The 144,179-nt window shown below is 36.6% G+C and overlaps 1 protein-coding gene across 1 annotated transcript; it reads right to left on the reverse strand.

Moving 5' to 3' along the window:
- Positions 1-210: 210 nt before the first annotated feature.
- Positions 211-80,132, reverse strand: LOC129242015 (uncharacterized). The gene is made up of 7 exons (XM_054878577.1): positions 80,105-80,132; positions 75,724-75,935; positions 57,018-57,228; positions 49,765-49,902; positions 12,878-13,005; positions 2,909-3,077; positions 211-1,118 (listed from the first exon to the last, which is right to left on the reverse strand). Exons 1-7 carry the CDS (start codon positions 80,130-80,132, stop codon positions 586-588), a joined length of 1,419 nt encoding a protein of 472 aa, XP_054734552.1. The 3' UTR covers positions 211-585.
- Between the last annotated feature and the right edge of the window lie 64,047 nt (positions 80,133-144,179).

Here is a 144,179-nt window from a genome sequence, read left to right on the forward strand (position 1 = left end):
AGAAATTAAATTTCATAAAAAAATTAATCAACACATTATACTAAGTATATTTACATTTTAATAACTCAATACTTACAACCTATCATACAAGTTTTATGTATATGCACACATATATATTCCATATTTAAAGGTATTTCATACCTATTTTAAACATTACTAATTTGTATGCCTTATTTTAAATTTTACTACTCAAGTATAGCCATTTCATGCTTACTCGTACTGCCCAACCTCGTGTGCTTATTCGTTTATACATACAAATGTGTGTACGTAAGTTTATATGTGGTTTCCCATTACTTTGCCTATGCACCATACGTAGTATAACTAACTCAATTACGTAAAAATGTAAGCACACACTCTGTAATTAGCCGCCCAAAGTTTTTTAAATTTCACCACTTGAACTGTGCAGTGTTACTTGGGGTCGTACCTACTTTGGCCGGTCAGCCAGAGTAGTGAGTCTCTTGCGCAGTTAGTAAATAAGCTATGTACATAGTGACGCCATCTCTCTAGTCTATTGGTCTATTGGCCTTCACCAAACTACGTTCATCCCGCCTGCTCTGTGGATTTGCGTTAATGCTGGTTCCTTTATCACCGCGCATACGACGGTGCTATGAGAGTTTGTGGGACCTTACATTCAAGCAGCAAATGCTGCTGGGGCTGGCGCAACTGTTGGATGTGGTGGCATTGTTGTTGACTAACATCGACTATGTCACCATGTGACAGTTGTTCGGTTGAACGCGACAGTATGCTGTCAGCTGCTATTAGATTGATGCTGTGGAGTAATGCGGTGGCCAACAATGTGGCAATGCTATTTCCAACTGCTAGGTGCTTTTGCTGAAGTTGTGGTTGTCGCTGTAGCTGCGACTGTGGCTGCGTATTAGTATGCGATCTAGTACTGCCATTACACTGGGTGTTGAAATCTGCAATTGTGCGCTGACTGCTTGTGCTTTGCTCATTGTTTTTATTTTCACTTATGTTGCCTGCACTATTACAGAGAAATGTTAGTATTTTCAATGAAACGAAAGCACCGATTAAAGCGCTGATTAGTTTGGTTGGCTGGGCGGCGGCGCTGTGTCCCGCTGTGGGTGCAGAATTCGTTTGCATCGCTTCCGGTCGCTCACCTGTGAAAAGAGAAAGAGAGAACAACAACAGTTATTCTGATGCTGCTAAATATGAAAACAACAGCAAGTACAAGGTGAACTAATTGAGCAAATTATTTTGTTTTGTTCGGGCTATGGTATCTATTGCAGGAGCTACTTATAAGATTAGCAACAAAAGAGCCAACAAGTAACGCAAACCTGTGATATAGGGACTTTAAAGCTAAAAGCTGACAACGAGACTCGTAAGATGGTATAGGTTCACTAAAGTTCAGTGAGGGAAGAGCAAATTTAATAAAAGATTTCTGGATTCGTTGGTGGCCGCCGTGGCCGAATGAGTTGGTGCGTGACTATCATTCGGAATTCAGAGATAGAGAACGTAGGTTCGAGTCTCGGTAAGAGACCAAAATGACCGCCTCTCGGCTCATAAAAAAATATCTGCCGTTCGGAGTCGGCTTGAAACTGTCGGCCCCACTATTTGTGGCACAACATCAAGACACACACCACAAATAGGAGGAGGAGCTCGGCCAAACACCCAAAAAGGGTGTACGCGCCAATTATATAATATATATATATATATACATATTTATGGATAACAACTTCCGAGTATACGAGTCTAAAAACCCCAAGTTGATGCATCGAAGAAGCAGTGGACATGGGTCGGCCTATAATGCCTATGATTTCAGAAAAATAAAACTTTTCTGGGTGGAGGAGCTGAGTTTCATGTCAAAGTAGGTATATGCCCAAGTTCTAAACTCTTTAACTTATCGCATGTTGGAATTGTAGTTTCTTCTTATTCTTGATTGGCACAATAACCGCCGAAGCGATTTTGGCCGAGTTTAAAAAAGTACGTCAGTCGTTTCTTTCTTGTGTTAACCGGCGCCAGTTGGAAACACGAAGTGAAGCCAAATCATTTTCCCCCTGATCTTTCCAACGCAGAGGAGACTTTCCTCTGCCTCTGCTGCCACCAGCTGGTACCGCATTAAATTCTTTCAGAGCCGGATCGTTTGTATCCATTCGGACGACATGACCTAGCCAATGGAGCTGCAGGATCCTTATTCGTAGCATTAAGTCGATGCCATCGTAAAGCTCATACAGATCATTTTTCTATCCCCTACTATACTTGCCGTCGCTAATGTGCAAAGGTCCATAAATCATCCTCACAATCTTTCTCTCAAACACTCCAAGGGATACCTCATCGAATGTTGGTCATCGTCCAAGCTTTTCCATCATACTATAAAGCGGGCATGATGAGAACCTTATAGAGTGTTAGTTTTGTTCGTTGAGTGAGGACTTTACTACTATGAATATCAGAATTGGAGTTTGCCTTCTAGTACAATAGGGGTAAGAATATTTATTAACATTCAGCTTTAGATGGTTTCGAGCGCATCACGATACAGGTTTATCGAATTTCTATTGAAGAAGAATCTTTCGAAATTTTGAAACTCGAGTATGTTTTAGGAGTATCTGCATATAGCAGAAACGTTGATGCTGCGAAACATAGGCCAATGTCGTTTGTAAATAAATATAAAAGTATAAATAACGCCTATCGATGGCAACCACACAGTGCCTATCACCCAAATAAGACTTAATCCACTCAAGACAGCCGCATTAGAATCCTTAAGCTGAAAATTTGGATGCCGAAAAATCTATGTAGTCGACTTGACTTGAAAGGCGAAAACATGAAATTTGTCATTTCTGTTGTTGGGGTTATAGATGCCTTTTATAATATAATGTATTTTGCGCCACTAATCGGCGTATAAAAACAACTTTTTGTAATGTTACTTAAATATTCTGGAAGTAGGTATACCTACCTTGTAGTACATGGACGCGTATGCTTGCTATCTCCGTATTTGATGGGTAACAGGAATATTTGCCAGAGTCTTGTAGATCAGCAGCGCTGATGAGTAGTATCGATTTGGTTTCTTCGGATTTAATGGTTTTGAATTTGAGCCGACCTCCTGATGTCTCTTCTGACAGTACCTGAAGAAAAATTTAGCAAGAAAAGTTAATTAAAGTATTTAAAAATAAATCAATAGTGAAAAGGTATTTTCTAGTCATGTTTAATTTTCCACTGAGCTATCTCTAAATCTTTTCAAGAAAATCTAGCAAAGTAAATGAAAAAAGGGAAAGACTTATGCACGTACCAAAATAAACATCTTGTGTTTCAAATTTGCGAACAAATTTGTCTACTCTAGTCGCTCACATTCGTCTCTCTAAGCAACTTACGTCTCAATCTCCCTCTTTTGCACAAAAAGAGCAATCCCACTTCTACAACACAATAACAAATTTGTCGACTCGAAGCAGTTCTCAATAACTTAGTCTCTGCCTGCCCATTAAGTGAAAAGTTGGGAGGAAAGATTTTAGGCCCATACCAGGTTGAAACCCATTTGATACCCGAGCGATTATTTACCGTTATATCTTCTTTGAATATGAGACTGATTTCTGGCTGGGTGTGGATATATAAATAAAAGAGTTGCCATATTTGATGTGAGAATAAGACATATACCTCCATTATCTATATGTGTAGATAATTGGCCTATAAGAGTACATTCTTTGTTAGGTATTAATCTGAACTTTTTCTTTGATTTGTGGGATGAACTCTGACATTGTCCTACAATTGAAAGAACCCACAAATTTATGTCTCCTCCGAATGTCAGAAGATCTTTTAAGGGATTACGGGAAGTCAGAATTAAAAAAGAATTGTACGTTTTTTTATATCTTAAAAATATTGTGTAAAAATTTTAAGTGAATCCGACAAATAATTTTTGAGTTATTCAACGATTCACAAAGGGCTCTCGGGCGGTCCGGATATCGAAAGCAAAACTTCAAATGCATTTTTCTCAAAACTATGTTTTTTAAACTGGTGATTACTGTAGCTTAAACACCGCTTATTAGATTTCAATAAAACTTATACTGCTTTTGAAAAACGTAAAAAACTCGATCCTGATCGAAGGATTTTTTTAACAATTAATTGCCGGTTTTTCTTCTCGAAAATTTGAAAAATATTTCCTGAAGACGCCATATTGTTAGTTTTGAAAAACTTCGATCAGACACAAGATTATCTATTAATAAAACTAATTTCTCTTGACCGATTGATTTTAGATGAGTCTCCAAGGACTTGTGATGATCTCTGCAAGGAACTTCTGAAGAAACGGGCTCCACACAAACAGCGATAACGTTTACATTTATTAACTTTTTGTTTTTTTTTAATTTTGCTAAGGTCAAGTCGAAACATGATATATTAATGTTATGTTTCTTAATTTTTGTAAAATAAAGCAATTGTCTAGCCAGTCGGGATTTTTTGACACATCTTGTTCAAGAAGGTTTACAGAATCCAATTTTGGATAAATTTTTATAATTTTTTTAACGCTTGTGAAGGATTTGGAAGAGATTTTGTCTAGGTCCGAATTAAAATTTTTGTTTTATGTATTCCTTGAATACGGGAATTTTTATAAAAAAATTAGACAACTTTAAGAAATAAAAAAGTGCGTGTAGCGTAATACACATAACAGAAGTGAAACTTTCAAGACTGACAGAGAGTGAGGAAGATACCCGAGAGAAAATGAGAGAGAGAGAGAGAATATATATCTAAATAAATTCACAACATTTGCAGACAATACAAATAGACAAAATTTACAGAAAACGGAGAAGGGTCGACCGGTGTAGGTAAACGCCGGACACAAACCGTAACAACAACGCGCACTACTCTGAGCGTTTATCACCCGCACAAACGTATCGATTCCAGGACCGCCAGGATAAGCGCCAAAAAGTAGGCAGTGTTATTTCTCACTAGAAATTAGGAAAAATAGCCTAAAGTGTATCTAACATATATATGAGGTATAGCTCTCTCTCTGGAACAACATCAAGACGCACAAAACAAATAGGAGGAGGAGCTCAGCTTAATACCCAAAACGGGTGTACGCGCCACTATATATATAAATATATAGCTCTCTCTCTCCTTTTCCTCTATGTTATACCTTTTTTCTCTCTCGCGGAACGAAAATGCCCAAAACGTTGTATGGGCTTGAAATTTTACTCTCCATTCTCGCTCATCAATCGACGCTTAAGAAGTTTCACTTTAAAATATTTTATGTATTCATATTCGATATGGCATTTTTTATTGTAGTTCTTATCAACGGTAATATATGCCGGCAAGTAGGCAAATTTTCAACCCTTTTTTTGGAGTGAAATCATACCCCTAACTGCCTAAAAAGTAATTTGTTTCAAGGACAAACCTAGAATATTCACCGGAAAATTAAAAGAAATTATATTTACGTTTTTCGGGCTTGCTGAGTCCGAATTCGTTATTAATTTGTCCTTCCTAGGCAATCACTTCCAAAATCATTTACGAGCTTTTTAAGAAAAATTATATGCCGAAAGAATACTACCTGCTGTGATTTGCTTGCCGATGGCATTATTATCTCATACTTTTGACGGATGTTGGAGCTAAAAACAACTAAAATTTTTGACTAACAAAAGTTGCTCTGTTTGAACGGGGTCTAATGAAACTTGCCTAACATCAGGAGGGAGATTTGGCGGCATTGAAAATAGTGAGTTATGCCAGTTTTATGAGGTAAACCGCCATACCTTAGCTGGCGCCTGGGCAAAACAGTTACTTTATTTTTCGCGATTTTGAAAAGTCTGACGTCAGCTCCCATTCCGATACAAAACAAAGAAAAGTAGGAGAAATTACATGCTTGTGAAAATTAAGTGTATGGATGGGTGGTATTGTCATTTATGAGATTTAAACTAGTCAAACTAATGAAAACGCTTAATGAAGTGCCGTATGTTAAATTGTGAAAGAGCAAATTAATATAAAGCCTCCAAATGCAGTTTGTTTGCGTTTTTATGCGGAAAACGTCGTGGCAAAAAAGTATGTGGGTGTGCGTACAATTTCTTGTATTTTGTTATTTCTATTGCTTTCGCCTATTCTTCCTCTTCAAAACCAAATAATTCCGCTTCCTTTTGTATGTTTAGTTATGGGCTCTTACGACACAGCGAATTTGGAAGGCGGAATCTTCTTCTCTATCATTCTTCAGGTAAAACCTTACCAGCGGAGAATCTTGCTCGATAGCTTTGCTGTTGCTTTCCCATGCTATTTTTTCATCAAGCGAGCCGAAACACAACGAGTAGGGAAGTGGCGAATCACAGGTGCCTAATAAAGGGTGGTTAAGTTTTAAGGGCCGGTGTTGATTTTGAATAAAATACAATTTTTGTACAAAGTTATTGTAATTTCTCTTTAGTATGATAATATTAGTATGAATTAATTACGCGCAAAACAAAATATCGGCCAAATAGCCGCGGCGTCCTCGGCGGCACACCTCCAAAGACCACTGAATGCAAATAGTTCCTTATCTAAAGGGAGGTTAGGTTTCAAGGGCCGGTATTGATTTTGAATAAAATAGAATTTTTTTAAGAAATTATTATCATTTCGCTTTATTATGATAATACTGGTATGGCTCAATTACGTATTGAATAAAATATCGGCCAAACGATCGCCGGGGTCTCGGCGACACACCTCCATCCGATGGTCCGAATTTCGATGACGCTGAGGCATAATTGAGGTTCTATGCCGTTAATGTGCCGAATTATCTCATCCTTTAGCTCTTGAATTGTTGCTGGCTAATCGACGTATACCTTTTCTTTCCAATAACAGCAAAGAAAGAAGTCCAACGGCATAAAGGCTGCAATTATCCATAATCGTAATCATAGCCATAGCTGTTCTGATCAAACATAACGCACCACTGTAAACGATTACACTGCGTTACAAAAACGAACTTTTTTTATGTCCTATGAACCAAATATACTTTTTCGGAAAGGGGAGAAAAAATAAAAATACACGTGTATCGGCGATTTTCATGTACACGTCAGAATTTTGTTTTTATGTATACGTAGTCCGCCTGTGTGAAAAACTTTGGATCAATTTTTAACCCTTTTTCCGTGATCCAATCGCGCTGAATTTCTGCAGGCAGACTCGTGGAAATGTTTTTATTACCTATGTAAAATTAAAAAAAAAAAAATTTATCAATTCTCAGAGTTTCTGGAATTTTTTTTTTCTAAAAAAAAACTTTTTTCTAAATTTTTGGCATAACTTAAAGGGACTCCAAATTTCTAAACAACTTATTAACCTTTAATTTATTGTTTCATACAACAGACTCTGTGCCGTCATCTGACAGTTGTTTGCAGTGGTCCGCAGATAAAAAAATAGTTGCATGCTATGAATTTTCATCAAAATTGAATGCTATCGAACAACGTGCATGGAAAGGCACAGTTGCCGTTATATTAAAAATATTGTTGCAGAAATGATTTCGGCATTAATGTCGCTAAAGATCCATTTCCTTCACAATCATTTAGATTGTTTCCTTGGTGATTTAGGAGCTTGTAGCGATGAACATGGCGAAAGGTTCCATCAGGACATTGCGGCTATTGAAAAGCGCTTTAAAGGACAAGACATTACGCATATGCTTGGCGAATACTGTTGGTCTATTTGTCGCGATACTGACACAAATGCTTACAAACGCAAAAATAAAAGGCCTAAGTTTCTTTAAAAGCATACAAATTTTTAATGTAACAATTTTTATATAATAAAATTAATAAAAAAATTCGGGGTTTTATATCTCTATTGTAATGCGGAGTGAAATACCCTGTGAAACATTGTCAGTGGCAAGACCTATGTGAAAAGTCTAGAAATATGATACACTATCTGTGTGCCCAATTTTATTCAAATCCGTTAAGCTAATCCTGAGATCGTGTGGCTATACAGATATGCATACAAGAATTGCTCGTTTAAAGTTATAAAATACAAAAAAAAAAAATTGTGACGTGTACATGAAAATCGCCGATACACGTGTATTTTTATTTTTTATCTCCTTTCCGAAAAAGTATATTTGGTTCATAGGACAGAATGTGTGTAACGCGGTGTTATAGGTGCCGCTCGACGATGTCATAGCTATAACCGTAGCTGCATTTTGAATTTTGGTAATTCCCAGTTGTGAAATGTTCTACATTTATTTTGGTATTTGCGATACAAATTTGAATATTATAAATGAACGACGAAAAATTAATTGACTTAGTGGAAAATAATCCGTTTTTTTATGACAAAATGCAAATGTTGTCATTATTTCTACTTCAATATCAGCTGACTATAGTAATGGCATGATCAATTACAAAAATATGCGTAGCTCGTTTTTCTCACGTAGAACAATAAACATTTTTCACCACCCTAGAAAAATAATCAACGACTTCTGGCCGCACTCACATCACCAGCCCCATAATTTCTTTTCCACTGCAATTTGCATTTCCTTCTATCCTCAAGCTGCTAATTCACTTTCACAGCGAAACTGTGCATGTGTGTGCTTCCACAAAGGAAGGATGCCTAGGTGCTCCTTATTTTATTTTATAAGTACGAGTATAGCTTTCTTATTTATTTTTCATAGTCTTTAATATTTTTCAATTCCCACCGTTCGTTGACGGCGCAGAACAAACGCGATATGATCAGCTTGTAAAGCAGATTTCATTGAATCCCTTGCTTTCTTCTAGCCTTTTTCGCTTGCATGGCTGCCTTTGGCCTCTTTGCGTTGCATGTGGCAGTTGCAAGTGGCATGCTCGTTAAATCTGAGGCACACTGCAGGCGTTCAACATTCAGGCACTGAGCATGAAGGCGTTGCCATGTATCAATTGCCACGTTGCTACTAATACAATTTTAAACGAAAATCACCGCCAGCTCTTCGGCGACGATTTTTCTTAAAGCGGGCGTTATTTCAACGAGGCATAAATAAGTAGGTTTGAACTCGTTTATCTACATATATACGCGCATGTATGTGCACATCATTTGCCACCGACATGAACACAACTCGTGTACTTCTGTGTATTTGTATGTATATCGCATGTTCTTGTGCTCTTTGAAAATAAATGAACTGGGTAGGTATGTGTGTGTGTGTGTGATGTGCGAGGAAAAAATGGCTGCGATAAAAGTTTTTAAAACTGGCTACTTGTTTGTTCCCACGCAAGTGCGCTAGCGTCTCCGCCTTAGTGGAGTTATATCTACTTACGTATGTATGCATGTATGTGTGTGTGTAAGTTGGCGGTTGATGGCATTGCGGTACTTGAACTCTATAATTTATTGATAAAATTTGTTTGGTGGCGTGCCAACATGAAAACTTTGTTTTTGCGTGTGAGAGTAGGCGCAAATTTTTGGCAAATATTTGCTGTCGAACATAAAACTCCTTCAAATAACGAGTGCTAAGTAAATATTGGGTGAAGTAAAAAGTTCTGACCAGCTTCCGCTAGCTGCCTTTCGTGAGTCAATTTCTATGACAAATACAATGAGTCGGGCATATGGGTTTGGCAAAACAATAGAAAATTGTCTTAAGCTCACAAGTAGATTTGAAATTTGAATAGGTCGGGCCAAGGAGCACCAAGAGATTTGGTGGCTCCTAAAACACTCAGGGTAAAAAGCCCATTATATTTAAGAAAGAGGGTGGGTAGTCAAGGAGGAAAGGAGAAAAGTATCAGAGAAAGAGATAGGAAAGAATATAGACAGAGACAAGGGTAGTTAGTTAGAATTTTTCAGATTCTTTGACAAATCTGTAAATATCCTCCAGTTTTAGAGAACGAATATTACTCATTCCCACGACATCGGAACCCAAAACTTGTCGGCTTGTTCTAGCAAAGGCAGGACACTCACAGAGGAAGTGCTCAGTGCTATGCGCCTCCTCGAAGCAAGGCGGTCACATCGGGCCCTCAATGATTCCAATGGTTCATATGCTGTGTGCATGGGTTGTGTACTGTAATGGTACCGACCATTAACCGAACGTCTTTCCTTCAAAGTTTTAGTAGAAAGTTTGACAGTTTTCTGTTCGGACTTGTCACAAAACACTTTGCAGTTCTGCCGCGTTCTAGACCGGACAAAAGCTCTTTATGTATATTGCCTACATAATCGCTGATCCAATTCATGATTCCTGCGGAACTGATTCCGATTATTGGATCTGGCCCTTGTGGGGGGGGGGAACCGCTGATACACGGTTGGCCAATTCATCGGCAATTTCGTTTCTTTGAACACCGGAGTGTCCTGGAACCCATATATGGTAAGTACAAGGATGTTCTGTCTTGCGACAGAATTAAGGTTCTTCTTACATTCTTTGAGGTTTGCGTCGCGTTCTTCAGGACCTTCAGTGCAGCCTGATTGATTCAATTAATCACAAGTAGATTAAAAATTAGACTTTGCGTTTATAATTTCGAGCCCAATTTATAACAGTGATACTTCGACAAACAATGTTGTCCAGCCTCTTAGCCTCCTAGCATAGAAGAATAACCACCAATGGCAGGTGGCACAAGCCACGACCTACGAGATGCTCTCTCTTGAGAGGTTGAGTAATTCTCCTGACCTTTTCTTATCTATTTACGGCAAAATTCATGCAAGTAACGCAAGTATTTTCTTCTCTCCATGACCTATTACCCTCCTGGCAAAGTTGCCATAGGAACTCCAATATTCCCTCTGTTTTCAAGCAGTGAAAGATTAGTACCCTTTCTAGCTCGCACATCGGCCTAGCAATTTCCTAGCAATCCATATAAGAGTGACCTTGAAAATGACGATAATATCATTTAGAGCTGCCAAACATTCCTGAGTAACCTTTGATTTTAGTATAACTGCCTTCCTTGATTTGATGATCGCCTGGTTGACCGAGAATATATTTATCGTAGTTTTTGTTACGGCTTGGATCCAACCGTGTAGAAATTTATTCCCCCTCTTCTAAATTACCTATTTTTAATTTAATTCGCCTTCTGTGTCGATGCGTTATAATAGTCAAATATAACTTCAGCTCCGACTTCAGCTGGGCTCGAAACATGGTAGTCTGCAGCACCAAATTTGTATCTGTATTCTGATCGAAATTCGCGAAACCAGATCAGTCATGTTGGTATAAATGGCAGACACGCTTTGAGTGTTTTAGATTTATGTACGATCGGAGAACATCGACACGGATCATTGCTTTGTACCCACACGCCTCTGTGCAACAAAAAACGTACATCTAATTAAGCAAAGAATATTCGATATCGAAAAGCTGAAATCACAAAAGACATCCAGAAGATTTGCCACTGTACTCTCACTCCTGCTCTTAGAGAATTCTGCCATACAATCCGCCATCAAGAATGATAGAAACAAGATTGCGCCCATCAGAGAGTGCGTGACGTCACGTTTGCCGAGTTGTACAGTGTTGCCAACCATTTGTTCTTCGCAACACATTTAGTGCTTTTTTATACTCAAAATGCGAAAATTTTTAAGTTTCGTGTTTGCTTCTTTTTTGTGATTCAAAGCTACCGAAACTGTAAGTTAAAAAAAAAAACTGTATTATTAAACAAAAGGAGGTTAAAAAAGGTGACTCTGAGAAGATTTTAGTGCTAACGAAAATTTGTTGATTCTTATAAAATATGATATTTTGAAAGTGAAAATTTAATTTTTTGTTCCTTTTAAAGTTATGTTAGAAAATTAAATCTTCTTCTCTGAACTCTTCTTAAGATTGAAAACCTTTTTACACATTTTAAAAAGCGTCTGAATTTACTGAATGCAAATTAAATCCATAGAGGTGTAACCGTAGGGTATTAAGAGGCATATTCGTAGTAAAAATAAGCAAAAAAATACCAGAAAATACTAAAGAAACCATAACGACATTTTTACGAAAAGAATACCGTATCTTGTTACATAACCTCAAATGTAGCAAAAAAGTCGTTCCCTTAACAAAAGAGTTTCGCTTAACAAAAAAAAACTATAAACATAAATTTAATTCTCATAACCACAACACATTTATTTAAATTAGCGTACATTTTAAAAACAATTTGTCACACATACGAAGTTCTTTATGTAATTCAATAAAAATTTTATGTTTTATTTCCTTTAAATGGGCATTTTAGTGCGTTTTTATATTCAAAGCTAGGCAACACTGCAGTAGCGAGAGAGAAAAGAGAAGAACACCAACAAGGACTGCAATGGGGACTCTGCTACCAGATGTTAAAAAAAGTAAAGCTAAATAAAACTGAGTGAATTATTGAACTAATTTTTAAAGAAAATAATTAAAAAAAAATCCTAAATCAAGTTAAGAAAATGGTAATCTGGCCATACTGGTGCTAAAACGACGGAACTTATTGTCAAATTCGCTGAGCGCAAAGTAACGGTACCACGATAGGCGCCATATAATTATTCTTTCCATCATGATCCGGTATGTATGAACAATAAAGCAACATTATTCTTTACGTACCGCCGCCGGAGAAGAAATCGGATTTCGGCAAGCTCGAAAAAACAAAAAAAACTCTAGCAAAAAAGGTTATTGCGCCGGTCAAAAAGAAGACGAAGATTTGAATGGCACCGCTTGTAGCCCGAAAAACTTTCCATTACATGATTTTTGGACGGCAGCCAAATTGACAAATTTCTGTATTTTTCGGCTTCGATTCACCACAATAAGTTGACGGACTGTTTCTTAAGCTCTTTAGACACTTGCCGCTTTTCCACTCCTCTCATTGGCAAAATGTCGTGCATAGCGCTCTGCGCACACCTGATCGAGACACCAATGAAACTACTAAAGTGTTTAGCACTCCATCCTAAAGCACCTGCGTACGTTGGAAATAAATTTTCTTTTAAAGTCAACACTTGGGTACGAACCATTGCCGAAGCTATCATATTTACATATACATATGCACTGTGTAGCATACATAAATTCTATATAAAAAGTGTAGCCTACAACTTACCTTACAGTAAGTGGATGCATATAATAGCATAGCCTACTTACCTTATCTTGATGATACCAAAAAATGTGTGTCGGTGGCTCGGGGCTGAACTTGATTACACAGGTCAGATTAATTGTACTGCCTTTATCCACATATAAGTCGGGTCCACCCAATATGCTTGCTGTTGGTACTGTTGTAGTAGATGCAGAAGATATTCGTGAGTTTGTCCATTTAAAGTAACGGAGAAAAAATATTAGAAAAGAAAAAATTCACATAGTACATTAATGCTCATATGTGCATGTAGGCATGTGCTAGTATGAAAGCATTTATAGACAGTGAACATTATTTCCGGCTGCATGCCTCACTAGCACACAAGATAAATTTCATGTACATAAGTATTTACACACTAGGGATGCCAGTATTTGTTGAGTACCGAGAACCCCGGAATTACTAATGGGATATGTAATTTTTTACGACTCACATGCAATGGAGACAGAAAATTCCACTTATACAGCAAAATGTATAAAGAATGTTGCAATATAAAGCGTGGTTAAGATTCAAAGGCCGGTGTTGATTTTGAATAAACACAATTTTTTTAGGAGATCATTATCATTTCTCCTTATTATGATAATACTGGTATGGCCCAATTACGTATGGAACAAAATATCGGCCAAATGGCCGCCGCTCTTAAATTTTTGCTGGCTTATCGACGTACACCTTTTCTTTCAAATAACCCCAAAGAAAGAAGTCCAACGGTGTCAAATCACATGATCTTGACGGCCAATTGACATCGCCGCGACGTGAGATTATTCGGCCATCAAATTTTTCGCGGGCTTGTTTCGTTAGCTGTGTGACAAGTGGCACCGTCCTGTTGAAACCACATATCGTCCACATCCATATCTTTCGATTCGGGCAATAAAAAGTTCGTTATCATCTCACGATAGCGAACACTAATCACAGTTACTGCCTGACCGGCCTCATTTTGGAAAAAATACGGCCCAATGATACCGCCCGGCCATAAACCGCACCAAAGAGTCACTCTTTGAGGGTGCATTGGTTTTTCGGCAATCACTCTTGGATTATCATTCGCCCAAATGCGGCAATTTTGCTTATTGACGAATCCATTGAGGTGAAAATGAGCCTCATCAGTGAAGATGATTTTCTTCGAAAATTGGTCATTCACTGTTGCCATTTCCTGTCACCATTCTGACCAGTGACGACGCTCGAAATGGTCAAGAGGCTTTGTTTCTTGAGTCAATTGCTCCTTGTAAGCGTGTAAATGCAAGTCTTTATGCATAATGTTCATCAACGACGAGCGTGAAAGGTGCAATTGTTGGGCACAACTACGAGTTGAGGTGGACGGCTCTTCAACCACACTATCGCAAAAAGCAGCAATATTTTCTGCAGAACGAGCTGTACGAGCATGTACTGGTGTTTTTACATCTCGTACAGACCCGATTAGCTCAAACTTTTGCACAATTTTTCCGATTGTACGAACATTTGGACGATTAAATTGACCGAAAAAATCACGAAGTGCATTTTAATAACTTTAACACGTTGCTCAATTGTGTATCTTTCCACGGTTCAAATTGAATTAATCTAAATTGAAAAATGTCAAATGAAATTCAGAAAAAAACTTGACGTTTAGGTGTGGTTCACATTCAACATCGACCCTTAAAATTTAACCACCCTTTAAAACTGAATTGCATTTTCTTTTACAATTTTGTTCTTTATTTGAGGTATAAATAGTTTGATAAAAATTATCAATTTAGGCTGAAAAATGGAAAAAATTCAAATTGTAATATAACAGGCAGATTCTAATCACTAAATAACATTGTTGGTCTTAAGTTAGTATGAAGGGGCGTTATGGTTCCAGGGACAAGGTGCTTTATCAGATATGTACACGCTAAAATATTATTAAATGCTTATAAATTTAATTATTGTACATTTTCTGTTTTGTTTTTAATGAAATAATTTTCACAATAATAAAAAAGTATATTTAAAACTCATTTATTTATTAATATATTGAAAGAAAACTTTTTAAATGATATTGATGCACTTTTGAGTTATATATGTATGTAGAGTTGGGTATTTCCCGAGAAAATCCCAATCTCGAGAATCGGGATTTCCCGAAACAACGAAAATTTCAATTCTCGAGATGCGGGATTTCCCGAAAATAATTTTTGAGATTTCTCGAGAATTCTCGAAAATTCGGGAAAAATTCCAAAAAATTAAAAAAAAAATCTAAAACCAGTGTAAGAGCAATGAATTTCATAAAATATTATTTTTATTTATTTTTATTAAAGTATAAATTAGATAAAAAAATATTTGAAAATATTACTATCTCAATTATTGCAAACAAAAAAGTGAAACAAAAATAATTACAAAAAAATTCAAAACAAAAATAATTCAAGATTATACTTATTAAAATAGGGGAAAAAAGTGATTGTAAACATTATTTCCCAAAATGGTGTTTTAAAAAACACAGACTGTCAATGGCTTCGTCTGACAATCGCGTACGCTTTTTGGACACAAAATTACCCGCTGTAGAAAAATTCCTCTCATTTTGAGTCGATGTTGGCTTAACAGTGTTAAAAGCCCCGATCAGTCTTTCAACATTTTGTGTTTTCTCTCCAGTTTTCTCATATAGTTTTAGCTCGTTTCTAAGCGACGAAAACATCTGGTTCGCCGCATGTTGCGCAATGTCTGCTTTCAGTTTTGAGCATTGCAGAACGTATTTTTCAAGCTGTTTCGCCATATCTTCTTCATTGACGTTGTTGGTTGCAAATACGTCATCATCGTTAGAACTAGACACTGCTTGGTCTTCTTGAATGCTCGTAGAAAATAGACGAACCAAGTAGTTTTCGGCTTCTTTTATCAATTCTGTTTTAGAACAGGTGGAAAAATTCAGATTTGTCACTAGAGCTGTTAACTGGATCATGTAAATATTTAAAGGCCGATAACAAACGGCTAGATCTACGAGCTGTTAAGTTTTTTTTTAGGCTGGATAAGAATTCATTGCCCAATTCGGTGTGCTGATTCTCCAATTTTGTGAACAATAATTTGAGAATAGAATCCGCAGCAAGTCAGTTCACATTTTGGCGACTAAGTGCTTCTACAGCAACACGTATAGGTTTAAGAGCATTTATGATATCCTCGCAATACTTTCCTTCTGCGTCAGTAGTGGCCATAAAATTTAAATTAAGAGTGTCGAGCGCCTTACGAACATGCTTGCTGATGCAAATGTATCTGGCCAGCATAGTTTCCAGGCTATTCCAACGTGTTTTGCAATCCAACAGCAAGAAAAGCTCTTTCTTCTCGACCTCTTTAACATAATCCTGCAAGATGGCCTTCCGTACAGGCGAGTTCTTGAATTTCAAAACTATCTTGCGAACCTTTTTTACGATTTCAAATGCAGACTTTATAGTGACCGTCTTGTCAGCAACAAATACGATATTGTCATCCTCGTCATCGGAAGCGTTTTCCGCATTAATGTCGGAAAATGAAGTACTGGCTGCATTGTTTTCATTTTCATCGGAGCCTCTATCATCCGAATCGTCTCCATCGCTTACGTCACTATCGTATATCCTGTTTGCGACTTTTCGTTTCTGGTACATTACCTCCATGACCGCCAAATGTATGCCGTGATTGTAGCAAATCTGTTGATGCGCTGCTGATAGTCTCCCAAATTTGATCATGACACTGGCACCATCACTTGTAATAGCCACGATGTCGGACTGTAGTTTTATATTGAAGTCTGAAAGCCTTGCATTTACGAGCTCATATACTTTTTCAGCGGGACGTGATTCCTGAATGCGAATCAGGCCAAGCTTGTCAGATTGTCCATCGTCATAATATATATGGATGTTCATGTAACGTCGGTTTCGCACGCTTGTCCACTCGTCGATGCTCAAGCTGAACTTACGCTGTGCAGATTTAAAATTTTCAATTTTGATCTTCAAATCGCTTTTTATTTTCGTGCAGTACTTCATAACCAAACCCAGAACAGCTTTGTGACACTTTGGAAGATGAAATCCTAAGCGGCTGATACTATTACGAATGAACTCACTTTTTGTTATCGCGTTTATTGGAATTCCATCTTTTGCAGCCAATTTTGCAACAATTTGTTCAAGCGATTCAGGCGAGGAAGAAGTATTGAAAAAGTTGTGAAGAGTTCGCGTCTTCTTGGCTGGTGGCTGTTCTTTTGGAGCCTCATGTTCCCTTCGCTTCATGTTGTGTATCCTCTCCATGTGACGGTGAAGTCCAGATGTTGACGACGACTTGCATTTAATGATTTTATTGCATTTCAAACATGCTGCTTTGTTGTTTTTTCTCTTAATATTTGACAACAAAAATTAAAAAAAAAATGGATTTCTCGAGAAATCTTGAAACATTCTCGAGATTCGGGATTTCCCGAAATGCTAAAAATTTCAATTCTCGAGATTCGGGATGGAAAAATATCGAAAATTTCTCGAGAATTCCCGTCGGGAAATTCCCGAAACCCAACTCTATATGTATGTATATAATATTATATAATAAATAAAATATACGATTGCAATAACGAGATCCCGAGCATCCCGGCAGAGAGAAAAATCGAAGAAAAATTACATCCCTAGTGTATATGTATATATGTACAATGCATGTATGGTAGTAAGTAAATATTTATTGATGCGTGTATAGCTGCATAAACTGAACGTAGCATAGCCTATTAGTAGTACACAGAGCGAATTTAGTACAGCAAGCAGTAACAGCAAGCAATGTTAGAGGCATCGGAGAAACAATAACACTATACCTTAGCGCACATACATACTCGTCTATCAGTTATGAAGTCAAGTGGAGCATGTGCTCTTAGCATTTTATGAAGATGATGTGTCTACTTTTATTACAGGTTCATACAATTGCACAAAATTTCTTTTATGAAAAAAATATGCGTATTAGTCTAGTGAAGTTATTGCTTGCCTTAAAGTGGAATATACACATACATATGTATGTATGTACAATATGTATATTGGCAATTTGCAGACGTTTGCCAGCAGTTATTCCCCTTACTGTAGTAATTTCTGCATCGTTGTATGCACACATTACCTTATCGAATGTTAGAATATTAGAAAATATGTAGAAAATGCAAAAAAATGCGTACTGAGAAAATACTGATAGTTGCGATTATTGTTCTGAGTAATATGATATTTTATTTCCTGCAAAAAGAAGTCAAATCACTACAATGTGCTCAATATCGATACATCCATTACAAGAAGTCCTAGATAAACTTTTATACTTGTGTGCTCTGGGGTATTTTAATTTTGTTCATTTTACGGTTGTGTGTAACGTACAAAGGGATCATACATACTTACGTGAACAATGTTTTCTAAAAAGTCATCGATAAAACTATATTTATCTGTGTTATTCTGAGATTTGTAAACAGCTTTAGTTCGAACACATAATTTTCAGCTTAGGCTGTTATATTAAAAAAAATATTAAGCCTGGAAAATCACTTTTAATAATATTGAAAATAACCATATCTGCCATATTTTCCCTGATTTTCATTAAAATTATTTAAAATGAAGAAGTCAATATATTTTTTTCAAAATTGGCATACAGTTTATTTATATATACATTAAAATAATATAAATTTTTTTTTTTATTTTAATCATTTAAAATGGCGGATGTACACTCAATTCTTGCAGGAAGGTCGCAGCGGGGCTTCTCAATCGCCGGGCATTGTCGCATCGCCGTCAGTGACCTGAATATAAAAAACCCAAAAATTTGTTTGTTTATCATTGTCATAATTTCTATATGAATTAAAAACAAATGAAAAAAAAATCGCGGAATGAAATGCTTCAAAAAAAAAAAAAAATTTATTTTGGGGCGAATTTTCCTACTATATACAAAGGTCTTTTATTTTTTCGACCAATTTGCTATTCCTATAAATGTTTTGTATGGCTTTAATGGATGAAATGCTATCAGTACAAATGACGAATTTTCCTTTATTACGTTGTGCGAATTCCACTGATTTGTGTATGGTCATTCCTTTTTTCGGAGCAAAGTCTCATTGTAACGTGCAAGAGTAGTCTGAGATCATGTAGCGTTTCAATCAGCCTTTATATCTCTCAAACTCTGCTGGAGCCATTCCCATCACATGCATATATATACATACAAGCTGAAGTCCAAAATAAACAAGACTGGCGTCATAAAAATATTTTTGATGGCACCATATTTTTAAGTAGTGCGTGGGAAGTTACATCTCTAGCTGAAAGCCAGTGAAAACTGAAAGCTTGGTGACATTCGGTTCAGTGGAAGCGAAGTTATTGCGTCTAAAGTGTCAGTGTGTTTGTGTCATCGGTACAAAAATGAGTTTCGAACAAAGAGCTAACATCAAATTTTGTTTTAAAACCGGTAAAACGTTTAGCGAAATAGATATTTGAATTGATAAAACAAATTTATGGAGATGATAGTCTATCTCGTGCCAGAGTTCATGAGGGGTTTACACGCTTCAGATATGGTTCTGAGGACATAAATGGCAATGAAAATCAATGTAATCACCGAAAACTCCATAGAAATTCTTCGTAAATTAACAAAAATTAACAGAGTTCATAGTTGAAATTCATGGAATCGGAGTTGAATATCCCCAAAACATCAATTTATCGAATCTTAATGGATCATTTGGGCTTACGAAAGGTCTGTACACGTTTCATTCCACACAAGTTAACTGAGGACCAAAAATTGCTCAGAGTTAAACATTCGAAAGACCTCATTAAAGGGACGTGAAAAGAAAAAGACAACAACTTCCTTTACAACATTGTAACTGGTGATGAAACTTGGGGTTTTCAACGTAAACTGGAAACTAAGCGTCAAAGTGCCGAATGGAAGGCCCAGACGAGCCACCACCCAAAAAAAACGTGTTTGGAGAAGTCAAAAATTAAGTTGATGTTCATTTGTTTTTGAGATTCCAAGGGAATTGTCTCCAAGGATTTCGTGCCAATGGGCCAAACCGTCAATGCAATTTTCTATCTTGGTGTTTTGAAGCGTTTGTTGCCTCGCATTCGTCGAATTCGCCATAAATAGCCGGAAGGAGGAAGCTAGCGCTTATTGCATGATAATGTACCATTTCATTGGTCCACCCTTGTGACTGATTTTTTGACTAGAAATCGCATGTTAACCATCAATTATTCACCGCGTTCACCTGATATGGCTCTGTGTGAGTTCTACCTACTCGAAAAATTGCATTTGGTCATGAAAGAAAAAACGTGTTGCGTCCGTAGAGGCCATTCAAAAGGCTTGCACCGACATCCTGAAGGGCATTCCGATCAATAACCTGAAACACTCTTTCGAAAAGCTTTTAGATCGCGCCAAACAGTGTATCGAGGCCAGAGGGACCTATTTTGAATAAATAAACTCGAAGTTATCAGAACAAAGCTCCTGCCGTTTCTATTTTAGCTCAGTCTTGTTTATTTTGAACTTCACCTTGTATATAAGTTTACATAAACGTTCTTGTATACTTGTGGAGCTAGCTTTTTCTCATGAAAAATTGCTGGCAATTTGGAACAAGCAGCTGTGAAACCACACATCCGCAGGCGCCTTGGCTGTGGCAAATAAACTGTAACCAGGTACAACCACAAATTATTTGTTTATTATTTTATTACAGCACACTTGGATGTAACTACATTAACAACTATAACAGCACGGACAGTTGTTCGCCTTTATGAGTGAGTGGTGGATTATCTACAGACTTCGTTTACAGTCAATAACAAGAAATGCCAACGCATTTAGATTATAGTTTTATATAGCCACATATAGTAACAGCAAATTTACTGCCATTTTGCGAGTATGAGCATATTTGTTATGTCTTGCGAACCGTTTATGCCTCTACATGCGACATCTGCGACATCTGGGACATCATATGTACGCATAAAGGGTATTTCAAAAGGCTTGCCTAGATGTCGTTTTATAATAAAGCATACCAAAATGTGGATTCCTTCAAGTCTCATTATTTTTATTCGAAATACGGCTCTTAGTAATTACATGTGAAACATGACATCACTTAAATGTCCAGTATGAGCACGTCTACTGATCAAATCCGCCAAACAGTGAAGTAATGAATGCCTAATTGTTGAGAACGTCAAGAATCGACGTTGAGGGTTATTCAGCAAGGGTTATTCTCCACAAAAAGTCCAGTTCTTGGTCTGCCAGTCCTTTTCCTATCCTCGGAAGAACCAGTTCCTTGAAATCTTTTCATCAAACTGCAACCTGTTAACTCATTTGGATTATTATTTCCACCAAAAGAATTACGAATTTAACGATACGTTGTTTTTAAAGATCAACCATTTACATAATGAGCTTTAATAATTTTAACGCGTTATTCTATGGTATAAAATTGTACATCTGTTTAATTGAGAACAGTCAAAGATGACATAAAAAAGGCAGGAACTATTCACTACTGTTTCTAAGCGTCACTTTTGCAATACCCTTTGTATACATGTATGCGTAGGTATAAGATAAGGAGCAGAGCATAGTGGCGTAAAGTTACAAAAGTTGAGGCATAAATGACTCCTCTCTTTGTTAAGTCATATATCCGTGTGAGAGCTATGAAGGCCATTAGTTTGGTAGTTTGGTTGTGACAAAGCAAAATGTGCATCTAGACCAAATATGGTATAATTTGATGATTAATATCATCACCTAAATATTGTAATAAGCTAGTAAAACATAAACGACTCCTGTGGTTAATGAATTATTAATGCTTCGATTTAGTCGTCTAAAAATATTAGGTGTATTAAAAAGTGCTGACTATTTTGCACTAAATGTTTTCAGCAAGCCATAAATCATGATGTGTACCTCGAATTGAGTAATACATATGGCGATTTTACGCTTCATGCCACTAGTGTAACAAAATGTTGTTAGGTAGAGGTGAGAAAGAGTAAACTCGCTACATTGTTGAGACCATTATGTGCCAGGAGGAAAGACGGTCAAAACAAAATTATGCTGTTTATGGATTCAATACAGCATGCAACAGCAAACCGGTAATTCTCACGATTTCATTTTGGTAATATAGATATGAAAGTTGCGAAATGTTTTGGGTCCTAGTTCATTGAAGTAACAATGATAATTTTGAGAGATATAGTATTATATATATATGTATTATAGTTTTTAGAAATTTTAATTTCACAGAAAAGTAATGGAATGAGTCAAAATACTATATAAATGAATTTACAAAGCTCTCCTGTTGAAACTTTCCAACGGAGCTATTAAGTTTTGCCGCTATTATCACGAGATCTTAGTCAGAGTGAGAATTGTCGCCACCATTGTCAGACAACTGTAGACAATTTTCCAACATTGCCACTGTCACATTCCAACAATTAATATAGTTGAAATAGAAAAAATATCGCCAACAGTGGTTGCCTGTTGTTGTCCTGTTAGCCGAAAAGGAGCTAACAGTGTACCTTAAAACACACGGCGGTACAAACACGACGAGAAATATCTTCTTGGATAGCCAGGCGGCCATCAAATCAATGGAGGTAGTTATATTATATTATGATCAAAGTTTGCTCAGGAATGCCTGGCAGCTCTAAATGAAACTCTCACCGCCTTCAAGGTCAGTCCGGGACATAGAGGTATTGAAGGATAAAAAATAATATTTTCCAAGACACTCAGGCTAATTTGGTCGCAAATACGAGTACCTGAGACAAGCTCAGGAGAATTGTTGAACCTCTTAAGAGAGAACATCTCGAACGTCTTGTTTGTTAAGTGCGCACTCTTCTAGGCTAGGTGTATTTTTTCATGAAAACTGTAGAAGTTATAGTAACGAGGAAGAAATAGTAGAATATTTCCTCTGTCATTGTCCAGTCTTACCCAAGAGAAGAGCAAAGTTGTTAGGAAAATACAATTTTGACTCTTTTACGGAACTATCCGGTGTTGGGCTAAAACCTACCTACCAGTGGTACCACAGCGGGCTACCACAGGCCGACTGTAACAAAAAACATAATCTAACCTGGTAGTTGCTGCCTGTGTGATTTTTCGGAAAACACAACAATTGTCACACTTGTCACTTCTATGAAACAGGCGTCTAGTACTCGTATGATAGTCATCGAAAAACCATGGAAATTATATGGTATATTACAGAAGGTACCTATGGTAAGATCTGTGAAAAGTTAAAAACCATATATTTCAAAAAAATGCTGAGACTGACTTTTGACCCTTTATATCATCCGATAGATACATGACGGAGGAAATTAACAACAACGTCAGTGAAAAAATTATTAAAAATCAATGATATCTTTCAGTCATCTCAAACTACAGGATGAACGATATGAAGTGTTACGAACTTCACACTGCTTGTATCTATAAAACAGCTCAAGACATCGACAGTTCAATATATTCTTTATAAGCCATTAAAGCATTTGCGTCTCAGTTTTGTTAAATTAGTCAGTCACCTCAAAGTGAATAAAATGTTTGTGTATCGCACTATAAAACGTTACAGTGATACTGGTAGCATTGCAAAACGTTATGGAGGTGGACCAAAAAAAAACCTCAACAACGCCAGAAATGGTTCGGAAAGTGAGGGCTCGGCTTGAACGAAATCCACGTCGAAGTGGAAGAAAAATGGCCAAAGAACTGAAAATATCGCAAGACAGCATTCGACGCATATTGAAAAATCAGCTCAAGGTCAAGGCTTACAAGTTCCAAAAAGCACACGATCTTTCATCCCCGCAAAAAAATGTTCGGTGCGAAAGAGCAAAGACGTTGTTGCGCTTGCACGAATGTGGCATTGTGTTTTCTGATGAAAAAAATTTCCCAATTGACCAGTTCATAAACACTCAAATCGATCGTGTGAATTTGAGCCTACGTATGGCCACTCGAAGCAATTTCCCATGGCAGGTAATGGTTTGGGCTGCAGTGACCGCTGATGGATGCTTTCCAATCGTTTTTATTGAGCCTGGTGTCAAAGTGACTGCGACTTATTACCATAAATGTTTTAGAGCTGCTTTAGAGCCGTGGACACGCAAACGTTTCGGTCGTAGATCATGGGCGTTCCAACAGGACTCGGCACCGTCTCATAAAGCTCGTGTGAACCAAGAATGGCTACAAAATCATGTTCCACACTTCATTTCGTCCACACAATGGCTTTCGAATTCGCCAGACCCAAATCCGATAGACTATTCCATCTGGTCCATTTTGGAGAGCAAGACGAGGACTAAAAAATATGCCAGTATGGATGCGCTGAAAAACGCGATTATACGAGAATGGGCCAAAATACCTCAAGATCACATTCGTGCAGCATGCAACTCATTTTTTGACCGTTTGAAGTTGAAGTTTATAGTCAAGGCAAAAGGGGGTCATATCAAGCTAAAGTGAATATATTTTAAAATTGTAATCATTTTTGAACAATTGTTCTTGGCAATTGGCTTTGAAATCAATAAAAACTAGTTTAACACAAAAAAGTTATGGTGTTTTGAATACGTAACACTTCATATCGTTCACCCTGTAGTTTGTTGGATATATTATTAATGAATGGTCTATAAAACTGCGTACTCAAATTTTCTTTTAATTCTTACTAAACGGTTTTAAATGTTGATGAAAATTTGTTGAATTTTTAGCTTGTAAAAGGTTTGAGCCTTGCATGCATGGGTCCTCTAAGTCCTTGCGCTGCTCGATTGGGCTATTAAAATTACCCTCAATTTTTAGTGCAGTTTGTTTAATGGCAAGAGGTATGGGGAAACGTCAAATAAATCAAAATAACGTTCACAACATTTTATTTCACCCAATAGAACACTTTCAGCTAATACATATTTACGAAAATATCTATGTAGCCATGAGATCGAACAAGTAAAAAGATAATAAATCCATAATAAGCAAGTAAATAAATTACATAAAACAAATTTACTCATCATCAACTTTCTCAATTATTTATTCCAGCATGAAAGATGTATGACCTCTTAATAAATACATAGGCATATAGATATTTTTAATGCAAGTATGTGTGTATATGCGAGCATGTAACTATGATCATTTACCACTTAAATCAGGCCAGTCTGCCGCACATTATTACAGAAGCTTAGCAAAGGCATAATTTACTGCCAACCGTTAACTACTTTGATTACAGGAGATAAGCGAGTATAGGTTTTTATGCACGCGCACTTGTGCCTATGGGGATTGTAATTTTGTTCCCATAGCGGTTTTATGTAATAATATGAAGAATTGATATATAAGTATATTATCATTTCTGTATATACCAAAATGCTCAGAATGATGAGAACGGTCGATTTGGCCATCTCTGTCCGACTGTACGGTCGTGTGCTAGACAACTCATGAATTGAAAAACTTAGTGGCATAAAGTGCAAATTGGGCCGAACCCTCATTCTTTAGGGAGACTCATTTAACGAATTTGAACAACCGACCATCAAAAATGTGTCTGAAATTCAGTTTATAGTCAGACATTTACTAAATATTTCTTTTTCGCTTGAATAGGGTTCATTGAAAACCCATATTTTCAGATGCAGCTCTTTTTTTTACCGGCGGTTATCTTATAACAAATAGAGTTATTATATATAGGGATCGCACAATCCGCACGTTGTTTTAAAGATGACTTTGCATTTACAGGAGTGACAGTTTCTTGAGTTTGATTGGATTGCCGTTACAGATTCGCCACAAACCGCAGAGGATGACATAGACGACATTAACAGAACTGCGATATGTGCAACTCACCGCAACTCAGGCATTACCTTTGATATTTTGCGCACTGTTTTCGAATGTTCTATAATCAGTCAATTAGCCGCTCAAAAATTGATGTTGGACGTCGTTAGAGTATTTTTGTGGAGTGCTGATACGAATAAATGTTACACCAACCACTCAGAGGTGACTCACAAGTTGTAACATCAAATGAGAGCAGCCAGCCATTGGTGGTTTAAGTGCCAAATTACGCAAAAAATTATGAAAATTCGGTTAATAAAATAGAATATCAGAAAGGGAGCCGAGGTTATTTGAATGCCGAATAGCCGAATTAAATTCCAAACATTAAATGGACTAACTACGCCTGAAAATGTATCATTGTTGATATATCAGCATCGATTTACTACAGAAAAATTACCATCAAAGTATACTAAGTTCTTCGTATAATTAATTTATGTGTCGGCACTGCTTCACATCTGTTCTAGCTGAATTCAACTACGAGTTCATATATTTGTTGCTAAATGTTTACCGATGCTATAAACGTATGTGGGTGCATAATAAGAAACATTATGTGTAGTAATTTATTGCCGTATGCTTGTAACTATTCAATTGATACTTGGCGAAACAAGTTAATGATAGCTCGTGGTAGGAAACGGATGTGAACTCGTTTCGCGGCAAATCAATTGCGAGATAGATGCGTAGCCGATAATTTAAGCACTTAGTTGTATTTACGTATGCAGATATTTGTATGTCCAGACATTTTTATATACAAGGTGAAGTCCCAGATAAACAAGAATGAGCTAAAATAGAAACGGCAGGAGCTTTGTTCTGATAACTTCGAGTTTATTTATTCAAAATAGGTCCCTCTGACCTTGATACACTGTTTTGCGCTTTTTGAAAGAGTCTTTCAGATCATTGACCGGAATACCCTTCAGGATATCGGTACCATTCTTTTGGATGGACTTTAGGGTCGCAAAACGTTTTCTTTTCATGGCCAAATGCAATTTTCCGAATAGGTAGAAGTCACAGGGAGCCATTTTAGGCAAATATGGTGATTAATTGATGGTTGAAATACGATTTCTCGTCAAAAAGTCAGTCTCAAGAGTGGATCGATGAGATGGTGCATTATCATGAGTAAGCGCCAGCTTCCTCCTTCGTGGCATTCAGGGCAAATTCGACGAATGCAAGGCAACAAACGCCTCAAAACGCCAAGATAGAAAATTGCATTGACGGTTTGGCCCGTTGGGATGAACTCCTTGTAAACCTTTCCCTTGGAATCGTGAAAAGAGGAGTATCAACTTGATTTTTGACATTTCCAAAAGCGATTTTTTGGATGGTGGCTCGTCTTGGGCCTTGCATTCGGCACTTTGACTCTTAGTTTCAGGTGGATGTTGAAAACACCAAGTTTCATCACCAGTTACAATGTTGTAAAGGAAGTTCTGGTCTTATCTCGTCCCTTTAATGAGGTCTTTCGAATGCTGAATACTGAGGAATGTTTGGTCCTCAGTTAATTCTTGTGAAATGCACACACCTTACGTAAGCCCAAATGATCAGTTAAAATACGATAAATCGATTCTATGAATTTGAACGTGAGTTCGGTTCATTTTTGATAAATTTATGAACAATTTTAAATGGAGTTTTTGGTTATTACTGATTTTGGGCTGATTTTCGCTGTTATTTATGTCCGCACAACCATCTCTGAAACGTATAAACCACTCAAATTCAAATGTTTCGGTAAATGTTTTACCGATTTTAAAACAAAATTTGATATGAGCTCTTTGCTCGAAACTCATTTTTGCACCGATGACACAAACATACCTGCACTGACACTTCAGACGCAATTACTTCGCTTTCACTAAACCGAATGTCACCAAGCTTTCACTGGAAGTCAGCTAGGGATGTAACTTCCAACGCACTAACTCATTAAAAATATGGTGCCATCAAAAACAGTTTTATGTTGACAGTCTTGTATATGTTGAACTTCACCTTGTATGTATGCTGCTATAATTTTTATGCTTGCTCCATCGACATAAAGGCTATGCATTACAGTTGTTAGTGCCGAAGTGCTTTATGCTTTAGTAGATACAAATATTGTGTTAACTTCTGTGTTGGAGTATCGGTTGTTTTCTAAGAGCTTGAGAATAATTCATGGTGAATAATTTCATGGTATTGCAGATAATTTTATCGCGCCCAAATCACGTAGCGATTATCGCGCCAATCAAAAAGAAGAATTTCATTGTATTTACTTTTTGAAAATGCTATCCGGCTTATGTCCACGGCGGCTACGAGTTACATGGCACATTCGATCAGTGCAGTATTTTACTACTTTTTCCAAATGTAGTCGATATTTAGCTGATTAATTTTTGAACAAAAAAGTAGTCTTGCTCATTTTTTGGCGAAATCTGATTATAAAAAGCCCTGAGAGAACTATCCTCGAGTTGAAGTGTAGATATCCAATCCAAATACAGCACATCACGATTGGCTGTAGTCGCAAACGACGCCAGTAGATAATTCGGCGTTTACGAAACCTTATTTGTTAAAATTGGCCTTCGAAATTATTGTGTGCAGAATCTTTGTATTGAGTTGGAGCTTAACTTTCACGTTGTTAATTTTCACGTAGTTACGTTGCTGTGATACTTTTAGATTGGTATACTTTACACTGTTTGTTCGTTAAAGCCGTGTGTTTGTTTTCTTTTTTCTTATGTCTTTGTTGTGCCCTTTGTTTACTTTGCTTTGCTGTCGATTTGTTTTTGTTTTGCAATATCCTTCTTTGTGTCCCATTTTGTGATCTTTTTCACAGCTATCATTTTTGTAAGTGCAATCACGTACGTGGTGCATGACTCCACAAAACCAATAATACGTTTTCGGCTTCTTTAATTCCTGCTCATTTGCAAGTAATTTGTTTACCTTCTCTTCTCCATCAAAGCTGTGTTCAATTTCAAGTTCATTATTCGTTTAGATTCTTTTGATAACGCGTCCAAATTAATTGTGTTGGCTTCTGTGTGCAATTTAGTGAACATTCGGGTTAGTATTCGATATATTGATTCGGCTTTAAGCTCCATTACGAATAGAGTGATCAATTTGGAGGCATCGGACTTTAGATTGAAATAAAACAACGCATAATCAAATATATTGGGTTATTTGTATTCCTAAGGATAATCCTAAGGCGGCCGCCGTAGCCGAATGGGTTGGTGCGTGATTACCATTCGGAATTCACAGATAGAACGTTGGTACGAATATCGGTGAAAACACCAAAATTAAGAAAAAAAACATTTTTCTAATGACAGTCGCCCCTCGGCAGGCAATGGCAAGCCTCCGAGTGTATTTCTGACATGAAAAAAGCTCCTCACAAAAATATCTGCCGTTCGTAGTCGGCTTGAAACTGTAGGTCCCTCCATTTGTGGAACAACATCAAGACGCACACCACAAATAGGAGGAGGAGCTCGGGCAAACACCCAAAAAGGGTGTACGCGCCAATTATATATATATGTATAATATATATATGACAGGGGCATTACGCTTCACACTTTTTTGAAAATTTTCGCTATAAGGGAATTATTTTTGGATAACGCCAATTTTTAACACCAAGAATAAGGTTAATATGTGTACTAAGTTTTCACTGAAATATAGTAGAAGGTTAGACGGCCGGACAGACGGACAGATATACCTGTAATTGACCTATCCTATTGTTCTGTGCTTTTTCATATACTTATATACATATGTATATGCCCATAATTATCTCGATTCCTCATGCTGTAACATAAAACCACTATGTGAGCAAAATTATAGTATCACGCACAAATGCGAGCAGGTATAAAAGTTATTCATAGTATTCCTAAAATTTATATTGTTGCCAACAGAGCAAAAATTTAAACGTTAACTGCGATAACACGCAGCTGACGTTGTCTTCGTTGCTGGTGAACTGTGACTGCTCGTCGACAGTGGTGGTAAAAGGTAAAAACTTGTAAAAGCGTAGTAACTTTTTGCCAACTGTCTGCTGCCGGGCGAAAGTACCATTTCTACCAAAACAGGCAAACACGCCTCAGGTTCGCAGCTAACTTTTATGATAATTGCGAGTGGCAAAAGTGATTTTGTTTACGAGTGTATTTGTGAGTTGCACTACGTGTTTCTACGTGAATGAATATATGTGAGTCTTGTAATTTTCTACAACAATAAACACTACCTACAATTTTGCTGTCAGAAAGGAGCAGAACATGGCTGTTATCACAATGTACTCGCATAAATGTTTGTGAAAAAGCATTTGCTCGCGGCAACACTTAACTTTTGCAAACATTTTTTATTGTTTATGTATACATACCAATGAATAGTAGGCACATGCCCATACTCAACTAAATGAACAGCAAATTGTTATTGTTATTACTACTGTAAACAATACAAAATTTTGGGGTGCACTTGGTCTACTTAAGCAAAGTAAGGGAGTGCTAAATTCGGTCTGGACCAAATTTTTTGCATGCGCGCCTGTTTTCGTAAAACTTAATTTTGACTATCTGTTAATTGTTTGTCCTATCAAGCGTACTTTGAGAAAGGCTGAAACGGATTGGGCCTTATCAGTGTGGTTTCAGGCCTGGTAAATCTACCATCGACCAGATTTTCACATTACGCCAAATCCTGGAGAAGACCTAAGAGATACAGATCGACACCCATCACCTTATCGTCGATTATAAAGCTGCATTCGACAGTACGACAAGGGATCCTCTGTATGTCACCATGTCTGAAATTGACATTCCCGCAAAGCTCATCCGGCTTTGCAGCATGACCATAACAAACACCTTCAGCACAGTGAGAATTGGCAAATATCTTTCATAGCCATTTGAAATAAAGTGGGGTGTCAGAGAAGGTGATTCGTTATCATGAGAAAAATTCTTCGCAAGATCTAGGTATGCGTGATTAATGCATATCAAATGAGTTGGAATTACGAGCTATACGATCATTCCGTCGACGTCGATGTAGTAAAGCCCATTAAAAGTCAGCGGCTACGCGACTATGTCACGTTGAGCGAATGGACAATAACGCTCTAGCAAAGAAGGTGCTCTTTTCGAAATGCACTGATGGAACTCGCAAAAAAGGATGTCCTCATCTACGCTGGAAAGACCAAGTCGATGACGACCTGACCGCTCCTGGTGTTTCTAACTGGCATCAACGTGCGTAATGCAGAGGCGATTGGCGCAACATTTTGATAGCGGCCAAGACCGACCCTCGGTTGTAGTTGCCAGCTATGTAAGTAAGTAAGTAAATTTTTGGAATTAACCAAACCCATAGCCCGTGAGTGTCATAACCTGTAACAGTAGACGGACAGACGGAAAATTTATTTATTAATTAATTCTTTCATCGAATAAAGTACAACTCAAATAAAATATATGGTAAGCAATATAGTGAGATACAAGTATATTAGTCACAATTTAAAAAGTGTATCTCCAGATTAAGCTGATGCTTTCCATTTCAATTCAACCGGGCTATTCGGGTCATGTTCTTCGATTTCGATGTAACTGCCATATGTTGCTCTCTGGTCAAAATAATGAGACACGTATTTTTTTGTTCGCCCGAAAAAATTTTTTTTCAAGAATTATCGGCAATTTTGTTTTTTGGCTCAAACTCGATTTTTTTTAATTATATAAGAAAAAATTTTTTTTAAATGCCCATAACTTAGTCAAAAATGAACCGATTTTAATAATTCTGGGTTCAAAATGATCGTAATTACTTACACGAGCGACTTCATGTAGAAACAATTCCAAAAAAGTAGTTGAAAATTTTTTATTTAGCAAAAAAGAAAAAAAATTGAAATTTTTTCGAAATTCAATATTTCAAAAAGTGTATTTTTTTTTTTTATAACTTTTTCCAAATCAAAAGGACATCTCAAACTTTAATAGAGCGGAATGCCTAGTAGCTAAAATGCGTTGTTTTTGAGTAATGAATTTTTGAGTAAAAAACCTGTTTCGCACTTTTTGTTTTTTGCAAAATAAAACATTTTCAACTTCTTTTTTGCAAATGTTTCTGCATGAAGTCGCTTGTGTAAGTAATTACGATTATTTTGAACCCAGAATCATTCAAATCGGCTAATTTTTGACTAAGTTATGAATAATTAAAAAAAATTTTCTTATATAGAATCTTTCCATTTCAATTCAAATGGGCTATTCGGGACATGTTCTTCGATTTCGATGTAACTCAAATATGTTACTCTCTAGTCAAAAAAATGAGACACGTATTTTTTTGTTCGCCCGAAAAAATTTTTTTTCAAGCTTTATCGGCAATTTTGTTTTTCGGCTCAAAATCGATTTTTTTTAATAATATAAGAAAATTTTTTTTTTAAATGCTCATAACTTACTCAAAAATGAACCGATTTTAATAATTTTGGGTTCAAAATGATCGTCATTACTTACACAAGCGATTTCATGCAGAAACAGTTGCGAAAAGGTAGTTGAAAATTTTTTATTTTGCAAAAAACAAAAAGTGCGAAACAGGTTTTTTACTCAAAAATTCATTACTCAAAAACAACGCATTTTAGCTACTAGGCATTCAGCTCTATTAAAGTTTGAGATGTCCTTTTGATTTGGAAAAAGTTATAAAAAAAAATACACTTTTTGAAATATTGAATTTCGAAAAAATTTCAATTTTTTTTCTTTTTTTCTAAATAAAAAATTTTCAACTACTTTTTTGGAATTGTTTCTACATGAAGTCGCTCGTGTAAGTAATTACGATCATTTTGAACCCAGAATTATTAAAATCGGTTCATTTTTGACTAAGTTATGGGCATTTTAAAAAAATTTTTTCTTATATAATTAAAAAAAATCGAGTTTGAGCCGAAAAACAAAATTGCCGATAACTCTTGAAAAAAATTTTTTTCGGGCGAAGAAAAAATTACGTGTCTCATTATTTTGACTAGAGAGCAACATATTTGAGTTACATCGAAATCGAAGAACATGTCCCGAATAGCCCGGTTGAATTGAAATGGAAAGCATCAGCTTCGACTTGAAAGTCTCTCGTGAGGGTGGTAGTGCCCAACTTATTAATAATCGAAACCAAGCGCAACTTGCGGCTACTGAAGGATAAGTGCTGGCATTCATTAGCATTAAAAGTTAAGGAGGTATCATCAGACTAAGTTTCCAATCTTGTTAAATCTTCTGGAAGTCTTAGTCTCTCAGCTGTGTCCTCTATACGACTGTAAATCTTCAAGTCATCTGCATCTTCAGACAACGCGATTAACAAAATCGTCTGGAATATCATTAAGAAAGATTAAGAACAATAGTGGCCCGAGATGGCTACCTTGAGATACACCTGAGGTAATTTTGATGGCATCAGATTTGATATATTTTATACGGACGAATGGAGTTCTATCTGTTGGATGTGTTCAACAGAACTCAATAATATTTATGTCAAATCTTGACCTAATATGACTTCTTTCTTTAGGTATTTTCCCTGCGAAGCCAACGTATGAACATTAGGTTTGAGATTTTTAGTAACTTTTTACTAAACTGTTCAAAACAGTTGGTGCAATGTATTGAAATTAAAGCACCACTTATCGCTAGCTGCAACTTTGCTCCATCGATCTTCATCTTTAGAGACAATCAAAGAGTCGACCCGTTATTTTTGGTTACTTCAATGTCCCTGCTTCAATGTCTAGAGCAAGTGACAGTTGAAAGGTGAAATGCCTTAAAGATATAATGGGTGAAGTATGGCATCCCATTGGAGCAGCTCCAAAAGATTCCTTTATGACTTATAAAACATATGACCGAGGATTGCCAGAAATATCACTTTGTCATGTTATTTGCCATTATGAAGTTATTTGTCGGTAATATTTCATAGTGATGGTTTCCTTAGACTGAAGTAGCTCAGTATCCTATTCAGTATTTTCCTACTGTAATGGTCTCCTTTTGTGTTCTCTAGAGCTGGTCTCAAAATCTTTAGTTTTAAAATGCTGGAATCAGTGCTCGCATGTTTTTGTTGATGGAGTTTACTTCACATAACAATCGATTTATCAGTTGCAGTTCCTTCAACGCTTTTAGCTTTGTTGGCACCAAGGTTGGCATTGGTAGAGTACAAAGACAAATTTTTTTCGCCGACTTCATTTGAGTAATTTCGATCCCAAAGACGCCCCATGCTATGTAAGACTATCTCTGAAATACCATAAGTCGTTAAAATAACAGAAATTGTGGAGTCCATCGAGCATAGAAGCACTTTTTCGATTCGCCAGGAGCTAAGCATTGCACAAAAAGTCAATTGAAATCAGTTGAGTAAAGCGGTAAATAAAACAAATACAATTTGTAGGTGCCACACGAGTTAGCTCAAAAAACAACTTTCCTTCTGGTGTTGACTTCGTGAAGAAATGTCACTTGAGGCAATGGTCGTAGCCGAATCATGATGAGCCGGTGTGCTTGGTGCAATGGCGGGGAATTATCCGATATGAGCTGCTCCACTATGGCCAAATTGCTAACTCCATCTGGTACTGTCAATAATTAGACCGTCTGAAGAAATAAATCGCTCAAAAGTTGCAACCTTTGACTAATTGGAGAGAAATTCTGTTTCACCAATACAACGCTAGGCCACACACATAAATGGCTGACTCGCCGGAAGCTTCAACAGTTTAGTTGAGAGGCTCTTATGTATACACTTTATACTTCACGCACTAAGATATTAACACCAGCCCTTGTTTATGGTTAAAAACTCACCTCAAGAGAAGCTGTTGTGAACAGCCTTTAGATAAGAAAAGTTGTAACAAATCTTTTGGTTTTTGTTTAAATTTTCTTAGTCCGATGCTTACCATCTCATAATGTTCTTTTAATGATTATCCGCTGGATATTAGCTTTACTCAACTGTGATTAATCTGTCTTCGAGCTTATTCTCTTGGATTCAATAAGCTCTGACAAACTTTGTTACCTTCGAGTCCATTCACCAGTGCATCAGCTCTATTTCTTCACTTGGTTTCTAGGCAAACCAAAGCTGACATAATTATGCCATTTATAAATATACTTTGCTACCTGTCTCTCTCTTATAATGATTGCAGATAAAGCTTGTGCATAATTAATTATTTGTTACAACATTTGTTGAAGCTTTTACTAAGTCCTATTTAATTGGCAAAACAAGGTGGGGCGTTTGCTCGTAAGCCTATAAATTTAGTTGTTCGGGTTGTTGTCCCTCTTTGTAGCGGAAAAGCTCCTATTAGCGTTAATGGAATGGAGGTATTTAAAATTCCGCCGGTAAGCTACATACAAACGAGCATATATTAAGCACGTGCAGGCTTAAAGAATGGAAATGTGTACTAGGTGGCTAAAAAGTCTTGCGGTTCGATAAGAGAAGGGCTACTAAACAATATTTTTTTGTTATTTTTTACACTCCTCATACGCACGTATGTGAAGTTTGATTTGAATCTGTCAATTCATTTTTCATTTACTTTCTATAATGAAAAAAATCAAGTATCGTGCAATGATTTATTTTTGGAAGGTTTAAAAGCAAAGAAAATTTATTAACGAGTGTTGAACGTATATAAGGACTTTTCGCCATCAATTATTATAGTAGAAAATGGGTGGCTGAATTTAAAAGTGTTTGAACAAGCCTTCAAAAAGATCTATGTCAAGGATGTCCAAAAACAGCTACAATACCAGAAATCGTTGAAGGAATGAAGGATATCGTATTGAAAAATCATCGAGTGGCTGAAAGAGATGTAGTAAAAGAACTAGGCATCTGGCAAGGCACTGTAAGCAATATTTGGACTGAAGTATTTCGTTTCAGAAAGCTGTGTGATCAATAAGGGCCACATTCGCTAACAATGGAACAAAAACACATCCGAATGTGATTTTTTTCCGGCAACATTTCGAGAGTTTTTGAAAGGATAAAGTAAATTTTGTGCGTCGATTCATCATTATGGATGAGACTTGTGCCTATCACTATGATCATAAATCAAAACAAGAAGCTAAGGAGTGGTGTGAATCTGGTTCTTCGGCTCCGAAACGAGTTCGTGTCCGGAAATCGGCCAAGAAGGTGTAAGCATCAATTTTTTGGGATGCGAAATGGATTTTATTTATGGATTACTTGCAAACTGGTAAAACAATAAATTCTGAACATTATTGTAACCTTTCAGACCAGTGAAAAAAAATTCGTGAAAAAAGACCCACTTGTAAAAGGAAAAAATTAGTTTTCTTTAGGACAATTTACCGTGTCACAAGAGCATTCTGGCAATAGCTAATATTCGCATAGTCGGAGCATTTACCGTATTTGGCCCCCAGCGACTTCCATCCTAAAAAAACTCATGCGTGCAAAGCGTTTTTCATCAATTGATGAGGTCATAACAGCTGTGGAAGCGTATTTTGTAGCTCTTCTAGATTCTCACTTCATGGACGGAATTCATAAATTGGAATCTCGTTGCAACAAGTATGTTGATGCACAGGGAGACTGTACTGCATATTAAAGTGTATTTCAAACCGTAAAATTGTGTCCTTTTTATCCAACCGCAAAACTTATAGAACAACCTAGTATGCATATGAAGGTGTGTTTGCTTAGCATATGCCACTGCTAGCACGCGGAATCGCCTTCACACACAACTGAACTTGTTATTTTTTGTCGAAATACTGACTAAATTAGCTGAAAGTGAGCAGAATACATTTTTCAATTTAAGCGATGACAGATTTTGGCCATTAAAATCTCATTAACTGCTTTTTTTGCTGCTAAATTTTAAAACGCTCACATGTGTATGTGTCACGTGCTTTGAACAGAAAAAAATAGGCTAATAGATATATAAAAATATTTGTATGACTGCAAGCAAGTATGCAAATGAAAAAGGGTATACGAAATTAGTTCTTCATTTTATTTATTTTTTATACGAAATGGGTAGAAGAAATAAAATGATCCGCTAAAAGTTGCGCAATAAAACTTCTAAATTTGTAAATTTTTGCTAGAAAAGATAATCCCTTTCACATGCTGAATATGACATTCATATGTTGTTAAAAATTCCTATGTATATATGTGCAATTGCGCGCCAATCGCCAGTTCATTTTGTGCATTAACTGCTTTTCATCGTTGCTGCCAGCATTTGCAGTTCATTAATGGGGTAGAAAACTTCGTAAACAATCCTTTTTTAAGTATCAGCTCAGAAACATAAATGAAATTCGTTTTTGATTACAATTGTTTGCCTCACTGCGCTCATACCACACGTAGACCCCGACATGGCAAACAGCTTCTTTGACAGTATACACTCCGCTCCGAACTCATCACTGTTTCATATTTCATTCCTGCTTCCTTTGGGCGGATGAGCATAATTAGATGTTAATTTGTTGCCGCCGAATCAACCGTTGGCATGGCTGGCACACAAACAGTAACCTACTTAGGCACACGTACAGTGGCTCACAGGATATTTCGACCAGCACCTATTAAAGACTTGAATCATCAATAAAAATTAAAGTGTGAAAGATATTAAAATTATTTAAGCGCAGTGTATTAGCAAATTGCTTACAATAAATATTTATGTATTTCTTTTTTTAAACTGTCTCAATAATTTTCAACAATTAAAATAGTAAAATAAAAAGTAACTAGAAATAAATGCGCAACTTATTTTAACCAGGCTGTAGGTTTCAATTTTTATACAAGTGTAAAGACACAAACAAGAAGGTCAATATTTAATGTGACCGTTTTTTTAGTCAACAACCATTTTTACTCTCCCCGGCATTGATTCGATCAGCTTTTGCATCACATGCGTAGTAATTTTGGCCAATTCCCCAACCAGATTCCTTTAAGTTCGATTTTGTTGGATATTTTCTGCTTTCGGATCCGAATTTGGATATTTTCTGCTTTTTATTTAAAATGCACCAATTTTCGATCACACTCAAATCGGGAAACTGCGACGGTGGTTGCATAAAATGTGTATAGTTCTAAATTAGATCTTGTATGCACAATGCCTAACGCCCCGAATCTCCGTAATTTCAAACTAATTGGGGGGGACTAAAAATTTCAAAAAATCATTTTTTTTTATAATTCGATTTAGCCGGCTGCACGCACCAAAAAATGCGTCGTTATCTTGCTCATGCGTCGCTACCTTGCTTGAACTGCAAGCGAAAGCGCGGAACGAACGACAAAGAGGCACAATCGGCCCCCGCGTTCGGCAACGTTCGACATCTGGCTCTCCTACTTGAGTAAGCATATATATGTATATAAATTCACATATTTGTATTTGCATATGCCTTCTGAGAATAGGGCGATGAGAGGAAAAGTAGGAAATGAAAGGGAGTGTTTCGAGTGTAATGTGTCTTGAAAAAGTCAAATTGATGATGTTGCCTCTTAGTGTTGTTGACTTATTAACGTCTGATGCACAATCGAAATTGAAGATATCTTTCATGAATTTGATAAATGTTTCGTCATTTTCCACGTTTGTGTAAATGTAACTTGATCAATTCCATTGCGATTCCATTTACCTCCTTCTCTATATCCATACAAAATAGCTATGAAACAAATAAAATTAAATTTTCTTTTGAAAAATGCAACCGTTACATCAGTATTTTCTTATGACGTTGTCACGTTAAACTATCGTCAGTAAACCGACTTTACAGACAACCTATTTTTTTCGATATTTCGAAAGTATAGTGTCTTAAGAATATACTGTGGAATTTTCATGCGGAAATTCCCAATATTATAATTTCTACATCCCATTAACTAGGTAGAGAGCGGTTCGCGTGCTCCTGTCCCTCAAACTTTAAACTCATTTATCTGGAAACCACTTTTTTCAGCCTCGTGTGGTAAAAAAAAAAAATTCAACCCAATAACATCAATGGGTACCGACCGTACTAGAATCATATTGTTATATCAATTATTTCGAATCTTTTTTTATTAAAAAACTGAAAAAGAACCCGAGTTTTAGAGTGTAAAATTTAAAACTGCGCCATTTTGTAAATTTCTTTCCTTATATTTTATAGTAAGGGACATAGCTACAGTCATACTGTTTAATATTAAATATAATAATATTTTATTTGTGTTTCAGATAAATAGAAGAGCTAAAATGGACAACACCGTCCAGGACCAATTTTTTGGGAGGGTCAACTTCAGCAAGATTTTTTAAATTATTAAAATTAAAAAAAATATATATATATTTTTTTTCATTTTTGCATGTAAAAGAAGTTATTTTTTTTATGGTAAAAAAATTCTTGAAAATACCTTAAATTATCGAGCTCTAGACCACCGGGACCCCTTAATACCTTAACCTTTGTGTTTGGTTTTGGCCTCAAAATGTTTGTCATAATGTTTTTTATATTAGTTGCCACATGAGGCTTCATCTGGGTGAAAAATATTAAATTTAGACTACTCGGAGCATATGACTGCATTACAAAGTGCTGAGTCCTTATCCAATCGCTCCTTGGCTAACTTTAAGCCCCACTTCTCATTTCTAGCGAATATATGTAGTGAATGTGCGCGATTTTCTGCCATCAAAATCATGCTCTCACAGCATGCGCTGTATAAGTTTTGACTGCCGTAATTCGCTTAACTCTGCTCACACTTCACTGCCAATTTTTGTAGCTGATAGTCGACCAGGGTTTTCGAAAGAATGTAGCGCTTTTCCATTGAATTCAAACTTTTGTTGGGGTCATTTCTCTCAATATTTCGTGAGTTCTATTTCCATTATGAGTTCTATTTTTGCTACGATTATAATGGCTAAAGCACAAAAACAGAAATAATTATTGAATCGCTTCAAAGAGTTTGGTAGAAATTATTTTTGAAATGTGCAATTATTTTTGAAAATGTATTAAAAAATTAATTAAGTAGACGATAATTCTAACACTATACTAATAAACTGCCTTTAAATAATTTTGATATCTTTCATAACTTAATTTTTATTGGTGGTTAAAGTTTTTGATTGGCGCTGGCTGAAGTAACCTGTGAGCCACTGTATGTATATATTCGCGCGCCCCATCCGACGTCAGCTGTCGTGACTATCATTTGCAGCGCAATGAACAGCGCGAATAATAACAACATATTCAGAAGTTACTGTGCAGCATATGTTCGTCTTCATAATTAACTTTTGCTTTAGAAATATCCCTCTTAATCGGGGAAGAGTCGAGAGCTGCGCTCAGCATATCAATTTAAAACTTTGTCCTGCAAATGACTGCATTTATTACTACATCTATGTGAATAGCACGCAAATAAGTAGTATTTTTGTGCTTCTATTAGTTTTTCTACAAATGATTTAAGTTGATTACAAGTGTAGAAAAGTTTTAATTTAGTTTTGACTACTTGCTTGTTTGGGTGAAAAATACAAAGGAAATTACAATTATTTTTAATATTGGCCTATTGGTTTGGGTGCTATAAAGGTAATTCAAATTTAATAAAAATGAAGCGTCTTTAAATAGGTGCGCTTCAACTTTTTTCCGATAGGGAGGGCGAACGACGCAATATTTTTTATTTTTTGCTTGTCATTTGTAAACTTCATTAAAATACATTTCATCATGGAACGCTACACACTTGAGCAACGATTGCAAATCGTGCAAATTTTTTATGAAAATAATCGTTCTGTTGCTCCTACTTTAAGAGCATTACGGCCATTTTACGGTCCATCAGTGATGAAGCTCACTTTTGGCTCAATGGCTTTGTCAACAAGCAAAATATGCGTTACTGGGCAGAAAGCAATCCACACGTGATTCATGAGGCACCGTTGCATCCCGAAAAAATCACTGTTTGGTGCGGTTTACACGCCGGCGGCGTAATTGGCCCATATTTTTTCGTTGACGAGAACGATCGCCACGTTACTGTGAATGGAAATCGATACCGCGACATGATAAACGATTATTTTTGGCCGCAATTGAATGGCATGGACTTAGACGACATGTGGTTTCAACAGGACGGGGCCACAAGCCACACAGCACACGCTACAATTGATTTGTTGAAAGTAAGTTCGATGAGCGCATTATTTCCAGAAATGGACCGGTCGAATAGCCGCCGCGCTCGTGTGATTTGACGTCTCTAGACTATTTTCTTTGGGGTTATGTGAAGTCATTGGTCTACAATAACAAGCCGGCGACGATTTGTGAGCTCAGAGCCAATATTGAACGCGAAATTGCTGGAATTTCGGCCGATTTATGCAAAAGAGTGGTCGAAAATTGGGTTCAACGATTGGACTTCGTAAAACGTGCACGCGGTGGTCATGTAAAGGAAATCGAATTTCATACTTAAATGTATATGTTCAAACTCGATAATAAAAAAAAAGTTAGTTAAAAAAGTCAAACCGTTTGTGTTTTATTCAAAAAAAAAAAAGTTGAAGCGCTCTTACTGAAAAACGCTTTAGTTATTAATTGGTTTTTATTGATTTGTAAAATCAGTTTTGAAGAGTGTTATAACTCTCATGGTTGAGTAGCAAGAGATAATATTTTATTGCTAAGAACTTATAACAAACTTGTAACTAAGAACTAAGAACAAGTATATATTATATGTCGGGTTATGCCCTCTCTCCAGAGAGTTGCAGGTTCAAAAGCATGTTTACGGGATGCGAATAAATAGTAAAGTCTTACTATAAATAAATTATTTTCATTTAGATGTTGGCATGATATACGGCACCCTGTGTGTGAGAAATGAACGGAAGTCTATTTTCATTACGTAGCCCTACGCATTCCAATATCTACAGAATGTGACATATTTAAAATGTGCGCCGTCATTTTGCACAGTGATGCGGATCTAAGAATTAAAATTTTCAATCATTTCTCCTGCATAGATCCATTGACCAAGGTCATGACGTTTGTGAAGACAATTCCGGCGGACTGCGATTGTCACCCAGCGCAGCAATGTCGTTGCCAAACGTTCGCTCAGAAAATTTGCTTGATTAAGACTTATTAGAGCGCAAATATGTCAATAACGAAATTGCATGTCCAGAGCGCCAATAAGAGCATCTTTCGAATTCGCTGTGACGTCAGGATGCGAAAGTATACAAACAAAGAAAGAGGAAGAATAGGCGAATTTAAAGTAAAAAGTTTACGGGACGGTATGCCTCGGACTGAGCTTGGCCTTGCGAAAATTAAAAAAAAAATTCAAATTCAAAATTCAAATTTTTTGCAACTTAATCCTTGAGTATGTAATTTTTATGATGGTGGGGTATTTTAAATATTGGGTATAGGAATAAGTTTCCGCCCTCGTAAAAGAGGTGTCGCTGCTGATACTATTTTTGTGTTCGCTCTGGTAATATACTAGTGATTTGAATGTTTGCAGGGTGGCCCATCTTTTAAGTCGGTATGTAAACGCTGAAAAACTTTGTCATTTAACCGATCAACTTTAACTTTTCGATACTCCAATTCAGTATAATTTCAACCATGGGTCGCTTTACACCGAAACAATGCGCTAAAATAGTGACGCTACACATCGAAAATAATCCTTCAATGCGCGTATCGCAAAAAAGTATCGCGGTAAACAGGCACCGTCTGACAATACTATTCGTCGAATTTATGACACATTTTTTTGAGCACGGGACAGTAGAAGATCGTCAACATGCCGTTCCTTAACGACCAAGACGTTCCAATGAACTTGTTGAAGCAGTGAAGGAGAGCGTTGCCAAGGAGCCAACAGTGTCGTATCGTCGTCGCGTTCAGCATTTTGGCGTCAGTGAAACCACAATGCGGTGCATTTTAAAGGATGATTTAAATTTGCTTCTGTATAAAGTGCAATTGACACAAAGAATATTGCCGACAGACCATTCGAGTCGCTTGGAATACGGCCAAGCAGTCGCTCGAATAGTTCAACCCAATTTTTGGAAACACGTTCCAATGACTGACGAGACACATTTTAATCTCTCTGGCGGCGTGAATAAAGAAAATTGCCGCATTTGGGGAACTGAGAATCCACACGAGATCCATGAAACGCCATTGCATGATCGGAAAGTACAGTGTAATGCGATATCCGGAAATGATATCTACATTTTCACTGATATCCAAGCAGCGATAAAATCCCTCACAAAACAGTCGACAACCTCCAAGGTAGCCATGAAATGCCGCACATCTCTTAACGAGATGGCTGAGTCATTTCACCTTAAGGTAACATGGGTTCCTGGCCATCGCGACATTGAGGGTAACTGTAGAGCCGATGAACTAGCGAGACTCGGCACTAAATTGTCTGATGAGTACATATATAATGACATAGGGATACCCTTACAAACATGTAAGCTACTCATCAGTGAAGAAATTGTAAAGAAAGCAAACGAAAGATGACGTAATAAAGCCACCTGCAAAATCGCCCGTCAACTGTGGCCGACTCTAAATGCTAAACGCACAGAATCTCTGCTAAGCCAAAATAAACACAGTCTTAGCACATTGATCTCAGTCATAACGGGGTACTGCCTAATAGGTAGACACTCCCAAAGGATGGGTGTGCAAGCACATGACTTCTGTAGAAGTTGTCTAGATGAGGACGAGGAAGAGACAATCGCACTTACTGTGCCACTGTCCTGCTCTATCCAGAAGCAGGTTTAATATTCTGGGTAGACAATTTTTTAATGAGTTGGAAGATCTCAGTTCTACAGAAATCAGAGATATTTTAAAATTTTTGAAAAGCACACACTGGTTTTAGGAGAGATAGGGACAAGCTCCCCACGCAGCATCACAATGGGCTATGAGCCTGAGAGCGTCCCCCAGGACAACCGCTTCAACCTAACCTAACCTATGATCGGAAAGTAACTGGTTGGTCCGGCATTTGCGCCATATTTTTACCGAAAAAACGAAACGGTCGATGGAAACCGATATCGATGGATGTTGGCTCATTATGTCTGCCCACAAGGGCGTGAGAAAGGCTTAGACCGTTACTGGTTTCAACAAGACGGTGCGCCATGCCACACTGCGAATGAAGCAATTGAATTTCTGCAATGAAAATTCCCAAGGCGTCTAGTGTCAAAAAGAGGCGACATCGACTGGCTCCCCAGATCAGCTGACTTAACCCCCATAGACTTATTTTTGTGGGGTTATCGTCAAAAATGTCTACGTTCGTCTTGAAAGAACAGCTTTTACGGGAGGTCATGCTTATTGAGTTAAGAGTGTCGCTACTTCCGCATCGAACGTTCGGTATTCGCAGACTTAAAAAAATGCTCGCCGGTAAGAAATTTCGCTCGAATGAAGAGGTTATCGCTTAAACTGAGGCCTTTTTTGTGGCAAAAGATAAATCATTCTACAAAAGCGATATTGCAATCTTAGAGCGGCGCTGGAATAATTGCGTTGTTCTTCATGGAAATGACGTTGAGCAATAAAGCTAATTTTGAACAAAAAGAAACGTATTTTTTTTTTTAAGTTTTGGTACTTTTAAGCTCGTGTGTTATTAGTACATATAAAGTTTCTATGCCTCTACTGACAATCCTTTTATGATTTTATAATTTAAAAACCATGTATACGAGAGAAAGGTTTCAAATTTCTTTATTTGAATTTTAAATTGAAGACTTGATTAAAAGCTGTTGATTGCCATAATTTTCACTAGACAACTAATCAAATTACAGAACCCAATTTTGCTGATTGTTTGGCCAAACTTGTTATAATTATGAAGGAAATGTTAAACTTCTAAGCTACCTACTAACACATATGCAAACATGTACTTGTTTGTATGTAGAGATTAAAAGCAAATCTGTGCTAAGCATTGAAATCAAATTTGCTATCCAAAATTTGCAAGGCAAACAATGCATAAATGTGTCTGATGACAACTCATTAAAGAGCTTAGCAATTCAAAACTGATTGTCAAAATTGGCAAACTTATAGTAAATGATTATAGGGCTGCCTGACAACAATACCCATTGTTGAGTGATTCATTATAAATGCGAAGGGAATTTCTTCCTTCAACTCGAACTGTAAATTTTATAATTATTAGTTGTCACATGCGAAAATGGCATTTCCATTGTCCATACGAATATGTATATCGCTTAAATATGAAATGGCAAAATTGCACATTCCACTTGGCGACATTTGCAAAGGAAGCACTGCGCTCACTTACAAATGTGAATTAAGGTATTTGTAGTTTGCCTTGTGCATGTTGTAGTTATGTACTGCATATAATTAAATGCAAATGTATATGCCTTCATGTGCAGATACTTGTAAAAAAGCGGGGGTGTGCTTATGCGCATGTATGTGCATAAGTGATTATATTCAATATTAATAAAAAGTACACTCCCATCTGGTGCGCGCACAGTTTCGGCTTCTAACTACGCTAAAAATATAATATGTGATGGCAATCGTTTTTATACATACATACATACGTACTCGTATGTGCATTTATTTGTATTTATGTAATTATTGAAATCATACATATATGAGCTTGTCTATATGTACAAAAGCTTCCATAGGTGTAGTCTTCTACATGGATAGCCTTAAGTTTCACTGCAGTTTGAAGTAATGACATAACTGCACCCACCCATATACATCAAACTTTACTGGGTGGTGCACGGTGGGTTATCTTGGGCCTTAAAACCGTTTGTAGGCATAAAACTGATGCACAAGACAGACAGGATAATTAATTTCCATAAATGTAGGCTATATAAGATGCACAGTTTGTGAAATAAGTGTTTTGACATCTACTAATCTCGTGACATTCAGTCAAATTGCGTAAGAAAATATGCATTTTATGGTTTTCTTTCAATCTTTGGTTTTATTCAATTAATATAACTAACTCATGAACCAATAGTAGAGAATACTACTAGAGAGAACTACTGGCGCTTTGTTAAACTCGGCCGTGGAGGTACAAACTACGTGTATGATATCGTTACAAGTGATGAGTCTTGCAAGGAAGAAGCAGTCAACAGTATGCGTGTTTTAAGACGAGCTGGTGAGCTTAATCGAACCACAGTTGTTCGCAGAAGAAGCTTCTTAAAGAATTTCGTTACCTGTTTTTTCAGAAAATCTGGTCACGTCGCAACTGCACTACCAGAGAAACTACAAACAGTCAATTCTGAGTGGTATGCAACCATTTCTTAGCGAGAAGAGCTCAGAGAATTAAGATGAAACATCTTTCAGCAAGGCAATGCAAGCTCTCACATATAACCTCACACAAGAGAGCTTATGTTTTTGAGCACTCAAAATATCAAATTAATGAGTCATCTGCCTTTCAGCTCTGATTTGGCAACTAATGATTTGTGATTTCTTTTTGTTCCCGAATACTAAAAATAAAATGTGAAGTCTATTGAAGAAGCTATTGAAGCCTTTAAATAACTCGTTTTGGAGGTATCCACTTCTGAGTGGCAAAAATGCTTTGAAAATTGGTTCCAGGGAATGTGGAAGTTCTTTACTTCTATGGATAATATTTTGAAAAAGAATGAATTTATTTTCATGACTATTTTAGTATATTTTCATTATTTGTCGCAAAGGCAATCCACGTAGAACAGGTATGAAATTAAATTATTTTTGTGATTTTTGTTTAATTATTTCTTAAAAATACTTGTGGATATTGATATAAACAAATGTTGTGTGAGAAACAAAATGGTTAATTTGTATGAAAAACTGGAAAGTAAAGGGTTTTCCAATAACAGGTGTTACATGTGAATGGATTGCGCTATCGAGTGATGAGTAACGATTTTTTATGGCCGAAATTGGATGGTATTGATCTCGACAAAGTTTATTTTCAACGAGACGGCGCTACGTGCCCCGTGCAACGAAACCATTGATCTTTTACGGGAAAAGTTTCCGGGCCGTATTACCTCTCGAAGAGGTGATCACAAACGGCCACAGAGATTTTGTGATTTAACACCTTGTGACTTTTTTCAATGGGGTCACATGAAAGAGAAGGTCTACGCCAACAGCCCAGGGTAGATGCAAGACTTCAAAGATGGAATTCGTGAGGCTATCGAGGACATTGGGTAGCCACTTTGCAATTCGGTTATAGAAAATTTCATGGAAAGGATATTGTCCTGTTAGCGTGGTCGAGGTGGTCATGTGCCTGATGTTATTTTCCACTATTAACGGCATACCTTCCTCTTTGTAATGAAATAAACATCCGATCACTTATATTAAAAAATTGCATTTTTCTTTGAATATCAATATAACACCTCTTTTTAAAAAACCCTATAAATTTGGTGTAAAGCAACGTAAAAAATAAAAAAATAAATAATTGGCGCGTACACTTCTGTTAGGTGTTTGTCCGAGCTCCTCCACCTATTTGTGGTGTGCGTCTTGATGTTGTTCCACAAATGGAGGGACCTACAGTTTCAAGCCGACTCCGAACGGCAGATATTTTTATGAGGAGCTTTTCATGGCAGAAATACACTCGGATGCACTCGGAGGCAATGGCAAAGCCTGCCGAGGGGCGACCGCTATTAGAAAAATGTTTTTATTAATTTTGCTTTCACCGAGATTCGAACCAACGACCTCTCTGTGAATCCCGAGTGGTAATCACGCACCAAAGCTTTGCTCTGAAGTTTTTTCTCATTAAAAATGGGAAGATTTTATATTTGTTTCTGAGGGATTCAGTAAGTTCTGTGTTTTTTATTTAACGAGTGCGGGCTAGATTAGTCGACCTGCTGTTAAAGTACGTTCACTTAAGCATTAATTACCAATAAATCAACAAAATTAATCTACCCGTTCACATATGGCAGATTAACTGCAAAATTGACAATCAGCTCTCAAGACTGTTTTGAAAGGTTTTCTTCAAAGTAATTGCTTTGATTGAATATTTTGGAGTTCATGGTTTGTGTAATAACAAACAGTTCCAGGAAATCCACAAACGACGTTTTCTGAGGTTTCAGAAAAGTATGGCAGCAATACGCATTCGATATTATATTTTATAATAAGAGGACAAAGCGTTTATGGATACCTAAAAAAACCTAACTATTAAAATTATGTCTAAAAACCTGTTTTCCTTGCCGGCATCCATTTTATTTAGTTTTTTTTCTACGTTTTCCTTTACACGCGAAAAATTAATGATCTTTTACACAGAGAACACAGGGTTGTATGTCAAAAAGTATGACTATTATCTAGTGTTATTTTATAATCTCAGATTTTGGGAGAGAAATTGTGTATGGGAAATCTGTCTTTATAATTACGGATTGTGAGTTAAGCACGAAAAAGTACATCATCTTCCGATATCTGAACGTATTATTAGTCGCTATTTTACCCTTCTAATCTGCTTGTGAAAATAGGGGCTTCTATGCTTAGATTTGTTTCCTTAAGTCTGGCTTCAGATGTTTTAGTAGCAAACACCAATATTTCTTGGAATCAAGTAAAGAATGACGCACTGCTTTGAAGGGGATTGTATGAGTCTTCATTACGTTTCAAGTTAATCATTAGTGATTTAAAGGTCTTGTCTCTGTCTCTAAGGAAGACTAATTTGGAAGAAGCGAACTCGATCATACTTACCAGCTTCACCGCCATGTCAGTTGCATAAATGTCGACACGGCAGTTGTTACGAAATTTGTAAGCCTCTCTTAATGAGAGTTGCTGGAATAAATTAATTTAAATATTTAAAAAATGCATCCTTTAGTGAAGTTTTTAGACCCACCACTGCCCGTGTACATAAATGAAGTGTATTTAAAGGAGGGCAACTTCAAACACTCCTAACCTATTGACGTTGGTGTAACCATACAACTGCATTGCATAGGAAGTTCCACTCAAATTGAAGATAAGTCAACAGTTGCCGCCAGAGCTATACAAACAAACTCCCACACTGCTGTTTACATACATATACGCATAGATGGCGTAGCGTACCCGACAAATATTACTTCGCTAATGCTAATGGCAAGTCCCAAACATAAATATCAGATGCATACATCCAGTACCATATATCAAAGCAATCTACTTATATATAAACATACGCTTCGGGAAATGGGTACTTGCATATGAGTAGTTATGTGTGTATTCTCGCATTCGAAACTTCAAGCAAGCGTAGCCAAGTCAAAGCAAATATACAACAAACTTCTTGCATCCTTTGCTTTGGTTGCATCTGCCGCAGCTTCTTCGCTTCCTCTTTCTTAGGGCGAGTCATGAGGATGTGTTAGTAATATTAGCGTAATTTGTATATTAGTTGTGGCAACAGCTGTGCGCCAATGGTAGTTGTGCAGCGTGCAACTTACTATGTATAGATATAAAGCTAAATACACACCAGGCAACCGTTGCAGCAACTCGGCCATGTTGAAGCAACCGTTGCCTCGTGTGTAGCTGTGTTGCCAAGTGATTTTCGTGTTGCTGCAACCGTTGCCTGAAATATCAAATAAATTTGATTTTTGGGATAGGTTGCTGCAACCGTTGCTTCGTGTGTATCATTGTTGACTGCTTTTACTCGTTCAGTTCGTTGAACACAAGCAAAGAAGAAGGTTCGTGCGGAGTAAAATAAAGTGAAAAAGGAAAACATGGCAATTGAAAATAATGAAAATTATGTTAATTTTATTAACAAATATAAAAATTTGAGAGAGCTGTGGGATATACATAAGTAGTGAAAAATATAAAAATAAAAATTTTAGAAAAAAAGCATACGAACAATTAAAAAATGAATACAATAAAATTGATAAAAATTTCAAGTCCGCAAAAGCGTTTCCTGTTGCAAGATACCGCAAAGTTATTGCCAGTCTAATTTCTGCTGATACTGCCTCTCTCATTATGGTATCTTGTTTCGTTATTTTGGCCTTTACGAAGTCCAACATTTTCTAAACAGGGCTTCATTTGTATAGTCCGCTGGCTCATTTTCCTTCAGTTCTTTCAGCAGCCTCTCGTTCGAAAATTAGATTTTTTAAAAGCCAATTTTTGGACCAGCTTATTTTTCTCTTCTTTTGTTGCATCTCTTCTTCCTCATTTTCGTACAAAAGTTCGTCAATTATAATATGAGAAGTAATTTTACGCATTTCGTCGATCATTTAAAAAATTTAATTTTACGTATCTTCCGCTTGTACCTTTCCTGCACCACAGTTATACACAATACTGAGATTGAAGCAACAGTTGCAACGTGTTTCTTAAACAAAGGCAACACGTTGCTGCAACCGTTGCTTCAACGGTTGCCTGGTGTGTATTTAGCTTAATGCTTATTCGCACTTGAGGATATGTTGTACTATAGGCATGCATATAATGAGTACATACATACATATGTATGTATGCTTGCATCTCAGTTGTTCGTACCTATTTCCTAGTCATCAAAGTAAGCCATATTTTTGGTGTATAAATTTCAAAAGCAGGCAGTTAAACGAAATTGTTTCGCGTCTCACGAGCAGTTAGTTTCGCGCTTTTGACGTTGAATTGCTAATATTTTTATGGATGTTAGTGAGCTCTAGCTTTACTGCAGCTGTTAACTTTCAAACTATCTATGCATGTAAGCAAGTATACGTATACATATAAGTGTAGTGTACATTTATACGAGTATTTGTACGAACCCGCAACCGTTTGTATGTGTCCAAACATGCCCGCAAACTCATCATCGCTAGACTGGTAAATACGATCTGAACTTATATAAAATGCATCGTCACTGTAGTACTGCTGCAGTAAACTGCTGGTCTCATCGTCGATGGTGTCTACAAAAAAGTATGATGGGCATAAAGTGAGTGCGCATTAATGATTATGATAATGGCTCGTGTGATGGTGATGATAATGGTGATGTGGGAAATTGAGATGAGGGTAGAGTGGATGTGGAGAGTGGAGGTATTAGTGGATGTTTGGAGCTTTTATGATGTGATTCTAATCTGAATAAAAAATTTGATTTGATGTTTAAATTAAATAAATAGTAAAAGATATATCTTGAATTCAATTTAAAGCAAATTAAATTTAATTTTAATAAACGTAATAATAATTTAAAATAATACTTAAAATAAAATCAAAAGATATTAACATAAATATATTGTGACCGCATCGTAAAGTGAATTGTTGATTTGTAAAAAGAAGTTCTTAATGAGAGCAAATCAAGCAGCTCAGTAGAAAATATAAAGAGAAAGGGAAATAAATGATTATAATAATGATGCGAGGCTCTTAAGTTCAGGTGATAGCTGCAATTAGTGGTGCCATACCTTAGCTCTAACCGTAACCACTGCAATCAGCTGTTCTGATCAAACATACGGGCATCACTGTAAACGAATGTAGATTCCGCACCACGACGTCACAGCCATAACGTAGCAGTACCTATGTATCTATCAAATTTTGCTTTCCCCCATAGTCGTAAGCAGCTGTGCAATACTTGACATTTGTTTTGATATTTGCGATAAAAATTTAGGTATAAGAAATTAACGACGAAAAATTAATGGACTGCATTGAAAGTTATCCTTGTTTTCATAACAAAATGCAAATGTTTTCATTGATTATACTTTAACATCAGCTGTTTAAGGTTACAACTACGACACCACTTATTGCAATTTTATAGGGAAATTATAATTGAGTAACATAAATCTTGTACACTCTATCCCGTCGGAGCTTTTACTTCGAAGTCAAGCGGGTGAGCTTTTGAAGCTGCTCAGGTGCCGATCTATTTGACACGATTGCATTGCGTCACATCATCAGCACCTAAATGAATTTCTATTATTCGACCAAGTTTCCAGTAAGTAAGTGGTTAACTACTAATACATGTCGCCAATCAGAACGTTTTACGTTTGCCGCTGCCATTTTCTTTTTTCGGAGGATGGACAAATATTACGCGCACTGTCTGTGCCAGAACTGTTGATGGATTTGTCGCAATCACTGGTAATGCTGCAAGAGATTAGCTCACTGATAATGCTTAAAGAGATTAGCCGGAATATCTAATACTTCTGCCAATGCTTCAAGATATTAGCCGAAATATCTAGTACTTCTTGTTCTGGTAATTCGAGAAGCAGAGCGCCGATGAGAAAGCCCCTGGTACGAAATCATATTTGTATTCAGAATCACGAGAATAAGCACACGCGTATTAAAGCACGCTTCATTGTGGGTACCAATGCCTGCAGCTGGGAATATGATTTAGCCAGTATTCGATACCAAATGATGTTTGTCCGATTTCATATGGAGAATTTGATGTAATTATTTACCAGTGAGCGCAATGATTAGAGAGAGTTGGTTGACTCTGCATGCTATGCTAAACGGTCAGATCTTCCTGCAATGAGGTCTTTGCATTATCTCTGTACTAGTCGCGACAAGAACGACGTCTGCTAACAAATAGCATAAAGACATCTAAGAACTTCATCGATGAAAGATCGATATCCCATGTATATGTATGGTTCAATTTTGCCTTCCAGACGAAAATTGCCAAATATGTCTTTGCTTTAGTGCTGATCCGATTTGTTAATATACGCAGTGTGAAGGGTACACATAGAATATCTTTTGCCAACAAGTGCTACTTTGGACTAAGTAGGCAATTGAGTAATAGGAGGCCTTCCTCTTTCCCACCCACCAGATGGTACCCCATCGAATACTTTCAGATCCGGAGCGTTTGTATCCATTCGGGCGACATGAACAAGCCAACGTAGCCGCTGGACTTTCATTCGCCGCCCGATGTCTCTACCGCCGTAAATCTCATAGAACTCATTATTCCAACTCCTACGATACTTACCGTCGCCTATGTGCAAAGGCCCAAAACTCTTCCGCAGAACCTTTTTGCTTCAGACACTCTATGGGACCCTTGATCGGGTGTTGTCATCTTCGAAGTTTCTAAGCCACACAATACGACAGTCATGATGAGATACTTATACAGTATTAGTTTATTGCGACAGAGCTTTACTACGAAATTGCCTACTTAGTTCAATGTAGCAGAGAGATTCTCCGTTGGATGTCCAGGCTGACATTACTATCGGTATTAGTGTTGGTTCCTGAACAAACGAACCAAGTTACAACTTCAAAATCAATGCTGTCAACAGTGACGTAGGTGCCGACAAGCGGGTGCGCCAACTGTTTGTTTGTTTTGGAAATAATTTCCTTATGCTCAAAGCATATTGGCGTTACCGGTTGGCAGTCTACGTTACCGACTCTGCTTTATATTGTCAGTTCGGCATTGCCACTCCAGCAAACCTTCCTGTACATGCATGTAAAATGTTTATGCAGATAAAGCAATAACAACAACCTTTTATTGATGACACTAGCTACTTTGCCTTGACCTCTATATAGAACCTTGGCCGTGATTTTTTGAAGATTAATCCCGCGGTAATTGACACAGATTGCAGGATCACCCTTCCTAGAGATTCGGCAGAGCACACTTGTATTCCAAAGCATGCTTTCAATCGACCATATTTTGCTTAGCAGCTGATGTATGCACCTCTTCCTCCAGAATTTTGTCCCAAAAATATATTGTAAAGCAGAATTTAGAACAGGTCATTCCATTACGCATTACAACCTTGCCATGTTGGGTTTTATGGCTGACCAACTTTAAATTGCTCAAATTTTTATATCTACTTTGTAAAGTTGCCTTAAAGTTGATTTTTTTTTGCAGTTGTTATAAAATGAAGTGAGCAGAAAAGCCGTAAAACGTGAATGTGAGAACTCGTAAACGCGGCCTACAGTCTAAGTGCACCACCCAATGAGACGCCTGCATGCACTTTATACGCAACAAAAGCTCAAATAAAGGTGAGAGCTTTACATTTACTCAAAATTATTCCACAAAATTTTTCTCTTCGTATGCGTCTAGGGTAGTAACTGAAATAAAGTCATTGTTTTATAGCACACATTTTTGATTGCAGTCTAAGACATCAAACATTCATGCATGTAACAGCAAATTTTATATGTTTTGGTTAGATAAAATACAGGTATCCTTTTAGAAAAATATGAGATTGCATCATCTGGCGTTCCAGTAGCGCTTTTTTAAGTCACGAATATCATAAATGGCATTCAATTTAGGTGTTGGGCACGTTTCCTTAGACTTCATTTCTAATTTAAGAGATAGATTGTTTTATGAAAGGATTGTTCTAATAATTATAAATAGTATAAATATTAATTCAAGTATGTGTCGTAATCCAAAGAGTTATGCTAAAAACATTTGCGAAAAATTAAGCTGGAGCTCTAGGAGCTAAATTATTCAAACAAATAAAAAGTCAAATCAAAGATATGGCAAATTGTTTCAATTGTCGAGTCAAATAGTTCTGAAAAGTGTATCATTGAATACCTTTAGAAATAAAGTGGAAATATTTCCCAAGGTTTGTTGAAATGTCAAGCAACGCATTTCGGTTCACGGAGTAATGGTATTGACTGCGCTGTGCCTTCACCATCACAGACGCTAACATCCAAATAATGCACAATTCAAAAATGTACCTGTAATTTGATCACCCTATAAATATTTCACATACATACACGCGTTCATGCACCGTTAAACGCATACTTGCAACTGTGTTTCGAATTTAACATTTATGCTTTAAGTGCTTTTCACTTGTAACTTTATGCAAAATATTATGGCACTCATTACTAAAATGGCAAACAACATGTGCGCGCTCACAAGTGGTCCGCAGACACAAGTTTCTTGCCATAATGAATGGGTTAGCAGCAAAATGTTTCACTATTCTGAACTGTAGCTTGTATTTTGATATAATTATTATTTTTATGTATGTCTTTTTGTTATTCAGCTTTTGTTAAAAAAATACCCTTTTGCTGCTTTATTTTTGCACTTCTACTCGTATTTTTACATAATTTTGTTTTAATTTATTTACTCTTGCCACTCCAGTGAAAAATTTTCATTGTTACTTTTCAGGAAATGGAATTTTATTTACAATTGCAGGGGCGTGTAGAGTTTGTCGGTATGCATTCGTACAGCTCTTTTATTATTGTCGCCACATTAACCTGAAAATAAATGTTGGTCATACGACGCGGTGCTTTGGTGTGTAAGAGCGACGACGTTAAAAGTTTTTATTGTTGTGTGATGTGCATAATACTTTCATATGATTTTTAAAAAAGAAAGAAAAAAAGTGAACATTCCAAACGTAACTGGCACTGACTTACAATTTCCTAAAGCCAAAAATCTATTGTCGCTTTTTTAGGGTAACTTAAAACGCAAAGGGGAAGGAATGCGTGACAAGGTGCTAAAAAAATTCTACCTCATGCCTATAAAAGATATTCAGAAGAACAGCGAGCGAAAGTATTGCTCGCTTTAGTTCTGAAGATTTCGATTTTAAAGACAAACCTCCCACTGATCGACCAACCACTGCAAAGTGAATGAAGTCATTTAAAAAATTAATTTAATTATATGCCGGTCTCATATGTGCAGGTAGCAAGCAGCGCATCTGTATTACTCAAATGCTATTTGGCCACGGGCACTTTCGCAAATATCTAAACAAAATAGGGAAAACTAAAGCCATGGATGCACCTATTGAAGATGCAGAACACACATTTTTCAAAGGTGGGAGATAGAAATTAGATCCGAAAGCTGTCGAAGGCACGTGAGGTCCCTACAGAGTGGACAATATCATCGAAATAATCGCAGAAGATGTGAAAAATTGGCTACTTATTGAAATGAGTGAGACTTGCGCGCCAAACAACTTGACAGGGACAGATATCCTTAACCCACCTATCTAATTTGAAGATGAACCGGTAGCATGACGCTGGCTCTAAAACTGGCGACTCACAGGGAGAGTAGAAGAGGCAGTCTTTATCAGAACGCGTACTTAGATCTTCTCTGTCTTCGATGAAATGGGGTAGAGGAAACATCCAGGAGAGGAAGGGGAGGGATTGTCTTAGTGGCACACCCCTCGGTTGCTGTAATTGCAAGGCATTTTAAATTTATCTCACCGCCACAAAAATCACAGGTTCGTAAGCAAATTCCGCTCAAAAAAAGAAGCGTTTTCAAATGTATTTGGAAAACTATTCCGGCTTTTTAAAACCAACTAGGGGTCAACTGCTGTATATCCTGCCATACTTCTTAAGTAGTACTGCGATTATTTGCAAAATCATGCCAACAAAAGTGCCAAAAAAAGTAATCAACATTGGCAAAACGCTTGCTGTACGTACGGACAGGCAGCTGCAGAACGCAAACAGATAAGCACATAACGATCAAATAACGATCATTTGGTTTTTATTTAGCAAAAAAGTTATTCAAAAACAAAATTGGATGATTAATTTTGCGCCATCTTTTAATTACAGAAATTGTATCGTTGATAGAACAATACATATTTTCAACTTATATAAAAGTTGACATGAGTCAGGAAAGAAGCAACAGGAAAATTCATTTTTACAATAAGATTGGAATTCCAGGTGTATTAGCATCTAGCACCTAAGAAGGAATTACCCAACCTATCTATACATATATTTTCATCCGGTGAACTTTATTAAAACGGGGAGGTCACTTTTAAGGTGAATGAGGTCACTTTTAAGACTTTTAAGGTGAACTGCTTGAGGAAAATTGTTTCACATACAACAGAAATGTAAAATAAGAACCGGATTACACCGTGCAACAGAATTACTACTTGTATAGTAGTTAGATAGTTCGAATTTAGGTGGCACATTTAGTTCAAATCTGTGAAAGAAATTTTTGTTTAGAAAATATGAAACATGGATGGTTTTATAATAAAGCACAACATTTTTAAAGCTAATCCTATTTTATTAAGTTCTGAAGTTCAAAAAATACTTTCTTTAATAAAACTTGACTCTCATAAAACAGAAGTTTAGGTCAGAGAGCTTTTCTAAATGACAGAGCAAAAATCAGCCGCTAAGATCCTCATGATAAACGGGAAAGTAGTCTGGGTTGTTGTGAAGAAAGTGTAACTTAATGCTCCTTTTAATTCGAAGCATTTGAAAGTGGCTCATTAGTTGAGAATAGTCAGAATTCTCCTTATTACCCAAAACAATTTGAATAAGCCAAACAATCTCTTTGATTATTTCTATGATAGTCTCTTCAGTGTCCTATAAAAATTACTCGCGTTTACCTTTTTTGCGCCTAGTTTTAGTAACTTTTTTGATCGAAACAAGAACAAATTTCCATTTTTGTCAAGACCTGAAACAAATTATTTTATAATCCATAATTTTATATGGAACGAAACCAAATTGTACGATCTCTAGATACCAAAAGTGCGTCCAATTCATGTTTTCCTAACACTTTCCGAGGAGGCCAATACTTTTAAGCCCAGTGTGGATTTTTAGCAAAGAAAGTGGGGAATGGTTTGTCGGGTGACTGATGTTTCTTTTTGTTTAACCTCTTCAAGGACGAATTGCTTAAAGTGGAAAAACGTTAATTTTATTTTTCATTTTATTACTAGTGATTCAGCTTACATTTATAACAATTCAGTAAGATAAGTAAAATATAGAAATAGTAATTTTTACAAAATAAAAAAAAAAATAATGTCCACATATGTGACCATTTAGCGTAGAGTTCATCTATGAATGGAAAGATTTCAAAAAACCTAAACGTACACATATGTGCCGATGTCCCTGAAGAGGTTAAATGAAGTACATCTCTAACAAAAAAAAAAAAAAAATACCAAAGCGATGATTTTTAATGATATTTGAAAGTATATGTAAATTTAAATTCCCAAAGCATTTGATACCTTTAATCGCAGCGATGCTTTACATTGCTTGATATTTCCCACTTTCTTTTAAAATTCGTTACTCGACAATGTTGGCTATGTGCTTATTGTACTATATTTGCTATTAAATTCATTCTAGAAACTATGTAAATATACACTTAAAAATACAAAAGTATAGTATATACATATATATTTAAGTAGTTCCATACCAACGTCAGTTTATTGCCACTTACCCACAATGTTTAGGTTAACCGAAAAACTTCGCACTGGTTGGGTCGATATTTGGCACTCGTAAACGCCGGCATCACGTTGTTGTGCCCATTTTATTTGCAGAGTCCATTCATCAATATCACGATGGTAGGATGTTTGAAACCGCTGATCTGTAGTGTATGTATATGTGCCCACTGTGAGGATGTGCAGGTCTCTGTGGCGTATCCAAGCAACCTGAAAAGTAGAGTAAGGCAAAAAACTAGAACGAGCAAAAACAAAAAAGGCGCATACTCATAAATACACCTATAACATGAGATAAAAATGAGTCAATTGATCGAAACTGCTGCGAGTATTCGTGTGCATTCACTTGGCATGCTAATGCATGTATGAATGCATGTATGTATGTAGATGTTAACGTATGTATTTACTGCTGGCACATTTTGACAATAGACAAACTATTATATAGATACAGATACTTTCGCCCATTTATGTAGTTGGAGCAGGGGTATTATTGGCAGAACTTAAATCTTTTTGAGCAGTTTAACCGTGTGTAGTTTTAATTGAGGTATCAATCAAATGCTTGCTTCGAAATTTGAACTTTTAGTGTTTTTTTTGTTTATAAAGTTTTCTGAATGCTTTAAAATATTTCTTAACTCAGATGCAATGCAATCTTATTGAAAGCAAATGAGGTGGGAGCACTTTTCTTCATCATTTCGTTTTTTTTTTCAAGGATAACGCAGAACGTACCGTAATTGTTAATGGTGACAATATTGCGATAGAACCAGTACAACTGTTGACACGAATTACTCCAGCACAGTTCTAAGAAAAAGTTAAATACAAATTTGCTGACACAATTGAGCACTTCAAAACCTACCAAACCATTCTAGCTATCATAGTAAATCCTCTCAACAGAAATAGTTATTAAAGCTACATTGAGCCGTTTGGAACTGATACTGCATCCCAAGAAATGCAGAAAAAAGTAAAGCTTTGAGGAATGGAAAATTTACAATGTTGAAAACCAAGTACGAAGAATTCGAGATCCAGATATGTGTACACGTAACACAACAAAAAACACCTTCAAAAAAACAAAATTCCGAGCCTTGCGGCACTTATATTCAACGCTTCCAGATTGCTACAGTGGCATTTGGAGTTCTTACTGCCTTCGGTTCGACCTATTCGTGCTAGCAAACGTCCTCTTGCATGAATATAATTGAAAGTAAAAGGCCAACTCACTAATAAAAACTTAGAGTGAATCTTAACACAACAAGTTAGGATCCAAATTTATCAAAGCTTTCTAAAGCCATCGCTAACATTAAATTTGCTTGTTCAATTATTTGTTATTGAGGCAAAAGTTAGTGTTGTAAGTAAATGTTTAATTTTGTTTAATTTTTACCTAAATAATAAGTAATTATCAAAACATGACATACATATAATATATAACATACTTATTTATGAATAAATAAATTAGTATTTTTTTTATCAAAAAAATTTATTCATGCGAGTACCATTTATTGCTGCAAGAAAAAATTCAGTGACTCTTTAAAAACTTTGCAATTTCATAACTTGTAATTTTTGAAATTTCCCTAACCTTTTAAATTATGAAAGCATTAACATCTAGTCGTCCGTGAACATATCTTCGAGACGAGAGTACCAACATAAAACAAAAAAATAACAATCGAAAGTCGAATGTACGTAGCCTGCGAAATTTGAAAACTTCATCATATATTTTGAACACACCTCGTATTTCGAAAATGTTCGTTTACCACGCGATAAATCGTTTTTCGAGAACCTCTGAAGTGACAGACAGAAAAAGAGGTGGTCGTCCTCGCGTGGTTCCATCCAGTGCACCCATAAAAGCCGTTCGAAATATCCCCTTTGAAAGCAGAAAATTATGTCCTAGGAAATAAATGTATCGATCAGATTCGTGTCAAGACTAATCAGCGATGATCTTCATCGCTCAACAGGTCATCTTTTGACAACGGGCTTGAAAAAAATTAGACTCGACAATGCAAGCAGCTTCGTCGGTGGCACGGTCATGAAAATATTATTTTCAAAGATGAGAAAGTTTTCACTGTTGAAGAAGTTTTTAATAAGCAAAACGACAAACTATGCTAAAACTTCTAAACACGCAAAAAATTTGGTTCCAAGGGTTCAGCGTGGCCACCATCCAACCTCCGTAATGGTTTGGTGGAGAGTGTCTTGTAAAGGCGTTACATCTCTAAATTTCTGCGAAAAATAGCTTAATGCCGGGTCAAAAGTGTACCAGGGGGATATCTTAGAAAGCGTGGTAAAGCAGTAGACCAGCACTTTCTTCAATGGAGAGCGTTGGACCTTCCACCAAGATTCCGCTCCATCCCATAAGGCAAAAACCACCCAGCTGTGGCTAAAAAAACAATATTCCCGTGTTTATAACTGCAGAAGATTAGGCCTCTGGAAGTGCAGATCTGAATCCATTGGACTACAGTTTGTAGCCAGAACTGAAGAACAAGGCCTATCGAAGACCTTACAGAAATTTGGAGAGTTTCCAAGTCTTTGGTTCAAGCAGCGACGTCAATATCCATGGAAACCGTGCGTGCTGCAAGACTGACTGGTTTTTATCGTTTGAAGGCTTGCGTAAGGGGGCGTCCATAAATTACGTGAGGTCTTTTTTTTAATTTTCTGACCCTCCCTCCCCCCTGGTGAGATGTCGTGAGATTTTATTCAACCCCCTCCCCCATCCCCCAATTTCACGTGAGATTTTTCAAAATGTGGGTTTCTTATGTAAACGCGTTGGATTGTTATTGTAAAAAGAAAAAAAATTGCTTCGTGCTTTTATTTACGACTAGTTAAGACTAATAATCAATATTGCTGAGAGCTATAAGTGTAATAAAAATTTAACAATCGTAACTACTGCGATTAAAAAAAGAATATCTACTCTAATTCAGTCCATGGAGAATCATGTGCGGTTTCAAGAGAGACTATTGGGACCAACATGTCCATAAGATTTTCAGTAAAATCATCTGCTCCTTCAACTTCGTTCTGATCTAGCCACTCTAAGGCGTTGACGCTTGCGCACAGTAACTCATTAGCTCGTCTTGTGACAATCCGTGATGGTCGCACTTTGCGGAACATACGCGCTTGATTAGCTGGTGCAATGTGAGTTGCTCGCCTGTGCTCTGCAGCTCTTGTGATAGATGCGAAGTAAATACCGCGTGTACTGCAGCATCTTTTCTCTAAATCATCACGTGTACTTGGGCAATAGAGATCATAAGGCGTGCTGATGAAGGCATTCAGCGGTTGAATCGGTAGGCGTATTAGAAATAGAGGAAATTACTTTGCGTCATGCTCTTTAAAGTCCGGAATTGTCAAACGTCCATCTACCTGAGTGATAGGGTATGGAGGTGGCAGAAAACGGTCGAGAAGAATCATATGCAGATCCGTGTGTCCGTGTGTCGCTGCACTCAGCTCGTACGCTCTTGTTCATCGAGTCGCGCGTTCGGCTGATAGTGGCGCGAAAACAAACGACGGGCTACACTGTACCGTAAATTCAGATTAAATTGAGCTACTTGGTATAAAACAAATATGGTGGTTTGACAGTAGTAATGTATAACGTCGAAGTATGAATGAAATTATTTTCTTCCGAACGAATTAGTGAATGACCTTAATCATACTACGATTACGCTTAAGATTAAATCTTAAGCATGTACAATCTAGATAATGGACCAAAATAGTATAATTTTTTTTGTTTCAATCAGAAAAAAAATTGCGTGATATTTGCCGAGACCCCCCCTCTCTCCAACGTAAGATTAGATGAGATTTGACTCGACCCCCTCCCCCCTTAAACATCTCACGTAATTTATGGACGCCCCCTAAAAGCAAATGTTGACCATTTCTCTTGAAAAGTAATAATTGCGTGTGTAAATAAAATTAACTTCATTAAAAAAAGTATTATAATTATATAATATTCATATCTATAACGGACTTAACTTGTAACAGAACGTAGAATGTCTCAGTATACTCTTATGATGAGAGCATTGAAAATTAATTTTACTCCCTTCACTAATGCATGACGTTTAAATTTTGCAGATACATTTCCATGAGGAATGGAGTGTTCTGGCAATATTCTGGTGTTATTTACAGTCCGCAATGTTTCCATTGCACGAGTACCTTTTACATGCACAGATGTATTGAATATTATGGGTAAAAGCAAGCAGGTAAAACAAATATCTTTCTTGTGGTATTCACATTTACTTATGCACTAGGAACTCGTCCTATATGTGCTCGCACTAAATATTCTTGTTCATGTTCATGTTATGCGAAAGTATCTACATATCATTGACGAATATGTATATATGTATGTGTAATTATACATAGTGTAGTGAGTTACATTGCACATTAATTGATTGAATTTTTGTAAATCTCTATCAAGCGAGCAGAAGGTGGACTGGAAAACAGGGAAACTGTCTTAGCTGATATGAATATCATTGCAGTTTTTATATATAAAGGTTCCTTGTAGCAGTCTAATGCAATAATGCAATATAGACACACATAACATATAATACATACATGCAAGGTGGTGCAATTCGGTAAAACTTTTTTATTGGCTGTTAATGTAATTGGATGACTTTTCGCTGGAAAGCTGAGAGTTACGTAATTTCCTATATTTATTTTAAAACGGAGACTATCACGCTCGTGTATGCTACCAAAACGCCAAAAAAATGTTTGCCTGTTATCTAGAGAACTATGTATCATAGAATATGAAGATTGCATAAAGTTTAGCTGTAATGTTTTATTAAAATTGATAATTCTTAGATGGCTCTTAGATGAGCTCATGTAATCCTTCCTTGGCTGAAAAGGCCCAAAATACGTTATATTCTAATTTATACTAAATTTTTGGAGTGTCTTCCTCTTATTTTGTCAAGTTGACAAATGATACCTGAGCTCTGGAAATTAAAAAGAGTTTATTACCCCTATGAGCTCCTTCAATGTGAACTTGATTCGTCATGTCAAGCGTGTTCAACTTTGCATTGTGTTTTTTTTGTCGAGACACTAGCAAGTACAGCCCGCATACAACATTAAGTCCATCATCAGTGCCAAGGACTTCAAGGCGGAATTAAGCGAAAGCCGGGCAGATGCATAGAAAGTGGCCCGCCGTCTCAGAGGCTTACTTTTTACATGTGCTTCGCCCATAGAAAGTGGTCCAACCAGCTGCATACAGTCTCTTCTGCTTAATAACAAAAGGATCTGCGACAATCGGTCGAACATGGCAGGTAACATCAGTTTTGTCCATATCCAGCCTCTCTCAGCCTGTCAAGATAGCTTGTGGGTTGAAGTAAACTATTTGCTAACCATAGGTTTGATTGTTACAGAAGGGTTCAGCTTACTAAGGTGCAGTCGTACACGGTTAAAAGATAACTGGGTTAATCTAATACCTTTAAAATTCGCTTGAGTTTCCTGTTTTCTGTTTTTCGTTATCTGAAATAGAGCACTACACATTCCGCTATTGCATATACGAGGTGTGTTCGAAAAGTATCGCGAATTTTGAATTTTCGCAGGTTATGCATGTGTATTCGAATTTTGATTTTTTTGTGGCGATATGTCTCTTACTCATGCCGACGAGTTCGGCCATTGTGAATGTTCAGTTAATTGTTGACAGCTGCTTTGCTTGCACGTGTTTCGGCTCGTCTTCGATTTTTACCTATTCAAAGAGATGGATCAAGGAACCTGTATCAAATTTTGTGTGAAAAACGAAATTAAGTGCGTGGATGCATTCCGAATGTTGACTGTGTCACACGGACAAGCTACTTTGGACCAAAGCAATATTTATCAGTACCACCGTTCTCAGAAAGCCGAGAAGATGTGAACGACGAAAAGCGTGCCGGACGCCCAAGCACTTCAACAACAGACGAAAAACTTGATGAAGTGAAGAAAATGGTATTGGTCAATTGTCGAATCACCGTTAGAGAAGTTGCTGAGGACCTAGACATATCGATTCGCTCGTGTCATTCGATTTTTTTCAATGATTTGGGCATGAGACAGGTCCCCGCCGGATTCATACCAAAACTGCTCAATTTCGACCAAAAGCAGCATCGCATTAACATTGCTAATGAGATGTTGGACTCTGTCCGCGACGACCCAAATTTCCTCCAGAGGGTCATAACTGTTGACGAATCATGGGTTTATGGTTATGACGTTAAAACCAAAGTTCAATCATCTCAATGGAAGCTGCCGCACGAACCAAGACCGAAAAAAACGCGCCAAGTTCGTTCGAATGTAAAAGTTTTTCTTACCGTTTTCTTCGATTGCAGGGGCGTTGTGCATCATGAGTTCTTGCCACAGGGTAAAACAGTCAATAAGGAATATTACCTGCAAGGATATACCTGCCCGGATTTGTGGAAGAACAAAAATTGGCAAAAATCGCGATAACGCCCCTGTTCACACATCGTTGCTTGTGCGCAACTTTTTGACCAAAAAATAACACACTAATGATACCACAGCCACCGTATTCCCCAGATCTTGCCTACTGTGACTTTTGCTTGTTCTCGAAACTGAAGAGGCCCATGAAATGACGACGCCACGCTACGATTGACGAGATAAAGACGGCATCGAAAGATGAGCTGAATTTGACAAAAAAAAAAAAAAAAAATGATTTTTTGAAGTGCTTCGAAGATTGGGAAAACGTTGGTGAAGAAATAAATAATTTTTGAAAAAGAGACAAATTCGCGATGGTTGTCTGGTTTCAAAGTATCATATTTTAATCCAAACACACCTCTTTAAATACTAATCCATCCTTGTACTATGCTACCCTAAATTGTTTTCCTTCTATTTCCGAGATGTGATGTATCTTTTTGTAACTTAGTTCTATTTTCCTATTATAAAGATCGTCTTTGATTGCGTGGTATCCATTGGCATTGGTTCGTCCGATCATTAATCGTTCGATGTCGCAGATAGCTTTTCGCTTGTAAATAAAAATAGAAAGTCGTGGTTTGGAATGGAATGGAATATAATTGCAGATGATCGAAAAATTAATCACCCTATCGAAAAATTATTAATTCTTTCAAATGGTGTCATCAATTGAAATTGATTTTTGTGACCTAGACAACTGCAGTGTACGAACATACAGTAATGGAGCGCATAACAATTAAAGTAAATATTTCCATTACTCAAAACCAGTTTTTATTTTACAATACTTAGTTCAAAATTTATTAAAAAAAGAATGGGATTAATTTGGCGTCACCTTGCATCTTAATACCTTTAAGATTTGAAAGATAAGGGCACACAGGTAGGATGGGAATTTATTGCTTCAGAAACATCCCAGATTGTTTTAAGGATATTAGCAGTTTGCTAATACCGCCTCTTCTCAATACCAATAAGTTTACCATCGGAATCTGTAAAGTTGGAAAGTGGCTGTGAAAATGCTCTATATTATCCTTGACATTAAAACGAGATGTATACAGTGGATTGTCGATGTTGTTCATGGTGACCATATGCCGCTTCCATGGATTGTGCCTCATAATTGATCTAATAAAGGATCACAGATTACTCTTTATCCGTGTGGGAAGGACGTTTTGAGCCAAACCTTTTTTCTTCTACCCCAACTGCGCGCATGAGCTTTATTTATGTAAATTTTTATAAATTTTATCGAAAAAGTCCCGGAAATAGATCAATTAAACACAAAATAATTGATTAATCATCAAAGCTTATTTTTTCGCCTTCAAAATAGGCTTCGTTCGAAGCAATACACATATGCCAAAAATTAATCCAGTCATCAGAGCACCTTTTAAACGCGTTTGAAGAGATCTTCTTCAGCTCCTTCGGCGAATTCTCCTTAATGACTTCTATCGACAAAGCAGCTTCCGCGGAGCGGCAATTTTAGTTTTGGGAAAACTGGCGACTAAATCCGGTGAGCACGGTGGTTGTCTGATGACATTTGCGAGTTTTTGGTCAAAAAAGTGTTTACGGTGCGTTAACGTGGTGCAAGATCCATTAGTTTTCTTTCCGCAAATTGGGCCATTTCCTACGCACACTCACTCCATTTTCTGTCAGACGTCGCATAACTTCCAAATAATATTTCTTTTTTAACCGTCGAACCATTTGGAATGAATTTTGAGTGCACAATACCATGATAATCAAAGAAAACGAGTAGCATGACTTTCACTTTTGACCGACTTTGAAGGGGGTGGGGTTTCGGCTCATGTATATAGCGCCAATCAGCCGCTTGTTCCCTGGTTTGCATGTCAAACTCATATGCCCAAGTCTGATCACCTGTTATAATGCGCTGGATAAACGTTGGGTCCGAATTCAGGTGCTCAAGCATGTCTTCAGTCACCTTCTTCCGATGAATTTTTTGAAAGAAATTCAACTATCTTGGAAAGAGTCGAACAGCTACGCGTGTCATGCCCAACTGATGGTGTAAAATGTTGCGAATTGATTCGTGAGATACGCTAAAGTTACGAGCTACCTCCCTCAAACTTAAGTTATGATTTTCCTGCACCATTTCCTTGACTTTCTCGACGTTTTCAGTTTTCAATTTCTCGGTCCTCTACACAAGCTTTATACCACTCAGAGAACCGTGTTTTTGATGAAGCACACTTGCCATAGACTTTCTGCAAAATTTCAACGATTCGGCATACGGAATCCTCTTGCTGAATCGGTATTCACACCATTAGGTGCAGTCAAGAATGCAATTTCCCAAAAATACCTTCGAATCGCAGATTGTAGGTGGAAAGCCCAGGCGAAGTGCAAAATTAGCAGAACGGTATGGCCCACAGACAACCTCAAGCAATCGTCGGCATTAATAAGAATGAAACGACGGGGCGCCTGGAGACTAACGGCAATCATAACCGGTTTTTGGTCTATCGGAGAACAAACAGCCAAAATGAGTATCCCTCATAATATATACTGTCACAGTTGTAAACAACCGGAGAAAAAGGAGACAGTTTTCCATTTCCTCTGTGAATGCCCTGGCCTATGGAAGGACAAAATGTTAACTCCGGGCAAACCGCTGTTCTAGAGTCTCGAACAACTGTCTGGCTTAGACGTCAACAACCTAATAAGGTTCCGAAACCGCACAGACTGGATATAGTCATGCTGTATAGAACCGTTAAACAAGTTGGTAACGAGGATGGGGCAACAAAATGGTGCGGAAACGCTAGCTGGATTCTGGAGGAATCACCACTTTAACCAACCAGCCAACCAAAAACACATGTTCTAACATTACGAGTATCAGCCTTTTTTCCAGCAATTCCTATTTGGGATTTGACAAATACAAAGATGAAAAGCTCTTTTCTAACGAAAAAAATGTATCAAGAATCTGTACTTTTTTTTAGCCAACAACAAGAACCGTTCATGGCCCTGTGGGAACTTTTTGCAAAAAGAAAAATTTATCAAGCATTATAAACACGTACATATACATTTGATATTATTGCCGCTTTCGAATAGCAAATGGTTTTTTATGTTGATCTTTTGCATGGCAGAAATACACTCGGAAGTTTGGCATTGCCTGCTGAGGCGCGCCGGCTCTTAGAGAAAACCTTATTTATCGTTCGGTGCCCATTGTAAGGGTTTCAAATGGAAGCCATACGTATATGCGCTAATGCGTACCAGGTCGGCTGTGTAAGGGTCTGAAAAAGATAAACTAGCCGGTGTTAGATGCAGAAGAATTTAAATCAGATTGTTAAGATCTAATCATTTCATTTACGATTGGCTTTATCCTTTAAAATATGTAAAGCCTAAATATAATTCTAGTCACAAAATGAAGTAAACCGAATTACTCTTAAATTCATAGACATGTAATCGTTATAATAAAATATCTCAGTGGTACACTAGACTTTGAGAAGACCGGAGCAAAATAGTACCTATAACGGAAATTTATTGCGATTGCAACTTAAATTTTGTTTTTGTAATTTTTTTACGCAAAAAGTAAATATTTTTTTCTTATCTGATTCTTGCATATCGTAACTCTCTAACTAAGCATGCATGTTGAAAGATTTCTACTTAGCTTCGTGTGAGCACAAGTGTATACTACTACATATGTACGAAAGTGCAAGCATGTATTTCTTAATGCAGCAGTCCACACATACGTCAACACATCCTTGTTGTAATCTGACCTAGAAAGAGTGTCCTAAGGTATTGCTTCCTAAATAATGTGGTCTTAAAAAATCGTTATTTTCCTGTGTTTTTCGGTACACGAATATCATATCTGATATTTTTTCCGTTGTTATTCCTGTTGCTTACACAAACTTTGTGAAACTTTCTTGCTTGAAAGTTTATTTCAAAAACAGTGTTATATGCCCTGTTATCGTAAGAATTCGGAGCACGTAAAAAACTTTAGTGTGGCTCGTCTTTGTCGGTACATACCTATGCCACATACATTTGTAGTCAACTACATATATAGTTAGAAAGGATTTTTGTTGTTATCTTTACACATACACACCTTATGAACGCCCGAGTATGTACGCAAAGTGCATTCAAAGTTTAGAAGAAAAAACAGTTGGAAAATTATTGTAAGGCGAAAATAAACCAACACAAAATGGTGGTTATTTTTTATGGTATTTTTTCCTTTGCTTCATCATTTGTACAAAATTTGGGTAAATTTGCTTGATTTATGACAGAGATATCACGTATTTCTACTTTTCGAAAATTAGAGTTATGAGAGAGGTAACCACAACGAATACGGATTTAGACCATTTTCAGTACTAAACTATCATACCTTGGATTAAGAGCAATAAGTGCAACAAATTTTATTCGAATATATAACATTAATTTTTGCCCGAGCTATCGAACGGAGATTCATTCTGAGCATTTTGATATACTTATAACTATATCCATCCTGATTAGTTTATGATGTAATAGCAAGCAAAATTATAACACATATACGAGGTCTGTTCAGAAAAAAGGTGCATTTTCAGATTTCACGGGCAATGCACATTCGGCTTTTGGCGATTTTCTGCTATCGAAAAAAAAAAATGGAATAAAGAAGTTCCATCCAATTCCAATTTTGGGTAAAAAAGGAATAAAGTAGACAAACAAACTTAAAATGTTGACGGTGGCATAAAGTGAGAGTATCCTGAGTTAAAAAAATGTTTGCAAGTGGTACAAGATTTCACAGAAGGTTGAGAAGATGTGAATGGCGACGTTCGCACTGGACGCCTCAGCAAATCAAGAACTGAGGAAATTGTTGAGAAAGTGAAGAAAATTGTTATGGAGAATCGTCAAATCACAATTAAAGAAATTGCGGAGGATATCGGCATATCGGTTGGCTCATCCCATGCAAACTTTTCGGAAATTTCGGGCACGAAGCGTGTGGCAGCGAAGTTCGTTCCGAAATTGCTGAATTTTGACCAAAAACAAAGTCGCATGAGCATCGCGTAGGAATTTTTGAATGACGTCAACGATAATCCAGATTTGTTTAAAAAGGTAATAACAGGTGACGAATCATGGGTATATGGGTATGCCATCAAAACCAAAGACCAATCGTCCCAATGGAAGAGTTCAGAAGAGCCAAGACCAAACAAAGAACGCCAAGTTCGATCAAGTGTCCAGGCTTTGCTCACTGTTTTCTTCGATTGTCATGGCGTAGTGGATCAGGAACTCTTACCAAAAAGACGTACGATAAATAAGGAGGATAATATTGAAGTTATGCGCCATTTGCAATACAAAAAGAACGCTCGGAATTGTGAAAAAAAAATGAATGGCGTTGGCATCAAGAGAATGCACCTGCTCACTCATCTTTGCGTGTGAGAAATTATTTGGACAAAAGCAACACAGTCATTATGCTTTAGCACCCGTATTCACTAGATTTGGCCCCCTGAGACTTTTTTCCTATTCCCAAGATTACAGAGAGATTAGAGAGGCGGCGTTTTCGACGACTAAGGAAATAAAAGCCGAATCGCTGAGAGAGCTCAAGGACATATCAAAAAGTGCGTATCATAACTGCTTCGAGGATTGGAAGAAACGCTAGCACAAGTGTATTATATCTGAGAGGTCCTTCTTAGAAGGAGATAAAATAGAAATTGATGAAGAAATAAAAATATTTTGAGAAAAATTAAAATTCACCTTATTTTTTGAACACACCTCGTATGTATACATGCAACAATGTATGTTTACCAAATATGTTTGCTCAATCCTTCTTCGATTTCTATGAATTGTCTACAAAATTAACCTGCTAATATGTGACCTCTTAAACAAACAAAACAAAAACGCCTTCTTACATACGTTTATAAATACCAACTTTAAAGAATGATTGTGTATATTATATTTATGCATTCAATACGCACACAAACAAACTCACTTGGCACTACCTGCGAAATGCATAGAGCTTGGGCATCTCCAAGCATCACGCGCAGACGACGAAGACTGATGGTGAAAATGAGCATTACAGCTGTTGCCATGCCAGCGGCATAGACATCGTTCGCCCCTACGCGGCCTGAGCTACTTGCCAAAAGGCTTTAAACACAAGTGCTACACTATATGACACATCATAAATCTTATGCAGCATTCGTGCGTACTTAAGTGCTGGCTGATAGTGGCCCACTACTGGCGCCACCAGTAGACCTTTGCCGGTGCAACGTAGGTAATGCCTACGGGCGAGTGGCTAAGTGTGCATTACTTGCACGTTAGCAGTTGCCACGTGAAAAAAAAAAACAATCACGAAATGCTCGCGGGTGTGCAAGCGAAGATGTAAGTGATGCGAAAGCAGGAAATGAAGGAAAAATTGCAGCAAAATCTCGTCAACTGTTCAGAGTAGCGACATGCTCAGTGACGGATCTGGCTGAATAGGGGGCTTGATGGTGTCACAGTTACTATTATTTCCACAGGTGATGCAACTTTGAAACAAATTGTCACTGGCCAGTGAAAATTGTGTATCCTGCAGCAAATTTTGTTAAAAAATTCTACATAAATTCCTAAAAAACTTCTAAATATTTTGCGCTCGATATGTTGTTTTAGATGTTTAGAGTTTTGTGTTTGTTGAAGCCAACTGTGTGTTAAAGTTAAAGTGTATCTCAATAAAGATTATAAAAGAGAACTTTTGATATATAATATTATTCAATACCACTACAGCCAAGGTAAAAAATCGGAGTAGGGGTCTCCTAATAGATCCAATACAGTATTTAATACAACAGCAAAGCATTCAAAGTTCTGAAAATAGGTCATCTTAGTATTTACGAAAGTACTTAAGGAAGTATCTATATATGTCGCGTAAAGGCCGAAATATTTATATTCAAGTCTCCATGTGGGTAATCCCATTCATAACAATAACGTGGCGTCTTAGTAAGAGCGGGACGGTGGCAGAGATGTTAATAATGGGATGAGCTTCCTACTCATTGAATTGGATATTTCATCTGATTTATGGAAAATTGGGCTTTTTATCTGACAGACAGATGCCGTAGTGCAACTGATTTTTGTCTTTACGAGGAAAATATATTATAACTGAAGCCTAAATTTTCAAAAAGATAGTGGCTGACATTAAGGTGGAGTTTACCTACAATAATTTTATTAAGTTAAGCGCGTTATAGCCAGTTAACGCATGGCTCTTATAGATTCAATATGTACCATCAGTGTCAGTTCAGCACTCAGAAATACTTTGAAGTGGTCGGCCAAGCATAGACTTAATTGCTCAGAAACAAAATTGCATGAAGTAATTCTGCCTATCAACCCCATATTTTCGACCAGAGTCGACTGTAAAACTAATCATGGCCCCTGAGGTTCTGGACTTACTAATTATCATCTCTCGGTCTCTAATGTTTTGTTTTTAAAAATAGAATAGAGGGGTAGTGTAGTCTAAGAATCGCAAATTTCTCGGTTTGTTTTTAGGACTTCTGCGTGGTTTCTCTAATACTCAGTTGTACTCAGGCTGGTTCTTTTATAAGAAAATCAATAGTTTTCATTGTTGTACCTACCATATATTTTAAAACGAACTAAATATGAGAGCTCCTACTTACCGGACAGTGCTCGCATTTCGATAGCTATGAAGCTATCAATATTGATGTCCCCTGATGCAAGCAGTAGAGGGCGAAGGAAGGCCATCTCTGCGTTGCATGCAAGCCTAACTGGTGCAGAAGGAATTGGGTTCACTTGGTGTTTCTAATAGACGCCCCCGTTGTTGTATTTTTTGGGTGCACTTGGCATTCAGGCGCCATGGTTGTTTACTTTACCTTTCTATTGTATAGCAGTTTGTTTTTAGGCTGTCGATGCTTGAGATATTTTCATGGATTCGTATTTTTGGCAAGTGTGTGATACTATGGCATGCAGCACGTTGGCTGACAACTACGTCATCTTGTGGATGTAAATGTAGTTATGTGTGTATGTATATCCATGCAGTGCGATGCAATGCCATGTTATAAAACGCTCATTCGTAGTCAAGAAGAGGTAAGAACAATTTAACACTTGCAACAAATGGCAAACGCGACGCGTGATTTGGCAGCTTGAACCCAAAGCAAAGAAATTCTCTTCTACTGTCTGCAAGTGCACACAAGTGAACAACATTGCCAAGCCTTAAAGTTGCTATAATATTTATGCATTTTTTATGTAGCAGAACTGATTTATTGCACTGTTATCGTTTGCCATAAGGTTTTATGTGAGCGCGGAAAGAATAGTTAACTGATTGCATATAAAATTTGGTGAATAGAGTAAGAAGATTACGTTGTCACTAAAACTATGACCCATATTTAAATAGCTGTTACAAGAACAATAATGGGCCTAATAAATACTACGGAATGTGGTTTAAGCTTGAACTTAAGCTTCGTCTCGATCTGGGGTGCCTTGCTGGCCGAGTGGGCTTGTGCGTAAATACCTTTCGGTGGGTCTATCTTCGAAGCCCACTGTGAATATGAAATCATTTTTTTTCTGATGGAAATCAACCTCGGCTGGCACTGGCTGCAGTACATGAAAATCTTATATAAAGACCAGCTTCTGTTTGGAGTCGGCATAAAATTGTGGGTAACCTCATTTTTTCGCGCAGCAAACTGAGAAGACTCTCGAGATCCTTCTGAATATTGGCCTGGGCGGTAGGGCTCGAATACCAGAATAGAGCTGAGTCTGACAGGTAAAAGGGATTTGTAAGTGGCGAAGAGGCAAAATAGCCCTTTTATAGGTTTACTCGTCCTGACAGTTACTTTGAACTATAAACTGGAGGTATGGAGGCCTGTTAATAATGTGTTTATTATAACAAGCAAGAGTGTTTGTTATCATTTATGCAGAAAGGTTTAGAAAAACGGGTGGGTATCTGGTTGAGATATGAATCATCCATTTATTGATAAAATTTTTATAGCCAGCATACATACTTGAAAATAGAGAGAGCAGAGTATCATTGGTAGAAAAAGTTCACCCAGGGAAGAGCTCCGTCTACTACCCCTTAAAAATGTCTTGTTAATTCGGTGAGACTTCAGTATTGGTGGTGGGTATACTTGACAACAGTGGTAAGGGAAGTATAACTGCGATACAAATAACCTTTTAGGATGCAGTGTATCTTCGTTCCTATACTTTAAAGTTTATATCTAGCAATCTATTTATCTACTGCAGAGAGCTGATTGAGTTTTTCACAAATAAGGATGGTAGAGTTATGAAAACTCATTCAAAGTGTCCATAAGTGGTTTTTTATAATATTTTAAGTATATAAACTCTCTGTTTATAAGGATTTTTCTTAGTACGAAACGATTCGCAGGTACTTGCTTGCCAATGAACTGAAATATCTCAGTACTTTGGAAAATCCAATGTTGAGAACAAAACACGTTGAAAACGAGCCTAGCGCAAGACGGAGTTGTCCCTTTAGATTGGCCATCTCAATCACCAGATGCAAATCCCATAGAAAATGACTGAGCTCTGATGAAAATGCTGCTTCGCAGACGCAAGCCATGTAATTGAGATCAACTTTCTCGACAAATTCGGAAAATTTGGAGGTCTTTTCCGTTAGAACATGCAGAAAAACTAGTGGAAAGTATGCTCCGACGGTGCCAGGCCATAATTGACAATTCTACTGAGGTATTTGCATAAATTTGCGAATTTTCGAAAAATCAATTGTTGTTATTATTTAACAGTGACCACGCTCTTATGTAACAGACTGTAGATTATAGTTTGTTTTGTTTGTTTTCTTTTTGCATTCTTGTTTGAAGTAGTCAGGCATCACTGTCAGCTATGCTGTGAGGACTTATCCTCACTGAATCTTGAGTGCATCGATACATTGATTTTGTTAGGAACGCACAATTGCCTCCGGCTGATTTGGGTCCTAGGACACAGGCTTATAACTGGGAACGAAGTAGCGGGCGCTTTGGCAAGAGAGGCTGTGGTCTCGATAATAATAGTACCCGAGCCCTTCCTTGCTATGGGAAAACACACCATCAAGAAGAAGCATAGGAGTAAAGAATTAAGGCTTTGGAAGGAGTTTCACCAAAATATACGGCTTCGCCAGTCGAAGTCCTTACTGTGGAGATACAACCGAAATAGGTTTATAAAACTCATAGTCCTCCCATGGGATAAACTGGGATTATGAGCATTCTCATAAGACATTGCGGATTGCGCAATTATCTGCACAGGTTTGGGATATGGCCCACTGTCTCATGTAATTTCTTCGACTAACTGGGTCACTGGAGACTCCAATGCACCTTTTCCTTGGGTGTAGCGCTATAGCGCAGAAAAGTCCAATTGTAGGCCGAAGAAAGGCCCATTCGCTCAGTTCAACCGAGCTCTATCTTAATTTTAATAAAGGAACTGGGCTTAGATGACGTACTGTGATGAGTAGAGGACACAAAAAACCCTGAGGTTTTGCGAGTAATATTATTTTTCTAGGTCGTTATGTTATCAAAACCAAGCGACTTGGTTTAAGTTTGGCTCAAAAGACGCTAAAAGAAACACAAATAACTGCAATTACTGGATACTGAAAAATTTATTAAACATATTTATAGTGGCGAAAGGGTATTCATTTAAGCTTTATAATTTATAGAATTAAATTTAATTTTCCTCGAATTTATTTAACATTGTTGCTCAAGGGCTTTCGCATCGAGTCTGACTCTTAGGGGATCCCGCGATATTTTAATTTATAGTAGGTTGAAGAGCGAGGAAAATCTTCAGAGTACTTGCTGTCGAAATCTCTACCGACTGGTCGAAGATAGACTGTGACAATTAGGATTCTACCCTGAATCCGTAAAACTGTCTAAGTCAATGCACTTTTCAGACAAAGCAGGTAATCAGAGTAACCTGCAAGCCCAACTCTGATATCGCAAAAGCTTGACCCAAGATTTGCTATTTTCGCAGATATTCGGACTCCATATCACTCTAGTCATAGGAACATCGAGGGTAATGAGACGGCGGATAAGTGTCCTAGGCTAGAAATTACATTAAGCTCGACCGAAGCACAGCCGTATTAAGGTGGAACTAGAGTCTGACTATTACAGTATTGCAATTAGACAATAGAAGGGCTTACCAGCTTATGTAATGTTCGGGAAGACAGCAAAAACCAAGTAACTACTTGGGTATGGTCAACCCGGATTTCAAGACTATCCGTGGTCCTCACAAAACACTAAAATGCAGGGTTGTTGCAGGATAAGGTTGAACATACAACATAAAAACATATTACTATCGTATCAATTCTCAGATTACTATCATGCAATTGCCCGGGGTTGTCAAGTGCAAGATTACGACCATTCCTCAGCCACATTGAAGAAATTTCTGGACTAAAATTGAGGTTTCTCCTTTTCTTTCTAGACGCAACAAAGTGGTAACCGGAAATGCACTCTTGAAAACTCCATCACCAAAACAGCAGACGTTTGCGGTTTTAAAACGACATTAAGGCTAATTATGTGCCTTCCTGTGTGGGAAGCACAGCCACTCAAACAATATTGCCAGCGGTTGGTGCAAAGCACAGCTGAAGTGTCTATGCAGTGAACGCTCTCAAATCACAACCTCATAGACCAGTTGCGAGGTGTAATCAATAGTTAGGTCAATGAAATGAGAAGCACAAAGCGAAGTTACTTAAGAGTAGGATGGGTTTAGCAACTGCAATATATTTCAATTCCAATTTTAAAATTTTGTTCAACTTTAATTTATTTGACATTCGCCAAAAAGAAATGCTGTTTTATGTTTATACCAGAATGCATTTACATTATAGGAGACCAACTTTATATTTTAGAAATGAAAAGAAAAATAAATAAATAAATAAAATAAACCAAGCGTTTTCAAAAAAATGATAACAACATACTACTGGCAGAAAATGGAGTGCTAACCCGCTGAAAAGCCAGACTATGTTATTTCCTGGCTAACCCATCAGTCACAATTTTAAATTTTACACTTTATTAGTATATTTTCCAAGTTGTATTCATTCCATTTCATATTTACTCAAAAATGAAGCGGAAATAACAGAAACGTTTCTCGAGTAGCGAAAACTTATCCAATCTCAGTATGGTAAATGGCTGACTGCTATCACTAAAATAATATATATATATTTTTTTCATTTTATAATTCCTTTTCAACAGCCAACCAACCAAATATTAGGTACACACCAACCCACCAGTTAACCAGAGCCACATTTAATTACTACGAAATGTCATTTCCTAGTCAAACGCGGCAAGGAAAAAATACATTTAATAGGGTTTACTTAAGGAAATGAATGAGATAAGAATGCTTCAACTACATGCGGTTATAATGAATATTAATGGTGCAATGAAAAGTTACGGTATTTAGTTGTATGCGTATAAAGGCATACATATGTATTTACGCTATATAGCCACGTACTTACAAAAATACATTTGTACTTACCGTTTTGTTTCCCAAATGTTTGACACGGCATCCCAAATATGCAGATTTACCCACGAGCGATGTAATATTCTTTGGCATTGTTAAGTCAAAATATGGTTCATTCCATCTGTGGCCATGCGGATAGTGTAGCAGTGGCATATGTGTTGGTTTCGCATCCAAATTATTGTGATTGTTGTTGTTCACAGATAATCTTTGGTAACACATTGTCACACCTGAAAATAAATTATGATGAAATGAGAAATGAGTCAAAATGAAATTACTTAATCAAAAAAACCAGAATGTTTATAATTAATATAAATAGTAATATGAGGGAGGATCTGAGTGTTTGATCAAAGGCAGTGGACGGAGTGCCATATATATAAAATAACACGGCTCTGGCAACGCCTTATAGTAAAGGGGCTAAGGCATAATGTACCGTTCTATTGGGTTGGCAACTAAGTAATTGCGGATTTCACTCATCGATGGCTGCAGTTGAATTTTTAGGTTTGCAGACATAGTACAAATGTAAAACACATTTTGTTATTTGATAGTTCGCAATTCAGCTGTCAATCAGTAAGAAAAGTTTTTTCAATGATTGCGTAGTTTTCGTCTGTCGTTCATTGAAAAATGGAAAATCCAAAGTAACATTTTCGTCGTATTTTGCTTTTTACTTCCACCAAGAAAAAACCGCATCGCAAGCTCATAAAAAGTTATGGGCTGTTTATGGTGACGAAACCTTAAAAGAACGGCAGTGTCAAAATAGGTTTGTCAAATTTCGTTCTGGTGATTTTTCTCTCAAAGGTAAAAAACGCTCTGGTCCTCCAGTTGAAGCTAATGACACCCTGATCAAAGCAATAATCGATTCCGATCGTCACAGTACAACACGTGAGATTGCAGAGAAGCTTCATGTATCACATAGGTACATGCATTGAATATGACTTAAAACAACTTGCCTATGTGCAAAAACCCGTTACATGGGTTCCTCACGAACTGAAAGAAACGCATTAATAGCTGCGATTTGCTAAAGAAACGTAAATAAAATGATCCATTTTTAAAATGACTGATAACTGGCGATGCAAAGTGGGTTGTTTACAACAATATCAAGCGGTAAAGATCGTGGAGCCGGCCAGGTGAACCAACTCAAACAGCATCAAAAGCTGATATTCATCAAAAGACGGTTTTGTTATCAGTTTGGTGGGATTACAAGGAAATGTCTACTTTGAACTCTTACCACCCAACCGAGCGATCAATTCCTACATTGAACAACTCATGAAATTAAACAATGCAGTCGAAGAAAAGCGGTGCGAATGGACAAATCGAAAAAGTATTGTATTCCATTATGCCAATGCAGGGCCACACATATCTTTGGCCACTCTGCAAAAATTATTAAAGCTTGGTTGGGATATTTTTGCAACACCCACCATGTAGTCCTGACCTTACACCATCTGATTACTTTTTGTTTCGATCAATACAAAACTCCTTGAATGGTAAAAATTTTAGTAATGATGATGATGTCAAATCGTACCTGATTCAGTTTTATGCTAATAAAAACCAGAAGTTTGTGAACGTTGGATTATGATGCTGCCTGCCAATACATTACAGAATAAAGTTATTTAGGTCCATGAAAAAATTGTCTATGATTTTCTAAAAAAAGTCCGCAATTACTTAGTTGCCAACTCAATATAACCTGGAACTTTCCTTCTCATATATTTTAAATTTTTTTAGAAATGTTTAAAAAATGGAAATAGCGGCAATGCGGCATGTATGATGTGTTCTTGCGTATAGTCATGATTTCACCAAAGACTTTGAAATAATTTTGACTTGAAGCAGAATCGAATGGATTTGTACGTGAATTTTAGTCAATTGCTTTGAGGTGCAATGCCACCAGTGAGAACAAAGCATTAAATGATAGAAAAAATGGTTTTCAATAGAGATTCAATATATATCGGTCAGCTTATCATAAAACCGCGGAAAATCGCTGGCTCGAGGTGAACAAAACCAAAAAGAGGTTTCGCATTCATATAACAAGCAAAAGTACTCATTTCAGTTGAAATAATTTTATGCTTATATTTTTTATATGTTATTTTATATATATTATTTAAATTTCGTTATATTTTTCAATATTAATTTTATGATTGAAATGTAAAGCAGACTTAAAATAAAATAGCTTAATGAGTACTTATATTTTAAATACGATAATAGGAGTTTCAACTGAATGGGGTTACCACAATTGGAATATTTCAGATAGATTCTTTTCATCCACTTCTCAATAACACAATGAAATAATGATTTTAATTCTGAATAATAAATTTGTAATAAAAAATGTTTTGCTTTTCATCTACTGTTCGAAATCAGTAATATGTTGGTATATTTTATGCAAATACAATAAATGCAATGATTATGCAATAAAAGTAAAATTATACCTAAGCACACACGCCCAGTGCCTGTATTATAAATGAACCAATTATATGCATAAACTTTTTTTTATTAAAATTTAGCAAAACATAAATTTGGTTTCAATATATCGAATTTTGGCTAAAAGAATAATAAATTAATGTTTTTTTTGTATGACGAGCGCATACAACTGGAAATTTGTGTACCCTCGCGCACTTCCGCGTCAATTTTTGTTCACATAACGGTGATATAAAGGGTGGTTAAGTTGAAAGGCCCGGTGTTGATTTTGAATAAAATACAATTTTTTTAGGAAACTATTTTCATTTATCTTTATTATGATAACATTGGTATGGTTCAATTACGTGTAGAACAAAATATCGGCCAAATAGCCCCCGCGGCCTCGGCGGCACATCTCCATCCGATGGCCCAAGTTTTCGATGACGCTGAGGGATAATTGAGGTTCTATGTCGTTAATGTGCCGAATTATCTCATTCTTTAGCTCTTGAATTGTTTCTGGCTTATCAACGTACACCTTTTCTTTGAAATAACCCCAAAGAAAGAAGTCCAACGGATTCAAATCACATGATCTTGGCGGCCAATTGACATCGCCGCGACGTAAGATTATTTGCCCATCAAATTTTTCGCGCAAAAAGGCCATTGTTTCGTTAGCTGTGTGACAAGTGGCACCATCCTGTTGAAACCACATATCGTCCACATCCATATCTTCCAATTCGGGCCATACAAAGTTCGTTATCATCTCACGACAGCGAACACTATTCACAGTTACTGCCTGACTGGCCTCATTTTGGAAAAAGTACGGCCGAATGATGCCGCGTTCCCATAAACCGCACCAAACAGTCACTATTTCTGGGTGCATTAGTTTTTTGGCAATCACTCTTGGATTATCATTCGCTCAAATACGGCAATTCCGCTTATTGACGAATCCACTGAGGTGAAAATGTTCCTCATCACTGAAGATGATTTTCTTCACGAAGTGCGCGATATGCATTTTGATTTGAACGCCTGTTTTCATAATAAGCCTGAATAACTTTAATGCCTTGCTCGATATTGTATTTTTCCATGGTTCAAATTGAGTTAGTCTGAAACTGAAATATATCAAATGCAATGCAGAAAAAGATTTGACGTTTAGGTGTGGTTCACATTCACCATCGGCCCTTGAAATTTAACCACCCTTTATTAAATAGATATATTACAGCATTAAGGAATCGAGACAGATATCCGCATAGGTATATTTACTAAAAAGACTCGAGCAGACAAAATTATAAAAGGTTTTCCAATAATAGATGTTATTTAAATATATAAAAGGCTATCGAGAGATGATTAACGATTTTTTATGGCCGGAATTGGATGGTATTAATCTGGGCATCGTTTATTTTCAACAAGACGGCGCTACGTGCCACACAAGCAACGAAACCATTGATGTTTTACGGGAAAAGTTTCCGGATCGTGTTATTTCTCAAAGAGGTGATCACAATTGGCCACCGAGATCTTGTGATTCAAGACCTCGAAGATTGCATTCGTGAGGTATCGAGGACATAGGGCAGCCACTTCACAATTCGGTTATGGGAAATTTCATGAAAAGGATATTGTCCTGTAAGCGTGGTCGTGGTGGTCATTTGCCGGATGTTATTTTCCGCTATTAACGGCATACCTTCCTCTTTATAATGAAATAAACATCCGATAATTTATATTAAAAAATTGCATTTTTCTTTGAATTTCAAAATAACACCTCTGATTGGAAAACCCTTTATTGGGAGTAATGGGAGTAGCTAGTATGTAGTACATAGCACTCCTTTATTACATTAAAAATAGGTGAAATCGGCTAATACTTAAGCGTATGTAATTAAGTCTTCTATAAATAAAATATAATTTCTCAAATTTCTTAATAAAATAAACAAAAAAAAAATTTGCCGCAAATGAAATAACCTACGAGTATTTTTGAGTAAGTGCGTGCATTTCGTAGACGACTGAATAAAATTCACCTTACTTGGTTCGCATAATGCTCCCCATCTCATTTAGAGCCGACATAAGTTATTCTGAGATCAAATAAAAGGCCACAACTCTCATATTATCTGTGAGTTTTATCGACTAAAAAATATTTTCCACGTTCTTGTGCTAACATACTAAAGGCACTCCATTTTCCACTTTGGATAATATTTAAAATACATAGATTTGCATTTCAGGACATTTGAGTAAATATTTTAAACCTAAAACGGCGGTCTACACTTGAGCTAGATATAACCAAATGTTACACCCTCTATCACGCTCAATTATTTCAAATCGTTTGGAATATTTATTTGCTGAGGAAACACCAGAAATGTGTGTATTATCAAGTGCTACGCCGAATTTACGAATATGTTGAAATGGCATTTATTGGAAAACATTTGGATAATTCGGAAAAAAAGCAAATATATGTATTAGCATACAAAGGCATGCCACCAATGCGTACGTGCATACCTATGAATACTAATTACCTTTGTATAATAATTGCAATGTCGATTACTGCGAAATCGTAATTATTTGTGTTTTTATATTAAATTCATATAATTTACTGCATATATCTCTATTGATGGGAAACTCATTAAAGCTCTAAAAACAATGGAGAAGCTTTGCATTTAAATAGGAATATTAACATGTGTCAGTTGTAAATGTTTCAATTATCTTTTGAAATGTGAGCAAATAATGAAAGGAAATTTACATACTTGAATTATATTTATATATTCAATACGTTTGTTTTTACCGATTTCAACCGATTGTAAAGTTTTAGTAAACTACTGTACGTATAGTTATGTCAGTATACGAGGTGTGTTCAAAAAATGAGGTGAATTTAAATTTTTCTCAAAAAATATTTACTTATTCATCAATTTCTTTTTTATTTCCTTCTAAGTAGTCCCTCTCAGATATAATTTACTTGTGCTCGCGTTTTTTCCAATCCTCGAAGCAGTTCTGATATGTAATTTTTGTTATGTCCTTGAGCTCTCTCAGCGATTCGGCTTTTATCTCCTAAGTCGTCGCAAAGCGCTGGCCTTTCATGGGTCTCATTAATCTTGGGAATAGGAATCTGGTGAATACGGTGGCTGAGGCATGTTGACGGTGTTGTTTCTGGCCAAATAATTTCTCACACCGATGAAGCGACGCTTGGAATGTTTGGGAGAAAGATTCTGTGTAGGATTTTTGGACCTTTACACATTGGCAGCGGCGAATATTGCAGGCGATGAAACGATGAACATTTTCATTGGTTGTTGATATGCTGGGGCGTCCAGAGCGAGCGTTGTCATTCACATGTTCTCGACCTTCTGTGAAAATCTTGTACCGCTTGCAAGCATTTCTTTTTACTAAAACTTTGACTCTCACTGTCAACATTTGAAGGATTTTTGAGCACTCTGTTCTTTTTTTTTTGCATAAAATTTAATGCGGCTTCTTTGATCAATTTTTTTCGATAGCAGAAACTCGAACACGCAAAATATAGCGTTTTTCAAAAGGTGCGCTTCAACTTTTTTCAGATAGGGAGGGCGAACGACGCAATATATTTAATTTTTCGCTTGCCATTTGTAAACTTCATTAGTAAACATTTCATCATGAAACGCTACACACTTGAGCAACGATTGCAAATTGTGCAAATTTTTTATGAAAATAATCGTTCTGTTGCTGTTGCTGTTTTTCCAAAAAATCGTCTTCAGTGATGAAGCTCACTTTTGGCTCAATGGCTTTGTCAATAAGCAAAATATGCGTTACTGGGCAGAAAGCAATCCACACGTGATTCATGAGGCACCGTTGCATCCCGAAAAAATCACTGTTTGGTGCGGTTTACACGCCGGCGGCGTAATTGGCCCATATTTTTTCGTTGACGAGAACGATCGCCACGTTACTGTGAATGGAAATCGATACCGCGACATGATAAACGATTATTTTTGGCCGCAATTGAATGGCATGGACTTAGACGACATGTGGTTTCAACAGGACGGCTCCACAAGCCACACAGCACACGCTACAATTGATTTGTTGAAAAGTAAGTTTGATGAGCGCATTATTTCCAGAAATGGACCGGTCGAATGGCTGCCGCGCTCGTGTGATTTGACGTCTCTAGACTATTTTCTTTGGGGTTATGTGAAGTCATGGGTCTACAGTAACAAACCGGCGACGATTTGTGAGCTCAGAGCCAATATTGAACGCGAAATTGTTGGAATTTCAGCCGATTTATGCAAAAGAGTGGTCGAAAATTGGGTTCAACGATTGGACTTCGTAAAACGTGCACGCGGTGATCATGCAAAAGAAATCGAATTTCATACTTAAATGTATATGTTCAAGCTCGATAATAAAAAAAAATTAGTTAAAAAAGTCAAACCATTTGTGTTTTATTCAAAAAAGTTCAAAAGTTGAAGCGCTCTTACTGAAAAATGCTTTACATTTTTACACTATTTATGCCTTTCACAAACAAACTAAACTAAATCGTGAGCATATCTTCGAGACGAAGCTCATCTGTGAGCTGAATAGTTAATAAGTTGAAAAATATAAAAGACGAATATTTTAGGCTACATAAGGAAAGTAAAATGTTTGCCTTTAAAGATAAATATGAGGTTCAATTTCCTGGACAAATAATTTTATCGTAAATGTAATTTCTCGGTGTGAAATAGAGTTAAAGAAAACCCAGGAATTTCTGGAAATACATCAATTCGAAAAAGGGATACTCTAATATTCAAGTCAGAGTGGAATTTAGTAGCTTTTTGTTTAGAAAGTTTGGCTAACTCTGTGAACCTTTCTGCTGACTTTTTCAAATCCAATTATTTCGTGGACTCAGAAAATACAAACTAGGGTTTTTGAGCTGATGCTCCCAATATCTTGGACTTATGGTCGTTGTCGTTATGTGAATAAGATATTATTAATGGAATATCTTCTTTTTTACTTAAAAACGGCGGCTACTCATTTTATTCTCCATTAAGCTATGCCTTCTAATTGATCTTGAACTTTCTGAAGACTTACAAAGGGCCACAGCAACGAATTTCTCAAGAGGTGGGAGAAGAAAAAGTTCGTGTGCCGTCGAAGTGTTCAACACTGGGGAAATTCTATCGGTCATCGAAAAAATTAGTCTCTCTGAGACCATCACCTGTCGTTACTGTGCAATAGACATTGAAAATTCAGAAGAGATCCTTCGTAAATATCCTGCACTATGTAGAAAACGGATACTGCCGTGCCTTCATATAAACAATGGAACAATAAGCCTCAGAAACTCCTTTTTAAAAACCTCAAAATATAAGGTACCTCCGCAATAGATCTCTTTTGGTCACAGAGTGCAATAGCCTAATAATAATAATAAACTAAACCTTCAATATCTTACTCAATTTACTGGTGTTTTCATTGACCATTGGCAGTTAGCGTCCACCACTCCATATTCATCATCCATTTATCATCTCTCCATCACTCCAAATCATAGGTCTATATCTAATTTATCTACTTATACCAAACTTTTTGAGAAAGTTGTCAAGGACAAGCAAGCAGTTTTTGCTATCAAAGGGTTAATTGATCCTTGTCAGCTTGGGTTTGTCGGAGGATGATCCATTATTTCAAATTGAACTGGTTTTCTCCATCCTCTGTCTCTGAGTTTAAGAGTAGGTCTCAAGTTGACACCATATACACCGATTTCGAAAGCATTTGACAAGGTCTCTCACAAAATCCTCCTCTTTAAACTAGGCTTCCACTCGGCTTTCCTCTTATGGCTGAAGTCATACCTGTCATTTGTTGAAATTGGTAATACATAATAAATCTCATACTTGGTCCTATCTTGTTTATATGTGTATATAATTGGCGCGTACACCCTCTTTGGGTACTTAGCCGAGCTCCTCCTTCTATTTGTGGTGTGCGTCTTGATGTTATTCCACAAATGGAGGGATCTACAGTTTCATGCCGACTCCGAACGGCAGATATTTTTATGAGGAGCTTTTTCATGGCAGAAATACACTCGGAGGTTTGTCATTGCCTGACGAGGGGCGACCGCTCTTAGAAAAATTTTTTTATTAATTTTGGTTTCATCGAGATTCGAACCAACGCTTTCTCTTTGAATTCCGAATGGTAGTCACGCACCAACTCATTCGGCCACGACGGCCGCCATATCTTGTTTATACTTTTCATTGATGACGTTGGTCGTTGTGCTCGAAGTCCTTACTCTATGCAGACGATTTGAAACCCTCACTGGTAAAAGTAGAGCAACTATTTATTTCCAACCCCCGCACATGTGCTTTTTCAGTTCCCACCTATTCTGCTGAGCTAATATAAACACTCGGCTGTAATTTTCATGTTTGAATCAATTCTGTGTTTCTGAAGTCTTTTGATGATTCTCAAAGGGTTAAGTCTTATCAAAGGGGCATGCAAAAAGTGAGACAATGCACAACTGCATGTATTAAATTCCCATTACGAAATCCACTTAACAATCGTAAATTTCATTTAAGTAACTTTACGGATTTTAAAAGCTTCAGTAAAAATTTTAACAGCTGAAATATCGCGCCGACCAACGCCAAGAGATGAAAATATTAACATATTATCGCTTGCAAGGCGTCCTTATGGCAGTAGTGTGGTGGTGTTAACGGCACGAGAAGTTCCCAAGGCTAATGAGCGCTACGCTGCCACGGCTGCGGCATTTCACATTACTCATACGCCATGTATTATGCATTCAAAATAAATTGCGTGTATACCAATTATGATTCATGCACAGCTTCAACCAATTTCGCTGTTTTGTTTGTACATATTTGTGCTGCATACATACGTAAAATTTCGTATTGACCGCAAGCCCCTTGCGTAAAATTAATTACCATTCTCATTAACTTATTAACCTCTTCTTTCAACAGCTCGTCGGCCATACGAAATTCACTATACAAACTGAAAACAATAAAACGTAAAACGTTGGAAAAAAAGTAGCGGAAATACGCAGCAATTTACATTTAAATTTTTAAACTTGCTTTTGGCTTGTTTGTTTGTAGGCGTGTGCAAATTTATGTATGTGTATGTACAAAATACACTGACATGTGGCTTTGCCATTTGCGCTTGTAATTTGCCTTTCCCAAATGTGTAATAAATTTACACTAAATTGAGTTGGTGTGTTGCGGTGATGGCTATGCCACCAAAACTCAGCAAGTTATAAGCCCATGTAGCATGAATAATATAGTATTTAGGTACAGGGTGTTTCATCTCGTGCTTAGAATTCGAAATATCAATTTTTTTACGCTGAAAGCAAAAATAACATTCGTGATGCATCAAAAATGTAGCTTCTGGTTAGGTATCTTCAATTTCGGTCAATTTTTGAAGGAATAGACTTAGAAAATGGACTCAGAATGTTTGATTAAAGATTATAGTATTTTAATATTTATAGAGAAAAATCACCTCTTCATATGAACATCAGTTTCACCTTGGTGGCTTTTTCATCAAGCAGAATTGACGCATTTGGTGTTTGATTCGAACGCAATCTTGAAGAAGCACATATTTTTAGGTGGGTTGGGTTGGACGGTATAAGGAGACCTTATTTTTCGAAAATTATTGAGAATCCGCCGTCACAGCCATGTAAATTGATCATTTTTTCCCCCTAAATTAAAGAATATATATTAGGCCGGGTCGATTTGTGGGGAGGCAAAAAAATCGCCCATTGCTCTTTGAAAATCATATTCTAGGGATCAAAATAAAAAACTTTGCCGAAGGAACCATACCTCTAAAACGAATTCTGATGCCCCCCAATTTGGGTCGAACTTTTTAGTTTCTTTCCTATAACTCACTTAAATTAATTTTTTCATTTACATATGTTCTGACTAAATAAATTTCTTAAGAGAAAAAATAGATATTATTATAAATAAATAATAAATATTTTTATAAATAAATAAAAATAAAGAAAAAAACATAGCCATTTAGCTGATTTTTTCATGTAAAGGCCAAAAATGGTGATATTTTTAAATTGGGGGACATCAGAATTCTTTTTAGAGGTATGGTTCCTTCGGCAAAGTTTCTTATTTTGATCCCTAGAATACGATTTTCACAGAGCAATGAGCGATTTTTAAATCGACCCGCTCTAGTATATATGGAGAAAACGACACTAAACTCCACCTTCAATTCGATTTTATATTAAGTTTGTTTTTATTTTACTCAATTAGACTGAACTTTACTAGAACTTACTTTGAATTGAGCACCATTAAGGATACATCGAGAAACGACTCAATAGTCGAATAAATCGAAGTTCTCACTGGAGGGAGTCAGTTTACCAGCTATACACATATCTAAATATTTTCCACGATAACTCAAAGCCGAGATTCTGAGGTTTTATTGAAAATTTATAATACTTAGTGGCTTCATGCGGCGTTTCAGTTTTCGAAATTAATTATTTATCGCCATATGCTTTAGTCGTACCTATAGATGTATGAGTGCAAGTGCCCTACCTACTCTCATCAGAGGAAATACACAGAAAGCAAAAACAAATTGTTTTCCCAAATTTTCGATTTAGCTGTCACCATTGTCTTTTTTTACTCACTCACTTACTGTGGCCGAACCATCTGAAACATATACGAGAGGTGCCTTTTATATGTCGGGACTAGAGAACAAAAACTAATTTTAATCATCGAAAATCACTTTATTGTTTTTCAAAATATTCTCCATGAAGATCTATACACTTTTGCATGCGTTTGGACCAATTGTCGAAGCACTTTTGCCACTCTGAATGAGGTACCTCCAAAACATGCATTCTGAATGCCGCAACCGCTTCTTCAGGTGTCGAAAAACGTTGACCTCTCAGTTTGTTTTTTACGTACGGGAATAAAAAGAAGTCATTCGGTGCCAAGTCAGGACTATACGGCGGATGACCCATTAATTCGATGTTTTGGGTGCTCAAAAATGCAGTTGTTTGAGCCGATGTGTGAGAGCTCGCATTATCTTGGTGAAGAGTGATCCGTCTTTGGCGATTGGTTTTACTGAATGTTTTACTGACATTATACAATGTCGGGGGACTTAAAATTTATAACAAAATAATTGTGACGCTGTTTCACAAAATACGATTTCCTGATTGAAGTTCAGATGCACCGATAGTGCTTAACAACCCAACTGGATAATCAGAGGAGTCATCTTCTAACATAACTCTTTTAACAAGGAGATACTCCATTTTTTTCCCTCGACGTGAGTTAGTATATTCTTCTTGGTAATTGCCGCGATAACCGCCAGTCGTTTCTTTCTCATGCTAACCGGCGCCAGTTGGAAACACCAAATGAAATCAAGTCCTTCTTCACCTGATCTTTCTAACGTAGCGGATATCTGGTACTGCATCGAATACTTTCAGAGCCAGAGCGTTTCTATCCATTCGGACGAAACGACCCGTCTAACGTCGCTGCATTTTAATTCGCTGCCCTGTGTTTCTATCACCGTAAATCTCATACAGCTCCTTATTACATCGCCTACGATACTCGCGTCCCCAACGTGCGAGTGTCAAAAATCTTCCGCAGAATATGTCTTTCAAACGCTCTGAGCTACTATATATGAATTAGTTTTAGCAGCTTGATCTTCTAAATGCCAGAATCTCCACAAATTGCCAAGCAAAACGATTTGACTATCATCTTCTGCCTAAGTACCCCCACAAATTTTTTAATAAGAAATCAGAAAAGTATTTTTTATTGTCTCCAATTCGAGCTCGAATTTTGCTGCAAAGTCCATCAGCGTAATCATCCTTCAACTCTCAAAGCTCTCAAAGCATTCTCTCATCTCACTCAGTATTGTTTTTGCTTGAAACTTCTGCAAAAAGGTACCGAACATCCTTCTGCGGTGGAATAATTTTTCAAAATATTTCTGAGGGCTCCATTGAACGTCTCTACTGGTTTTTGATTAACAATGGTCTGCCTTTCTCACAATATCCGTTCGTCCGCTGTATGCTTGGAATTTATTGAAATAAAATTTTGTCAAATTTTCAAGTACTGTATTAGTAGTTTTACGGGCTGCACCTTTTTTCTGAATAAAGTATGTATGTAATTGATTTCATCCAGCTAATATCTACTTAGTCCTGTCATAAGTTCTGTGACGAGTTATGTCCGTTATAGATATGAAATTATAATACTTTTTTTACGAAGGCCGTTTTATTTAATCATGTAAATATCAAAAAATTATTAGTTATTTTCGAGATGATCACGATTTGCTTTTTCACATGCCTTGAAATGATTACTCCATCCAGCTGTTGCAGCTTGCATGGCTATTGACCTCGCTGCTCCAACCAAAGATTGTTTGAGACTCTCCGAATTTCTATGAGGTCTTTGACAGACCATGTTCTTCAAGTCTGACCATAAACTGTGGTCCAATGGACTCAGATCTGAACTTCCAGACGTCAATCTTCTGCGGCTATGAACCCAGGAATATTCTTTTTTAGGGTGGTTTTGACTTATGGGCTGGAGTGAAATCTTGGTGGAAGATCCAACGTTCTCCATTGAAGAGAATACTGTTCAACTGCGGTCTCAACCCCTTTTTCGCCGAAAGGAAGAGATGTAGCGCCTTTACAAGACATTCTGCACTAAACCATTACGAAGGCGCGGATGGTGATCACGCTGAACTCGTGGAACAAAATTTTTTGCGTGTGTAAGAGTTTTAGCATACTATAGATTTTGTAGTTTTGTTTATTACAAACTTCTTCAACGCTGAAAATTTTTTCATCTTTGAAAATAATATTATATTTTAACAGTCGTTGACCGCGTGCCACCAAAGTAGCTGCTTGTATCTGTCGAGCCTAATTTTCTTCAAGCGCGTTGTGAAAAGATGGTCAGTTGAGCGGCAGAAGGCTTTCATATGGATATCATCTCTAATTAGTCTTGACATACATAGATCTGGTCGATACAATCATTTTTCTAGGCATGATATTCTGTTTTTCTGCTATCTATCCGAATTTCTGCGAATTCTTTTTCGAACGGCTCTTATGACTGCAGGGCTTTCAACCGCGCAAGGACGACCACTTATTTTTCTGTCCGCCACTCCAAACGATTGATTGTGCGATAAGTAAACATTTTCGAAATATTAAGAATTTTCAGCAATTCGTAATGCAATTACTCCAATGCGATTTTTCTTAGCTCCCCACTCCATTGTTAACAAGCAAAATGTGACAAAAAACTGAGCATAATTTAGGAGTAGACAATACTTACGAACAAAAGCAAAAATAATGGCACATTATTCAGCAAATTTGATCTCGCCGTATGCAGTGTAAAACTTGACACAGAATTCATGGGAAGACTAAGTAAATAAGTATGTTTTAAATGTATTGAAAGTGCTGTTATATGGCCTACTGAGCGATTTTTAGTATTCGAATCTTTGTCAACAAACTTGTCTCAGATTACAAAAAAGTATGCAAGAACTTAATTTCACCTCTTATGTTCGTGTTTGCATAATCTGGTAATCGAAATTTTATCGGTGTAACCTAATATACCAATTCCAAAAACAGCCTTTGAGATGAGCTGAAAGAAAAGTGTCCTTAATGGGATCACTCAAAAATGTTTGAGTGCAAACACCTACAAATTTTATCAAACATGCGCCATATAGTACGAGAGTATAGTTCCTAGAGTATTCGGAGGATATGATTGATTCCAATACCCACTTCGTTGGTTATACGCTCTCTTATAAGATAACGATGGAAGCCTATATGGAAGTCTTCATCTTCACAATTTCAGTCAGACTTGAAATCTTACAAAATATCAGGTTTATCATAAATTGCTGCTTAAGCTGAGTAGCCAATAGAGAATGAATAAAATTAATTCACATTAAAATACTCGTACCTAAGAGTGCCACTTTCGTTCAATGTTCAATCAAATCAATTCATTTGAATAACTGCACAAATAAATTGTCGTCTATAACTGAAAATATTTAAAGCTTTTACCTATAGTTAATGTACATGCCTATATGCATATATACATTAGCTTGCAAACAATTTCTGAAATCCGAAATCAAATATGGATGTCATTGCATAAAATATGCGAAAGCCGTTGACACGTGTGTCCGAATGAAAGAAGCAAGACAGATGTATGCAAATTGTTTGAGACAATATGTACGAGTATGTGCGTATGCTGTGTGTGTATGTACGTGCTCACACAAGAGATACATACATATATACGAGTATACTCAATGGTACACATTCGGATCGATACATACGCATTTTGCCAATAAGGAAAATTGTCTGCCTTAGCCTACGGCTAACTAACAAAGGGTGACAATTCGATATCTCGGACAGCACAAGCCAGGAAGGTACTAGTTTGAAAATCGTACAATGTGCATGAAATCTATGGCATCCGTTGCAAAAGCAAGGCCGTACTAAATGTGCACGTAGGCACCACAAAACTTTGCCCGGAGTGGTGTAGTGCGGTTGTGGCAAGCAGTGGAGGTAGTGGTTGTGAAATACTTTGTGGCGTTGACCATTCGGACAAATTCATATTAGCAACGAATGAATTATGAGATCCGGACTATTGTGCGCTTAGGTGACGTTTACAGCAGCAATGCGAGGAATGTTTATGAGGAAGGGGCATTCGACTGCTTGTGCATCCAATATGCTTGGACGGCCCTATTGTTGCTTTACAACATGTTTAATTGCTGTTGTTGTCATTTGATGACATTAAGGCACTTATCAATGTGGTTTGGACAGGTATGCGGGTGCATTTGTAAACGTTCTGCTAACTTGAAAGCAGGAAATACACAATTTGCCAGCACGGATTTATGTATGTAGGTATGCATGCGTTTGCATGCATGTTTTTGCATCTACATACCGCATGCGGAAATTATGAAACAAATACGCAAATGTTGCGTGCATGTGTGTGTGTATGTTTGCTCATATGCGTACAACTATCTACGGGAGTGTGCGTGCGCTACTGCGACACTTGCGCCGTTTCACAGGCTAAAATCAAATCAATCATAATAGTCCTTGCAGGTTGCAATCATGAATATTTGCGGAAAGGATATGAATTATGTTAGGTTGGGTGACAAGATTTTAATTGTTTAACATGCTTAAATGGATCGCTCGTGTATGTCCGAGAATTTAAATTACATTGAATGGCTATTAATGCCTTTTTGGCGCGCGATCAAGTACAAATGGAATTTAGTATATGTAAATGGAATTTAACATATATAGGGTGGCCAATAGAACTGCCAGCTGTAAATATAAAAAATGTAAAAAAAATTATTTACAAGTATATTGCTTCTGATGAATAATGATTTCACTGAAATCAAGTGAAGAAGAGCAGCGAATGCCACAGTCGAGTAAGCTTAGCCTCGTGTTCGATATTCAGTATGGAAAATGGATATGAAAAATAAAACAATAAAAAAAATGTCTAATAGCAGTCGTTTTGGTAAATAGGAATCTGTAGGTATTTTTAATTATAAGGGAAATATGCAGATCATAGAACGCGGCAGAGAATATTCAAGATAGAGCAGCTACAGCCCTGTTCTAGTATTACAATTTTTCCTCTTCTTCTTGATTGGCGCGATAACTGCTTATGCCATTTCGGCCGAATTTACCAAAGCCCGCCAGTCGTTTCCTTCTCGTGCTAACCGGCGCCAGTGGAACACGCAAAGTCAAACCAAGTACTTTTCCACCTGATTTTACCAACGTAGAAGAGATCTTCCTCTTCCTCTGCTACAACCAGCTGGCACCGCATCGAATACTTTCAGAGCCGGAGCGTTTGTATCACATGACCGAGCCAACGTAGTCGTTAGATCTTTATTCGTTGCGCTATGTCTATGTCGCGTTGCCAACGTGCAAAGCTCCAAAAATGTTGCGCAGAATCTTTCTCTCAAACACTCCAAGCGTCGCTTTATCGGATGTTGTCATCGTCCACGCTTCTGCGCCATACGTTAGGACGGGCATGATGAGAGCCTTGTGAGTGTTAGTTTTGTTCATCGAGAGAGAATTTTACTACTCAGTTGCCTTTTCACTCCAAAGTAGCACTTGTTGGCAAGAGAGATTCTACGTTGGTTGTGATTATCGGTGATATTATTATCGGTGTTAATGCTGGTGCCTATTAAGGAAGTCTCTTTCTACCTCGAAATCACAACTGACAATGGCGACGTGGATGTCGATGCGCGAATACGTCGACTGACAGAAGGTGCTTCATTTGGTCCTCGTTCACCACCACACCCACTCGCTTTGCTTCTTTATCCAGTTTGGAAAAGGTAAAACTAACCGTGGCGTTGGCCGTAAGGCCGATAATGTCACTATCGTTGGCGTACGCTAGCAATTGTAGGCTCTGCTAAAAAATTCGCCAGCGAAATTCACCATGCACTAAATTTGCTCGAATGGGAATAAAATAAAAAAAAATTATTTGGAATTCCACTACGTTATATTGTATATTCGGCAATGTGGTGGCCATTGCAGGAAAGACAGTTATTCAGGACCGAATGGACAACTTCCATGCTTTGCTGAAACTTGATGAGGTCGACTTATTTTCGAAGCGCGTGGTAATTGGTAGCGCAAAACTTGCTTCAAAACAGGGAAACAGTTTCAATTGTGAAATTATCAAACTGCTTCCATAATCGACAAGAGTTATAGAGTAAAACCTTACAAGTTTGTGTACTTGCCCAGCCATCGCAATGACTACCTTTTCAAGAGCAGACAACAATTAATCAAAGAGATACCAATCCTCTAATTTCGCGGAGAGACTAACTCACAGGTCCCCTGTCTAGTCAACTTATCTGCCTCGGAGTTTGCTGAAATGTCACTGTGAATAGGCGCCCAGTTGTGCCTTATATCCAAGAATTCAGATGCGATTAAAAGTGAAGTCATGCATTCGCGGACCAGATTAGAGTGCGCAGCTCTCGGTAACAATTGAGAAGAATTGAGAAAAAAAAGGATAGTTAGAAATATTAAAATATTTTGAAAACTTTTTTTTTGCTTTGCTAATAGAGTACAAGGCTATCCAGGCTTTAAACAGGAATATATGTGTACATCATTATTTCTCAAAGGACAACCAAAAGCGCTGTCTTTTTTCTATTTTTTCACACAAGAGGAATAATAGCGGCGTGTTTCTTGACCATTTTCCAGTTAATGTGATTCATCGAAATAGAACGACTATATCGGTAACTAGCGAATACATTTTTTACAAACATTTATTTTTAGATTGTTAAAATATGTTTCGAATTCAATATAAATACCTTTTCCACAAATATCTCGGCCCCATCGGCATCTAGCGAGTGAAAATAAACTCACACAACTCATATTTTTCTATGCGCGTTTAGCATGAAGAACCAAAGAAAAAAGCCCTAACTTTAATTTACTAAAAACTCGATAACCAACACCAAAAAACCCTTTTTATAGAATTAATGTAAGGTATATTTTGCTCCAAATAATGAAAACACAATAGAATTGTAAGAAAAATGGATGTTGTTTTTCAAAATATTCTACTGGGAAATCAAAACACTTCTGCGATCGCTTGCACCAATTTTCAAAGCACTTTTGCCACTTGGAATAGCTTTTGAGACGTTGACAAATATTGATATTGAATTTTATTTTTGTTGTTCGGAGCAAAAAGAAATCATTTGTGCCAAATCAGGGCTATATGACCAGTGAATATTCCACTATGTAATTCAATCTTATGGGTGCTCAAAAAGTCTCTTGTATGAGCTGATAAGTGAGAGCTCGCATTGTCTCGATGAAAGATGATTCATCTTCGATGATTGGTTTTCCTTAATTCTTCGAAAATGTCCGCCAAAACAAATGGTTGAGTACCACTCAGAACTGACTGTTTTAAGTTTCTCTTGTGGCAAAGTTGCAATGTGACCAGATTTTCCGAATAATAATAATTCTTTGAGTGTGAAATATATGGTAAAAATGTAGTTTTCTGAAATTTATGAATATCTTTGATATATATGTATAAACTATGACGTAGTGATTCAAATAACTCATCATCTTGAAGTGCTTGAACGCAGTATTCATTAATTTATTAATACCTATAGCTTAACATTGCAATAAAATACATAACAGGCATCTACCAAAATATAGAAATTCGTGGTGTTTTGACACAACAATAACATCAAGAACATTTCATTCTTCCAATGCATTTACAGTGAATATACAGGATGAACGATATGAACGATATTCAAAACACCATAACTTTTTGTGTGAAATTAGTTTTTATTGATTTCAAAAACAAAATTGTTCAAAAATGATTACAATTTTAACATATATTCACTTTAGCTCGATATGACCACCTTTCGTCCATCGGATTTGCGACTGGGGAATTCGAAAGCCATTGTGTGGATGAAATGAAGTGTGGAACATGATTTTTTAACCATTCTTGGTTCACACGAGCTTTATGAGACGGTGCCATCCATGGTCTACGACCGAAATGTTTGGGGTACACGACTCTAAAGCAGCATCGAAAACATTTTCCCGATAATGAGACGCATTCACTTTAACACCAGGCTCGATAAAAACGATTGGAGAGCGTCCATCAGCGGTGACTGCGGCCCAAACCATTACTTGCGATGGGAAATTGCTTCGAGTGGCCATACGTAGACTCAAATTCTCGTATGAGCGTTCGGTCAAGTAAACACGACCGTTTTGAGTGTTTATAAACTGCTCAATTGGGACATTTTTTTTCATCAGAAAACGAAATGTTAGGAAATTCGCCACGTTCGTGCAAGCGCAACAACTTCTTTGCTCTTTCGCACCGAACTTTTTTTGCTGGGGTGAAAGATCGTGTGCTTTTTGGAACTTGTAAGCCTTGACCTTGAGCTCATTTTTCAATATGCGTCGAATGCTGTCTTGCGATATTTTCAGTTCTTTGGCCATTTCTCTTCCACTTCGACGTGGATTTCGTTCAAGTCGAGCCTTCACTTTCCGAACCATTTCTGGCGTTGTTGCGGTTTTTTTTGGTCCACCTCCATAGCGTTTTGCAATGCTACCAGTATCACTGTAACGTTTTATAGAGCGATACACAAACATTTTATTCACTTTGAGGTGACTGAGCCAAATATAACGCTCAATTTAACAAAACTGAGACGCAAATGCTTTTGATGGCTTATAAACAATATATTGAACTGTCATTAGAACAATTTTGACGTTGTTGTCATGAGCAGTGTGAAGTTGGTAACAATGCATCTTGCAAGCACATATAAGATGCCTTTAATTTAATTTTTGAAAAATCTGTGCGCATATCTTGAATAGTGGCTTGAATATTGCAATAAATGAATTGTTAATTGCACTGTATAGTAAGTTGCGCTATTTTGTTGCAACCAAGTGCCGTCGATGTCTCGTTCGCGCATGCATTCACCATAACGGCAGCTCTTTTCTTATTCAGAAATATGATGCCGCCACTGCTATATGAATTTCGCGAACATATTTATTTTTTCTAAAGTAAATTTCCACAATTTAGAAATGTTGTTTTGACATAGAACAATTCATGATGACTTGCTAAGCCGTGATTCAATAATAAAAGGTTTGTTCAGTAAGCAGCTTTCTCGTTCCCTCTTGACAAATTGGCTCCCTTCGCAAGGCACTGGGTTGCTAACTCTAGAAATTTTGAGTAAAAGTGGAGGAAAAGTTAAATTTCTTGGAAAAACGTTTCGTTTTTAAAAGGGTGTGCTTATGAACAAGAACTTACAGCCTCCGAACGGAATATGGTTTTTTAGGAGGAGCTTTTTCATGACGGGAATATACACGGATATTTGCCATTGCCTATCGAGTTACGACCGCTATTGCAAGCAATATTTTCTATTACCAATTTATTCGGCTAAGGCGGCCGCTTAAATAAATACAGATAGTTTGTCAAGCAGTTGTTTGCAGTTAACGTGAACTAAATTTATGATGCAATGAATTATTTTGTGAAACAGACTCCCTTTTAAAATATCGCATTTAAGAAGGGCGGACAAATGGAAAAATAAAATTCCTTTTTGGTAAAAATGGTAGCAAAAAAGTGTTTTTTTTTCACTTAAATTATAGATAAATATATAATATTCTGTGAAAGAATTCATGAGGGTCATAATGCTTAGGTAACATAATAGCGCCATGTTGGAGAAACTTGGTGATCAGTTTTGAATTTCAAAATTAATTCACAAAATATAATTCTAATAATCAAAAGTGAAAACATTGTTTTTAGTATCGCACTTGACAATATCAGCTTGTACCATATATTTATTTATAATTTAAGTAAAAAAAACACTTGTTTGCTACCATTTTTATCGAAAAGGTATTTTTTTCCACTTTGTCCGCCCTTATTAAATGCGACCTTTTGCAAGGGAGTCTCAAAATTCTAATTCAATAAGTGAGCAAACCTCTTACAATTGAATCATATTGCCAAACCTTACCCAATATTAATACATTTTGACATTCTCAGCTGTCGAACCATTGTTATCAATATCGATAGTTCCTATGCAGCTAAAAAACACCCGTTGCAAATATGTTTTGTGTAGCATTTAGAGTTTCCAAGTTTGTAAGCCTCTAAAGGAGAAGATCAGAGTCAGCCTATTCAACAAGGAGATATGCATGTTTAACTACGTATTGGGCTTCGCAATCTAATTAATAGTTACACTAAGCATCAATCTAAGGCTCCAAATTTGGCACGGGCAGGATTTGGTGAGCTAAATTGCTAATTGTGCCATCTGGATGAAAGCTACCATGCAATTTTAGTGTCAGGTAATTTATAGCGCTCATTATGAATTAAGTAGCAAAGCTTGAAGTGCAACACAGACAGACACATTCACCTAAAATGCAGTGGCCAGCAATACGTGCACTAGGCCGGGCCGATCGGGGTATGAAACAAAAAAGTTGGAACAGTCTATCCTCGTATTTGAAGGAAATGTTGAGAGGATTTCGGCGACATAAAAATATATTTTTTTGTCTTTTTAAAAACCACACAAGAGGGTTTTTTCTATTATAATTTAGTTATTTGTAATCAGATTTTTAAAAATAGTATGCCATTGTTCTGGACTTAAAAAGTTTTATGTTTTCGTTCTTTTGTCCGTTTGAGCTCCAAAGTAGGCCTTATATAGTTAAATCGCTTATATAACAGACTACCTGGTTCCCAAACTTCCGACAGAAAGGACTGGCAGACCAGAGTCAAATCAAATGATAGTGGCCACCATATTTATACTGACGGCGCAAAGGTGGACAATGGCAATAGATCGGCAGTATACTCGGAACAATTATATTTAAATTGCGCCTTTAGACTCCCAAACTGATGCAGCGTCTTCCAAGCTGAAATCTATGCTATAGACCAAGCAGCAAAAATGATAAGTCTGATGGATTTACCTTCACTGGCCTTAACGCGTATCAACTCAAGATGTGTTAAGGAATGTAGGAGGTCCTTCTCGTTTTTCCAACAACACCACACCTGGCCACTCTGGAGTGGAGGGAAATGAAAGAACGGATGAGTGTACAAGGAAAGGCTCTAAGCTTGACCTTCAACGAGTGGTAGAGGGCATAAGTCTTCGCCCTAATCGAAGTGTATACTACGATTGACTTGAACGTAATCGCGGAAACGAATAGGAGGTGGTCCCTGACTATTAACTGTAGGGTCTCCAAAGCTCTGTGGCCAAAACTGAATCTTAAGAGGACAAAATGTCTGCTTGGATTCAACATATCAACTACTAGCGTCCTTACGGTGTTATAAGGGGTCACTGCACTATGTATTGGCACCGTAGTCAGTAGAATGGGTGTATCTTACAATGACTTCTGCAGGAGTTGTGGAGATGAAGAATAAATTGAGTGCGTACAATACCTCCTTTGTGAATGTCCTGCTCTTCAGACAAGCAGTGCCAAATATCTTGGCGATTATTTCTTCGAAGACCTGGAAAATCTGCAGAATGTCTTACTGGAGAGACTATTTACTTTCTTAGATAGAGCAAAGTGGTTTAACCAACTTCAATGGGGGATTTAAATCAAATGCAGGTATAACACGGGGCTTGGAGTCACCGAACGTATCGGCTTTGACAAGCAACCTGGCTAATCTAACCTTACCTAGGACGCCTACAAATTCGTAAACAAAAATGTTATAAGACTTCAAGCGCTTATCAAAAAGGGCATATTATTTAACTTGTATTTTATAACACGCACGTTTTTGTAAGTGTTCGTTTAATTTTGCATGTACCCTTGAATGCCACAATCAAAAATCATTTATCTTATGCATTTATCAGCTGCCTCTATCAACTGACGCAATTATGGAGGATTTGTCCGACCACATCAAACCAATCATCTTTCTATTTGACCCCCTAAAGCCCAATATCTAAAACTCCTTTTCTTTTTGCCCACCTCTGCTGGAAAAAGGCCTTTCTGCGCCATTAGATGGCAACAACCATAACAACTAATAAAAGAACCAATTAAGACAGGACTACGTAGGCTGCTACAAAAATAGTAAACTTAGAAGCTTCATTTTAGAGTGGTTCAGTTAACTTCCGAAATTACATAAGAACTTATTTTACTCACTCCTCATATGTCATCTCCATCTGGAGGCCTGTGTTTAGAAAAAGGTTGTTGGTCCCTTTGAATTACATTTACTACCCGCGCAGATATATCAATAAGACAATACTTAGTATCTAAGCCGCTTAATTAGGAAAAGAAGAGCTTAGAATTACATGTAACTTAATAGCAAACTACTTGCAGCACAAATGACTTGTTATGTTGAAGAACTGTCCGCCAGTAGATCTAAGTCTCGCTGCATGGAATGAAAACCGATTACTACAAGAAGCAATGCAATGGATAAAGGATACGTGAGGCTTTTATCCATAAAAGTAAGTGACTGAATCAAGAAATAAGGTCAGATATAAAATCATTCTTTTGTAAAAAGATTTCATAATATACAATCATGGAAATAGTGCAAGCTGCAGTGCAATTCTAGCAAAATAAGTATATGCTTCTAGCTATCTATCAAAACATGCTGCTGCCGTAAAAGTAACTTCTTCGAAATTTTTGCATAAAGTCAATTGACAAAGCAAACGAGAGTTTCATAGCCTCTCCACGCAACCACCACATTCGCATTCATTTTGAATTAACACCCTTAGCATTAAGTGAACAATATAAGTTTCCAAAAGCTTAAAGTTGCGTGCAAAAAACAAAAGCTTTCAAATTCACCCAACAGCAAGCAACTAGGCGATTCAAACTTTCATCAAATTCGTGCACGCATATACGTAGCACTTTTTGGCTGACTAATTGATCTATGTATAAGCCAAAAAATCGAATTGATGCGCCTTTCCTTTACGAACCACAGTCATAACCAATCGGCCAGCCTGCTCGTCCACCTGTCTTTACTGCGGCTATCCGTCCATTGATCCATTTATTCGACAATTCGTGCGTCAGTCACGTGCGTGCAAGCCACACATGACACATTTCTTGCTGATGGAGCTATTACTGCTGTCACAAAGAATGATGGAGGACATGGGGCAGGCCTAGCCGTAATATATGTATGTGCCAACATACGTATGCTTGAGTCTGAGTTTTTAGGCTTTTTGTACTCTTTTTGTAACAAAAATTTGTAGATGTGAGGTTCCAAATGTGAAAAACTGAAAGCGTTAGCATATCGTACTAAAATTTGTGTCACTTGGTTTCAACGTTTTTTCCTGCTACTAAAATTAATTAGTCTCTGGCAAATCACGACAAGCAGCTGAAAGTGTTCATTACACTAAAAAGCTATTGATCAGAACCACACTGACACGACAGTATAAACACCTGTCCATTGTTAATTGATTTTCTATTGATTGTTTATGTGGGCCCTGTAAATAACCAGTGAGAATAGTAGCAAGTAGAGATTTATTTCAATTATTTAAATAGAATAGATGAGGTAGACAATTTGTTTAAAATAATGTTTCTTTAGCTGCTCAATTTCCATATATTCCACTATGACTGAATTTGCTTTTACCAGATCGTAGGAAGCTATAGCGTAGTTTTCAGTAATCGTGGATCTAAAGGGTCCGATGTAGCAGGCTCACTGGGCATGGCTTATAGAACGATAAAGATGTTTTAAATGCCAAATTATGCATATGTGTGAACAAAACATGCCACCTCGATGGATGGTGCCGTTACCTATGATGAGCAACAACCGGATGCGGCTACATTTAAGGCTGGCAACACTTAACCTTCGGCAGACACACCCATTTTTTTGACATAAACGACACTCTAAAGTAAGTTTCAGCCCAATTCCTAAACGTTAAAATGCAAACAGAGTTAAAGTTGTTAGTTACACCTTTTTTTGTAAGTACTTAGATAAAATAAACTTTAAATGAATTGTTTCACTTAACTGTTTAAAAGATATCAGATAATATAACAACATGCTAGGATTTTAGTCACATAAAAAATTGTATCAAAAATACGCTTACCGTTCCAAAGAAAAAAAAAATGTCGGACACTTATCTTAGGCTACAGAAAACTATATACATAAATTAAAAATAAGGTAGTAAGGAATCGAGAAAACAGCAAATTAATACAAATAAGTGAATTCTTAGTTAGTTAGTTAGATGCATTACATAGTTTCTGTAGTAGTATAAACTATACATTTATATAAAATTAATTAAATTAAAGTCCAACTTGATCAATACGTGGTGTATACCTTCATTTAACACATATTTAGTTTAGTTTTGTCATATGTGAATTTTTATCTCTTTTAATAACATTTTTATAAGGAGAGATTTTGCTTTAGAACAATAAGGTCAATGTGGGGTAGAATTCGGCTTTTAATAGAAAGTGAGGGGGGAAATTTTTTATCAGATTTAAATGATGAAATAATTGATTTCGATGACTATGATAGTGTTTTAGCCCTGTCAGTATATGGTGTACACTTTGACGTTCATTGTATATGCAAAAAAAGTACACGAACTGCACACTGTGGTAAGTTTTACCCAATCGAATTTTTAGATCTGCATGATAATTCGTTGCGCATCAAATATTGAGGACTCACTGCATGAATTCGAAGAACAAAATCGACATTACTAAAATACAGCTAACGGTATATTTCCGGACAAAAACTACAATCCAACAAATATCTTGTGGGGTAGCTCACACCCCAGTGCGTCTACCGAGGTTTAGGATAACTCCGCTTTACCTCTTGAAATTTTGGAGCGACCCATCCAGTTCTCAGTCATTAGTAGAACGCTGCGTACATAGCTGTCAGAATATCGCACTTAAATCAGTAACGGGATGGTTTCTGATGTTCTAAAAGCGTCAGCCATATGCTCCCACGTCCATTTCTCTTTTCTTAGAGTCTATCACCAAACCTTTACAAAATCGTTTGCGGACGGATATCGTTATTGCAGACTATTTACCGCTTATTGCAGACGAAGAACTTCTACTCATTAATGAGATTCTCATTACACTGGAACAACTACGTTCTGGATGTTGCAGAAGGTTAAACTAATACCTATCTATTGCATTGAGGAATAAATTCGTACGGCGTTTACCGAACATTTTTATTCAAACAAACAGCAATAATTACATCAATAAGCTAATCAATTTCATATTTGCAGTTGTTGTTTACAACCTCTTCCCGTTTGGGATGGTTTGACCATGACGATCAGGCCTTTTCAGTAGAATAGCCTCATTCTTCTTCTTTGGATGAAGAATTCGAATTCAGACGGCCTTCCAAAGTCACCAATTTTGAGCAGACCCACTGGGCATTCCATTTCTAGGCTTCAAAACTAATAAAAAATTAAGTAACTCAAAAATACAATTAACCCCTTAAGTGGAAATGACGAGTGTCGCCCGCAAACCTTTTCTGTGCCAATCGACATTGACGGGCTATGCCCGCCACATATTTAAATGTTTCAAAAGCAGTAGTAGTAAGTTTGATAAACTTAAAAACAACCATTATAATATTTTAGTTTTATTTTCTGATAACACCCGCACAGAGTTGCATTAAAATTAAATAGTCTGAGCACGCATGTTTCTTCGAAATTAAATCCTAAGGCAAAGGGTTAACATAGTTTTGTAGTGCAGAAAGTGCTATGGAATGAATACTTACCCTTTTCCAAACAGCATACAAATCGATGTAAAATATAAGCAGATATAAAAACGCTATGAACTTATTTCCCAACCCAATATATTTATAGGGAAAAAATTAAAATGCGTTGAAAATTAAATGAACAACGAAAAACTTATTAATTGTGCTTCAGATTTTTAAAACACAAATTAGAGACTGTTAAACTATTTTTTTAGCGATGTAAAATAGAAAAAACTTAGCAAAAAATGGTAAATTGAAAACTTTATCAAGAATCCAGTTTTAACTGTCAGGACTGGACTCGAATTTTTTTATGATTTTTTTTAAACTGATATATTTTTAATGAAAAACATAAATACGGAATTCGGAATTTCAATCTCCGTCAAACATAAAAATAAAGAAAAAGTTTTTTCCAATACCGGTCGCCCCTCAGCAGGCAATGGCAAACCTCCGAGTGTATTTCTGCCATGAAAAAGCTAGTCCTAAAAAATATGATCCGTTCGGAGTCGGCTTGAAACTGTAGGTCCCTCCATTTGTGCAACAACAAATGTATATAAAGGCTCCTTGAAAAGATGCTTCTATATGAATTTAAAATAAAACATGTCAACATTTAAATTCTTTCCGGTTTCATTATTTAAATGTTCCCTATGAAGGCGTCCCCTTTACGGTATAGAATACAGTGGGACGCTGCACTGCAAATAAGGCTAATTGGCTGTTTGACAAAATGCAGATACATTGCGCGCACGTAGTGGAGTGTACGCAGAGACAAACGGCAGTCACAATCGAAGAACAGCGGGCCGTATGTGCATAAAAAACAACCCATTTTATTTTACAGCAATTACAAAGCCTAGTAGCCACATACCAATGCCAAGATAAAGCCCAAAACAATGAAAAAATGCATAGTAATTACAACGGCTATCCATAATGGCTAAATATTATTGATTGGGCGGTGAAAATTGCCAGTATCTCTCGATTTTGTGAATTCATTATTACAATTATTAAAAATTATAACTCATAAAAAAAAATAAATAAACGGTTTAACAGAACACAAATTTAGTGAAACGCATTATTTGTTACAATTATTTGCAAATAATAAAAGTACTTATGACATAAAAAAACAACAAAACAAAAGTCAATGCAATTAAAATTAAGTATCTAATTAATTACTCACTTCTGATGTGAAATAATATGGCAAATTTCAATTTTTAATTGTATGTCATTAATAATAAAATCAGCAAATTACAAAAAAACGATATTCGCATTTTTGTAACATGTATGTAGGTATGGGTGTGCATCAAGTTAAGGTTGAACTAATAAAGAAAAAGAAAATGGTACAATTATGTACTCAAATGCTTTTGAGTTCTTTTTATGCTTCCCAGGTTGCCCGTTGGAAACGAGTCCAAAAGAAATTTGTATACTTCTCTTTGCATTCTTTCAATTTTGACTTCTGGATGCCTTCCTATTGTCCACATTATTCGTTAATGCAATTCAATTCCCTTAAATGTAGAGGAATGGAGAATTCTTTAATTCTTATCGCGCATTACATTAATGGCAGAATTAATTGATCTATTGTAGTTTATTAGGGCTTATCTATTTGCGGCAGAACAATTTGTTTTTTATAATTTTACATTGCACTAATAATGATTTAAATGAACCTATAACTAGATCGCTTTAAAAATTCAATAACCTAATAGGAATTTTTCACAAAGGGAATCCGTGAATTGCCAGAAAGATGGGAAAAAGTAGTAGTAAGCGATGGACAATACTTTGAATATTAAATTTGTAACCATTTTACGTCAATAAAGTTTCAAATTTCGAAAAAACCGCACGAACTTATTCATAGTCCTATTATTATTCACATATAATTTTTGAGATATTCATTGCATAGAAAATTACTTACAAATTACTTAGTGTTGCATTTCTAATTTTATATTCTATCTGATTTGTAATCTTAGTACGTAAGGACGTAATACTCCATTGACGTGAAATAAAAATTATTATGAAGTTATAATTTAGCCGAAACGGTAGTTCCCGAATAGAAACCGCGCGCACAAAACACAAAATGAATTTTTTGTAATAGCGGTTGCTCCCTTGCAGGCAGCGGCAAATTTCTGAGTGTATTCTGCCGGGGAAAACCTTCTGATAGAAACTATCTGCTGTAAGGTGAGGGCGAAAAACTGTAGGTACCTTCTTTGTGAAAAATATAAAGACTCACATCACAATGGGAGGAAAAGAAACTCAGTCAAAGAACTAGAAAAGACATAACCAACATATCATCTTATTCAAAAGATGCTGAAAATTATTCAAAAAATTCAAAAAATGTTCAAAGTATGTATTTTTCATCAACTGGAACGAATTTAAGTCAGTGTTTGATCCAGCTCTAAAAAAAAACTTCGAAAACCCTATTTTCGGTATAGCCATTAGAGCAGTCTTCGATTTTCCATTACCTCCTTCGGCTTTTAAAACGCTTTCCGCGTAGTAGTTTTTTGACTCGATCAGAACAAAAGTTTGTGATGGTGCGTTATTATGGTGCAAAATCTATGAGCTGTCCTCCCTCAAATCTTTACTTTTTCGGAGAATAGCTTCCCGTAAACATTATATAAAGTCCGAATAATTGTCATATAAACTGCTTGACCTTTTGGCAAATATACGTGATTTACAATACCGTTGTATTCTATAAAAACTGTTAGTATCGCTTTCTTTATGGACTTTGTTTTGGCTCATTCGCAGCTCTCTACACCCTCGCCTGTTGCCTGGATTGAGGATTAAACTCATAAATTCACGTCTCGTTTCGTCTCTATTAATGATGCGTTTGGTGAATGTTGGGCCGGCTTCAGCCTTGGAAATCAGGTCTTTGGCGATATCAACGCGGTCCCTTTTTCTCATGAAATTCGTGTAATTTGGGTTCAATTTTGCAGCAACGCACAGTGGTCAAGTAGCCCGACGTTCTGGCCGAAAATTCCAAAATCGAAAGTTACCGTTTGAGGTAAAGCTTCATATATTCGCCAACAGATGGAACTGGAGCATTAAAATCCAAAGGGACAGATGTTTCCATTGAACAGATGGTCCGTGGTAAACGCTCAAAAGGGCCATTTGTCGGGACTCGCGCGAGACAGTACGCGTGCACGTTTTCGAGCCCCACACAAAAATAGTTGCAGATTCACCATTTTTCAACGAAAAAGGGCAAACTAAAATGGATGTTGTTCGGAAAGGTATGTACATTACGAAAATACTTTACTGTAACCATATTGTTGTATTTTTAGAGGCAATATTAATGATGCAATACAAGCCTTTTTTTCCTTTTTTTTCAATTGCACTTCTTCTCGTAGATAATTATTTTTATTGCCACGAATTGCCGCGGAGGTATTTACGTTTCCTAGTGCAGAAAAGTATACAAATTTCGAGTCCGTTTAGATCTTGCTCCCGCGCTATCCCCGCTTGTCAAAAATACGCTTTCTTTGCAGCAGGTCGCTGCCGAGCTTGAAGCGCGTATTGGGGCATTTGAGCCGCGGGCGCGATCGAAACTGGTTTTATCTCTGTGTATGCCTGGGAAATGTTAGGAATGAATGTAATATATGCAGAGTATTTATTTCTACTTTTATCTCAATTTCTGTAGTGAATATTGTTATTAAAACAATAAATAATTATTAATAAATAAATAAATTATTATTTTAATGTAATTTTTTTTAATAGATTCAAGAGAAACATTTTTTCATGGACAAGGAGGAAAATATTCGATGCCATCCATGATGTTTTTCTGTCAGAAAAATTTGATAATTTAATATAATACAAATTATCTGTAATAAACTAATGGACGACGCAACACCTTCATATGTTATCGAAGAAAAATCAAAAATGGCTTTGATAAAAGTTATTTCTGTTTTGAAAAGGAAATGGAAAAATGCTCGCAGTACGAAAAATCGTTTCCTGGAGAATAATAACAGCTGGTTCGACGATTCAACGAGCGTAACGGTAAATAGTTTACATAAATTTACATTAATATAAATATACTTATATTTATTTATATACATTAATGAAGTTTTCATTAAACCAGGTCAACTATATGGATCAAGAAGTCAGTGCTGATGACAGTTTGAAGTCAACGACATCAAGGAGCAGTGGTGGGCGCGAGCGTCCAGAAGCTTCTTTTTATTCTTGCTTTGCTGCGTAACGAGCAAGCATTTTTTTCCGAAAATTAATCAGTTAAAAATTAACGATGTTTGATTGCAACAGCAACAGCGCGCTTAACAATCGATTTATTGGAATATTCAAGCCAGCATTAAAGCCATACGGCTAGTTTTATTGGAAAAGTAGTGTTCAAAAATTGTTCTGATCGAATGGGCCATGTAGTTCGTAGCCGGATATCATTTTCAAAAGGTAAATGCCATTAAATCATCTAACAGATTATAGTAAAAAAATGTATTCCGATAATGTATATGTTTTGTGTTAACATTTTTGGCAGCCGTCGTAGAAAAACTTGCCTTCTTGGTGCGTGACCACCATTCGGAAGCTCATCATAAAAACCATCTACTGTTCAGTGTCGGCTTAAAACTTCTCCATTTGTGGAGAAACATTAAAACCACAAACTGAAGGTGCAGCTTGACCAAATACCCACTAAAGGGTGTAAACGCCTACAGCTTTTGTTTTTTTCTACGAGAAACTTGTTGTGCAACACTCGGAGTTTACATTTTAGTTCAATGTAATTTGGGCAGACGGATGGACGGAAATTTAGTTTTAACGTAGTGGCATAACCTTAATAACCTGGGGAGTAATACGTCAACTATGGTTGAGCGAGATTAAATTAGTCCTTATTGAGATACACTCATTTACCTTAAAATGGATGTGGCAGAGAGCAGCCAGCCTAGCTTTGAATTAAAATTTTAGTTCGAGTTATCATGGACATGGACGAAAGGACAGGTAGCTACATAAGTCGGCTCCTCCCATCATTCTCAGTCATTTACGGTATAATACAAATTTTAAACGCTTGTCCATATGTATGTACGCGCGGGTATAAGAATATATCTGAAATACGCAGCTATTAGCTGAATGTATAGGGTTATCCAATAGGTGCGCTTCAACTTTTTTCCGATAGGGAGGGCGAACGACGCAATATTTTTTATTTTTCGCTTGTCATTTGTAAACTTCATTAGTATACATTTCATCATGGAATGCTACACACTTGAGCAACGATTGCAAATCGTGCAAATTTTTTATGAAAATAATCGTTCTGTTGCTGCTACTTTAAGAGCATTACGGCTATTTTACGGTCCATTTAACAAGCCGTCCCGTTTTGGGGTTATGTGAAGTCATTGGTCTACAGTAACAAGCCGGCGACGATTTGTGAGCTCAGAGCCAATATTGAACGCGAAATTGCTGAAATTTCGGGCGATTTATGCAAAAAAGTGGTCGAAAATTGGGTTCAACGATTGGACTTCGTAAAACGTGTACGCGGTGGTCATGCAAAAGAAATCGAATTTCATACTTAAATGTATATGTTCAATCTCGATAATAAAAAAAAAATAGTTAAAAAAGTCAAACCGTTTGTGTTTTATTCAAAAAAGTTCAAAAGTTGAAGCGCTCTTACTGAAAAACCCTATATGAACACCTCCAATGGTTTTATTCTGCCTTTTTCATCAATAGCCGCAATTATATAAAATATTTCAAATAAAGCTATCATCAGCGTAATTTTGTTTTTTGTATTTGGGTAATTTAGGCCAGATTATATTGTATAATTGTCAACTAAAAATCATTTTTTTAACTGTACGTGTTTGTTTAACAGTAATTTTCATAAAACATAAAATAGCGATTATTGGCAGCTGGTTTGCATTCCGTTTTCCATTACAACAAAATTTATGTAGCATAAATTACTTTTGTAACTTTTTTTTTGTCCCCGCGCGCACTTGTACACAAGGTTGTATGTAAACTTTCGTACATTTATACATTTGTTTACAGGCGTGCTTTTCCAATACCCATTCATATAATTTGTGCACCACGTTTTGCCGCCTGAAAAATGATTCAATTCTAGCACATAAATGATTTAAGCCTTCCGCAAAAAAGAAAAGCCCACACTCACACAAAAACGTTTAAATGGTTGTGGCAGAAACAGAAAACATTTTGCAAAAACAAAAAAAAATATTGTGGAAGTGTTATTTATACAAACACGCCAATGTTGCCACGACCACTTTTGCTCTTTATCAATAAAAAGGGTCAAATTTAATTTTATCTCAATTGATCGAGTTAGCCGCTTTTCCATTCATAGGATAACTTTCGTGATGGGATTTCCCTGTTTCCGCTCTTTCCGACCATACTGAATGTACATTGATTTCAAAATTTTTCCACTTTTGCAGTTGACAGTTTAAGGGATTACATGGGCATCAGTTGATCCGTTTGTGGTGTAATTGCTCAAGAGGCCTATTTTCAGTGACGATGTGTTTGCTTTTTACAATTGAAGTTTAACACACTGTTCCCTTTTCAATGAAGGCGACAGATGACAATAATAATAAATAAACTTACTTAATGATGGTCAATATATAGGAAAAGTAACATTTTATTTTTAAAAAGCGACGAATCACCAGAGTTACAGCTATTGTGTGCAGCCTTGCCCAAAAGTATTAGGCATCCCACTAAGATACAAGAAGTTTGAAAGGTAGCCACCAAAGTGACTGCTGCTTTTTGCAATTGCGTCACTATTTAACCAAAGATTACAACAACAAATAGTATTATAGGAAAAGCCATGCATTTTTAAAGTTATACTAAAAATATTGTGGCATTCTAAATTTGGTAGTCAATGTATGAATAGCCTTTAGTGAAAAATTATCAAGTAGATATACATTTGAGAGAATCCAAAATTCAAGTGAGGAAGGGAAATCTCAGCCTGAGATTCTCAATTTAGTAGGATGTTCGCACTGCGCAAACGAATGCGGTATTACGCGATTTGCAGAGAAAAAATCTCACCATAATAAATCAAAAGGTGTAAGCAAACGCTTTACTAGTGTACGAAAAGACCGAACACGCCAGTCTCTCTAGGATCATGGAAATGCTCTTCCGCCCTTGAAGCTGCCTGTAGGAAGAAATTATTGAAAAATCCGTTAGTGCAAGAAGAAAGCTTCTGAAAGTAGGTTAAAAAGGATGCATGGCGGGGGCTATATGAAAAAAATCAGAAAAAGCATTTAGAGTTGGCTCTCCGATACTAACGTTTGATGCAGGAAGATTGATCGAATGTTCTGTGGCTTGATGATTCGAACTTCGAAGGAGACTTAGTTTACATAATTTTAAAATATCAACAAACATAGCTTCTTAAACAAGTAAATGATTGGCACAATTGGCTGAGTTCCTCCTCTTATTTATGGCGTACGTCTGTTGCGTGATGTTCTTTCACAAATAGAGGGACGTACAGTTTTAAGCTGACTCTGCACGGCAAATGGGTATTATGAAGAGGTCTTTCATGACAGAAATACACTCGGAGGTGGTTTGTGTTAATTTTTAGATAAGATGGGTAATGGGTTCAAAAACAGCCAATCGCCCGAATTTTTCTTCATAACTGTTTTACAGTCCACATTTCTTTTCTCTAGAGTTTTGCTTTTCAATAAGGTTGATATCACTGGACTGTGAAGGCTAATCCAACATTTCAATCGGATTTTGCTGTTTCCACTCTACACACCTTCAGTTTCCATTCTTGGGGTCTGCACTCGTTCATTACCATAGATCGCGAATTTTTGTGCTACATTTTGGCCAAAATCCATTAGAACTGCATTTTTAACCCTTCAGACCTATGACTAAAGTGCCTGGGAAAGTTTTAAATCAACATTGTTTTGTAAGTCCAAACTTAGTTCAACTGTTCTTTTTTTATATTCTATTTCATAATTTTCGAGTTCTAGTCAAATTTACACATTTTATAAATTCACTTTTTTCAATGAAAACAAAAAAAGGAAACTCTTCTGTAAAATTAAAGCTTAATATTTTTTTTTTACAATTTGCACCTCTACATCGACACTTATTTAGGTGAACTTGAAATTTACAAAAAATATCTCAACTGCATGTCTCGTTTTCATAAACAACAGGTTGACTATTAGAATGACATGAAATTGTGAGGTAGAGGTACTTTAACGATCGAGATAACGTATATTGCAAGGAAAGAGAAAAAACGCACAATTGAGCCATACAACCTAATAAATGTAAAACAAAATTCTATCTACCGATAAGTTCAACTGATGCATCCGGATCTGAAACGGTAAACGAAATGAATGATATTTCAGCAGCAATTCAAAACCAGCAATTCTCATGGAATACTTGAAGTAACAAAAACTGTTTGTCATTTGCAACTAGAAATAAGAAATCTGTGTTGTTTCTATAAATATGTCGTTCGGGAGAGCTTATACTTTTTACTATTCCCTAACTAAACTTGGCCATAGTGCTGTTCAATTCACTCATAAAGTGTGAAAAAACCCCTGCTGAATAAATACTAAAATATTAAAACTTGGTCAAGACATGGACTTACATTAATACATGTTGTGGCCTCGAATTTTTGTCGTATTTTTGTGACAAAGTGTCAGCTGGTATTTCACTGGTTTTGCGAATTAAATTGAAGACGCTCCTCCCTACAACACGGCAAATATACCTCGTTTCAGGACTCTTTACAGTATTTCGTACTCTACAAATTAAAATAAGCCAAATTCAGTAAAAACAGACCCGAGGCATGTTTAAGGATTTATTGTTTCATATTTCTATTTATTTGATTTTTTTAGCAATAAATCGCCAACTGTATGTCGCAGACATATGCGCCGATATGACGAAAAAAAAAAAAATCAAACGTATTTAGCCCAAGGAACTCTAAAAGCCACCTTTTCTGATGCACATACTTGATCTTCATTATACCTCTACAGGGCGTATACGTAACGAGATAATTTTGTAGCGAAGGCTGATATGATATATACATATAATATGTACATTTTTCCATATAATGGGAAACGTTGTTGTTCTGCACTTAAACGCCCTCGAATTACATCACTGAAAGCGTTAGCACCACTTTTCTTTAAAACTGCTTCAGTTTATAACTTTCTCACAAATTTAATGAATTGTACAACGCGTATTGCGAAAAGGTATGCCATTTTCAGTTTTTTATAATTGCACTATAACTGTATATTTTGCCGGTCACGCGTTTATTAGACTTACTGTACTATAAATACCCTAAAGTTTTCGCACTATGAGAGAGGCTGTTTAAAACTCAATAATGCTTATTTTAGACTTGCCGAAATATAGTTTTGCTCTAAACTACAAAATTAAAAAAAAAATTACTTTTTCGCCTAGTGTATATTTCATTCTGGCCTTATGAAATAATTTAAAGTAAAGATAACTCCTTATTGCAAAAAAACAAAAACAATTCATTTAAATATGAGCAGAAAATGCTCCCAACGTGATCACTAACGTTCTACGAAAGTCTTAAAGCTTTCTTCAACTCCTTTTATTTGACATCAATATTGTAATTTTTTTCCCACTTTATCTGTCTGCATGATTTAGGTTTTTCAAAACAATCGTGCATTGAATAAAACGTAGTGCACCCACAATGTACTTATACAGTTTTTTGAGTTTTGCGACCACCAAAAATGAACTGGCTGAACTTTTATATAGAGGGTTTTTTTGTTTGTTGAAAAGCGGACAACTTAAAATTTGCCACAATATTTTCTATGACAGCAAATGTACCTATTAAAGGTGTTTTGTTGTAAGTTTGGAGTGGAACGACAATTGCGAGTACTTAAATTTTTTTTTGCAAAGATTATTTAACTCAGGACGATAAAATATAAGAAACGGTTGAAAAACTAGAAAGTCGCCCTCTGCATCACTGGTCGGAACATGCGTGGGACTTAACTTCTTTAGATTTCTTTTACCAGCAAGGGGTAAAGTCACATACTTATGCCGCTTTAAGTAGAAGGAACTGCGTCCTGGGAAGCCAACACTTGACAAAGTACGACCTAATTTATTTAATTATAGATTAATGAGCAAAGAGGATACTCACAGACTATATGATAGATACATACAGGCAAAGATAAGAGTGAGTACCTTATTTCTGCCCCTTGAGTAAGAAAAACCAAAGTCTATGAAATAAGGATATGCATTAAAATGAGCTAGCGTGTTCCGACAGTGAGTATTATCCCATAAAAAGTTGTAGCAATATTCAAAAAAACACAATTCATTACACGGGTGATGCGGGAGGGATCATTAGAGTGAATTTTCTGGAGGATGATATGGATTGAGAGCGCACATATATATAACACAAAGTACATCGACAACAGAACACGCCTAGATTCTATGGGCATGCGATTTATTAGCAATCGGCAAAAGCGATGGAACGGAAAGTGTGTAAACATTTTATCTGCAGATTGCGCTTTGCACGAAATCACAATTTGATATTAAATCCGTTAAATTATCTCTCAAATAAAGCCAATTTCATACATATCAAGAACACTTTTTTGTGTCTTTCCGCTTATTATAAAGAGCGAAAGCAACACATAATTTGATTAAATTGCTTTGACACAGAAGCAACTGCTCGCAGTTTTATTTAAATCAATAAATATCCATGATACACTGCTACCTCTGAATGTACAAGACTTTAAAAGGGACGCACCATGGCATATGAGTGACATCAGAAATTGCGTATAATACGCTTTTACTTTTATTTTTGTTATTAAACGCTTTAGCTATATAATTAAAAGCCATAAAATAAGCTATCAAAAGCCACAATCAAAAGTTAAAATACGAAATTATGTGATACACACATTTGCTTTGTAAATATGGACAACCAATCTCACGAGACCTTTTTTTCACTTTCACAATAATTTGCAAAATTTTACACATTTTTATGTAGATGTGTCACTTTTATGGCAATTTCACACCCCAAGTCAATACTATATAAATGTGCCATACATAAATGTATCATAAATTATATATATGTGTGTAAGCATGTACATAAATGTTTCTTACCTACTGCATCCGTCACTCATACGCCCTGTGCGCCACAAAAGCGCGGGCTAACATAGTCCAAGTATGAAACCAGAAGTGTCGTGAAATGAAAATTGTCAACTTCATCGTTTTATGGGAGTTTTACGATCTTTGTTCCCATGCGCAAAAAAAAAAATTAATACAAAAAAATTCAACTTACAAGTACAATTTAACACTTGGGAAAAGAGTTCCGCGCTGTCCACCATTGAGTGCCTACATAAATTTGACCTTAAACCTTCACATTGAATTTACGTAATTTTAACACAAATAATAACAGGATGAAATGACAGCGCAAATGGTAGCAGCTATCGGCAGTAAATAGCGGTATAAATCAGCGGGATGGTAACGAAGCGCAAAGACATTCATAATCCTTTTTATGTTCATCGCATTCCAAGTTACTTACAAATCGACAAATTCGTTCACACCCTCACATCCACAAACTTGGTTGATCACGCAGTTGCTGGCTCGTCGGGGTTCCGTAAGATGCGCTGGAATGAAAATATTGGCGCTAAATGTGCGGTTTTGACACTGCTGCGACTGTACGTGTTTCTTTTTGTTGTATTTGTTTTACAATAATTCTTCTTTACTCCTTTTGGGGAATATAAACATTTGACGCGTATGCATACGCTTGTAAGTGTATATATTTGTGTAATATTTGTATATATTTAATATTTGTTGCTGCTAAATTTGCTGCTCTACGTGACTTCAGAGTTTATGGTTCCGCAATTGAAAAAGTTATAAAGCAAAAATTTTAAATATTTCAATAAAAAGTTATTGAAAATTGCGTTTCCCGTTTGTTGTGGCTTCTTAATAATTACATACTTTTTCTTAATCCCCAACCAAATCGTTTCATTTTAACTTCTAAATTTTATTTTACATATTTTTTATTTTTTATTGCATCCATAAATAAATGCCTGTCTTTTTTGTGGCAGCAGTTCGTTCAATATGGTTACGACTTTTTGGTGCTTTACATATCCGGCTTGTCAATTCCTGTCATGTTCTCTCCCCCCATCATATTTTCTAATGCATAAGCATTAGAGCAAACGTATATTTAACGTATATTCTCCCAAAGTTTGCCAAAACTTCCTTTGCACAGTTCACATATAATAAATACAAATTTTTCCTTAATTTCGTTTATTGAAATTCTATGCAACTTAGTGCCGTCAATCTTCATTTAACTTTACTTTGGTTATTTTAGTTGCGAGGCAAAAGTTTAGTTTTACTCAATTGTTTGCAAAATCAGCCCAATCAATTTGATTGCCAGTATAGGCGTTGCATTCATTTAAAATTTTCGGTTAAAGTTTTGACTTAGAAGTTTATCTTTTGCTGATTGATTGAAATTATGCAAATTTCTCACAAGAATTGTACGATTATATGCATAAAGAGATATGTGTGATTTTAACATCTTTTCGGTTTTGTATTTATATGCAAATACGCTCTTAATTATTTTATTATATGACGATATGAGTGCATCGCTACAGGTTTGTGGAGTGAGATGAAGTGCAAGAATTAGTAGCGCTTGCAAATTTGAAACAAAATTCTACCGAAGCACTGAGAGGATGGTTGCAACTTTAATATGCGGTCAAAATGATTGTCCCATACGATGGAATGTACACTACTTACACTACTTACACAAAGCTGAATTTATTACAATGTTTACTAGAGAGCTTTTGTTTATTAAAAATGTTGTTGTTGTTGAAATCTGTAGAGCATACAAAACTAACAAGCGCAAACTCAACGAAAATAACGGTAGATTTCACATTAAAGCAAGCGCCTGAATTTATGCCCTCTATCATCAAAAGTATTTGCACAGCATTAAAAAGCAATTTGCCTGTGAAATTAATTGCTATTTTAAGATCTTTCATTAAAATGCTGTAAGAATATTAAATGCTATTCCATTTCATTGACTTTGGCATCGATTACTGCTTGCAGCTTGGAAGGAATGGAATCAATCAAGTTGTGTACAAATGGAAATGCCAGCTCCTCCCAAATTTTCGTAGCTTCTTCGATTGTATGTATGTATCTTAAGGTCTTGATTTTAAAAAGATAAATATAAATATACAATTATAACTAGTAGAACGTAGGACTATAACATTGATATGTTGTCAGTAGGAGTAATTTAAAATAAGTATGAGATCGTACATTTTCTGCATTTTTAATTCAAAGGATTCATTTCAAGTGTAACAATACTAAACTTCCGTGCGCACAAAATGTTATTATTTAAATTCAAAAGTGTAGTTATGAAAATTTATTCAAAATCATTTTCCTATACTTAAGGCAGCAGGATAATTTCATGCCCTTTCGTATTCTCATTGGTTGTCCGTTGTTGTTTGATAAAAGACTAAACATTCTGAATAATGTTTATATCTATTGGGTTGCCCGCAAAGTAATTGCCGATGTTACATATAGACGGCGTCGATAATTGTTTTGAACTATTTATTTCAGTTTTTTCTTTTAACAGTTGTTAGCTGATACGTTTAGCTTGCTTTAAAAAAAGTGCGCGTAATTTTGTTTATATTTTTTTGTTTGGCGTCAATATTAATATAAAGCCCACAAAAGAGCATTTTCGTCATATTTTACTTTATTACGAGGGCGGGTCAATAAGTCCGTGACTTTTTGTATTTCTGACCCCTTTACTGAAAAAGAAATACTGCTCCTGTCAACAGGCATCTGTCAGTTGACTCCTGTCAAAATTTGAACGTGCTGCGTCAGTTAGTTTGTGTTTTACAACTACCTTTATCAGACTAACCAGTAATTCACAGGGGACCACAAACGCAATCGTGTAACAACTTCACAGGAAGGTTTGGCGTTGTTTAATCGGAATATGGAGGAGTTTTTGCGCCGTTTTGTAACCGTGGACGAAACATGGACCCATCACCACACACCAGAGACCAAACAACAGTCGAAACAGTGGGTTTCTAAGGGTGAATCGGCTTAATAAGCACACGAAATTCAATTTTTTCCATTTTCTCCTCAAATGACTGGGTAGTCTGATAAAGGTAGTTGTAAAACACAAACTAACTGACGCAGCACGTTCAAATTTTGACAGGAGTCAACTGACAGATGCCTGTTGACAGGAGCAGTATTTCTTTTTCAGTAAAGGGGTCAGAAATACAAAAAGTCACGGACTTATTGACCCGCCCTCGTATTTTCATAAAGGAAAAAGCGCCGAAGAGGTTGCTAAAAAGTTGCGTGGTTTGTATGGTGATAAAGCCTTAAAAGAAGGACAGTGTCGAAATTGGTTTATCAAATTCCGTTTTGGAGATTTTTCACTTAAAGATGAGCCACGTTCAGGTCGGCCAAGTGATGTCGATGAGGACGTTATCAAGGCTTTAATAGAATTGGATTGTCATGTATCTTTGCGTGAGATTGGAGGTAAGTTAAATATACCAAAATCAAACGTTCATGAGCATATAAAGAGTCTTGAACTGGTAAAAAAGCTTGATATTTGTGTACCACATGAATTGAAAGAAATTCATTTAACAAACCGAATTAACGCTTATGATATGCATCTTAAACGCAAGTGGATCCGTTTGGGAAGCGGATTATTACTGGTGATGAAAAATGGATTGTTTATGATAACGTCAATTGAAAACGATCATGGTCCAAGTATGATAAAGCGCTACAAACCACTTCAAAGGCTGATATTCACCAAAAGAGGATTATGCTGCCAGTTTGGTGGGACGGGAAGGGTGTGGTATATTTGAGCTGCTTCAGAAGAACCACATGATTAATTCGGATGTCTACTGAAATTGAATACCGCCATCAACGAGAATCAGCCAGATTTGATCAATCGTAAAGCTGTCATATTTCATCAGAACAACGCTAGACCACATATATCTTTGGTCACTCGCCAAAAACTGAGAGAACTTGGCTGGAAACTTTTGATGCATCCACCATATATCCTGGCCTTTGCATCGTCAGACTACGATTTGTTTCGGTCTTTGCAGAACTGCTTAAATAGTAAAACTTTCGGCAATGATGAGACTATAAATTCGCACTTGGTTTAGTTTTTTGCAAAGCTTCATGTAGCTTATTCGTTGCGTTTTCGATAGCGTTATCGATTGCAAGCATAACAGTGTCATCCGCAAATGTTGCAGTTATTTTCTGATTTGCCCATGGTAGGTTGTGGTTCTACAACAGATATGGCAGGGGATCCAAAATGATTCCCTGTGGAACGCCTGCGCTTACATTTTTTAGGGACGAATATGCACTTTCCAGTTTGACACAAAAGTACCGATCATTAAGATATCAAGATAGTATCTCGCAGTATTGCGTTGACAGTATGGACTTGAGCTTTCAAAGGATCCCTTCAGTGTTGGAAAGCACACTTAAAAAAGAAACTGACGAGCTCGATTTAAAACACAAACACCTAGATTACCTGATTGGACGGCGCTCTAAATGATCAACTTTCAACAAATTGCTTATTTACAAACAACTTTTAAAGACTCTTTCGATCTATCGCATCCAATTCTGGATATGTGCAAGTAAAAAATACATAACTTCCATTTCCAAGGTGCATGGTGAATATTATGCTGCTACAACAACAGCAACATTATTTCCAACAGGCCTCTTTAAGGCTCAACATTTCAGTACTCAACTCATATACTACTGTGGGCAAACAGTAAGGTGAATTTATTTGTCAAACTTCGCGGGATTAAAATTTCGTTCTAGTTATTTTTTTCATGAGTTGGCAGCACTGTTAATAACATCTGGGCCAACTCTCATGTGAATGTCATTATCAGTAATATATTTACGCTTGTGTTTACCAAAAGACCAATAGTGCATTTTTCAATTTTTACAATGTCTGATTTGATTGAGCAGAGAAGTGCCATCAAATTTTGTTTGCGGAATGAAATTTCGGCTGCGGAAACGTTTAGCATGTTACAAAAGGCATTTGGTGATTCGACCATGTCGCAGAAAAATGTTTATAAGTGGTACAAAGACTTCAAAGGAGGTCGAGAACGTGTTGATGACTTGGAGCGCTCCGGACGACCTTCGACGTCAACAGATGACCAACACGTCAATAAAGTGAAGGAGTTAGTGCTCAAAAATCGTCGGTTGACTGTTAAAGACCTTACTGATATGATCGGAATATTAGAAGGATCTGTGAAAACCATTTTGAAAGACCATTTGGGCCTACGAAAAGTCGAATCTCGTTTGGTACCGAAAACTCTCAATTTCTTGGAAAAAAGTCGTCGCGTTGATGTATGTGAAACAATGCTTTCAGACTATCAGGACAAACTCAAATTCATCATTACGGGAGATGAGACTTGGATTTATGCTTACGACCCTGAAACAACTGACCAATCAAGCGAATATCGTGCTAAAGGCGAGGCCAGACCGAAAAGAGCACGTCAAAGTCGTTCAAAAATAAAGGTCATGATGACAGTTTTTTTCGATTTTCGTGGTGTGGTGCACTATGAATTCCTTCCACCTGGCCAAACTGTTAATAAGGAATATTTTTTGAGCGTTATGCGTCATTTACGTGAAGCAATTCGTCTAAAACGACCAGAATTATGGGCCAACAACTCTTGGTTTTTACATCACGATAATGCACCGTCTCACACTGCACTCGTTTTTCGTGACCATTTCGCCAAAAAATTCCAGGCATATCGTTCCGCAACCACCGTGTTCGCCTGGTTTGGCTCCGTGTGCCTTCTGGCCATTGCCAAAACTCAAGAGACCACTCCGGGGAACGCGTTTCGAGTCGATTGAGGAGATAAACGCTGAATCGAAGAAGGTGCTGATGGCTATACCGGAAATGGACTATTTGGCATGTTTCGGGGATTGAAAAAATCGTTGGCATAAGTGTATTTCATCGAGAGGGGATTATTTTGAGGGGACAAATTCACCTTACTTTTTGCCCACAGTACTATGTGCTTCGGCACAGCAACATTGGAGAAAATTCGCAATTCGAACCTCCAGGACTCAAGAACAACAACTAACTAGATGAAGGGAAATAAGCAAACATAAGCACCCAGAACTGCCAAATGGGATGGCTGTTGCATTAATTTAGTTCAGTAAGAGCTCTCTAATTGACCTAATTTATTTATGCTTGTTTAGAAACTTTTTACTATAGCCTTTTGTCCTTTACTAAGAAAATTCTTCTGGTTTGCTAATAAAAAAAAAATCTCATCACTCCATATGCTTCGGGGCAGAGTAAATTAAATTGCGAGCACAAATATATGAAGTCATTATTATTTTTAATTTGTTCTCTTACGCAAGTGGTTGAAGCCTCACACGCAAGCTCTCTCACAAAAAAAAAACAATTTCAGATGCACATACTCATGTACGCAAAATACTAACCACGTGCTGGGTTTGCTTAGTAAATATAGTAATGAAAAATATTATACAAAAATACCTTTACACTTCCGTAGTGCCGGCGGCCTAGAACTTTAATTTTACACAACACCGAAGGCAGTCGATACACAAAGGCAGTCAGTCGGTGTTCAAAATCTAAAAGCCTAAAGGCGATGTTTTTACCAACCTAGAAGAATAAACTTCGAAATGTTAGGAGCAAAAATGAGATGTGGCAAAAAAAAACACATAAGAAACTCAATGAACTGCAGTATCTCAAAATTGATAAAGGCAAATTCAAGGCGGATTTATTACAGGTGATGCCATCTACCCAGCTTATTGTTTCGCCATAAATATGGATAATGTCAAAGTGATTCGTTGTGTTCACACTCGTGTGTTTACTTTGACATTCATGTTTCGAATCTCGGTGAAAGATCAAAAAATTAAAAAAAGTTTTTTCTAATCGCGGTTTCCCCTCGGCAGGCAATGGCAAACCTCCGAGTGTATTTCTGCATTGAAAAAGCCTCTGATAAAAAAATATCTGCCGTTCGGAGCCGGCTTGAAACTGTAGGTCCCTCCATTTGTGGAACAACGTCAGGACGCACAATAGAAGAAAGAGCTCAGCCAAGCACCCAAAGAGGGTATACGCGCCAATTATATATACATATATAATACCTAAATATAATACAAAAAACAAAAAAAATGAAAAAGTTTGTGCTGTAATTAAAAAAATTAAGCGGGGTAAAGGACCTTTTGAAGTGGTAACAGTGGAGCAGAGCGCATATCATTGCTCATAGCAGATTGCATCATACTTAAAAAGTTTGTTCTACACTGGACCAATAGAAAACAGCTGCTTTTTAAAATGGTTCGTCAGCCAGTCGATGAACAGTGCGAAGGTACATTACTGCCCGTGTTAGAAATGATATTCAACAAAATCAGCAATGTTGATGCGTAAGAAGTTTCAAAAGGTTTTTTATGAGTATGCAATATGCTCGTTTTATGTGTTTAAATTTATGTTTTAGATCATCGGTAAAGCTAGAGCTCCGAGCACAAACTTTTCAGCCACCAAATGCTAAGCAAAATGGCAAATTGCCTGCTGCACCAAAAGTTCTCATTGAACAACAATAAAGGTATATATATATTCATTTACGGCTTGCAACGTCAGAGTAGCTTAGAACATTTGGTTAGCTACTCACAATTGCCGGAATTAAATCGCTTGCCTGTTTTTTCATTTCATTGTTGACGTAGCAATTGCACAATAGATGTTTGTGCTGTTTATATTAATATATGATAAATTTTTACTACAGAAATTTATATATTTCCTCTAAATTATAATCGAGGCACTTTTAGATCAAAGTAGAACAACCGATGCCTTACGTTTGGCACTCTTATTCTATTAAACTTAATTAATATTTACCTAATAATTTCTCCATGGACACGTACAATACCAGGTCGTTCAATAAGTTTTGCGGTTCGATAAGAGAAATATAATTTTATGTATTGAAATATTATACATTTTGTTTTTTATACAGTATAGTCTCGCTGAACATCAAAACATTTCTTCCAACGAGATTGGAATTTATGAATTTCATCCGTTGCAAAATATCCTTCTGTTACGACCCCATCATTTGAAGAAAAACGGTTACCACGCATGCATTTTTTACGTCTGGAAACAGGTAGAAGTCGCTAGTGGCCAAATCTGGTGACTAAAATGGGACTAAACTAAGTCACCTTTAGTTGTCAAAATGCTCTTGTGATACGGTGCACTCATAAATATTCACTTTTTTCTTATGTAACCTGCGGTCTTTTCACGAATTTTTTCGTTCAACTATTCTAAAAGCTTACAATAATATCATACTTGGAATTTATTATTTTACAAGTTTGCACAGACAAAATTCCTGCCGATTGCCGATTTCTGGACACGAACTCGTTTCGAAGCCGAAGAACAGGGTTGATACTACTCTTAAGCCTTCTGTTTTGATTCAAAATCATGGTGATAGACTCAAGTCTTATCCGTAGTGATGAATCGATGCACAAAATTTACTTTATCTCTTCGAAAATGCTCTAAATGTAGCGGAGAAAGTCGCATTCCAATGTGTTTTTGTTCCATTGTTAGCGAATGCGGCACCCATTAAGCACACAGCTTTCTGTGTAATATTTGTAATATATGTAATATTTGTAATATTTTTTATAGTAAATTTAGTCTATGGCATTCATGCATCAACTATGTTTTCACTGACACGATCACACCCCGTATCAGCAATACTGCAATGATTTTATACTAAACAGTGGATGCTCTCAAATGCGTGGTGGAAGTAGCAACAGAAGCCAAGAAGTGCAAGACATAGTGTGCCGGGAGAAAAGTATTGCGCTCTGGTAACTCTGGATGTTGAAAATGCTTTTACCACAGCATATAAAAGTAGGGGCGTATATATATTGAGGAGTACAATGTAACCTATTGTAAGACATTGTTCTGAGACTGATGATTGGTAGCCGTTGAAACCTTACAATGCGCGCTATGAAGAAGGCATCGAGTGTGCAGTCCCCTCTTGCGCGAATAATGCAAACAAACGGTCATATCAAACGAATACTTCTATGTAGTAGGATTGTAAGCTCAGTCCTTTTGTATGCAAAACCGATCTCGGCTGATGCATTGAACATAAATAGTTACTCACGAAAACTAATCGGTTAAGCTCTTTAGAGACCATCTGCGGCTTCAACACAATTTCTGATGACACTTTCTTCGTCATTGCAAGACTAAACTTGATTGATGTTTTGGCGAAAGAAGTGGAGACATTATATGTTATATAAAGGTATCCCCAAGAAATTGCAGCAGAAGAAAGGCGTCATTCGGGCTTTCTCCGGCAATACCGGTCGTCCAGATCACCTAAGAGTAGACGGCTACATGAGTTAATACCCATAGGAGAGCAAATTACTATCTCAATTCCTTTCAAATCTTAAACGGAGAAAATATTATAGACTTTATGCTGAAGTCAACTGATAATTGGAAATGCATCTGCGCGCATGTAACACAAATTCATAATCATTTAAGACGCGCAGTGCTTCGTAGCCGTGAACAATAATTAGGGGCCTTTGGCCGACCCAGATCCGTGAGGTAATACTTTTTTGCAGTACCACCGTGAGAGTAGTTGATTATAGTGCGTTGCTGTGAGGCTACAAGTCGTGCATACTGTTATGCCTGTCTTTTAAGCCCATGCTGACGTTCTTTTGCTTTAATAACGCAAGATCCATTTTATTTATTGCCATTTTGCATTTCGTAAGGGATTCTTCTTCGGCAGCTCTCATTTTTTGTGTGAACTTCTGTGTTGGAGAGCTGTGGTAGTACGACAGTAGTCCGTTTTGTATAGGAGTGGCGTATTAGGTAGGCTGTTTCGATGTATCAATTAAAGCTACCGTTGTTATTTTGTTAGGCTTCCTTTCGAGAGCCACTGTAATCTCCTTTGCCCTTTTTGAAGATTGAGGCGCGCTCAGGTCTGGAGATCGTAGTACTCTGCTGCTCCTATTGAACACGTTTCTCTCATCGACGGTTTCTTTAATTGTTTTTTATTGCTGTTGTTATTGTTGTTTAGTTTTCTTTGGATCTCCGCTTCAAGCCACTATCTCTACACGATGCACAGTTGTCTTCAAAGTAACTCCCGTGATTATCTATACAAGTGCAGGGAGGCCATGCGAGGGTTGGCACGAGCCCTTATAGAAGTTTGTGTTTAGAGCCAGAATTAGACACTATCCAGGAGTTATCTCAACTGAGCCTGTACAACCAGCTCAATGGTGACGTAGTAACGTAGTTGAAGACCAGCCAGAGTTTTAACGAGAAAGAGGGGTTGTAACATTAACTTATCAGCAATTTCAGGGAGGTGTCAGCCTCCTGTACAAAGGTGATAGAATACTACTTCCACCAGCCCTTAGACTGCTTAATCTGAATAATTTTTCTTGTACATCATAATCAGCATCTTGTTGGTATCGATCCTGATGAGTTTTTCAGCCCTGCCGCTGGAAGTACTCAGAGTATAAGTGGCCTTTTCAGCCGAGACCCTTCCGCTCCTGCCGGATTTTAGTCACCGTTTACGACACGCCTGCCTTACCGCGGGTATATTCTTTTCGCCTACTCTACCCAATTCACGCTTCTGATCATGATGGAAATGTTGAACGAAACAAGTTCACAAGTAGAATAAAAGTGAATTTGACTAGGGTTTCACAATCAGTGCGATTGCTTTCAGCGGATAATATACACATACTTAATTGCATACAAGTTTGAGCGTTGAGTATCCTTGGCTCTACAAAATGAAAGAAAATGCAAATACATTTTTCTCCAAAATTGGTTTGAAGCTTGGTAAAGTCAAAAATTTTGTAAGCATCCCATTGCATAATAGTTTCTCGGGAACTATACCAGCAGTATTTGGTTTTAATTGACTTTCCAATTTGGAGTTAGCATTTGGTTCAAGTATTTTTGTGAATTTCTCATAGCCGGCGCTGCATATAGAAAGAAATTTTATCTACCATAAATGAAAGTAGAGGTGCGTATTCCCTTGCTTACCTGCATTTACTTACACAACACCACAAGACAAAAAAATTTACATCACTAGCCGAGAAGTTTGTTATCAAAGCTGACTTCTTCAAATTCAAAGCAATTTGCTTAGTTAAAAATCAAGCCCACAAATGAATAAACCAATTTGAAAGTACTGGACCACGCTGGGAGTCTCGTAAGGTGCTGCTGATGATGGTTGGCATGTGTAATTTGTATCGGCAGGATAAGAATAAAACAAAAAATGTGCTTTTATATCTATGACCACGAAAATTTAATTTTGCCTGTTCTCCATTTGCAATTACGAATCTTTGTTATTGCAGTTGCGGTTGTTGCTTGCTTATCGTCAGCAAATAGAAAATCTGGGAAAAGTTTTCCTAATATTTACTTAAAACATTTTAAACGCGATACTTGAAATACTTCATTTGCATTTCCAAATTGTTTTGCACAAGCAATTCGCCTTGAAAACAAACAGCTGATTTTCACGTAATGGAATTTCAAAAGCAAAATCAAAGTACTCGACATGTACATAGGTTTTTACTCATATGCGGATGCCATCACCTGAAATAAATTCACCTTGGGTAAATTGGTATTTCCTTCATTGACACTGGGACTGTGAACACATAAACCCGACATGTATTTATGCCTATGTATGCGTGTGCCGCATCGTCAGCACGCCCATTAGCTGCAGTACTAACTTTTAATTATGCATTCAAAATGGGTTAATATTATTTTAAAAGGCACTATGACCGCAAGATGGAAAACAACAAAGTACAACAACAGCAATACGCTACAACTGTCTTACTATAAGTACACGTGCGTGTGTAACTTAAATAACACGCATCCACAAATGTGAAAATATGTATGTTACACATTTGTATGTTTGTATGTACATACGAGTTCGTAACTACAAGTGTACATACATGCCATATATATATATATATGTATATAGAAAGCTAGAGGTGCTGGAGATGTAAAGTGCAGACAAAACGTGTTGTCATAATGTTCAACACGATTCCCAGCTGTTTGAGGAGTGAGTCCTTTACGAGTGAAATACAATTGCGAAGTGAAAACATTTATTGCGATTACAACTGCCATCACATGAGCACGCATTCACATTCTCGTACATACTCGAACACAAAGAGGGAATTTTCAGCTTTTACTCAACTGTGACAACAGCCTCGATGTGCTGTTGGCATGTTCGCGATCCGCCTTTATACGCCATTGCATGCATTGCGGTATGTGTGGTAAGCACGAGTTCTCACCAATTTAGTGGAAACCTACGTCATAGTGTGAGTATGTATGTATATTCATTCATTAGCGGCGGAGTAGAATTGTTTTGTGCTATTTTAATTTACTGCCACAAAAATACTGCGCTTTTGCTAGAAGAAGTAAATTTCACCAAAAATCGAATTTCACGCTTTTAATTTTTGTATATTACGTTAGGCCCCGCAGACGTGTACAAGGGAATTCGTACAATAGACGAGGTGTATTGAAAAAATATTGCGAATTTTGAATTTTCGCAGGTAACGTATTATATATTCGACTTTCGACTTTTTTGTGGCGATATGTTGGTACTCATGTCTTTCACTCGTGCCGACGAGTTCGGCTATTTTCAATGTTCAGTTAATTGTTGACAGCTGTTTTGCTGCTGCACGTATTTCGGCTCGTCTTCGATTTTTTTCAATGATTTGGGCATGAGACGGGTAGGGCAAAACTCGTACCAAAACTACTCAATTTCAACCAAAAGGAGCATCGCATGAACATTGCTAATGAGATGTTGGACTCTGTTCGCGACGACCCAAATTTGCTCCAGAGGGTCATAACTGGTGACGAATCGTGGGTTTATGTCTATGACGTGGAAACTAAAGCTCAATTATTTCAATGGAAGCTGCCGCACGAACCAAGACCGAGAAAAGAGTGCCAAGTTCGGTAGAATGTAAAAGTTTTACTAACCGTTTTCTTCAATTGCAGAGGCGTTGTGAATCATGAGTTCTTGCCACAGGGTAAAACAGTCAATAAGAAATATTACCTGCAAGTTATGCGCAATTTGCGCTAAGCAATCCGTCAGAAACGCCCGGATTTGTGGAAGAACAAAAATTGGCTCTTGCATCACAATAAAGCCCATGAAAGGACGACGCTACGCTACGATTGACGAGATAATGACGGCATCGAAGGTGGAGCTGAACAAGATAAGAAAAAATGATTTTTTGAAGTGCTTCAAAAATTGGAAAAAAAACGTTGGCACAAGTGCATAATAGCTCATGAGGATTACTTTGAGGGGGACAAAGTAGATGTTATTGAATAAATAAATAATTAAAAAAAAAAAAATACAAAATTCGTGATACTCTTTCAACACACCATGGGACTCTTTTATCAAGCTCTACCAAGCATAACATGCCATATAACAAGTCCTCAGATCAATGATGAGGAACTAGTTTGACAAGTAGGTTGAAACGGGCTCAATCTCCCGCAGAAGTTAAGAAAGAAAATTTTAAAATTGCAACAATAATTTCTAACAATTTTCGATAAAGACACTAATGAGCCTTAAGCTCAAAATATCTATACTAATGTTTTCATTATTAGACCGGAGAAGTATCAGTAATTTTTATACCTGCTTATACATTGTTCGAATAAGTCAGAGAGAATTATCAGTACAACTGAGTTTACTGTATCGAGAAAGAGATACATATTTTTTAAGACAGGCCAGTTTCCTTAATGCAGGATAGTTGCTTGCTGTGATAAAATGATCGCGTGCAATATAATGAAATAAGAACTCCTGCATGTAATACTCGTGATTAAGCACGTCAGCCGTTGCAACAGAAGTCATCAAAACAGGGCTCATCTGCAAAACTGATCACTAGTTCTGAACTAATTATTGAAAAAGGGGTAAAGCGCCGCGCAATCATCACATCCTAGAACCTTTTTCGTGTAGATCTCTACAAACGATTATTTGAAAAGAAAAGCGAAGCAGTCTGAAGCTAGTAGATTCACCTGCAGCGATTTTATTTACTTACACATTCTCCATCAATTCACCAAAAATATCATAAACAACACTTGAATATTTTGACTGCACTTTGAAGAAAAAGAAAAATTTTACTGGTACAACGGTTGTGCTGAAATGTTGAAAATAACTTCCTCGAATCACTTTCGGGTATTTACATGAAAATTATATACAAGGAGGGTTTAATAAGTATATATATACATATATAATTGGCGATTATACCAATTTTGGGTGTTTGGCCGAGTTTCTCCTCCTATTTGTGGCATGCGTCTTGATGTTGTTCCACAAATGGAGGGACCTACAGTTTCAAGCCGACTCTGAAGGGCAAACATTTTTTCAATAAGTACCCGTGTTAAAAATGAAGACAAAATTTTTTCAATATAGTCCGCTGTTAGAAAAATGCACTTCTCACAACGCTTTGGCCATTTTTTTAAACCCTCCAAAAAATAGGATTTATTGAACTCGCCTCTGCCTCGAAAATGACTTCCTCGTTTGAATTACATTTTTCCCCGCGAGGCTTTTCTTCATGTTAGGGAACAAGAAAAGTCACAGGGAGCCATATCGGGGTGTGCTGTTGCGTTAAAGTGGTAGAACAGTTCGTATCCGAAAAAATCGTCGCCATGCCCTTTCCGGCCGGTGGGACAGCCTTCGCGTTCTTTCGAGCAGAGAAATCCATTGTTTTGATTGTTGCTTAGATTCTGGTGTGTAATGACGAATCCAGGTTTCATCAGCGGTGACAACTCGATGCAAAAATTACTGCGGATCTCGCTTAAATCGCTTGTTGTCCACCGTGCGCAATCGTGGCACCTATGAGGCCAACTTATCCTGCAAAATGTTAATTGCTGTTCCGGTCAACACACCCATGGCATTTCTTACTTCGCGCACTTTCGTTCGTCGATCAGCAAGAATCGTATCGTGGACTTTTCGAATGATTTCCTCTGTAACCACGTCTGCCAGGCGCCCAGGTCGCACCTCATCAAACCCTTATATTCGCCCACGTTTAAATTCGTTGAACCAATATCCAACACTGATCATAGATGGTGAGGCGTCCCCATAAACCGGACCCAACTTTGTTTTTATCTCCTCTCATTTTTTCCCATCCAAAAACAAAAAGCTAATTACCGAACGATACTGCTCTTTTTCCATCTTATCGAAAATTACGAAACACGTCTTACTCGAATAACTGCCAAATTCAAACTACCCTATCAATGAGTCTGAAATTTGTTTTAACGTCGTTTGATGGATAGCAGCACACGATGCTAACACTAAGTTTCCTCAGGATCGCCCTCTGTGATCAAACGTGGATACTTATGGAACCGTCCTCGTATATTTTTGATTGCAACAGCAGCGATAAGTAGTATTTCCACAACTAATGAAGTCATTTGGCCACAATCGAGCTCAAATTTAATCAAACTGCGTGTTTTCTTGTTTCTGCTAGAGAACGTCTTCAGGAAAGTTGGAGCGAGACTTCTCAATCGGCGGGCATTGTAATATCGGCGTCAGTGACCCGAATACAAAAAAACAAATATTTAATTTTTTTCATAATTTCATAATTTTATTAATGTCATAATTTCGGAGTACAGAACCGCTGGAATAACCGATTCTACATTAGCGTAGCGAAAAATAAAAATGAAAAAAATGAATAAAAATCTTATTTTCTTCTAAAGCATTAATAAAAACGGCGAAATATTACAGAAAAATATCAGTCTTCACTCTTCAAAAATAAAAATGGTTAAGAAATGGAAATTAAGCTTAGTGGACAATTAGAAAGTGATTGGCTTCATATTCAACAATAATCGTGGAAATAGACTCCTCGGTAACTAGGTAATTGTCTAGCAAAGTGGATATCTTCGTTGTGAACTCTAAATCTAGTCCGTTCTGAAAGGAAGATTCTAGTTAGTGAACTGTGTGATTGTTAAGTATTTCTTTTCGAGAATGGGCTGGACTTCGGATTCAGAAGCAGAGCAAAATATATTAGTTAATAAAAGCTCCATTTATGAATTTAAAAAAAATGGAAAAAATAAAAAATTCGCGGAATAAAATGCTTAAAAAAAAAGAATTTTGGGGTGAATTTTCCTACTATTTTTGCTTCGAAAAAAATTATTTTTTCGAAAAAATTTCGAAAACTTGTAAATTCACATAGAAAGTAATATCAGTAAAGATGTGTGCAAAATTTCAAGGAGATCGGTGAATAACTTTTCGTGTTATCGTGTACGCCAATTCAAAAAACATAGTTTTAAGAAAAACGCGTCTAAAGTTTGAATGTATGCAAATTCTTCTCCCAGGGCTCGAACGCGAAGAAAGGAGTCGTCACGGTTGACGATATATAATATACGAAATACTTATATTTACGTTCTAAAGTTTTTTTGACACATTATTAAAAGATGATATTAACATTTTATGAAAAAAAATTAAAAAATTTCGAAATCTCTGCCCTTATAGTTCTCCAATCGAAGGCTAAATGTTTTCCACGTTCATTATCGTAGGCGAGGCTTGAAAAGGTGATTCGTTTTCCAATCATTTTCGAATTTTCAACCAAGTCAAACGTTTATTGGGTTCACTTATCAATTCAATGCGCATATATGTGGGTGACAGCCGCGTAATTGTGTTTATATTGTATAATTGGAAGCTTAGACCAACCACCACTAATATAATGCAAATTAAAGGGGGGTATTTGATTTAAACTGATTAATGCCACAAGGTGTGTCCAAAGTGATACGGCGACTTGGCTGCGAAGGCAAGCAAATAAGCAAATAAACAAATAAACTTTGGTTGGTCAAGTGAAAACTCGGTCTAATAAAGAAATTTAATTAGCCAACCACAAAATGGGCGGCTGCACAAAAAACTAATTAAAATCAAGCAAGCAAAAGTAAAGCAAGTTAACGAAAAGGCCTAAAGAGACAAACTTTTTTCCATTTTCAAAATCAACCACCACAAAAAAACGTAAACAAAACAAAAGAGCTTCACTTAGCAAAAGCAACAACAGTTGCAAGAACGAAACACAAAAATAATTTGCTTAATAATACTTTTGCACAATTGCGCACGCGACGGCTAAATGGCAGCCAGATACGGATGTCGCTTCGATATACTGCTAAAATAATAAATAAATAAAAAAAACAGCACTCCTGCAAGAATATTAATTTTCTTTACGTGCTGAAGCGTTAAGCGGCTGCCACTTTCACAGTCACTTGGCAACTCACACATACATATGCACATAATATACAATACAAACAGCAGACAAAAGGTTTTGTTGGAAAACAGCTGTTTGGGTGTCCTTGGGCTCATCTCTCTGCCTCGCACTTTCTCAGTCTCCTTCTCCTTTTTGCTACTGTGTTACCTTCTACAACAATACTATTACCAAGTTGCTTTTAACAATCAAATCTTTAGCAAGCAAGTAATGCGAAAAAGTAGCAACATTGAAACAAAGCACATAAATAAGCGGCAACAATAAATACCGCGCAAAAGCATGCGTAGTGATGTTCTTGCTGAGTTTAGTTAAGTTTTTGTTTTGCAGTTTCTCTTCACTGTCAGTTGTCAGCAGTGCGCTCAAGGGCAAGTGAATGCACATATGCATGTATATATTTATGTATGCAGGCATATGCCATGAAAAAGTTTACACATACATACATATATTCATATATTTCATGTGATAAGCACTAAGTAACAAGTACGTCATATGATTGCAAGCAGTTTATTGCAGGACTTCTGTTTTTTCCCCCTGGTGTTTCTTAATAACCTTCACTAAAATTAATGATATCCATAAACCCGCCTTTCAAGATTTTTCTTAGAAAATAGCTCCTAGTTAGTGTTGTTTTTTACAAACACTTACCATTTGACTAAAACTTTAATACTCCATAGTACTAAGGCTCCCACGCCATAAAAAATGAAATGTTTGGCGTTAGTAGGGGCGAGTCTTACGCAAAGAGAGGATATTAAGGTAAAAAGGTGATAAAACTGCGTTGCCTACAGGTAAGTCTTATTATTTTCTTCCACAAATCTGCTTCTTCTTTACGGGAGCCGGATTGTCAAATAACGGATCTTTTTTATTTAATTTTCATAATGCAATCATTTTTAAGTATATATATAGAAAATCCAGTTTCAATCCGTTGCGCGTCAGAACGTCTCTCCGCTGATGCGCCAGGTTCCGCGAAAGTGAATAATGATTCAAAAAAATTTTTTTTATATATTTTAAAAAATGATGAAAAGACGACGAAAGTTAAAAACCAACGAAAGGGTGGTCAGATTGGTAATACTTTTTGCAATAGGGTTTTTTGATAGATCACGCGTGCCTACTGTTAAATTAAACACATAATTTTTTTCAGTATTCACTGATTTTTTATCATACAAAAGATTACGCTTCAAAAATGTTTACAAATCGCAAAATTGAATTAGGCTAATTTATGGTGTTCAGGTCCAATTTTGGCTTAGTGGCTACATCAATAAGCAAAATTGCCGTATTTGGGCTGAAGTGCAACCCGAAGCCATTCACGAAGAGCCATTACGTTCATCGAAAACAACCGACGATGACGTTTGGTGCGACCTATGGATTGGAGTAATCATCGGCCCATATTCCTTCAAAGACGAGGCTGGCGCCAATGTAACTGTAAATGGGGAATGCTATCGCGCCATGATAAACGATTGTTTGATGGCGGCAATTGAAGCTCTTGATCTCCACAACATTTGGTTACAACGAAATGGCGTCACTGGCCCGTGAAGCAATGCACAATTTTCAATATTTTATTTCAATTTAAAAGTCAATATCGACAATTGTACGATGTATAAACGTTGTTGAGGTGTAAGTCTTTTCATAATGAAATGTCAGTGAATGCAGAATAAAATTATGCAAAAAAACCTTTCTTCGAGAAAGTACCTTCAATCTGATCGCCCTTTATATAGTATATAAAAGGGTTGGTTAAAGTGGTTATTCATCCAGAATCCTACTAGCGCTTCCGTACCATTTTGTTGATATAAAGTGATACTAATAATCTATTTCCATTTGATAATTTAACTTATTTTATAAAACATTTTACCATATAATCTCTTTTCGCTCTGCGCAGGGTCTTCTACCGTTGTGCATTTTAATAATCTTCGTGAGGAATTCAGCCAAAGTAAGTTATTGTTGGAATGATTTTTTAGTCCCTGCTTATGAATTATGGTAAATTAGTTCGTTGCATCAGTCACAGTTGAGACGCCAAAATCAAGATTAAGATCACTATTATACTTATGTATATGTTATAGTATGGCGCGTTGACTATTCTTCGTTTTGCAGCCGATTGAGGTGATGTACTTTTGGCTAGTGCATCCCCAGAATTTTATACCGAAGGTCCAGGTGGGTCTCAGTATATGTTTGTAAATAAATCATTGTTGCGGGTTGATAAGTTTCAGTGTCTGCTAATGAGGTAATATAGCTTATTTAATTATTAGTCAAGCTCTTCTCGCCTTCTCTTAACATAAGCCTTCCAGCGCAGTTTGGTATCATATGCCAGGCTATTTGGCCTCGTTGAAATGACCAAAAAGATTAAAAAAAATTTTTAAGTCAAATAACACTGCACTATTGTATAAAGTTATGCCAACCTATTTCCTCACACCTTTGCAAATTTCATTGCAATTGATTTAAATATAACTCTAATAAGTGTGAAACTGAAATCGTCTATATGAAACTCACAATTTCATTTATCTTGCTAATTATTAAGTTGCTTAAAATTCGATTGCAAAATTTCTACTGATTTCTTGGATAAACAAGAAAGGCAGTGAATATAATAGTGTGACAGAAATCTATTTGATAGTTGTACTTTTGCTGAAGTCAGTTGTGTGTTGAGGCATTACAAAATGGAGGGGAAAAAGAGAATATTCGATGCATTCTTTAGGTCCACCATGACCAATACGAGAAGTCAGAACAGAGGGCTAAAAAATATGTATTGCATATGGACTCAATACAGCATTGAATGCGATAGTGAAACGGTAGGGCAGGGGAGGCACACAATCATTGGAAATGTTGATGAAATCATGAAAACCATCGAGTTGCGTGTATTTGTTGTGTTGCCCGGAAACTGAAGTTTAACCAAATATTTAATTTGTTATGTCGGTTAAGCTTACCTGTGCTAATTTCGTCAAAATAAATACCAAGTTTGTTCATTACTTTCTTTTCAACCAACACTTTCGAGACTTAAGACATAACATTTTTCTTATTATATTAGATCTCATTTTACTTCTTAAACAGCACTGAGTTCTATCAAATATTCTGAATATTTCGCAAAGTAGAAGCTCTATTTCAATTAGTTCAGTACAATTTTTTTCGAATTTCATTAAAGTCTTAGCGGTACTTAGCTTCATTTGTGGAATAAAGCATTTTTGTGTGGGAACTATTATACGTTCATCAAGAAAATAGAATTCCGTATTTAAACAGGCGAAAAATTAAGCTCATAACTCTCCAGTTGTAGAAAATTAAATGCAATGGCAAAAAAATCTTAGCGTCAAAATCACTTTATATTCATTTTAACCCTATAGCTGCAGATAAGTGGCTCTTAAACTTTTTTTTAGAACAAAATTATTGTATGGAAAAATTAAGGTCCTTTTTATTTCTGCAAATTATATTTAAGTAAAGTAGTAAAAAACGACTGGCGCACTTTGTTAAACTCGGCCAAAATCGCGTAAGCGGTTATCACGTCAATTAAAAAGAAGAAGAAGTAAAGTAAAGTAAGCAAATACACCTCTTTTTAATTCATGAATGAATACCAGCCATATTTACCAAAGTTGTTTACTTACCTAAAAGTTTTACTTTTTCAATAAAAAAAATGATATGACGACTGATGAAAAACGAGGTGTGAAAATGATTCCTCTACACCAACAATAAATTTCCTAAAATAATTTTGATTTATGAAGAAATAACTTCGTCTTCGCCGTTTTGTTAAAATGTTGCCTACTTTTTCCTTGTTTATCTTAGAAATCATGGCATTTTCTTTTTAATTTTTCGGTAAAGGTTTCAAAAAGTCGACCACCAACATTAAGTGGATGTTCCTTTACTAAATAGTATGAAAGAATAAAGACAGTTTAGTCCACGGTATACATCCAATTCTATTGAGTCTATGATTTTCTAATTACTTCCAAAACATTCCAATTCTTTGCTGTTGGTAATTTCTGTAACTATAATTTTTATGCTTACTTGAAGGCATAGATGTATCAAGTGATGATTTAGCGTGCATATTCACATGCATGAAGTTGTCCCTACCCACAGACTGCACTGTTTTCGCCTAGATGGAGTAAAACCGACGAAAAAAGAAAGTGCGCTCGATAACCGAGTGGTAATGAAGTTGGTGAACATAAGAATTCATACCGAAAGAGTGGTGAACATAAAAATTCATACCGAAGTATGGAAGAGCAGGAAGCATGGCGATATCGACTACTACCTTACTCAGATTCTCACCGGACACGGCTGCTTCCAGCTGGATGACTGCACGTTTTGCCCCAGTTGCCCGACTACAGTTAAGAGCGCAGATTACGTAGCTTTTCACTGTAGACTTCTCGGTGAATAATGAGAAGTGTTGGAGAAGTCATTCGAACATTCACTGTCTCACAAAAGATTTGAACTAGATATGTGCTTGTCCAACGCTATCATAAATGGGACGTCGTAAAAATTTTCGAGGCTACAGTTGTGGTGAAGTTCAACCACAGTGACAGGAAGAGGAAAGCCCGAAAACGACAGCAACAGTTGGCACTTCAATAGCATTAATAGCAAGAGTAGAAGCAAAAATATAATATATTCGAATTATTAATATATATTAATTTTAAATTTAATAAAATATTTTAGTATTTCCTCCTTAAAAGTAAAAAGACACCTAATCAAATTTATTATTTTTCATTAAAAAAATTCAATGAAAACAACCTATTTCATTTCAAATAAGTTCATTGAATTTAATAAATTAATTAAATTTAAATAATATAAATAAATTTGTAGAAATAATAAGTACAAAATAACTATATTTAATTTAAACTATTTATCATAAACCGTTTGGTTTGCCATCATTATCTTAATAATAAATTTAATTTTGTATATAATTTCTATTTTCCCATTAAGACTTGTTGGCAAGGCCAGCCAGAATATATTTTTTATAGAAGTTCTTCCGAACATATTTCGCTTGGACGTTAATACTTAATTCAGCTATGCCATAATTTGATATTTTGAAAAAAAAGTTTCTGAGCACCTTGGCTGGCAGCTTAGCAGTGGAGATGAAAGGTTTTATGCAAACCGATGACAGCTAGAGACGCTGGAGTCAAACACTGACTGCATTATTACGTTAAACAGCAGACAAGATAATAATTTGTAAGTATCGAACTAATGCACATTTCCCGATGTTTGATTTCCTTCACAAGCGCTTATGAAAGCAGAGGGAGGGGTGAATACTACCGATGAGGTAAAGTCTTCACACGCCCAGAGGAGTGGAATCTGGACGCAAAAACATGTTGTTCCAATACACATAAACGCGGTTCCAGCATGAAGAAATGCTAACGCGGTTCCAGGATGCACATCAGCCGAAAAGGAGGAATGTTATAGTGTTAGTGGGAGCTTGTCCCACATATCACTGGTAGGAAGGCAGTTGCTGTTCTCATTTTATGCGAACCAGAGAGCGCAGTTAACGGTCACAGGGTTAAATTTCTGCTTTTTGTCTTTATTTTGAATTTCGCTACCACAAAATGGCTACATCCGCAGCGACACTTTCTGCGACAGCAGGGTATGACTGGATATGCACTCCGCCATCATTACTTACTTATACACAAACACGCACATCCTAACACAAACACACGCATTGTACATATAACTGCATATTTATTACAATGAATGCTGATGTGACAGTACGCCCATTGAAGCTGTGCAGATGCGGGGCAAAACAGGAAAAGCGTCAGCAATTGTGGCGATGCAGAAAAAGAGCAAAAGGTGTCAGACGGGATTGCGTTTATGTTTAGATGTGTGTAAATGTAATACGGGTGTTAGTTCCGGGATCCCGAAACTTCGGAATTCTAGTATTTTTTAAGTCCTAAAATACGCAAGATTACTTTGCAGCAAATAGGACATTTTCCGGGTTTGCAATTTCTTACTAAGCCTATGAAATGTAGACAGATCTCATTTTATAAAAAAGAAAGATTGAAAAGCACTTTGAGTGTACAGCTAGTTTTGTAGAAATTTAGCTGGGTCCAATGACTAACTTAAAATGACTGAAATATTAATATTCGTGTTGCATCAAATAACATTAAAAGATTTTATTTAGCGCTGCAAAAACGAAGACTAAAACGAATAACTCCAACAGCCCTAGCAGATACTTTATCAGTTAAATAAATATGATATTAACCTGTTCTACGTTTCACGTCATACAATTCTTTTATGCATTATCCCTCTTATGCTGTAAAAAGAAATGTACTTTAAATAATGATTTAATGTTATGCTTATAACGGGTGATTTTTTAGCATTTATCTTTTTAAACAGTTGATTTAAACAGCTGACGCACGTTTCGTGTATTGTTTCACTCTCAAACATCTTCAGTTTTGTCTATAATTTAACCATGAGTCGTCTTACAAACGAACAACGTTTGCAAATCATTGAATTTTATTATAAAAATGCGTGTTCTGTTAAGTTTAAGTTTATCGTCCGCTATTTCCATTTTATGGTCAGTTTAATCGACTCACTGAAGCGGCTATTCGAGCTATTGTGACTAAATTTAGAACCAAATTTACATTATTGGACATCAAATCACCAACACGCTTACGTAGAGTGCGAACAAAATATGGCAGCTATATCGGCCAGTGTTAATGATGACCATCAATTACCGATTCGTCGCCATTCGCAGAAATTGGGCCTCTGTTACACAAGAACGTGGAAAATTTTGCGAAAGAATTTAGGTGTGAAGCCTTTCAAAATACAGCTGGGGCAAGAATTGAAGCCGAACGACCTGCCGCAATGCAGAATTTTTGGTGAATGGGCTCTTGGAAAGTTGGCCGAAGATTTAATTTTTTATCGAAAATTTATGTTCAGTGACGAAGCTCTTTTTTAGATGAATGGGTGCGTAAATAAGCAGAATTGTCGATTTTGGAGTGAAGATCAGCCAGAAGCATTGCAAGAGTTTCCAATGTATCCAGAAAAGGTCACAGTTTGGTGCGGTTTATGGGCTGGAGGTATCATTGGACCGTACTTCTTCAAAGATGCTGCGAATCGTAACGTAACTGTGAATGGTGAGCGCTACCGTGAAATGAAATCCAACTTTGTTTTGCCCAAAATGCAAGAGCTTGACTTGCATATGTGAGATACCGCCCGAAACATTGGAAAGAGTATACCAAAATTGGATTAATCGGATGGACCATTTGAAGCGCAGTCGCGGTCAACATTTGCATAAAATGATCTTCAAATATTAAATTATATGGACTGTACTATCGATTTAAATAAAAATGTCTTGCATTTTTCTGAATTTTGCGTGCGTTTTTTTGAAAAACTTTCCTATAGCTCTAAAAAAATCACCCTTTATTTCCTTAATTGTTATAAAAATTACTAAGTGCCGAAGTTTAACAGATGTAGTAACTTGGAAAAAAGAAAACAAAAATATAATGGAGTTCATGCCCACATTACTAAATAAACTGATTGAAAAATTATTTATTTTGCTGACTCAAAGAGCTTCTGTTACAAAATTACACGAACTCCACCCGCAACTTATACCTTTAAATGTGTCTTATTTTAATGAAGACTTCTCTGCTTCGCCCATAAGTCTAATTTTTTGAGCAATAGGTCGCCTCCTCAACCTCAACATAACAATACTTCCTCCGTGACCTGCCCAGTTTCTAACCGTGGCGAGGCCGAAAGCATATGACAGTTTATGGCGGTTGCTTGATTGACGACAACATTCGCGTACTTTATTTTGGTTAAAAAGTTTTAAATTCAACGAACGTGATAAGCTTCTTAGGTGGACGCAACAATTATGCCACATTCAAATATACATCTGATGGTATTAAATGCAGAGATTTTATTGCTAATGAATTTTCTTAAATTAGCTACCACATTTTTGCTATTTGTATTGCATGCGCTCTTATGAATTATTGCTATAAATGTTTTTATTTATTTTTTATTTTTTTTCTATTCTGAAATATTATTATTGTTCACTGCATTATAAATATTATAAAATAAATAAAATACTACCACTACTCTTTAGTATTATTAAATGCGTATAATTTTGATTATTGTCCTCTATTTTAATACCAAAAAAAAATTTCTATTTGAATAAAATATCTTTAACACTAATTTATTGTTAATTATTATGTGGCACGAGGTCGTCTCAAACAGTATTGATGCACATTTTTCGAGTTAGGTTGTAAAAAAATAATGAATATTTAATTCCACAACTAGTTGCGGGATCCCGTGCAATCGTGGTAGCGACATCCCGAAAATTCCTGGATTGTAAAAATCGAAAAAAAACTGGGATCACTAATATGTACTTATGTACGTGTATATCAAAGAAAAAGTGGTTCTGAGTTTTACCAAATCTCCTGTAATTTTTCACAAGCCACTGTGCGCATACAATGTGTAAGGTATTTAATTTCATCCGACCTCTGCGTGGCTATTTCCGTTTGTCCCACATCCCAGATTTGCTTACATGTGCATTTATGCAGTCACCATTTATTCATATATGTATGCATGTGTGCGAGTCTCACCTGGCTTGGATTATAAGAAAATGTTTTGTGTTGGTCATTTATATTGGCGCACACAACTCGTAGCAGCAACAAACTATTGTGCATACATACGTACATATTATATATACTTACATCTGTGAATTGCGCATACCAGTAGTAGATCAGTGAGGTGCGAAACAAATGAACAGCGAAGGAAGGAAACAAAGAAGAAAAAGTAATTTACTCAAGGCATTAAATAAGAAAGTAGAAAATCCCTATTTTGTTCAAATTCTAATGTTGACACGTAACGAGATTTACATTTGTGCTAGAAAAACTTTTGTTTAACCGAGTTGCCCACACTACCAGCCTCTTCTATATAAAGTACATAATCGAGTGTTTGCATTGGTACGTCAGCAAGCAGTTGAAATGTAGAGCAGTGCAAGTGTCAAACTTTTTCGTGGGACTTAAATTTTTGCTGCAATAAAAAAAATATAGTAAAATCTACCTTTAAGCTTCATAAAAGTATATTTTCTAGATTTGTATGCCCTATTTCACTTTGAAAATAAGATGAGCCATTGTCTCGTTTTAGGTTTCAACGCTACTTGGATTATTCTTTACATCTTACTTTAGCTTAGAGCTAAAGCAAATTCTTGAGGTTTCAATTTTAAATTCTGGAATTTAATTTTTTAGATTTTTCACTAAATTTACTCTACAGAGATTAAGATTTTAAAAAATTCAACGTATGTGGTGGAGTGTTTTTTAAGAGCCTGTGAACGTGAAATCATAATGCAAGACAGAAATATTTTTGAAATTTTTTTTTTGTGTTTTTTTTTGTTATTACAATTCGGTAGATAATTTCATGACATTTACTTATTGAATATTATATCCGTTATATATCCGCTGCGAGTACGAGTTAAAAAGCCTGTTCGATCAGTTCAAAAATCGTTTTTCAAATGTGCGGTAGGCAAGTTGCCTCGTCTTGTTGGAAATGTCGTCGATGTTCAACTGATTAAGGTTAGGTTAAGTTAGCCTGGTTGGCAACAAGCCACGCATAGACCTTTTGGTCCCTAGCTATATCAGACGGAGACCGACCTCTATGAATACCTAAAGTAGACATCATGCAGGATGTCAGCGCTTTAGGCGAATCTAAGCAGCGCTGGGAGATCCGCCTTTGAGACGTCCTCCAGACCCTCAAACAATGGGGCGCCCAGACATTTTAAACGCGTTTTTGATAATGCACACAAGGTGTTCTAAAGTTTCCTCAACATCCTCTCCGCATTTCCTGCATTTGTCCGTGCTAGCAATCCCTATCTTGTACGCATGTGCATCCAATAGATTATGACCTGTTAGCATACCTATAATAGTTCTGCAGTCCTTTCGCGAGAGCGTAAGTACGAATTGAGTCAGTTTTTTGTAATTAGATCTACACTTGACTTTTGCTGCTTCACTCGCCTTTTCTTGTAGTCGTTCATTTCATTCCATAGTATATTGTATTTAGCGGTTTTGCTATGACGTTCTCTTGTTCTAAAGGTAGTCTAACAGTACGTTTTGCTATCTCATCTACTATTTCGTTCCCCATAATGCCTTTGTCACCAGGCACACGTTGGAGTGGTTTTCATCGCTCTTGTTATGCACAGAGCAGCAAGTCGTTGAATCCTTTCTAGTGGCATTAAGTATGACAGTTTTCTTGTCGCAGTCCACCATACTAAAGCCCCATACAGCAATATCGGTCTAACTACTGCCGTGTAGCACCAATGCATCAGAGAGGGTGATTCGGGAGGTTCCACGTCGGGACCTTATACTTTCTGGTTCAACTGATTGAATTTTGGAAACAAAAAATTCAGTCAGCACAGCTCGATTGCACTCACCGTTCACCGGTTGCATCATTTCGAAAGAAATAAGAACCAATGATGCCGCCAGTGCTTTATGAACTTTGTGAACAAATTTATTCTTTCTCAAAGTAAATTTGCACAATTTGGAAGTGCTGTTCTGACGTTAAATGATTCATGTTTGCATTTCGATCTGTCAAATCACAGTTTCAGCTTAAAATACCCGATACTGCACCAAAATATATTCTCCATGGACTTACGTCTGGAATTTTCATTGATTTTCAATCAAATTTGCTTGCATAAAGTAACTAAATTTATTTTTTTTCTACTGAAAACAAAACTTAATTTCTCACTGCATGAGGCAGCTATAAAACGTACACGTTTGTTCGATTAAGGGACCCGGTGGTCTAGAAATTTGTTTTTTGGATATCTTATTTTTTCGATATTTCAAAAGTGTAGTATTTAAAGAATATACTATGAAATTTTCATGCGGAAATTTTCAATATTATAGCTTCTACAGCCCATTAACTAACCTGAAAAATGAAACAAACTATTCAACCGAATCGTCTGAAATCCTAATATGTTGTTCACAACATCAATGGCTATCGCCCGTACTAGTATCATATTATTATTTGAATTATTCGTATTTTTTTGATTAAAAAACTGAAGAAAAACCCGATTTTTAGAGTGTCAAATTCAAAACCGCGCCATTTAGTTAATTTTTTTTTCACCCGGAACATAACTACAGTCATACTGAAATTTGGTTTCTCTGTTTCAGATAAATAGAAGAGCCAAAATCGACAACACCGTCCAGGTCCAATTTTTCGGGAGGGTCAACTTCAGCGCGATTTTTTAAATTATTAAAATTAAAAAAGTGTTTTTTTTTTGGTCTACAAAATTTAAATATCATTTTTCATTTTTTTATTGTAAATTCCTGAAAATATAAAATAAATTTTCTAGCTTTAGACCACCGGGACACCTTAAGGGGCGCCTCTTATCAGTTGGCTTCAAAAAATCGATTTTTTTTACTGCAATCGATAGATACATATATTATAGGAGTATATGCCCTCAAAATTTTATAGCGGGAAAAAATTGTTTATTACTCTTCAATCATGCCTTCAAATAAATGTAAAAGATTATTCCTGTGGGTCGCTTTTTTCCCCTCGAAAAAAAATTAAGAAAGAACATCTTTTTTGAAGCCACTGATAAGAGGCTCTCCTTAAGTCGCTAGGTATTTTAGGCACGGCTACTACAACCGCCATTTCGTAGAAATTATTAAATTTCCCATAACTTTCGTTTTTTCTTTAAATTAGTAGAGAAATTTTAATGAATCATGTACACTAAAATCTTTAAAACCCTTTCCAAATAAACAAAATATTAAATAACCTTTTTTATGTTTAAAAAAAAATAATTTCTTTTGATAATAATGAACTGCGTGTGTTAAATTAAATTGAATATAATTTGTACTAAAATCCATTAGCAATATTTCGGAGATATCACGTTAGGGGAAAAAAACAAAAAAACGCTACCCTTACCCATGTCTGTTTCGAAGAAGCTCATATATTATTTCTCAAAATTTCCAACAAACCGAAATACAACTTGCATTTCGCTTATTTTTTTGACGTAGTGGGCTTTGATTTTGTTACCGAACAACTGCTCTATTCACAATTTTTAGGCAGCTTATAGTTATGTGGACATACGTCCATTTAAATTTTTGGAAGCTTGCAAAAAAAATAAATCTAAATCATCTTGAATTATAAATTTGTATTACAACCAGCTGGTGTTCATGGTTTCGCTTGCGTACGAAATTTAATAAATTATTTAAATAAAATATTTGCCAACATAAGAGGAAATGAAAACAATTTCCATTTTTGGTTAAATTTTTTTATTTTTAATTTTTGCAGTATAGCATAATCAAGTGTGGGAGAAAGAGTTAATATGCAGATCCCTACTTGCATTTCTCAAAGTCTGTCCTTGTGCCTTATTCACTGTCATTAATGAAGTCAAATTAATCGAGAATTGAAGTTAAAGTTGAAAGGTAAAGTTAAAATTCAGGGGCTTATAGTCTGTCTAACAAAAGCGTGACCGCCATAACTTGGAACTATTTGACCAATTAGATTCACTTTGTATAGGTTCATAATATTTATAATACAATAACTTATAGCCACCACTATCAGCTATAATGGCTGCATATCTTTGAGTTGTATTTACTTTGTGCTAATTCCTGCGCGGAGAGTCAGCTCCAAATCAACGAGCGTCCATTTTTATTTTCCTTTGAGTTTTTGCTTAACTCTTGCTGAAATATTTTCTCTAGGGTTGATATCAGGCGACTGTGAAGGTCAATCCAACATATCGATCCCATTTTGCTGTTTCCACTCTGTACTCCTTCCGCTGCTATACTTGCGATCATTGTCTGCTTAAAAATCAAAGGTTAGCTAGTTCTGTCAAACTGCATCTAATGACAATGATACTTTTAGGAAAATTTTATTTATCAAAACTGCTGTAGCTATAAACATACTCGAATCGTGTCTTTCGATAAGTGTGATAACTTGAACTTTTTCCATAAAACAAACAAATCAATGCTCTTCTGATCTTGCTTTAGAGAAGTATATTTTTTTGTACGCCGCCCGACGAAGCCGTCAATAGATACCATACACGTGACTATTTTGTACCTACAGGATGTATACACAAGAATATGGTACTATTTCGAATTGTTTTCAAATAAAGTTTGTAGCAGTCCAAGTGTCATTCGTTTTGTAATGCATTGAAAATCATTAACGCTCAATAAACATGCCCTGGCCTTTTAGATTCTAAAATTTTAAGCCACTTTATAACTGACTTTTAATTTAATACGCAAAGAGGAGATTGAAGTGGAAAAACATACAATTATCTGCTTGAAACTTGAATAAACGAGGCGATGAAAGAACGCGACGCATGCAGAGCGACCGTGGACAGTCACATAATCATTAGATAAGCAAAGTTTTCATCTTTTCGTATGTAACAGAGGTCATAAGGCTAAGCTGTTAATGAGTTTTCTACGCAAGGCTAATAAATTTCCTTTAATTATTAATGCTCTTGAGCGACTTTTTCAGTTTTCATTAAGTGTTCGCTGTTATCGCTTTTAGTTTGTTGGCGAAACAAGCTTGCTGCTAAGAAAATTATGTCAGCGTGAAACTGAAAATTTTACTCGGAAACGAGCTGATTTTGTGGAAAATAAAAAAGTAAAAAAAGTTGCAAATGAGAATGCAACCAAGTTGAAGAAACAAGAACAATTTACTAAAATAACAAATTGCCAAAGAAAAGTCAATGCTATGTTGTGCATACGCCATGTGTCGAGCAGTGAAATTTTACAGCAAACTACCTACTTATTTATTTGTACTTAGAAGGTCACTTTGCTTAAGCTTTGAAAAGTGCGAAAATTTATAAAACACTACAGCCACGCCGACAATTGAATCCGGACGCGATTCCTTGGTTAAAGTCCGACATTTGTCTTCATCCTAATTTATTTTGCAATTTATTACCTTGTAAATTGCCAAGTGAGTTTGAGTTGTAAGCAAAAATAATAGCGCACAGAGAAACAAAAGAGGCGAGCAACGGCACCCGCACCGCCTGCCATTTAGCAACATAACAGGCAACTTAACCTACCGAAATGCTGCAACGATTTGCGAACCTTCAACAGAAGTACCAACATTGAGGCCAGAGGTAAATTTAAGTAACAACAGTCAACTCAGCCATAGTAAGCAAGTGGTCGAGTAGCTGTGCGAGTAAGCAGCTGTATAAACGAGCTAACGGACACAGCTACATGGGTGAGCTTCAAAGGCCTAGAGGGAAGAAAGCAAGTGCTAGCCTAG

Source organism: Anastrepha obliqua, chromosome 3, assembly GCF_027943255.1.
Source record: "Anastrepha obliqua isolate idAnaObli1 chromosome 3, idAnaObli1_1.0, whole genome shotgun sequence".
In the NCBI taxonomy this organism is placed as follows: domain Eukaryota; kingdom Metazoa; phylum Arthropoda; class Insecta; order Diptera; family Tephritidae; genus Anastrepha; species Anastrepha obliqua.

What these genes read in the sequence shown, in the direction of transcription:
- LOC129242015 (XM_054878577.1), bottom strand. Translation starts at nt 80,132, where the DNA reads ATGAGATGGGGAGCATTATGCGAACCAA. An exon ending in GGTTAACCTAAACATTGTGG is followed by an intron (nt 49,903 to 57,017) that starts GTAAGTGGCAAT and finishes ACTTTTTTGTAG; the next exon opens with ACACCATCGACGATGAGACC. An exon ending in TTTGGTATCATCAAGATAAG is followed by an intron (nt 3,078 to 12,877) that starts GTAAGTAGGCTA and finishes ATTTTTCTTCAG; the next exon opens with GTACTGTCAGAAGAGACATC.